General features: G+C 35.0%; 8 protein-coding genes and 1 pseudogene across 15 annotated transcripts; 5 read left to right on the top strand and 4 right to left on the bottom strand.

Annotated features, from left to right (window-relative positions):
- The first annotated feature begins 46,808 nt into the window (after positions 1 to 46,808).
- On the top strand, positions 46,809 to 54,438 carry LOC25500359 (probable LRR receptor-like serine/threonine-protein kinase At1g05700). Its single transcript, XM_013588757.3, has 14 exons — positions 46,809 to 46,973; positions 47,058 to 47,210; positions 47,574 to 48,144; positions 48,486 to 49,009; positions 50,103 to 50,238; positions 50,482 to 50,553; positions 50,921 to 50,992; positions 51,149 to 51,226; positions 51,980 to 52,119; positions 52,315 to 52,532; positions 52,664 to 52,790; positions 53,286 to 53,348; positions 53,422 to 53,611; positions 53,968 to 54,438. Exons 1-14 carry the CDS (start codon positions 46,955 to 46,957, stop codon positions 54,371 to 54,373), a joined length of 2,769 nt encoding a protein of 922 aa, XP_013444211.2. The 5' UTR covers positions 46,809 to 46,954; the 3' UTR covers positions 54,374 to 54,438.
- A 10,410-nt stretch (positions 54,439 to 64,848) lies between these two features.
- LOC25500358 (probable LRR receptor-like serine/threonine-protein kinase At1g05700) lies at positions 64,849 to 76,692 on the top strand. 3 transcript variants are annotated; one of them, XM_024772128.2, is made up of 13 exons: positions 64,849 to 65,070; positions 70,085 to 70,289; positions 71,535 to 72,058; positions 72,746 to 72,881; positions 72,983 to 73,054; positions 73,160 to 73,231; positions 73,411 to 73,491; positions 74,025 to 74,197; positions 74,646 to 74,887; positions 75,012 to 75,138; positions 75,358 to 75,420; positions 75,497 to 75,686; positions 76,027 to 76,692. In XM_024772128.2, exons 1-13 carry the CDS (start codon positions 64,908 to 64,910, stop codon positions 76,430 to 76,432), a joined length of 2,454 nt encoding a protein of 817 aa, XP_024627896.1. In that variant the 5' UTR covers positions 64,849 to 64,907; the 3' UTR covers positions 76,433 to 76,692. The 3 variants fall into 3 exon arrangements, with proteins under 3 accessions (XP_024627896.1, XP_024627893.1, XP_024627892.1); XM_024772125.2 differs by having other exon boundaries at positions 69,728 to 70,256; XM_024772124.2 differs by having other exon boundaries at positions 69,728 to 70,289.
- Positions 76,693 to 78,792: 2,100 nt separating this feature from the next.
- LOC25500355 (probable LRR receptor-like serine/threonine-protein kinase At1g05700) lies at positions 78,793 to 86,982 on the top strand. The gene is made up of 13 exons (XM_013588754.3): positions 78,793 to 79,099; positions 80,432 to 80,999; positions 81,635 to 82,149; positions 82,332 to 82,467; positions 83,277 to 83,348; positions 83,533 to 83,604; positions 83,765 to 83,842; positions 84,039 to 84,178; positions 84,554 to 84,771; positions 84,867 to 84,993; positions 85,497 to 85,559; positions 85,824 to 86,013; positions 86,396 to 86,982. Exons 1-13 carry the CDS (start codon positions 78,925 to 78,927, stop codon positions 86,799 to 86,801), a joined length of 2,760 nt encoding a protein of 919 aa, XP_013444208.2. The 5' UTR covers positions 78,793 to 78,924; the 3' UTR covers positions 86,802 to 86,982.
- A 1,179-nt stretch (positions 86,983 to 88,161) lies between these two features.
- Positions 88,162 to 89,932, bottom strand: LOC25500353 (elongation factor 1-alpha-like; annotated as a pseudogene).
- Positions 89,933 to 99,171: 9,239 nt separating this feature from the next.
- Positions 99,172 to 104,856, top strand: LOC11421236 (probable LRR receptor-like serine/threonine-protein kinase At1g05700). Of its 3 annotated transcripts, none has more exons than XM_039828406.1 (13): positions 99,172 to 99,328; positions 99,412 to 99,940; positions 100,048 to 100,526; positions 100,857 to 100,998; positions 101,085 to 101,156; positions 101,677 to 101,748; positions 101,836 to 101,916; positions 102,297 to 102,442; positions 102,905 to 103,011; positions 103,140 to 103,266; positions 103,542 to 103,604; positions 103,685 to 103,874; positions 104,233 to 104,856. In XM_039828406.1, exons 1-13 carry the CDS (start codon positions 99,232 to 99,234, stop codon positions 104,636 to 104,638), a joined length of 2,511 nt encoding a protein of 836 aa, XP_039684340.1. In that variant the 5' UTR covers positions 99,172 to 99,231; the 3' UTR covers positions 104,639 to 104,856. The 3 variants fall into 3 exon arrangements, with proteins under 3 accessions (XP_039684340.1, XP_003627084.3, XP_024628993.1); XM_003627036.3 differs by having other exon boundaries at positions 102,788 to 103,011; XM_024773225.1 differs by lacking the exon at positions 101,085 to 101,156 and having other exon boundaries at positions 102,788 to 103,011.
- Positions 104,857 to 108,336: 3,480 nt separating this feature from the next.
- LOC11421235 (GDSL esterase/lipase APG) lies at positions 108,337 to 111,244 on the top strand. The gene is made up of 5 exons (XM_003627034.4): positions 108,337 to 108,618; positions 109,103 to 109,233; positions 109,856 to 110,089; positions 110,234 to 110,489; positions 110,754 to 111,244. Exons 1-5 carry the CDS (start codon positions 108,369 to 108,371, stop codon positions 110,948 to 110,950), a joined length of 1,068 nt encoding a protein of 355 aa, XP_003627082.1. The 5' UTR covers positions 108,337 to 108,368; the 3' UTR covers positions 110,951 to 111,244.
- A 642-nt stretch (positions 111,245 to 111,886) lies between these two features.
- Positions 111,887 to 115,484, bottom strand: LOC11418904 (protein CHUP1, chloroplastic). 3 transcript variants are annotated; one of them, XM_024772283.2, is made up of 5 exons: positions 115,363 to 115,484; positions 114,603 to 114,859; positions 114,213 to 114,298; positions 113,224 to 113,919; positions 111,887 to 112,890 (listed from the first exon to the last, which is right to left on the bottom strand). In XM_024772283.2, the coding sequence occupies exons 2-5, from the start codon at positions 114,775 to 114,777 to the stop codon at positions 112,063 to 112,065; spliced, it is 1,785 nt and encodes a 594-aa protein (XP_024628051.1). In that variant the 5' UTR covers positions 114,778 to 114,859; positions 115,363 to 115,484; the 3' UTR covers positions 111,887 to 112,062. The 3 variants fall into 3 exon arrangements, with proteins under 3 accessions (XP_024628051.1, XP_003627081.1, XP_024628049.1); XM_003627033.4 differs by having other exon boundaries at positions 115,330 to 115,426; XM_024772281.2 differs by lacking the exon at positions 115,363 to 115,484 and adding an exon at positions 115,217 to 115,357.
- An 8,028-nt stretch (positions 115,485 to 123,512) lies between these two features.
- LOC11425517 (putative leucine-rich repeat receptor-like serine/threonine-protein kinase At2g19230) lies at positions 123,513 to 125,437 on the bottom strand. 2 transcript variants are annotated; one of them, XM_024773195.2, is made up of 5 exons: positions 125,175 to 125,437; positions 124,642 to 124,865; positions 124,399 to 124,522; positions 123,921 to 123,983; positions 123,513 to 123,848 (listed from the first exon to the last, which is right to left on the bottom strand). In XM_024773195.2, the coding sequence occupies exons 1-5, from the start codon at positions 125,350 to 125,352 to the stop codon at positions 123,631 to 123,633; spliced, it is 807 nt and encodes a 268-aa protein (XP_024628963.1). In that variant the 5' UTR covers positions 125,353 to 125,437; the 3' UTR covers positions 123,513 to 123,630. The 2 variants fall into 2 exon arrangements, with proteins under 2 accessions (XP_024628963.1, XP_013444202.2); XM_013588748.3 differs by having other exon boundaries at positions 123,921 to 123,980.
- Positions 125,438 to 135,169: 9,732 nt separating this feature from the next.
- LOC112417465 (probable LRR receptor-like serine/threonine-protein kinase At1g05700) lies at positions 135,170 to 141,413 on the bottom strand. The gene is made up of 13 exons (XM_024773194.2): positions 141,277 to 141,413; positions 140,640 to 141,183; positions 140,083 to 140,552; positions 139,567 to 139,705; positions 139,408 to 139,479; positions 138,991 to 139,062; positions 138,817 to 138,897; positions 138,548 to 138,687; positions 137,790 to 138,013; positions 137,535 to 137,658; positions 137,031 to 137,093; positions 136,769 to 136,958; positions 135,170 to 135,722 (listed from the first exon to the last, which is right to left on the bottom strand). Exons 1-13 carry the CDS (start codon positions 141,350 to 141,352, stop codon positions 135,317 to 135,319), a joined length of 2,601 nt encoding a protein of 866 aa, XP_024628962.1. The 5' UTR covers positions 141,353 to 141,413; the 3' UTR covers positions 135,170 to 135,316.
- Positions 141,414 to 141,798: the final 385 nt, after the last annotated feature.

Here is a 141,798-nt window from a genome sequence, read left to right as displayed (position 1 = left end):
TACAAAGCTTGGAAAATGGTAATTTTATTGGTTGGTGGTACGTTGAACACAGTAATCATGCCAGCTCTTAGAAACTTTGAATTCACAAGTACAGAAGCTTTTGATGAAGATAGGCATTAACAGCTGCAGATGCCCCAAGGGGGACGGTGGTTGGCCAGATATAGTTACTTGCCTTTTGTTTCAATCTCATTTTTGCATGAACCGCCCTTCCGGGTTTTCGGCTCATCGAGACGCTCATTCTTGCCTGAGTTGTTTACAATCTCAGCGAGCTTTTCATATTTGTTTTTTTTTTGTCCCTTATTTTTGCCTGGACCCCCCTTTCGGGTTTTCGATCCACCGGGAAGCGCATTTTTGCCTAGGCCGCCCTTTCGGGTTTTCGACCTACCACGCTGTTTTTTCACATTTCTAGGCGAAGTATTTCTTGACTATATCGGCATTCACTGGATTTGGAAGTTCCACACCATCCATGTGTGTAAGGATTAAAGCACCACCGGAGAAGGCCTTCTTGACAACATAAGGACCTTCATAGTTAGGCGTCCACTTGCCCCTTGGGTCGGGTTGCTGGCTTATCCTCCTTTTCAATACAAGTTCCCCTACCTTGAATTCTCGAGGATGGACTTTCTTGTCAAAAGCAGTCTTCATTCTTGCTTGATATGACTGTCCGCGAGCCATGGCATCCATACGTTTTTCCTCAATCAAATTCAACTGATCATACCGGCTTTGGCACCATTCAGCCTCAGATAACTTTGCTTCCATGATCACACGGAGAGACGGGATCTCCACTTCCAAAGGAAAAACTGCTTCCATACCATATACAAGAGAGAAAGGGGTTGCCCCTGTTGAACTGCGCACAGTAGTACGGTAGCCATGCAGAGCATAGGGTAACATCTCGTGCCAGTCCTTGTAAGTGGTTACCATCTTCTGGACAATTCTTTTGATATTCTTGTTGGCGGCCTCAACTGCACCATTCATCTGAGGTCTATAAGGAGAAGAGTTATGATGCTCAATTTTGAATTCTTCACAAAGAGCTTGCACCACATTGTTGTTCAGGTTGGTACCATTGTCGGTAATAATCTTGCTGGGAACACCATATCGACAGATGATATTGTTCTTGATGAACTTAGCTACCACTTGCTTGGTCACATTGGTATAAGATGCTGCTTCAACCCACTTGGTGAAGTAGTCAATTGCCACTAAGATGAAACGATGACCATTTGAAGCTTTCGGTTCAATTCTTCCAATCATGTCGATGCCCCACATTGAGAACGGCCATGGGGATGACATAACATTGAGAGCGTGCGGAGGCACATGAATCTTATCAGCATAGATTTGACATTTGTGGCATTTTCTGGCGTACTGGTAGCAATCATGCTCCATGGCCATCCAGTAGTAACCTGCTCGTAACAACTTCCTTGACATAGTATGCCCTGTAGCATGGGTCCCGAAGGTACCGTCATGTACATCATGCATTAACTGCTCTGCTTCGTGTTCATCAACACACCTTAACAATACCATGTCATAGTTCCTCTTGTACAAAATATCTCCATCTAACAGGAATCTACCGGCCAATCTTCTCAGGGTCTTCTTATCTTGTTTGGAAGCACCCGGCGGATACTCACGGCTCAGCAAGAACTGTTTGATGTCGTAGTACCAGGGTCTATAGTCAACCACATTTTCACCAGCCTGATCGATCACATCCCCAATAGCAAACACATGCGAAGGTCTTTCAAGGCGTTGCACTTTAATTATTGGCACATCATTCCAATGGTTTACTCGAAACATGGAGGATAGAGTAGCAAGAGCATCAGCCATTTGGTTCTCATCACGAGGAATATGGTGCAGCTCAACCTTTGTAAAATATGTCAGCAAACGTCTCGCATAATCACGATAAGGAATCAAATTAGCATGGTGTGTCTCCCATTCACCTTTTATCTGATTGATGACGAGCGCAGAATCTCCATAGATGTCGAGGTGTTTGATTCTCATGTCAATTGCTTCCTCGATCCCAAAGATACATGCTTCATACTCAGCCATATTGTTGGTACATTCGAACAAGATTCTGGCGGTAAAAGGAATGTGATGCCCCTGCGGGGATACAATGACTGCCCCAATTCCCTTACCATAAGCATTGACAGCACCATCAAAGACTAAACCCCACTTGCTATTGGGATCTGGACCTTCATTAATCAACGGTTCGTCGCAGTCTTTGGATTTCAAATACATGATCTCTTCATCAGGGAAATCGAATTCAATTGGTTGGTAATCATCAAGAGGTTGATAAGCAAGGTGATCGGCAAGAATGCTACCTTTGATTGCCTTTTGAGTTTTGAACACAATATCGTATTCAGACAACAGCATCTGCCAGCGTGCAATCTTTCCAGTAACGGCCGCTTTCTCAAAGATATACTTTATCGGATCCATTATGGATATCAACCAAGTTGTATGATTCACCAAATAATGACGCAGGCGTTTAGCGGCCCAGGCCAAAGCACAACAAGTCTTCTCAAGCATTGTGTACCGAGTTTCACAATCGGTGAACTTCTTGCTTAGATAGTAAATAGCATGCTCTTTCTTTCCAGTTTCATCTTGTTGACCAAGTACACATCCCATGGATTCATCAAATACTGCCAAATACATGATCAAAGGCCTTCCTTCCACGGGTGGGACAAGGATAGGTGGTTCCAACAAGTAATTCTTGATGCTATCAAAAGCTTCTTGGCATTCATCATTCCATACAACAGGCTGGTTCTTTCTAAGTAGCTTGAAGATCGGCCCGCAGGTTGCAGTCATATGAGATATGAATCGGGAGATGTAATTCAAACGTCCCAAGAAACCTCTGACTTGCTTCTCTGTCCGTGGAGCTGGCATTTCTCGGATGGCCCGGACTTTATCAGGATCGACTTCAATGCCCTTTTGGCTGACAATGAAGCCTAATAACTTTCCGGACCTGACACCGAATGTACATTTGTTGGGATTCAATCGCAGCTTGTATTTTCTCAACCTTTCAAACATCTTTGTTAAATATTCAACATGCTGCTCTTCATCTGCTGACTTCACAATCATGTCATCCACATATACCTCAACTTCTTTGTGAATCATGTCATGAAACAAAGTAGTCATTCCCCTTTGGTAGGTAGCACCAGCATTAATTAGACCGAATGGCATCACTTTGTAGCAGAAAGTACCCCATGGAGTGATAAAAGATGTCTTTTCTCTATCTTCAGGAGACATCTTGATCTGATTATAACCGGAAAAACCGTCCATGAAGGAGAACACCTTAGATTGAGCAGTATTATCAACAAGCACATCAATATGAGGTAACGGAAAGTTGTCTTTTGGGCTGGCTTTGTTCAGGTCTCTGAAGTCAACACACATCCGAACTTTACCATCCTTCTTTGGCACAGGCACAATATTGGCAACCCATTCGGGATACTCAACTGTCATGAGGAAACCCGCATCAATCTGCTTCTGAACCTCGCTCTTAATCTTGAGAGCCATATCAGGATGAGTCCTTCTCAATTTCTGCCTGACGGGAGGGCATTCAGGCTTGGTGGGGATCCGATGCTCCACGATCATAGGGTCTAGACCTGGCATATCTTCATAGGACCATGCAAAAATATCCGGATATTCCCGGAGGAGTTGGATGATCCTCTGTTTAACCCCTTCCTCTAGAGTAGCACCAATCTTGATTTCTCGCTTGTTTTCCTCGGTACCTATGTTAATAAGCTCAATCTCTTCCTGATGAGGTTGAATGGCTTTCTTTTCTTGCTCAAGTAACCGAGTAATCTCATATGGTATGTCATCACCTTCCTCATCTTCGGCTTCATACACAGGGAATTCAAAATTCGGAGGAACCGCAGGATTACTGTGTTCAACGGGTTTATTATGGTTCAACCTGCATATAATGATTGGATGATTTTAGAAAGAGTTTTTTTTTTTTCATGCAGATTTTTGAAATTAATAAGAAAATACAGACGTTTTGGTTTTTTTTGGCATTACCATTGTTTCCAAGGGAAAAAAGCACTAAAAAAAAGTAGTCGTGGAAGAAACGACAAAATTTTATTAATCAGCGGCAATGCCGAAACAAACATGCCCTTACAGAAAATATCACTCTCGCTTTGGGCAGAGCGAGAGGATTGTTATTTTGAAAACAAGGCATTAAAGCAACAAGACACATTACTCAGAAACATGCATGATTGATGGAATGTCAATGGCATCCCAATTTGTCGTAATGCCTCCTGGTGTAACAAATGCAGGTCTGAGACCAGATCCAGTGGCTTCTTCAGAGATAGCATTAACAAACCCAGCACTGTGGAAGACCCCTGAGGAAACCCTTGATGACGGGGAGAACCCGAGACCTTCTTTACGCTTGTTCTCACAGAGCTGTATCACCTTGCCCCAGCCGGCAGTCTGACCTTCTTGAATGGCTCTCTGAGCATCCTTCAATGAAGCCATAGCAGCCCCAGCTTCCTTAGACTCTGCACCTTCAATGGTCAAACCCTGGAAAGCAGTCCCTTCAGCAGACCCTGCTTCAATACAAGAAAAAGAAGACAATTGGCTGACTAAGTATGCTTCTTCACCATGGATTGTAACGAGTTTTCCATTCTTCACAAATTTCAACTTCTGATGTAAGGTGGAAGTAACTGCACCTGCATCGTGTATCCACGGTCTTCCCAGCAGGCAACTGTAGGATGCATTAATGTCCATCACTTGGAAAGTAACCAAGAAATTCTCAGGGCCAATGGTTATCGGCAAGTCTATCTCTCCCAGCACATTCTTTCGAGATCCGTCAAAAGCTTTGACCAAGAAAGTACTTCTTCTCAAAGGGGTCCCACGGTAGCTCAACTGATCTAGAGTTGTCTTGGGCATTACATTGAGAGAGGAACCGGTATCCACCAACACATTTGATATCATGTCTGATTTACAATTCACCGAGATGTGTAAAGCCAGATTGTGACTCTTTCCCACTTCCGGCAACTCTTCTTCACTAAACCAGAGGTTGTTGTAAGCAGTAATATTTCCCACTATGCCACCGAAACGATCTACCGTAACTTCGTGGTCAACATAAGCCTGCTCCAGCACTTTCAACAAGGTATTCCTGTGAGCCTCGGAGCTCAAGAGCAATGACAATACAGATATCTTTGACGGAGTCTGCAGCAATTGATCAACGATCTTGTAGTCGCTCCTCTTTATTATTCTCAGAATCTCATCTAAGTTTGAATCCTCTATGGATTTGCCGGACTGGTTCACATCTGTAGCGATGGGTGAAACCACGGTTGGAGTTGCTTCTTCAACTGGTGGAATGGTCGGCGTAGTTACCTTCTTCTGAAATAACGGCGGACGGACTTTCCCGCTTCTTAGCGCTGCAGAAGTCCCTTCGGCAATATTGCTTACTGTGGCAAAGGAGGCTAGAGGCACCTCTACTCCATTTTCTATCATAGTAGCATTGTATTTGTATGGAACAGCCTTATCCGAAACATAAGGAATTGGTCCTGGTAACCTTATCACCAAAGGCTCAGCATTCTTCTTCAAAGGTGTACTCTTGACAGGCGGATCGTGAAAAACCGGCACAATCACGCAAACATCACTGACAGTCAGAAGATTATCATTCATCAGGCTTTGGATGTCTTCTTGAACAGTATAACAACCCAAAGGATCACGGAGACATCCCAGACACTTGGCATGATCATGATTGAACAGAGAAGCTTTGCACAGCTTGATGTGTAGAGGTACCAGAGGAGTTGCGACGTTGCGGACATCAAGTCTCGGAGCTTCTTCACACACTTCGATCATATTCACAGCGGCATGATTTGGAAGAGGATTGTCGAGGACGTGTGGGACATTATTCTCAAAAGTCAGCTTCCCTTGATCAATGAGCTTCTTCACGATATACTTCAAAGCATAACACCCCTCGACATCATGACCTAAGGCACCTTGATGAAAGTCACATTTGAGATCAGACCTGAACCTTGGAGGCAACGGATCAGGTGGGGGCTTACCCTGTCTAGTTGTACAATGTCCTCTCTGGAGTAAAGTTGGAAGCAACTCAGCATACAACATTGGTATAGGAGGAAAAGTTGGTCTAGCTTGCTGATTTTGTTGTTGTTGTTGAACCGGCATCTGTTGTTTCATCTGTTGGGCAATCGCATTGACGGGCACTTGAGGCTGGCCCGGCGGCAAAGGGTACTGATGATAAAACGGTGGGAAGAACGGATGCTGAGAATACGGAATATACGGGTATGACGGAGGCATTTGAGCTGCATTGATAGGAGCAACAGTAGCCATTGATTGACCGGCTCCAGCTGACACCATCCCCACTTCCGTTTCTTTCTTCTTGTGGTGTCCATTACCATATCTCTTCGACGCATTCGTAGAAGATTCAGCTTTCTCAAACACAATGATTCCATCCCTGACGGCTTCCTCAAGACGGGTTCCCATGGTGACCATCTCCGAAAAGTTGTTCGGGGCAGCGATGATCATCCTCTCAACATAATCTTTCTTCAACGTCTTTAAGAACGTCTGGGTCATTTCTTCCTCATCTAAAGCAGGAGTGATACGGGCAGCCGCCCCTCTCCACCTTTGCGCATATTCACGGAAACTTTCCTCCTTCTTCTGAGATAGGGACCTGAGAAACTCCCTATTTGGCCTCAGTCGAGTGTTAAACCCATAATGGCTCTTGAAAGCGGTGGCTAACTCATCAAAGGTGTGGATGTCATTCTTACTCAAACTAGTATACCACTCTGCGGCATCCTCCATCAGACTATCCTGAAAACAGTGGATCATAAGGGAATCATTGTCTTTGTAATTGCCCATCTTCCGGACGTATTTGATGATGTGATTTTGAGGACAAGTTAGCCCGTTGTACCGGTCGAAGTCCGGAATCTTGAACTTTTTAGGAACATCCACTTTTGACACTAAGCAAAGGTCTTGAGTTTTGACAGAGTCTGCATTCCCTCGATTGGCCTGGATCTCGTGACGGAGTTCTTTAGCAAGTTCCTCCATCATCTCTTCCATAGTCTTGGTTACGGGGATGCTTCTGTGCTGTGTGTTGATGTTAATACCTTGAGGCAGAGTGTGTACCAGAGGCTCAGTGACAGCTACTGTTGTTTGTGGCAAAGTAGCAACGATGGAAGCGGCATTTGTTGCAGGGATCAGAACATTGTTAGCAGTGCCCGAGGTGCTTGCTGTAGCAACGGGAGTGAAGAACGGCGGAAGCCCATACGGAAACCCCACTGGCATAGTAAAGCGGTTGTCTGCAGAAGTGGTAGGGAGCACGCTTGTAGTTACTGGTGCAGCTGTGGTTGTAGGGATAGCTGTAGCTGATTGCTCTTGAGCAGCTAGTAGAGCAGTCATGACGTCATTAGCTTTAGCCAATTCCTCCTTTAGAGAGGCTAACTCGGTGCGAAGCTGAGCGTTCTCTTCTTCCATAGCCCTTTTCTTTCTTCTGTATTCTCTGGTTCGATCAATTCTATCTGGTTCGTAAACTCTCTGAGCACGAGCCACTTTTCACACTGCGGCAGAGGAACCAGGAGATAGTGAGCACTTGGAAGCCTTTGTGACCAATGCATGATGCATATGATGCATGATATGCAAATGCAAATGCAAAAGACTTATTTTTTCATCGAAGGATTTTAAAACAAATTAGAAATCTTGCAAATAAACAAAATTACACAACATTTTCAACAAGGTAAACAAATAGAGCTCTCAAGCATAGGAAGTAGTCGGAAGATCATCGGACTCGGAATCTGAATCACAGTATCTGTCAAAGAAATCTCGTCGTCCTCGAGCTTTCTTGGAATCCCTCATAAGCAGCTCGTCTTTCTCTTCCAACTCCCTCCGGGCTTTAGCTAGCTCTTTCTTCAACATCAGATTCTCATGAGTCTTCTGCTCATCTCTACCATCCAAAGTCATGATTAGATTCTCGGCTTGATTGTACCGAGCTTTCCACACTTGCTTCTCACGACTCTCCATAGCTAGATGCTCCTGATACATATCCTGAGTCGCGGGGAGTAGAGGTAGAGGCATAGATGGAGTAGACGAAGACACGTATCTCATAGCTGGATAAGGCATACCAATCTCCTCAGCTCGATCTATCACCCACTGAGTATAGGCCTCATGAGCGACACCGGATCTCACACCTAGATGCTTCACACTCTTCCTTCGAACCTTGGACCAAGCGTCTATGAAAGCTTTCCTTTGTCCGGTGGGAGCATTCATGTAGAAGAAGAACTCTGGAGATGTGGCAAGATTGATGGGCTTCGACTTCATAGGGAAACCGAACTGTCTCATAGCAAGCTCGGGGTTGTAGTTAATTCCTCCACGGGTTCCAAGAAGAGGTACATTGAGAAAGTCTCCACAACCCATGATAATTTCCTTGGCTTGAGAGGCGGGAGTGAGCCAGACGACCTCATTAGGAGTGAGGGCCATAATCCGCTGAGAGTAGGACCAGTTCTCCGAGTTGTCATGGAAGGAACTCGGAAGGTGCGAAATAAACCACCTATACAGAAGAGATGTGCAGCAAAGAATATATCCACGGCCCTTGAGAGTCCTGTCATGAATGGCATGGTAGGTATCCGCTAGCAAAGTGGGAACCGGGTTCTTGGAATGAAAGATCTCGATAGCATTCATGTCCACAAAGTTGTCGAGGTTCGGAAAGAGAATGAGCCCGTAGATAAGCAAAGCAAGAATAGCCTCGAGTGTATCCTGACGAGTAGTACTGAGATTAGCCTGATCAAGAAGATACTTTGAAGTGAACCCCCGGATGTGAGACTTGGTAATAAGATGGTTGGAGACGTCGGAAGTCTTGAGGTAGAGATCCTTAGCGATAACCAGAGGAGTAAGAGAAGTCCCGGGACCGGTGAAAGGCGTCTTCTCGGCTATAGGTAAACCCACTAGATTGGAGTAAGCCTCGAGAGTAGGAACCAACTGGAAGTCCGGGAAAGTGAAGCAGCGGAAGCTCGGATCATAAAATTGCACCAGAGTGTGCACTAGCTTCTCGTCCACATCGGTTCGGAGCAAAGTAAGCAATCCCCCATACCGGAGTCGGAACCCTGTTTGACTCTTGACCTTGAGTGCCAACTCTCTCAAACTGACCAAATCCACTTCCTTGAACTTGTAGCACTTAGTCTTCTTCATACCTGTGATTATTTACAAAAATTCTCATTTGTTTAAACCCTTCGATGAATGCATGAAAAATGTTTATGCATGAATGCATGTATGCATGATTGTGTTGTTTAGTTACAATGTGGGTTGAGATTCAAAGTAACAAGGCCACGGATGGACACGGCGTCCGGTGAACTAAGGCTTTGGATAGTAGTAACCAAGGTTCTAACACAGTTCCCAAACTGCAACCTCTCTCACATATATCATGGTAGTACAGGACGACACCCGTTCCATGATTATTTGTGAGAAGGTCTAGTTTGAGTGTAGTATCGCGTGACGACTAAAGTTTGAGACAACACTCAATTTAGCCACCGCACTACGTCCTAAAAAGGCTAGGATGGGTTTGGTAACTACGGTTCATAGCTTCGTCGAACAATTGAAAGTGAAGTGCCTAAGCATGACAACACACGCCGACAATATCACCTTCAAAATGCCTCAGCTATGTGAGATTGATCGCATAATCCAATACACGAGGCAACCCCCGGATCGAATTGTCGATTATATCTCTACCTAAACATAAGTTCACTCAGCCCGGGTTAGGACTTTTGATATTCTCACCCCACACGTTGAATGAAAGTAAACAAATATTCACATATGTAAGCAATAAAATAAAGCGTAAGTATAAACTAAGGAAAACTAGGCGCGACCCGCTAAAAAGAATCCCCAGTGAAGTCGCCATTTCTGTTATCATGGTTTTTGGGTGCCAAGCCATTAATTGGACTTGAACCTTTTGACCGTTGATATCTCTCTTTTTTCTTGGGAAGGGAAAAATTGAGAAAAAACCCTTAGATTCTAAGTTCGGGGGTCGGTTTTACTACGGGAAGGTGTTAGGCACCCGGAGTAACTATAGTCCTCTATAGGAGCCGTTTTCCTAAGTCTATTATTCACGCTTATATTTACTTACTTTTGAAAATGGGAGGTTTATTTAGTTAAGAATGGGGGGAGAGAAGAAGTAGGATTTTGATTTTTTATTTCGGCTTGGATGAGTTTTGACTCATTGCCTACGTACCCTTTTAAGGGATCAAAACCGTTCGTAGTTCTTGCTAAAAAAACTTGTTTTTTGTTTTAATTGTTTGATTTTAAGTTTTGAAAAAAGGTTTTGAAGATGGAGATTGGGAGGCTTCATGAGCGTTAGATTTAGCAAAAAAGTGAGGTTTGATTAGTGATTAGAAAGAAAGTCTAAATGGTTAAGATGAATTGAATTTTTTCTTAAGAAAAAAAGAAAGGAAAAAAATGAAGTGTTGACTTCATATTTATTATGAAAATTTTTGAAGTGAAGTTCAATTGTTTTTTTGGAAAAAGATGGATTTTCTCTAAGGGTTTAAAACCTAAACGTTTATCTAACCATACAATCCTATGCATACATCTAAGGTGAGTGTGTGCGTGTCGGTGCGTCATAGTGTCCATAGTCCATATTACAAAAATTGCCTAAATACATTCTATGGCCCCTTTGCCAAGCTACAAAATAATGATGACAAATTACATCTCTAAAGGAATTAAAACTTGCAAAAATAAATGCTAGGCTAAAGAAGGTGGAGGGAATGCTAAATGAGATGCATGAAACATGGAAATAAACTTGTTAGTGAAAAGAAAAAAAGCATAACAAGTACTAAGAAATAAAAGCATGCAAGATGGCACAAAAAGTTAACAAAATGACATTAAACCCTAAAAAATTAGGTATGAAACCTAAAACATTCTTGGCCTCTAATTCTCATGCTTTAACAAATTTTGAAAGAGTTTTCTTTATCTCAAGTTATAGCATGGAATTGTTGGGAACATGCAAGCATGGTTTCATGCCATATTTTCTAGAATAACCTTGGTATTTTATATCTTTCAAAATATGCATATATTGTTCATAAAATCAAGAACTTAAGAACCAAATCAAAACAGCAAATCAACATGAAATTAAAGGCACAAATCTCTCATATTAACACAGCAAGTAGTTTTTATCACATATTCTCACATCAAGGACAAATGTGTGAAGAAGAATCCATAACAAATAATTCAAAGAGAATTAAAATGCTATGAATTAATTATACAGAAATTTCATAGATCCTTAATGTGCAAAAAATGTCATAAAAACACTAAGAAAATATCAAGAAACATATATGAATTTTCTAGGAATTTTATCACAATTTTAATCAAGACATTGGTTCAAATAGCAAAGAAAAACAGTGCAAATAGTAAAAAAAGCAAAAAAACGTGAAAGAAAACTGAGGCCCAAACCAAAACCCAAAACAGACTGGACCTGGATCATCCAAAGGCCTCAGAGGCGTTGGATTGATCCGGATCCAGATCTAACGGTTCAAAACACGCAGCGCATGGTAACATAAATCAAGCATACAGTAACAACGCATCACAGCCATTCAACAAAAGAAACCCTAGATCCTATGGTTCAAAATGGAAGCAAAATAAACCGGACCGGTTCAAACGTCTATATAAGGACGTAGACGCCGGTCCAGTCCATTTCTTCCATCTATTTCTCTCTCTAAGCTTCACTCCTCTCTCGCCTCTCTCTAACCCTCATCGCCGGTGAGGATGAAGCCACGGCGGAGACCTTGAAGGTCCGCCGGAAGCTTCATCTTCTCCGGCGAGTTCATGAGCTCCGGTGACCTAAAATTTCCAGAATGCCAAAATTTCTTCACCAATCCAATCGTTTTTAAACCCTAATCAAGAATCTGGCAATTATCTTTTCAAAAGCAACTCGAAACGACGCAGATCTAGAAAATTTCATACGGTCTTGAAATGTTTTCTTTGATTTTTGAACAAAAGCATTTAGATCTTTAGAGATCTACATCGTTTCGTCGTTTGATGGCTTTTCTGATACTTGTTCTTGCTTTCAAAACCTAGATCCTTATGGATCTAGATTTTGTGTTTACGGTTACGGCTTCACTTTTGAATTCTGGAAATCTTAGATCTGTGTTGCTTGCATGTTTTTACAGGTTCAACTGTGATATTATATTTTCTTTAAAAAGATTCTGAGTTTTACCTGAAATTTTTGATTGGAGATTTTGTGAGATTCTTCAGAAAACTTGATTCTGTTCTTGCTGATTTTTGATGCTTCTGCTTGTTCTTTGGACCGAAAATAAATCGGTGATTCACCGGTTCTGTTTCTTCATCTTCTTCGCCGGTTTAGAACCTTGTTTCTTTCCCTCTTCTTCTCGCTGAACCTTCTTCGTGATCGGTACTGGAATTTGCTGCTTCTGCAGTGAATCCGTGCCTTGAATTGCGAAGAGGATGATTCAATGATGATGATTCCTAAGGAATCTCTGAGAATCAATGGAAAATCCAACGAATTTTGATGATTCTTGCTTTCTGGAAAACGGTTAGGGTTTTGTGTTCTTGGTGTTCTTGAGAAATTCTGAGAATTTTCTGTTTTTGATCTAATTGCTGAGAAAGAGAAAATTTGTTTTGTGTTTATGAGTTGGCGAGTTGTTAATGGCTTTGAGTGGCACTGTGCACTATTTATAATCTGACATGTGTACATTGGAACCAATGGGAAACTGACATGTGGCATTGGACTGAAAAAAACGCTGCCTGTAAATTTAACTTGAAGGACCTGTTTGCAATTTTTAAAAAAAAGAAGGACTGGACTAAAAAAAATAAAAGCAAGGACTGAAATGAGATAAAAAAACTTTTGGACACAATATGCAATTTTGGAACCTCAATTGAGGGACCAAAATGCAATTAAAATAAAATTGAATAAAAAACGCAATTTGACCAAACGTAAAGCGAAACAAAAGTAAAATTGACAAAACGGACTAAAACGAACCAATGGCCTAAATGAGGTACTTCAAAGTAACCTCCCCATGCCAAAATTTTATGTGAAATGACCAAAATGCCCCTAGGGCTAAAAATGACCTAAACTGACTCAAACAGACTCTGACACTGACTCAGATGCAAACTTGAGATGAAATTAACAAAGCTTACTGACGAAATAAAAAACAATTTGAAAAGACTCAGAGACAGTCACAAGGATGAAAATGGGTCCCACTGCAGGAAATGACCAAAATACCCTTCTGTATAACTTTTTGCAAATTTTGAAATAAACTGTGAAAAAAAAGCAACGTAATGATTCAGAGACACTTTTGCATGACTTACAAGACCAGTAAAGACATTTCAAAAGGTTTTATGCAAGAAAAACATAGGTAAAATTGTGATTGAAAATACTGCGAGGCAGAGACAATTTGAACTGTGCAGTTGAAATTTGATAATTGACAAAGTTTGAAATGAAATTGGGCCCAGTATTTTTAGGTCCAAAAACAGGGTATAACAGCGGTTCATGCAAAAATGAGATTGAAACAAAAGGCAAGTAACTATATCTGGCTAACCACCGTCCCCCTTGGGGCATCTGCAGCTGTTAATGACCATCTTCATCTGAAGCTTCTGTACTTGTGAATTCAAAGTTTTTTGGGAAATGTAATGATTACTGTGTTCAATGTACCACCAACCAATAAAATTACCATTTTCCAAGCTTTGTGAATCCGTGGAGTCACGCCTTCGGCTGACCACCACTCTTATACATCAAATTGAGCCTGTGCTTTTGTTTAAAAATCTATTTTCTTCTATTTTCAAAGCCATATACAAATCATTTTCCTTCTATTTTGATAATGACAATGCTTGAAACAAACATTTTGAAAATTGAAAACCTTTTGTCTATTTTGAAAAGCAAACCTGAGCAACAGGGTACATTCAAATGAAACATGCACGAGCGAGAGTATGTTGATGTCTATTTCAATATATGTTACAAGCAGGTTCTCCTCCAGGATAGTCTGTGGTCAATGGCAAGAATGAAAAAACAGAATGAAAATGCATGAAAATAAATGAGCTCGCTAAGTTGAAAACCCGAAAGGGCGGCTTAGGCAAAAATGAGCACCCCGCTGGATTGACAACCCGAAAGGGCAGTTCAGGCAAAAATGGGGCATTGAAAAGAATTTATTTCCCCGGTGGATCGAAAACCCGAAAGGGCGATCCAGGCAAAAATGGGATGCAAAAAAATGAATGAATGAAATTGAGAAAATAACATGCAAAAAGCATTGACCACAGATGCAATGTCTACAACGTACCCAGCGCTGAAATGCCCAGCACAACGGCGTTTTCCCCAGTAAAGTCTTCCAAGATTCTATCTCCAGCAAGTTGCATACCTGCCTGCCCTCAGCCTTGGCTCCGATACGTCTCCCAACGACGTCATCTCCAAAGAGGATTTCCAAGAATGTGTAATATAGCACGAGCCACTACGTGCCCAATGATCTGATGCCTTGTCTTCCCCGTGAAGTCGTGCCTACAAAATGCCAACAGTCATGCATTACAAGCATTCATACATGCATAATCATGCATATTACGTACCCATGCATATTAATGAATCTGTTATATCATCCATGCATATTGCATTTCCAATGTCAACATCAGTCTCAATTCAATACTCATGTCAGGTTCTCTGTCAAAACCTTGTGAGCCAATAATATCGGTCAATTTCTACCTTTCAAATCAAATCGACGTCAAGTCAATCTCAATCTATATTTTGTCAACAAACCAATCCCCAGTGAATATGTTTCTGTTTGGTCAAGTGGCTAGTTCAAGTCCAAGAACAGCTTGTACCTATCAATTTGCTTATGTTATCGGTCGAGTGCCTAGCTCAATCCAAGAGCAGCTTGTACCCGTCTATCTGTTTCTGTTCGCTCAAGTGGCTAGCTCGATCCAAGAGCAGCTTGCGCCTGTCTATTTTGTATTTGTCTCCGGTGGAGTAACCAGTTCGCATCCAAGAACAAGCTCGCACCTGTCTATTTGCCTTGCTTTCAGTCGAGTAACTAGTTCGAATCCTTAAGAACAACTCGTACCTGCCAATTTTACATGTTTTCAGTCGAGTCACCAGTTCGAATCCGTAAGAACAACTCGTACTTGCCAATTTTCTCTTTTTTCCAGTCGGGTCACCAGTTCGAATCCATAAGAACAACTCGCACTTTCCAATATCCCCAAGTGAGTTACCAGTTCGAATCCATAAGAACAACTCATGTTTGTCCAGTAACCTCTATCCCCTGTGAAGTGACCAGTTCGAATCCATAAGAACAACTCGCAGTTGTCTGTTTGTTTCATCCCCGGTCAAGTGGCTAGTTTGAATCCAAGAACAGCTTGTACCTGTCCAACTTGTTTCTAGTTTCCCGTTACTCTGCTATTCACTATCTTTGTCAATGTCTACCAATCCCGCAATGGATACGACATATTTTGTTAATTCCAATCCCCATGAGGTCTTGCATTCATAATCCAAATGATGCATGGCATGCATATTATTTGAAAGTGGGTAGGCGTATTTTTTCGTCCAAACACAGTGCAAATGCTAATATTTAAGTATCTTCGTCCTGTCAAGCCAAAGACTCCGTCTCTTGACTCTCCAGACAAAGAAACTTAAATAGGGGCAGCTGTTATACCCTGTTTTTGGACCTAAAAATACTGGGCCCAATTTCATTTCAAACTTTGTCAATTATCAAATTTCAACTGCACAGTTCAAATTGTCTCTGCCTCGCAGTATTTTCAATCACAATTTCACCTATGTTTTTCTTGCATAAAACCTTTTGAAATATCTTTACTTGTCTTGTAAGTCATTCAAAAGTGTCTCTGAATCATTACATTGCTTTTTCTACAGTTTATTTCAAAATTTGCAAAAAGTCATACAGAAGGGTATTTTGGTCATTTCCTGCAGTGGGACCCATTTTCATCCTTGTGACTGTCTCTGAGTCTTTTCAGATTGTTTTTTTTACATTTCATCAGTAAACCTTGTTAAATTCATTTCAAACTTGCATCTGAGTCAGTGTCAAGTCTGTTTGAGTCAGTTTAGGTCATTTTTAGCCCTAGGGGCACTTTGGTCATTTCACACAAAATTTTGGCATAGAGAGGTTACTTTGAAGTACCTCATTTAGGTCATTGGTTCGTTTTAGTCCGTTTTGTCAATTTTATTTTTGTTTCGCTTTACGTTTGATCAAATTGCGTTTTATTCAATTTTATTTTTTATTGCATTTTGGTCTAGTTTCTTTCCCAATTTGCATTTTAGTCCTTTTTATTATTTTCATATTAGTCCCTTAATTTTTCAATTTTGCAGAAAGGTCCCAAATTAATTCTAAGTCCAAGGCCGCACCATTCTTTTTTTCAAGTCCAGGTGTCACTTTTTCATTTGATCAGATGCACACATGTCAGCTATAAAAGCAGTGAGTCAGAGTCAAAGCCATTAATCACACGCCAACTCATAAACACAATTCCAACTTTCTCTCTCTCAGCAATTGAATCAAAACAGAAAATTCTCAGAATTTCTCAAGAACACCAAGAACAAAAACCCTAACCGTTTTCCAGAAACCCTAAATTTTCATCAGAATTAACATTTTCTGCATCAATCCTCAGAGATTCGTGTGAATCTTCATCACTGGATTGAAGATTCTCCTGCAATTCCAAGTGCGAGCTCACATTGAAGCAAGCTCAAGCACTGATCGCAGGGTTCCTCGCGTAAATCTAAGAAACATTGAAGCAAGCTCAAGCACGTAATCACAGAGAAGCAGAGAAAGAATCAGAGAAGATGAAGATGAACCGGTAAACCGATTTATTTTCGGTCCAAAAGCAAGCAGAAGAATCAAGAATCATCAAGAACAGAATCAAAGTTTTCCAAAGATTTCCTCCATTAAAGGTTTCAACCAAAACCTTAGGTAAAACTCATAATCTCTTTTCAAAAAGTGTTAATCATAGTTTAAGCCTGTAAACAATCACGTAAGCAAGCATATCAAAAATTTCCAGAATTCAAAGAAAACCGTAACCGTAAACACGAAACCTAGATCCATAAGGATCTAAGTTTTGAAAACAAGAACGAGTACTAGAATCGTAATCAAACAACGAAACGATGTAGATCTTTAAACGATCTAAACATTTCTTTTCAAAAAAATCAAAAATCAGTTTCAAAACCGCATGGAACTTTTTAGATCTACATCGTTTCAAACCGTATTTGAAAAAACAGCTGCTGGATTCGTGTTTAGGGTTGAAGGACGAATCGTTTGATGTAAAAATCTTTAAGTTCTGGAAATTTTTCACCGGAAAGTGCATAGGACTCGCCGGAGAAGATGAAGCTTCCGGCGGACCTTCAAGGTCTCCGCCGTGGCTTCATCCTCACCGGCGGTGAGGGTTAGAGAGAAGCGAGAGAAGAGGGAAGCGTAGAGAGAGAAAGAGATGGAAGAAATGGACTGGACCGGCGTCTACGTCCTTATATAGACGTTTGAACCGGTCCGGTTTATTTTGCTTCCATTTTGAACCGTAGGATCTAGGGTTTCTTTTGTTGAATGGCTGTGATGCGTTGTTGCTGTATGCTTGATTTACGTTACCATGCGCTGCGTGTTTTGAACCGTTAGATCTGGATCCGGATCAATCCAACGCCTCTGAGGCCTTTGGATGATCCAGGTCCAGTCTGTTTTGGGTTTTGGTTTGGGCCTCAGTTTTCTTTCACGTTTTTCTGCTTTTTTTACTATTTGCACTGTTTTTCTTTGCTATTTGAACCAATGTCTTGATTAAAAATCTTGATAAATTTCCTAGAAAATCCATGCTTACTTCTTGACATTTTCTTGATGTTTTACGGTATTTTTGCACGCTGGAATTGGCAAAATTTTTGTATGATTAATCCATGGCATTTTATTTTTTTTTCTTGGATTATTTCTTATGATTATTTTGTCAATTCTATCATTGATTTGTGAATACGTGATAAATGCCATTTGACATGTTAATGAGAGGTGCTCATGCCTACAATCTTATGTTTACTTTGCTGTTTTAGATTGATTCATGAAACCTTGATTGTATGAGCAATGTATGCATATTCTAAAAGAGGGTAATAAGATGATAATTCTATCTCAAAATTGGTATGAAGCTAAGCTTGTTTGTTTCTAATGATCCTATGTTTATAGCTTGAGATAAAAGAAACTATTTTCAAACTTGCTATAGCATGAGAATTAGAAGCTACAAATGCCTTAAGTTTCATATCAAAATTTTGGGTTTTTATTACCATTTTATTACTATCTTTATGGCATTTTATGCGTTTTTGCCTCTTGCTACTCTTTATGCTTTATTTCACTAACAAGTTTATTTCCATGTTTCATGCATCTCATTTAGCATTCCCTCCACTTTCTTTAGCCTAGCATTTATTTTTTGCAAGTTTTAATTCATTTGGTAATGTAATTTGTTATCATTGGTTTGTAGCTTGGCAAAGGGGCCATAGAATGTATTTAGGCAATTTCTGTAATATGGACTATGGACACTATGACGCACCGACACGCACACACTCACCTTAGATGTATGCATAGGATTGTATGGTTAGATAAGCGCTTAGGTTTTAAACACTTAGAGAAAATCCATCTTTTTTTCAAAAAACAATTGAACTTCACTTCAAAAAAATGTATAATAAGTATGAAGTCAACACTTCATTTGTTTTCCTTTCTTTTTTCTTAAGAAAAATTCAATTCATCTTAATCATTTAGACTTTCTTTCTAATCACTAATCAAACCTCACTTTTTTGCTAAATCTAATGCTCATGAAGCCTCCCAATCTCCTTCTTCAAAACCCTTTTTTTTTTTCTTTTCAAAACTTAAAATCAAACAATTAAAACAAAAAACAAGTCTTTTTAGCAAGAACTACGAACGGTTTTGATCCCTTAAAAGGGTACGTAGGCAATGAGTCAAAACTCATCCAAGCCGAAATAAAATCAAATTCTACTTCTTCTCACCCCCATTCTTAACTAATCACACTTTCTTTTTTACAAATAATCAATAAAATTAAAGCGTAGAAATAAACTTAGGAAAGCGGTTCTTATGGAAAGCGGTCCAATTAATGGCTTGGCACCCGGAGCGATTATGGTATTCCATAAGAACCGCTTTCCTAAGTTTATTTCTACGCTTTAATTTTATTGATTATTTGTAAAAAAGAAAGTGTGATTAGTTAAGAATGGGGGTGAGAAGAAGTAGAATTTGATTTTATTTCGGCTTGGATGAGTTTTGACTCATTGCCTACGTACCCTTTTAAGGGATCAAAACCGTTCGTAGTTCTTGCTAAAAAGACTTGTTTTTTGTTTTAATTGTTTGATTTTAAGTTTTGAAAAAAAAAAAAAAAGGGTTTTGAAGAAGGAGATTGGGAGGCTTCATGAGCATTAGATTTAGCAAAAAAGTGAGGTTTGATTAGTGATTAGAAAGAAAGTCTAAATGATTAAGATGAATTGAATTTTTCTTAAGAAAAAAGAAAGGAAAACAAATGAAGTGTTGACTTCATACTTATTATAAATTTTTTTGAAGTGAAGTTCAATTGTTTTTTGAAAAAAAGATGGATTTTCTCTAAGTGTTTAAAACCTAAGCGCTTATCTAACCATACAATCCTATGCATACATCTAAGGTGAGTGTGTGCGTGTCGGTGCGTCATAGTGTCCATAGTCCATATTACAGAAATTGCCTAAATACATTCTATGGCCCCTTTGCCAAGCTACAAACCAATGATAACAAATTACATTACCAAATGAATTAAAACTTGCAAAAAATAAATGCTAGGCTAAAGAAAGTGGAGGGAATGCTAAATGAGATGCATGAAACATGGAAATAAACTTGTTAGTGAAATAAAGCATAAAGAGTAGCAAGAGGCAAAAACGCATAAAATGCCATAAAGATAGTAATAAAATGGTAATAAAAACCCAAAATTTTGATATGAAACTTAAGGCATTTGTAGCTTCTAATTCTCATGCTATAGCAAGTTTGAAAATAGTTTCTTTTATCTCAAGCTATAAACATAGGATCATTAGAAACAAACAAGCTTAGCTTCATACCAATTTTGAGATAGAATTATCATCTTATTACCCTCTTTTAGAATATGCATACATTGCTCATACAATCAAGGTTTCATGAATCAATCTAAAACAGCAAAGTAAACATAAGATTGTAGGCATGAGCACCTCTCATTAACATGTCAAATGGCATTTATCACGTATTCACAAATCAATGATAGAATTGACAAAATAATCATAAGAAATAATCCAAGAAAAAAAAATAAAATGCCATGGATTAATCATACAAAAATTTTGCCAATTCCAGCGTGCAAAAATACCGTAAAACATCAAGAAAATGTCAAGAAGTAAGCATGGATTTTCTAGGAAATTTATCAAGATTTTTAATCAAGACATTGGTTCAAATAGCAAAGAAAAACAGTGCAAATAGTAAAAAAAGCAGAAAAACGTGAAAGAAAACTGAGGCCCAAACCAAAACCCAAAACAGACTGGACCTGGATCATCCAAAGGCCTCAGAGGCGTTGGATTGATCCGGATCCAGATCTAACGGTTCAAAACACGCAGCGCATGGTAACGTAAATCAAGCATACAGCAACAACGCATCACAGCCATTCAACAAAAGAAACCCTAGATCCTACGGTTCAAAATGGAAGCAAAATAAACCGGACCGGTTCAAACGTCTATATAAGGACGTAGACGCCGGTCCAGTCCATTTCTTCCATCTCTTTCTCTCTCTACGCTTCCCTCTTCTCTCGCTTCTCTCTAACCCTCACCGCCGGTGAGGATGAAGCCACGGCGGAGACCTTGAAGGTCCGCCGGAAGCTTCATCTTCTCCGGCGAGTCCTATGCACTTTCCGGTGAAAAATTTCCAGAACTTAAAGATTTTTACATCAAACGATTCGTCCTTCAACCCTAAACACGAATCCAGCAGCTGTTTTTTCAAATACGGTTTGAAACGATGTAGATCTAAAAAGTTCCATGCGGTTTTGAAACTGATTTTTGATTTTTTTGAAAAGAAATGTTTAGATCGTTTAAAGATCTACATCGTTTCGTTGTTTGATTACGATTCTAGTACTCGTTCTTGTTTTCAAAACTTAGATCCTTATGGATCTAGGTTTCGTGTTTACGGTTACGGTTTTCTTTGAATTCTGGAAATTTTTGATATGCTTGCTTACGTGATTGTTTACAGGCTTAAACTATGATTAACACTTTTTGAAAAGAGATTATGAGTTTTACCTAAGGTTTTGGTTGAAACCTTTAATGGAGGAAATCTTTGGAAAACTTTGATTCTGTTCTTGATGATTCTTGATTCTTCTGCTTGCTTTTGGACCGAAAATAAATCGGTTTACCGGTTCATCTTCATCTTCTCTGATTCTTTCTCTGCTTCTCTGTGATTACGTGCTTGAGCTTGCTTCAATGTTTCTTAGATTTACGCGAGGAACCCTGCGATCAGTGCTTGAGCTTGCTTCAATGTGAGCTCGCACTTGGAATTGCAGGAGAATCTTCAATCCAGTGATGAAGATTCACACGAATCTCTGAGGATTGATGCAGAAAATGTTAATTCTGATGAAAATTTAGGGTTTCTGGAAAACGGTTAGGGTTTTTGTTCTTGGTGTTCTTGAGAAATTCTGAGAATTTTCTGTTTTGATTCAATTGCTGAGAGAGAGAAAGTTGGAATTGTGTTTATGAGTTGGCGTGTGATTAATGGCTTTGACTCTGACTCACTGCTTTTATAGCTGACATGTGTGCATCTGATCAAATGAAAAAGTGACACCTGGACTTGAAAAAAAAGAATGGTGCGGCCTTGGACTTAGAATTAATTTGGGACCTTTCTGCAAAATTGAAAAATTAAGGGACTAATATGAAAATAATAAAAAGGACTAAAATGCAAATTGGGAAAGAAACTAGACCAAAATGCAATAAAAAATAAAATTGAATAAAACGCAATTTGATCAAACGTAAAGCGAAACAAAAATAAAATTGACAAAACGGACTAAAACGAACCAATGACCTAAATGAGGTACTTCAAAGTAACCTCTCTATGCCAAAATTTTGTGTGAAATGACCAAAGTGCCCCTAGGGCTAAAAATGACCTAAACTGACTCAAACAGACTTGACACTGACTCAGATGCAAGTTTGAAATGAATTTAACAAGGTTTACTGATGAAATGTAAAAAAAACAATCTGAAAAGACTCAGAGACAGTCACAAGGATGAAAATGGGTCCCACTGCAGGAAATGACCAAAATACCCTTCTGTATGACTTTTTGCAAATTTTGAAATAAACTGTAGAAAAAGCAATGTAATGATTCAGAGACACTTTTGAATGACTTACAAGACAAGTAAAGATATTTCAAAAGGTTTTATGCAAGAAAAACATAGGTGAAATTGTGATTGAAAATACTGCGAGGCAGAGACAATTTGAACTGTGCAGTTGAAATTTGATAATTGACAAAGTTTGAAATGAAATTGGGCCCAGTATTTTTAGGTCCAAAAACAGGGTATAACAGCTGCCCCTATTTAAGTTTCTTTGTCTGGAGAGTCAAGAGACGGAGTCTTTGGCTTGACAGGACGAAGATACTTAAATATTAGCATTTGCACTGTGTTTGGACGTAAAAATACGCCTACCCATTTTCAAATAATATGCATGCCATGCATCATTTGGATTATGAATGCAAGACCTCATGGGGATTGGAATTAACAAAATATGTCGTATCCATTGCGGGATTGGTAGACATTGACAAAGATAGTGAATAGCAGAGTAACGGGAAACTAGAAACAAGTTGGACAGGTACAAGCTGTTCTTGGATTCAAACTAGCCACTTGACCGGGGATGAAACAAACAGACAACTGCGAGTTGTTCTTATGGATTCGAACTGGTCACTTCACAGGGGATAGAGGTTACTGGACAAACATGAGTTGTTCTTATGGATTCGAACTGGTAACTCACTTGGGGATATTGGAAAGTGCGAGTTGTTCTTATGGATTCGAACTGGTGACCCGACTGGAAAAAAGAGAAAATTGACAAGTACGAGTTGTTCTTATGGATTCGAACTGGTGACTCGACTGAAAACATGTAAAATTGGCAGGTACGAGTTGTTCTTAGGGATTCGAACTAGTTACTCGACTGAAAGCAAGGCAAATAGACAGGTGCGCGCTTGTTCTTGGATGCGAACTGGTTACTCCACCGGAGACAAATACAAAATAGACAGGCGCAAGCTGCTCTTGGATCGAGCTAGCCACTTGAGCGAACAGAAACAGATAGACGGGTACAAGCTGCTCTTGGATTGAGCTAGGCACTCGACCGATAACATAAGCAAATTGATAGGTACAAGCTGTTCTTGGACTTGAACTAGCCACTTGACCAAACAGAAACATATTCACTGGGGATTGGTTTGTTGACAAAATATAGATTGAGATTGACTTGACGTCGATTTGATTTGAAAGGTAGAAATTGACCGATATTATTGGCTCACAAGGTTTTGACAGAGAACCTGACATGAGTATTGAATTGAGACTGATGTTGACATTGGAAATGCAATATGCATGGATGATATAACAGATTCATTAATATGCATGGGTACGTAATATGCATGATTATGCATGTATGAATGCTTGTAATGCATGACTGTTGGCATTTTGTAGGCACGACTTCACGGGGAAGACAAGGCATCAGATCATTGGGCACGTAGTGGCTCGTGCTATATTACACATTCTTGGAAATCCTCTTTGGAGATGACGTCGTTGGGAGACGTATCGGAGCCAAGGCTGAGGGCAGGCAGGTATGCAACTTGCTGGAGATAGAATCTTGGAAGACTTTACTGGGGAAAACGCCGTTGTGCTGGGCATTTCAGCGCTGGGTACGTTGTAGACATTGCATCTGTGGTCAATGCTTTTTGCATGTTATTTTCTCAATTTCATTCATTCATTTTTTTGCATCCCATTTTTGCCTGGATCGCCCTTTCGGGTTTTCGATCCACCGGGGAAATAAATTCTTTTCAATGCCCCATTTTTGCCTGAACTGCCCTTTCGGGTTGTCAATCCAGCGGGGTGCTCATTTTTGCCTAAGCCGCCCTTTCGGGTTTTCAACTTAGCGAGCTCATTTATTTTCATGCATTTTCATTCTGTTTTTTCATTCTTGCCATTGACCACAGACTATCCTGGAGGAGAACCTGCTTGTAACATATATTGAAATAGACATCAACATACTCTCGCTCGTGCATGTTTCATTTGAATGTACCCTGTTGCTCAGGTTTGCTTTTCAAAATAGACAAAAGGTTTTCAATTTTCAAAATGTTTGTTTCAAGCATTGTCATTATCAAAATAGAAGGAAAATGATTTGTATATGGCTTTGAAAATAGAAGAAAATAGATTTTTAAACAAAAGCACAGGCTCAATTTGATGTATAAGAGTGGTGGTCAGCCGAAGGCGTGACTCCACGGATTCACAAAGCTTGGAAAATGGTAATTTTATTGGTTGGTGGTACATTGAACACAGTAATCATTACATTTCCCAAAAAACTTTGAATTCACAAGTACAGAAGCTTTTGATGAAGATGGTCATTAACAGCTGCAGATGCCCCAAGGGGGACGGTGGTTAGCCAGATATAGTTACTTGCCTTTTGTTTCAATCTCATTTTTGCATGAACCGCCCTTCCGGGTTTTCGGCTCATCGAGACGCTCATTCTTGCCTGAGTTGTTTACAATCTCAGCGAGCTTTTCATATTTGTTTTTTTTTGTCCCTTATTTTTGCCTGGACCGCCCTTTCGGGTTTTCGATCCACCGGGAAGCGCATTTTTGCCTAGGCCGCCCTTTCGGGTTTTCGACCTACCACGCTGTTCTTTTCATATTTCTAGGCAAAGTATTTCTTGACTATATCAGCATTCACTGGATTTGGAAGTTCTACACCATCCATGTGTGTAAGAATTAAAGCACCACCGGAGAAGGCCTTCTTGACAACATAAGGACCTTCATAGTTAGGCGTCCACTTGCCCCTTGGGTCGGGTTGCTGGCTTATCCTCCTTTTCAATACAAGTTCCCCTACCTTGAATTCTCGAGGATGAACTTTCTTATCAAAGGCAGTCTTCATTCTTGCTTGATATGAATGTCCACGAGCCATGGCATCCATACGTTTTTCCTCAATCAAATTCAACTGGTCATACCGGCTCTGGCACCATTCAGCCTCAGATAACTTTGCTTCCATGATCACACGGAGAGATGGGATCTCCACTTCCAAAGGAAGAACTGCTTCCATACCATATACAAGAGAGAAAGGGGTTGCCCCGGTTGAACTGCGCACAGTAGTACGGTAGCCATGCAGAGCATAGGGTAACATCTCATGCCAGTCCTTGTAAGTGGTTACCATCTTCTGGATGATTCTCTTGATATTCTTATTGGCGGCCTCAACTGCACCATTCATCTGAGGTCTATAAGGAGAAGAGTTATGATGCTCAATTTTGAATTCTTCACAAAGAGCTTGCACCACATTGTTGTTCAGGTTGGTACCATTGTCGGTAATAATCTTACTAGGAACACCATATCGGCAGATGATGTTGTTCTTGATAAACTTAGCTACCACTTGCTTGGTCACATTGGTATAAGATGCTGCTTCAACCCATTTGGTGAAGTAGTCAATTGCCACTAAGATGAAACGATGACCATTTGAAGCCTTCGGTTCAATTCTTCCAATCATGTCGATGCCCCACATTGAGAACGGCCATGGGGATGAAATAACATTGAGAGCGTGCGGAGGCACATGAATCTTATCAGCATAGATTTGACATTTGTGGCATTTTCTGGCGTATTGGTAGCAATCATGCTCCATGGCCATCCAGTAGTAACCTGCCCGTAACAACTTCCTCGACATAGTATGCCCTGTAGCATGGGTCCCGAAGGTACCGTCATGTACATCATGCATTAACTGCTCCGCTTCATGTTCATCAACACATCTTAACAGTACCATGTCATAGTTCCTCTTGTACAGAATATCCCCATCTAACAGGAATCTACCAGCCAATCTTCTCAAGGTCTTCTTGTCTTGTTTGGAAGCACCCGGCGGATACTCACGGCTCAGCAAGAACTGTTTGATGTCGTAGTACCAGGGTTTATAGTCAACCACATTTTCGCCAGCCTGATCGATCACATCCCCAATAGCAAACACATGTGAAGGTCTTTCAAGGCGTTGCACTTTAATTACTGGCACATCATTCCAATGGTTTACTCGAAACATGGAGGATAGAGTAGCAAGAGCATCAGCCATTTGGTTCTCATCACGAGGAATATGATGCAGCTCAACCTTTGTAAAATATGTCAGAAGACGTCTCGCATAATCACGATAAGGAATCAACTTAGCATGGTGGGTCTCCCATTCACCCTTTATCTGATTGATGACGAGCGCAGAATCTCCATAGATGTCGAGGTGTTTGATTCTCATGTCAATTGCTTCCTCGATCCCAAAGATACATGCTTCATACTCAGCCATGTTGTTTGTACATTCGAACAGAATCCGGGCGGTAAAAGGAATGTGATGCCCCTGCGGGGATACAATGACTGCCCCAATTCCTTTACCATAAGCATTGACAGCACCATCAAAGACTAAACCCCACTTGCTATTGGGATCTGGACCTTCATCAATCAATGGTTCTTCGCAGTCTTTGGATTTCAAATACATGATCTCTTCATCGGGGAAATCGAACTCAATTGGTTGATAATCATCAAGAGGTTGGTAAGCAAGATGATCGGCAAGAATGCTACCTTTGATTGCCTTTTGAGTTTTGAACACAATATCGTATTCAGACAACAGCATCTGCCAGCGTGCAATCTTTCCAGTAACGGCCGCTTTCTCAAAGATATACTTTATCGGATCCATTCTGGATATCAGCCAAGTTGTATGATTCACCAAGTAATGACGCAGGCGTTTAGCAGCCCAAGCTAGAGCACAACAAGTCTTCTCAAGCATTGTATACCGAGTTTCACAGTCGGTGAACTTCTTGCTTAGATAGTAGATAGCATGTTCTTTCTTTCCAGTCTCATCTTGTTGACCAAGTACGCATCCCATGGATTCATCAAATACTGCCAAATACATAATCAAAGGCCTTCCTTCCACGGGTGGGACAAGGATAGGTGGTTCCAGCAGGTAATTCTTGATGCTATCAAAAGCTTCTTGGCATTCATCATTCCATACAACAGGCTGGTTCTTTCTGAGTAGCTTGAAGATCGGCCCGCAGGTTGCGGTCATGTGAGATATGAACCGAGAGATGTAATTCAAACGCCCGAGGAAACCTCTGACTTGCTTCTCTGTCTGTGGAGCTGGCATTTCTCGGATGGCCCGGACTTTATCAGGATCGACTTCAATGCCCTTTTGGCTGACAATGAAGCCTAATAACTTTCCGGACCTGACACCGAATGTACATTTGTTGGGATTCAATCGCAGCTTGTATTTTCTTAACCTTTCAAACATCTTTGTTAAATATTCAACATGCTGCTCCTCATCTGCTGACTTCACAATCATGTCATCCACATATACCTCAACTTCTTTGTGAATCATGTCATGAAACAGAGTGGTCATTCCCCTTTGATAGGTAGCACCAGCATTGATTAGGCCGAATGGCATCACTTTGTAGCAGAAAGTCCCCCATGGAGTGATAAAAGATGTCTTTTCTCTATCTTCAGGAGACATTTTGATCTGATTATAACCAGAAAAACCGTCCATGAAGGAGAACACCTTAGATTGAGCAGTATTATCAACAAGCACATCAATATGAGGTAATGGAAAGTTGTCTTTTGGACTGGCTTTGTTCAGGTCTCTGAAGTCAACACACATCCGGACTTTACCATCCTTCTTTGGCACAGGCACAATATTGGCAACCCATTCAGGATACTCAACTGTCATGAGGAAACCCGCATCAATTTGCTTTTGAACCTCGCTCTTAATCTTGAGAGCCATATCAGGATGAGTCCTTCTCAATTTCTGCCTGACGGGAGGACATTCAGGCTTGGTGGGAATCCGATGCTCCACGATCATAGGGTCTAGACCTGGCATATCTTCATACGACCATGCAAAAATATCCGGATATTCCCGGAGGAGTTGGATAATCTTCTGTTTAACCCCTTCCTCTAGAGTAGCACCAATCTTGATTTCTTGCTTGTTTTCCTCGGTACCTATGTTGATAAGCTCAATCTCTTCCTGGTGAGGCTGAATGGCTTTCTTTTCTTGCTCAAGTAACCGAGTAATCTCATATGGTATATCATCACCTTCCTTATCTTCGGCTTCATACACAGGGAAATCAAAACTTGGAGGAACCGTAGGATTACTGTGTTCAACGGGTTTATTATGGTTCAGCCTGCATATAATGATTGGATGATTTTAGAAATAGTTTCTTTTTCATGCAGATTTTTGAAATTAATAAGAAAAATACAGACGTTTTGGTTTTTTCTGGCATTACCATTGTTTCCAAGGGAAAAACACTTAAAATAAAAAAAAAAAGGTAGTCGTGGAAGAAACGAAAAAATTTTATTAATCAACGGCAATGCCGAAACAAACATGCCCTTACAGAAAATATCACTCTCGCTTTGGGCAGAGCGAGAGGATTGTTATTTTGAAAACAAAGCATTAAAGCAACAAGACACATTACTCAGAAACATGCATGATTGAAGGAATGTCAATGGCATCCCAATCTCTCGCAATGCCTCCTGGTGTAACAAATACAGGCCTGAGACCAGATCCAGTGGCTTCTTCAGAGATAGCATTAACAAACCCTGCACTGTGGAAGACTCCCGAGGAAACCCTTGATGACGGGGAGAACCCGAGACCTTCTTTACGCTTGTTCTCACAGAGCTGTATCACCTTGCCCCAGCCGGCAGTCTGACCTTCTTGGATGGCTCTCTGAGCATCCTTCAATGAAGCCATAGCAGCCCCAGCTTCCTTAGACTCTGCACCTTCAATGGTCAAACCTTGGAAAGCAGTCCCTTCAGCAGACCCTGCATCGTGTATCCACGGTCTTCCCAGCAGGCAACTGTAGGATGCATTAATGTCCATCACTTGGAAAGTAACCAAGAAATTCTCAGGGCCAATGGTTATCGGCAAGTCTATCTCTCCCAGCACATTCTTTCGAGATCCATCAAAAGCTTTGACCAAGAAAGTACTTCTCCTCAACGGGGTCCCATGGTAGCTCAACTGGTCTAGAGTCGTCTTGGGCATTACATTGAGAGAGGAACCGGTATCCACCAACACATTTGATATCATGTCTGATTTACAATTTACCGAGATGTGCAAAGCCAGATTGTGACTCTTTCCCACTTCCGGCAACTCTTCTTCACTAAACCAGAGGTTGTTACAAGCAGTAATATTTCCCACTATGCCACCGAAACGATCTACCGTAACCTCGTGGTCAACATAAGCCTGCTCCAGCACTTTCAACAAGGTATTCCTGTGAGCCTCGGAGCTCAAGAGCAATGACAATACAGATATCTTCGAAGGAGTCTGCAGCAATTGATCAACGATCTTGTAGTCGCTCCTCTTTATTATTCTCAGAATCTCATCTAAATTCGAATCCTCTATAGACTTGCCTGGCTGATTCATATCTGTAGCAATGGGTGAAACAACGGTTGGAGTTGCTTCTTCAACTTGTGGAGTGATTGGCGTAGCTACCTTCTTCTGAAATAATGGCGGACGAACCTTCCCGCTTCTTAGTGCTGCAGAAGTCCCTTCGGCAATATTACTTACTGTGGCAAAGGAGGCTAGAGGCACCTCTACTCCATTTTCTATCATAGTAGCATTGTACTTGTATGGCACTGCCTTGTCCGAAACATAAGGAATTGGTCCTGGCAACCTTATCACCAAAGGCTCAGCACACTTCTTCAAAGGTACACTCTTGACAGGCGGATCGTGAAAAACTGGCACAATCACGCAAACATCACTGACAGTCAGAAGATTATCATTCATCAAGCTTTGGATGTCGTCTTGAACAGCATGGCAACCCAAAGGATCACGGAGGCATCCTAGACACTTGGCATGATCATGGCTGAACAGAGAAGCTTTGCACAGCTTGATGTGCAGAGGCACCAGAGGAGTTGCGACGTTGCGGACATCAAGTCTAGGAACTTCCTCACACACTTCGATCATATTCACAGCGGCATGATTTGGAAGAGGATTGTCAAGGACATGTGGAACATTATTCTCAAAAGTCAGCTTTCCCTGATCAATGAGCTTCTTCACGATATACTTCAAAGCATAACACCCCTCGACATCATGACCTAAGGCACCTTGATGAAAATCACATTTGAGATCAGACCTGAACCTTGGAGGCAACGGGTCCGGTGGAGGCTTGCCCTGCCTAGTCGTGCAGTGTCCTCTCTGGAGTAAAGTTGGAAGCAACTCAGCATACAACATTGGTATAGGAGGAAAAGTTGGTCTGGTATATTGCTGCTGCTGTTGTTGTTGTTGTTGTTGTTGAACCGGCAACTGTTGTTTCATCTGTTGGGCAATTGCATTGACGGGCACTTGAGGTTGACCCGGTGGCAGAGGGTACTGATGATAAAACGGTGGGAAGAAAGGATGCTGAGAATACGGCATATATGGGTATGACGGAGGCATTTGAGCTGCATTGATAGGTGCAACAGTAGCCATGGATTGACCGGCTCCAGCTGACACCATCCCCACTTCCGTTTCTTTCTTCTTGTGGTGTCCATTACCATATCTCTTCGACGCATTTACAGAGGATTCAGCTTTCTCAAACACGATGATTCCATCCCTGACGGCTTCCTCAAGACGGGTTCCCATAGTGACCATCTCTGAAAAGTTGTTCGGGGCAGCGATGATCATCCTCTCAACATAATCTTTCTTCAAGGTTTTTAAGAATGTCTGGGTCATTTCTTCTTCATCTAAAGCAGGAGTGATACGGGCAGCTGCCCCTCTCCACCTTTGCGCATATTCACGGAAACTTTCCTCCTTTTTCTGAGATAGGGACCTGAGGAACTCCCTATTCGGCTTCAAACGAGTGTTAAACCCGTAGTGGCTCTTGAAAGCAGCGGCTAATTCATCAAAGGTATGGATGTCATTCTTGCTCAAACTAGTATACCACTCAGCGGCATCCTCCATCAAACTATCCTGAAAACAGTGGATCATAAGGGAATCATTGTCTTTGTAATTGCCCATCTTTCGGACGTATTTGATGATGTGGTTTTGAGGGCAAGTTAGCCCGTTGTACCGGTCGAAATCCGGAATTTTGAACTTTTTAGGAACATCCACTTTTGACACTAAGCAAAGATCTTGAGTTTTGAAAAAGTCCGCATTCCCTCGATTGGCCTTGATCTCATGACGGAGTTCTTTAGCAAGTTCCTCCATCATCTCTTCCATGGTCTTGGTTACGGGGATACTTCCGTGCTGTGTGTTGATGTTAACACCTTGGGGCAGGGTATGCACAAGAGGCTCAGTGACAGCCGCTGTTGTTTGTGGCAAAGTAGCATTGATGGAGGCAGCATTTGTTGCAGAGATCAGAACATTGTTAGCAGTGCTCGAAGTGCCCGCTGCAGTACTGGGAGTGAAGAACGGTGGAAGCCCATACGGAAACCCCACTGGCATAGCAAAGCGAGTGTCCGCAGAAGTGGTTGGGAGCACGCTTGTAGTCACCGGTGCAGCTGTGGTTGTAGGGATAGCTGTAGCTGATTGCTCTTGAGCAGCTAGCAGAGCAGTCATGACGTCATTAGCTTTAGCCAATTCTTCCCTTAGAGTGGCTAATTCGGTGCGAAGCTGAGCGTTCTCTTCTTCCATAGCCCTTTTCTTTCTTCTGTATTCTCTGGTTCGATCAATTCTATCAGGTTCGTAAATCTTCTGAGCACGAGCCACTTTTCACACTGAGGCAGAGAAACCAGGAGATAGTGAGCACTTGGAAGCCTTTGTGACCAATGCATGATGCATATGATGCATGATATGCAAATGCAAATGCAAAAGACTTATTTTTTCATCGAAGGAATTTTAAACAAATTAGAAATCTTGCAAATAATCAAAACTACATAGCATTCTCAAAAGAAAGACTTTGAAATTTCAACAAGATAAACGAATGAGGCCCTCAAGCATAGGAAGTAGTCGGAGCATCGTCGGACTCGGAATCTGAATCACAGTATCTGGCAAAGAAGTCTCGTCGTCCTCGGGCTCTCTTGGAATCCCTCATAAGCAGCTCGTCTTTCTCTTCCAATTCCCTCCGGGCCTTAGCTAGTTCTTTCTTTAACATTAGATTCTCATGAGTCTTCTGCTCATCTCTACCATCCAAAGTCATGATTAGATTCTCGGCTTGATTGTACCGAGCTTTCCACACTTGCTTCTCACGACTCTCCATAGCTAGATGCTCCTGATACATATCCTGAGTCGTGGGAAGTAGAGGTAGAGGCATATATGGAGTGGACGAAGATACGTATCTCATAGCTGGATAAGGCATACCAATCTCCTCAGCTCGATCTATCACCCACTGAGTATAGGCTTCAAGAGCGACACCGGATCTCACACCTAGATGCCTCACACTTTTCCTTCGAACCTTGGACCAAGCATCCACGAAAGCTTTCCTTTGTCCGGTAGGAGCATTCGTGTAGAAGAAGAACTCTGGAGATGTAGCAAGATTGATGGGCTTTGACTTCATAGGGAAACCAAACTGTCTCATAGCAAGCTCGGGGTTGTAGTTGATTCCTCCACGGGTACCAAGAAGAGGTACATTGAGAAAGTCTCCACAACCCATAATGATTTCCTTCACCTGAGCGGCCGGAGTGAGCCAGACGACCTCATTAGGAGTGAGGGCCATAATCCGCTGCGAGTAGGACCAGTTTTCCGAGTTGTCATGGAAGGAACTCGGAAGGTGCGAAATAAACCACCTATACAAGAGAGATATGCAGCAAAGAATATACCCACGGCCCTTGAGAGTCCTGTCATGGATGGCGTGGTAGGTATCCGCTAGCAAAGTAGGAACCGGGTTCTTGGAATGAAAGATCTCGATAGCATTCATGTCCACGAAGTCGTCGAGGTTCGGGAAGAGAATGAGCCCGTAGATAAGCAAAGCAAGAATAGCCTCGAGTGTATCCTGACGAGTAGTACCGAGATTAGCCTGATCAAGAAGATACTTCGAAGTGAACCCCCGGATGTGAGATTTGGTAATAAGATGGTTGGAGACGTCGGAAGTCTTGAGGTAGAGATCCTTAGCAATAACCAGAGGAGTAAGAGAAGTCCCGGGACCGGTGAAAGGCGTCTTCTCGGCTATAGGCAGACCCACTAGATTGGAGTAAGCCTCGAGAGTAGGAACCAACTGGAAGTCCGGGAAAGTGAAGCAACGGAAGCTCGGATCATAAAACTGCACTAGAGTGTGCACTAGCTTCTCTTCCACATCGGTTCGGAGCAAAGTAAGCAATCCCCCATATCGGAGTCGGAACCCTGTTTGACTCTTGACCTTGAGTGCCAACTCTCTCAAACTAACCAAATCCACTTCCTTGAACTTGTAGCACTTAGTCTTCTTCATACCTGTGATTATTTACAAAAATTCTCATTTGTTTAAACCCTTCGATGAATGCATGAAAAATGTTTATGCATGAATGCATGTATGCATGATTGTGTTGTTTAGTTACAAAGTGGGTTGAGTTTCAAAGTAACGGGGCCACGGATGGACACGGCGTCCGGTGAACTAAGGCTTTGGATAGTAGTAACCAAGGTTCTAACACAGTTCCCAAACTGCAACCTCTCTCACATATATCATGGTAGTACAGGACGACACCCGTTCCATGATTATTTGTGAGAAGGTCTAGTTTGAGTGTAGTATCGCGTGACGACTAAAGTTTGAGACAACACTCAATTTAGCCACCGCACTACGTCCTAAAAAGGCTAGGATGGGTTTGGTAACTACGGTTCATAGCTTCGTCGAACAATTGAAAGTGAAGTGCCTAAGCATGACAACACACGCCGACAATATCACCTTCAAAATGCCTCAGCTATGTGAGATTGATCGCATAATCCAATACACGAGGCAACCCCCGGATCGAATTGTTTATTATATCTCTACCTAAACATAAGTTCACTCAGCCCGGGTATAGGACTTTTGATATTCTCACCCCACACGTCAAATGAAAATAAACAAGTATTCACATATGTAAGCAATAAAACAAAGCGTAAATAAACTAAGGAAAACTAGGCGTGACCCGCTAAAAAGAATCCCCAGTGAAGTCGCCATTTCTGTTATCATGGTTTTTGGGTGCCAAGCCATTAATTGGACTTGTACCTTTCGACCGTTGATATCCCTCTTTTTTCTTGGGAAGGGTAAAAGGAGAAAAACCCTTGAGTTTCCGAATTCGGGGGTCGTTTTCGCTACGGGAAGGTGTTAGGCACCCGGAGCGATTATGGTATTCCATAAGAACCGCTTTCCTAAGTTTATTTCTACGCTTTAATTTTATTGATTATTTGTAAAAAAGAAAGTGTGATTAGTTAAGAATGGGGGTGAGAAGAAGTAGAATTTGATTTTATTTCGGCTTGGATGAGTTTTGACTCATTGCCTACGTACCCTTTTAAGGGATCAAAACCGTTCGTAGTTCTTGCTAAAAAGACTTGTTTTTTGTTTTAATTGTTTGATTTTAAGTTTTGAAAAAAAAAAGGGTTTTGAAGAAGGAGATTGGGAGGCTTCATGAGCATTAGATTTAAAAAAGTGAGGTTTGATTAGTGATTAGAAAGAAAGTCTAAATGATTAAGATGAATTGAATTTTTCTTAAGAAAAAAGAAAGGAAAACAAATGAAGTGTTGACTTCATACTTATTATAAATTTTTTTGAAGTGAAGTTCAATTGTTTTTTGAAAAAAAGATGGATTTTCTCTAAGTGTTTAAAACCTAAGCGCTTATCTAACCATACAATCCTATGCATACATCTAAGGTGAGTGTGTGCGTGTCGGTGCGTCATAGTGTCCATAGTCCATATTACAGAAATTGCCTAAATACATTCTATGGCCCCTTTGCCAAGCTACAAACCAATGATAACAAATTACATTACCAAATGAATTAAAACTTGCAAAAAATAAATGCTAGGCTAAAGAAAGTGGAGGGAATGCTAAATGAGATGCATGAAACATGGAAATAAACTTGTTAGTGAAATAAAGCATAAAGAGTAGCAAGAGGCAAAAACGCATAAAATGCCATAAAGATAGTAGTAAAATGGTAATAAAAACCCAAAATTTTGATATGAAACTTAAGGCATTTGTAGCTTCTAATTCTCATGCTATAGCAAGTTTGAAAATAGTTTCTTTTATCTCAAGCTATAAACATAGGATCATTAGAAACAAACAAGCTTAGCTTCATACCAATTTTGAGATAGAATTATCATCTTATTACCCTCTTTTAGAATATGCATACATTGCTCATACAATCAAGGTTTCATGAATCAATCTAAAACAGCAAAGTAAACATAAGATTGTAGGCATGAGCACCTCTCATTAACATGTCAAATGGCATTTATCACGTATTCACAAATCAATGATAGAATTGACAAAATAATCATAAGAAATAATCCAAGAAAAAAAAATAAAATGCCATGGATTAATCATACAAAAATTTTGCCAATTCCAGCGTGCAAAAATACCGTAAAACATCAAGAAAATGTCAAGAAGTAAGCATGGATTTTCTAGGAAATTTATCAAGATTTTTAATCAAGACATTGGTTCAAATAGCAAAGAAAAACAGTGCAAATAGTAAAAAAAGCAGAAAAACGTGAAAGAAAACTGAGGCCCAAACCAAAACCCAAAACAGACTGGACCTGGATCATCCAAAGGCCTCAGAGGCGTTGGATTGATCCGGATCCAGATCTAACGGTTCAAAACACGCAGCGCATGGTAACGTAAATCAAGCATACAGCAACAACGCATCACAGCCATTCAACAAAAGAAACCCTAGATCCTACGGTTCAAAATGGAAGCAAAATAAACCGGACCGGTTCAAACGTCTATATAAGGACGTAGACGCCGGTCCAGTCCATTTCTTCCATCTCTTTCTCTCTCTACGCTTCTCTCTAACCCTCACCGCCGGTGAGGATGAAGCCACGGCGGAGACCTTGAAGGTCCGCCGGAAGCTTCATCTTCTCCGGCGAGTCCTATGCACTTTCCGGTGAAAATTTCCAGAACTTAAAGATTTTTACATCAAACGATTCGTCCTTCAACCCTAAACACGAATCCAGCAGCTGTTTTTTCAAATACGGTTTGAAACGATGTAGATCTAAAAAGTTCCGTGCGGTTTTGAAACTGATTTTTGATTTTTTTGAAAAGAAATGTTTAGATCGTTTAAAGATCTACATCGTTTCGTTGTTTGATTACGATTCTAGTACTCGTTCTTGTTTTCAAAACTTAGATCCTTATGGATCTAGGTTTCGTGTTTACGGTTACGGTTTTCTTTGAATTCTGGAAATTTTTGATATGCTTGCTTACGTGATTGTTTACAGGCTTAAACTATGATTAACACTTTTTGAAAAGAGATTATGAGTTTTACCTAAGGTTTTGGTTGAAACCTTTAATGGAGGAAATCTTTGGAAAACTTTGATTCTGTTCTTGATGATTCTTGATTCTTCTGCTTGCTTTTGGACCGAAAATAAATCGGTTTACCGGTTCATCTTCATCTTCTCTGATTCTTTCTCTGCTTCTCTGTGATTACGTGCTTGAGCTTGCTTCAATGTTTCTTAGATTTACGCGAGGAACCCTGCGATCAGTGCTTGAGCTTGCTTCAATGTGAGCTCGCACTTGGAATTGCAGGAGAATCTTCAATCCAGTGATGAAGATTCACACGAATCTCTGAGGATTGATGCAGAAAATGTTAATTCTGATGAAAATTTAGGGTTTCTGGAAAACGGTTAGGGTTTTTGTTCTTGGTGTTCTTGAGAAATTCTGAGAATTTTCTGTTTTGATTCAATTGCTGAGAGAGAGAAAGTTGGAATTGTGTTTATGAGTTGGCGTGTGATTTATGGCTTTGACTCTGACTCACTGCTTTTATAGCTGACATGTGTGCATCTGATCAAATGAAAAAGTGACACCTGGACTTGAAAAAAAAGAATGGTGCGGCCTTGGACTTAGAATTAATTTGGGACCTTTCTGCAAAATTGAAAAATTAAGGGACTAATATGAAAATAATAAAAAGGACTAAAATGCAAATTGGGAAAGAAACTAGACCAAAATGTAATAAAAAATAAAATTGAATAAAACGCAATTTGATCAAACGTAAAGCGAAACAAAAATAAAATTGACAAAACGGACTAAAACGAACCAATGACCTAAATGAGGTACTTCAAAGTAACCTCTCTATGCCAAAATTTTGTGTGAAATGACCAAAGTGCCCCTAGGGCTAAAAATGACCTAAACTGACTCAAACAGACTTGACACTGACTCAGATGCAAGTTTGAAATGAATTTAACAAGGTTTACTGATGAAATGTAAAAAAACAATTTGAAAAGACTCAGAGACAGTCACAAGGATGAAAATGGGTCCCACTGCAGGAAATGACCAAAATACCCTTCTGTATGACTTTTTGCAAATTTTGAAATAAACTGTAGAAAAAGCAATGTAATGATTCAGAGACACTTTTGAATGACTTACAAGACAAGTAAAGATATTTCAAAAGGTTTTATGCGAGAAAAACATAGGTGAAATTGTGATTGAAAATACTGCGAGGCAGAGACAATTTGAACTGTGCAGTTGAAATTTGATAATTGACAAAGTTTGAAATGAAATTGGGCCCAGTATTTTTAGGTCCAAAAACAGGGTATAACAAGGCTCACAATTCAATATAATCTCAGGGAACCTAGGATCGCCATCTGTACTCGACTTAACCCATTTCAGATTTATACAGTCTTTATCATACATAACTGCGCGATCGAGGATAACTAGGATCGCTACCTAGAATACTATCATGATTTTATCATAATGTCATTTTCTTATTGATACACATGCTCATAAACGTAATCATAGTCATAATTCTTGACTTAAAGTTCATGTCATTAATTATATATTTCACTATGTGCGTATAGATCACATTATCTATTCGTTGTGGCGAACGGTGACTATTTCATTTTGTTACTATGAGCCGTACCTTGTAGGCTATGTTATCTCTTCATTGTAGCAAACGGTGTGTTCCCATTTGTTATTATGAGCGTACCTCATAGGCTACATTATCTATTCGTTGTAACAAACGGATTATTCACATTTGTTACTATACCTCATATGCTCCATTATCTCTTCATTGTAGCAATATAGTGTGATATTAGTTCTCAAGTCTATTGGCCTTAATAGTTTGAGATAGAAAATTCCAACCTTTCTTTTGCTAGTGCAAAGAATTGTAAGAAGCCTGATGAGGTTGATAATATACAAGGGTTACAGACTGATCTGGTGTGATCAAGACCTTATAGTCTTGGTTAGAAATTTCTACCAACTGAATACTATAGTGGATAATCTCACACGAAGTGTGGGGACTGGAAGTAGCCGGATTTAGTGAACCAGGATAACTCTCCTTTGTTATTCTCTCTTCCTTACTCTTGTCATCTATTTTACATTATAATCCAGAGTGCTCTAGTCCTAACAACTAATCTTTAATATCACCTTGCAAATTAATTTAATTACTCTCTAGAATAATCTGGGTCAAATTAATCACAACCATATTAATCCAGAGTTCTTTGGTCCTCATTGAATTATCACTTTATCAATTATATAACTGCTTCCAGAATATTCTAGTTCAAGATTAAACAATTGCTTAATTAGTTAACTAAAGTTAAAAACTAGATTAAAACTTAATTTTTCTCATTCTGCTTATATAATCATTCTTCAGATTATATTGATATCAAATATTATTTGTTTGAACTAATATCTTAACCAAGAACATTCTTGAGTATATAAACTTGATTTAAAGTTTCAGGAATAATTTTAAAAAGGCTCACAATTCAAACCCCCCCCCCCCCCTCTTGCGACGATTATTGCTACTTCAGAGGTAACTCTGCATACTTCTTCATAATATATTGATGCCTATGCCTAAGGGGGGCATTGAGTGATCAAGAGTGCAGAAAGCATATTCAACGACAAGTTAGTAGTTTTAATTACGAGTATGTTTAAGAAAAAATAATAAATCAAAGGGCCATAAGTCACGATATCTATACAAGACCTTCTAGATTTGGAGATTTGCATAGGATTGTAAATAGGAAAGTTATGATAGAGCAATATTTTGTTGATATGCTAGAGGTGATGGGGGAGTCGGGGAGTGTCAGGAGAGGCAATTGGCTAAACGTCTTATAAGTCATGTCTTCACCCAAAACTTTAAGGTATCAGGTATATAAGTCCCCTCTCTTATATATCCAATGTTTCCTCCATTCATATTCGATGTGGGACATAATTAATCACTTGATTTACCAACAAGAGGGTTAGAAACATAGCTTTAGAAGAGATGAATACTTGTACACCCATTTCTATTATAGTTTGCAAAGATTGTCGCAGAAACAGAGTTGACCATCCACTATCAAGTGAGGATTATAATACTATTAAGGATTTGCAGACCGAGCGACCCAGTAGCTTGTTTTGTTTTATATTTATTTTATCTATTTTGATCTTTCCATATGACTTTGTTGTATTATGGTATTTTTTTTTTGTTACAGAAATTTTAGGGTGAGGGGATGGTGCCCTAGTCCAAGGCAGGGAAGACCTTTGGACTCAAAGAGCACTTACAATGGTAATGACATTTACCTCCCTCCAAAGGCACTAGCGGGGCTCGAACCCGGGTTCTCTCGGATTCAAAACCTATCTTTTTACCACTAGACCAAGCCTTTGGAGTTAATACAGCAACATTGTACATGTTTTGTTTAATTAAGATTTCTCTTATTATTGTAGTTTATGTGAATGTTGTTGTTTAATTTTAATATTTTGAATGGTCGATGCATAATACAAATTTTATTCTTGGTGTGAATATAATAACATAAAATAGGGCCCAAATTTGCAATATGAAATTATGTCCATCGTGCGCATCAGATCTTAACAACCAATCCAATTAGTGCTCAATCGGGAGTTAGGACCTAATGCTATATGTCATACCCCAAATTTTGACCGCTTTTCTCTATTCTTACCTATTTTATTCGTATTTTTAAAGTCGGGAATTTTCGTCGTTTCAGACGAAATTTCGACAAAGAAGTTACTTTGAAGTACCTCATTTTTGATTCCGTGTCGAGTCATCTTCTCTTTTTATTTCAGTATTTAACTTCCATCTTTTATTAGTTTTAATTTTAGTTTTGATTTTAAAATTAGTTACTCTTTTTATATATTTAATAGTTTATTTTTGTTTTGTGCTATAATGTCAATGAGTCAGAAAATCCCAGCAGGGTCCAAAAAATATTTTTTACACGCCTCATATTCAGGCAGATTGTCAAACTTTTGTTTCCAAATCCAGTATGTTGTTTCCTTTTTCCCTTCAACCCTAGTGGTATAAATTAAAACCTGCAAAAAAAGAGAAGGAGGATGAGCAAACCCTAGCCGTACAAACTGTTCACACACTGACACACCAATCATTGGCAGCCGCACCAATCAACTCAAAACCCTAATTTTCCTTTCCTCTACGGATCAAACAGAAAAGATGAAGAACACCACATAGTTTTTTTCCAGATTTCTCAAAGAACAATCAATCAAAAAAATCAACAACTCCATAACAAATTCATACAAAATACAATAACACAGATCGAATTCATCACTACTGTTCACCACTAATCATACACAGAATCAACATCACAAGTTCCAAATCCATTTTCATAACAATCAAATTCGCATAAACCTCAAACCGTCACCATCTTTCAAGCTCAAGAACAGAACCGGAACAAGTAGAAGAGAATGGTTCGGATTCGTCAAGTAAAAGAAGAAAAGGAATCTTCCGAAGAACAAAACCTCCAGATCGAATCGATCCAAAGAGGTACGGATCTTCTTTCATTTATTTCGTGTTCTTCTTTGCTTAGAAGTTTAGATCCAGACTTTTTTGTAGGTTTTGTTTCAAAAGATTTTTTAAAAAATTTGAATTTAGATCTAGAAGTTTTGGTTGTTTGTTTGTAAAAACTAAGTAGATATTTGAATTGAGGAGAAAAAAGGATGTTTAAAAAGGTAATTTGTTTTTGAATCGGCGGAGTTTTGAACTCCGGCGCGGTGGTGCCACCACCGGCCACCGCGCCGGAAAACACTATCTCGCCGGAGAAGATGATATAAGGGGGCGGTTTGTTTTTGAGTAGAGAGAGAAGTGAGGGTTTTGATTTTAGAGAGTAGAGAGAGAAGAGAGTAACCGTTTTGATAGAGAGAGAAGGTCATGAGCAAAATGACTTAAAAATGGAAATATACTCTTTTATATGCTCTCAGTTGGATTAGTTCGGTTGAACCAAACCGGTTTCCGAACCGATCCAACTCTTCCTCCCTAAACCGGTTTACTGATCCGTATCCAACCCCAATCTATCCTATTTTGGCCCGTATGTCTATTTGCTGAACTGATTTTCTTACTAGCTGTTATATCCCTGTTCATGCTACTGCACCCCTCCCTGTATATATTTTAGTAACTCTTTTAAAACTCATGCATCTTATTGTTAACTATATTTCATGCATTTTTAATGCTTTAATTGTCGTATTATTCTTTTTTTAAGTTTTGTTGAGTGATTTAGAATTTTTATTTTGTGCATTTTCTTATTCGGTAGTTTATTTTTAGTATGTGGTATTATCTTATGTTTTTTTGCATCATTACTAATGTTATCTCATGCATCCTTTACTTCTTGTCAATTATTTTATTATCATTAAATTGCTTAGTGTGTATAATAGAGATTGAATGTAACACATGCATTTCATTTTCCGCATTTTGTTATAGTACGTCATTGCGTTTAATTTATTTTTAGATGACGCTTAACTTAGAAAAATCTTATCAAAAAAATCAAATATGCAAAACTTCAAAAAATATTTTTAATAAACCTTGGTTTGTAACCCAAGTTGCTTTTTTTTCTTTTATTTTCTTAATCAAATGCTTAATTGAATTAATATTCATAATAGACTTGATTTCTTTGTAATTAAAATTTGACCAACCTCACCTTATTTTATCTCATGCCTTGAGGCCTCTTTCTCTTCTAAAAACCCATTTTCAAAAAATCTTAAAATCAACCTAACCCACCAAAAAGAAACTTTTTAGGTGAACTACATTGGTTTTGATCCCTTTTCTGTAAGGGTATGTAGGCATAGGATTTTTATCCTTCCAAATCAAATAAAAATAACCAAAAACATACTTCTTCTCCCCCCATTCTTTCACTTAGATTTTTTAGGTGATAATTTTCAAATAAGCAATGAAATTAGCACAAGATAAATTAGGTAAGAGGTTCCTATGGAATACCATAGACGCTTAGGGTGCTAGCACCTTCCCTTCGCGTAACCAACCCCCGAATCCAAAGTCTCGATAAGGGTTTTTACTCATTTTTTCCCTTCCCACGAATAAAAATCGAGAGTTCAAAGATTGACGATTCAAATCAATTAATGGTTTGATATCCGAAAATCACGAGCACACTATAAAATAGGGACGTTTAGACAATTTGAAGGACTTGTGCGTATTTTGAGGGGGTCTATAAAGAAAAATTTAAAATATTCTCTTCTACAACCTCATTTTTCTTTTTAGGCCATTAAACAAAATAAGACTCATTAATATTATCAACAAATAAATACAATAAGTATAACTCATACATGCTTGCAGGGCCGTCCCTATCAAATTGAAGACCCGACTCTCAAAATAAAATAGGCCCCTTATAAAATAAAAACACAACTATTTAAATTGAAAAAAAAAAAACATTTGTAAATATAAAAATAATCATCATTGTAACAAATACAAAAATAAATCCATATCCACTACTTAAAATGAGTTATCAAATTAAAAGTTCAGCTAAAGTATATAATTAAAATTATCTTAGTTATTTAATATTATATAGTTTGGAATTTTGACCCTTGAAGCACATAAGTGTCTATGGACTATTGTTAGTTTATGTTGTATGCCAATGTTTGATTCTTGGGTTCGAGTCCCATTGAGTTTTTTTTTAAGAAAATTATTAATATTAAACAATTATGATGAAAAATAGTAAAAACATTGGTCCACCTGATGACCTAAGGGGCCAAAGTTATGGTGCATAAAGAAATGCTTATGCACCGTGCATAAACACTTCACAACCATCAGATCTAGTGTACACGTGTAATAATCCTAAGCTTTTCAAACTACACCAAATCAAACTTCATTTGCTTCAAACATTTATCTCACTAAAACATAAAGCTCTCCCTCTCTCTCTACAATTCAGATGAGTCTTCATCTCTTCCGGCCACACATGATGATTCCGGCGTGGTGGCCGGTGGTGGCACCACCGCGCCGGAGTTCAAAACTCCGTCCAAATCAAAAAGTTTTCACGGTTTTAGACATCCTTTTTTGCGTTGATTCCAAATATTGCCTTAAATTTCTAAAACAAAAAAACTCACACGAGCGTAGATCTACGAGTAAAAAAATGGAACAAAAAGAGAAAATGAAACTACCTCTTGTTCTTCACGGATTCGTTTCGTGTTTTGGTCTTCTTCTCCGATCTGGTTCGGATTTGTTGTTGTGTTGAAGTGTTGTTCCGATCCGGTTCGAATCTTGTTGTGGTAGGCTGTACGAACTCTCCGCGTACCTCTTCTAAACCGATTCTGGATTTATTGACGAATTCGAGAGTGGTAGATGATGTTTATGTGATTTTATGTGGTTTAGTGTTCATGAGGATCACAGTTTCAAATCTGAAGTTGTTACTGGATTCGAAATCTTTGTGATATTAGAGGGATTTATGGCTGGGAAACTGCTGGAAACCATTAAGTACATCTAATGGTTTTCCACAACAAAATGGTTTTGGCATTCCGGTACGGTGATGATGATGAACGACGGTGTTGATGATGAGATTGAAGATTATGGAAACCATTTCCACAGCAAAATGAGTTTGGAGTACAACTCATAGAAACCATTTCCACAGAAAAATGGTTTTGGCATTCCGGTACGGTGATGGTGACGGTGATGATGATGAACGACGGTGTTGATGATGAGATTGAAGATTCTGGAAACCATTTCCACAACAAAATGGGTTTGGAGTACAACTCACATGCATAAACCATTTCCACAGAAAAATGGTTTTGGCATTCTGATACGGTGATGATGATGAACGACGGTGTTGATGATGAGATTGAAGATTCCAGTGGTGATGATGATGAACGACGGTGATGATTCAGTTTGTTCCGCATTTGGTTCGTTTTGTTTTGTTTTGTTTGGTTTTCTTTGGGGGTGTAGGAAGCAATTATGTTGGGATTTATGCACGGTGCATAAGGATTTCCTTATGCACCATAACCGCTCCCGACCTAAGGCATGCAACAACTCGGCACAACCGCTGGACTGCTAAAACTAATATGACTAATGTTGGACATCACAAATATATATTTCATATTTGGATCTCATGCAACAAAAAAAAAAAAAAAATTTGAGGCCCCATAAATTGTAGGCAGCTCCATAGAGCTGTTTGCACTCTCTCATGGCCGGCCCTGCATGCTTGCTAGCCTGTATAAACCCCAAAAAGAAACTGTATATTTCTATCATATGATCACTCATAATATTGAGCTACACCTTGTACAAAATTAATTGAAGAATTAATACTCTACATTCAAATTATCTCATCCAACGACTTAGATACTTGGATTTATCGGTGGGTCTTGTGAATCAAACAAGCAAATATTTTTGTTAGTGTTGGGGGTTATGAGGGGGTAGCACTTGGGTGCCATTGGCTTTTGGTGCCATTGGTGCCATTGATACTTTTGTGTCTATCTTTCTCTTAACAACTCATTCTCTTTCACCTAAATAATTTATTTTAATCATTCATTCATCATTCTCTCTCATCTAAAATGAACCTATGTCACCAATATCACCAAAAAACTATGGCACCCAAGTATTTCCCATTATGAGGACAGCCAAGGATCATCTATATTAGGTTATGAGCATCAATGTAAATGAGGTTTTTTTTTAAGGAATCTATACAATTGAGTTATACACCGCATTTTAACCTAAAAAGGAAAAACTTTAAGATATTAAATTCATGGATTATCTCGATTATATGTTAATCAACATTTTACTTTTTCAAGTAATGTGGGACACCTCACTCATATTTTCTACTTAAGTCGTTTATAATGTTGCTCTCAGCTTCACTGGCTAGCTTCTGTTAATTGACTGACTTAGCATCACCCCCCCTTTCCTCAACATGACTTAGCTTTGCCCTCCCTTACACGCTAAAATTTCCACCACACACTATTTTCCATGGAAAATTCTCCTAACCAAGCCAAATATATCTGTATCTGATGTACTTGACTAGCATATATCTAATAAATTCTTTTAGACGCATTTTTTTAATATAATATTTTCTTTTGTATGTGTTCTTTCAGACTTGGAAAATTTGGCAAATATTTCACATCTCATTTCATCCAACGACATTATATATTTGGAATTATCTACACGTCTTTTGTATCAAACAAACAATGAAACAAAGATATTTATGTGATCATTATGTCGCTAGCTTCTCTAAATTGACTAGGTTGACGACGGAGTCAATTTCGCCCCTTTCATTCCATTATGCTTTGCCCTTGCTGCACGTTCGAGTATGCACCAGTCCCCACACACTAGTTTGAGGTGGAACATTTCTACAAAATAATAAGCCATCAAAATATTTTGTTAATTATCACACTCATTTTTATTTAATCTTCAAATTATATACACATAATAATAACTAGTCCTTAAAATGTAGTAAAAAAAAAGAAGAAGAAAAACTAGTCCTAATTAAAATATATAAAATTCATCAATTTAGTTTGTGCAGTTAAAGATGTTAGAGAATAAGTCCTAATGAGCTTATTTATACTGGTAAGACAATGTTTAATATATGCAGAGTAGGTTCGAGCCACGGATACTCCGTTTATCAACGTGAATTTCTAGCAACTATATTACTTGATTAAAAAAATTGTTAAAAAATAAACTCATTTGGATTGGTCTATTGGTGTTGAATTGAAACTTGTAGTATGCTCCTCTCAAAGTCTCAGATTCGATTATCTTCGGTGCCAATTTCATTGAGTTAGTTTAACTTGACTTCTTCAAAAATATGTTAGAAAATAAATTGACGAATATTTTATATACTTTTTATACTATATTGATGAATTTTATATAGTTTACATAATATTTATTATATCTATATAATTGATGTACTAAAGAGAGATTGATAGCTTGGGAGCTAAATATAAGGAGAGAGTTTCTTAAAAAAAAAAAAAAAAATATAAGGAGAGAGGGATAGTCTAGTTTAGATACTAAATTGTTATTTTATTCATTTCTACAAATTTGATGCAACAAACAAACACTATATATGTATGTATCTCTTTCTCCTTCAAAAAAAAAATGTATATGTATCTCTTTTTTTCAGCCTCGGGGCACCATCTTCTCACCCTAAAGGTGAACTTCACTATGTTTGATAAAATATTATATTTATTAGCTATTTTTATTAATATAAAATTCATTTTTTATTGTAAATGATAAATTTTGTTCACCTTTAGACTATTTGAAAGGTCTCTAGCTGACACACTATAATTTTATAACTAAGAATGAAAAGTACCAAAAATTTAGGACTATTGTTTATAAAGAAATAAAAAGTTTCATTATACAAATTGTTTCAAGTGGTATAAGATTTGAGCCTCTTAAACATGTGGTTAGAGGTTCAATTTTTGCCTCAAATTGAAAGGGGAGAACTCATCTTGTATATCCCATAGTTCTCTGACAGAGATTATTTATTTCTAATCGGCGGTTAAAATTACGTATCAAATATATCAAAACTTATAAGTATAATTTCCAATAAGAGCGGTCCATTTGTCCATGTGTCTGTATCTGTCTCAACGTATATCTTTTAAAGCTGCTCATCTTTGTTTATAACAACAGAACTTGGATATATATGATGTATCAAGTTTTTGGTGAGTTCCTATTTGTTCTGCTTTTTCTTCTTTCTTGCTCTTCTTGTTAGTAACATAGTGATGCAATGCATAAATTCATAACAGATTACATGGAAAGACACCCACCACGGATGGTCAACTTATTGTTGAAGGCATACTTATTGCTTGCCTTGGTGCCACATATTTGCATTAGTCAAGCCAATTCAGCTCATCTAGACAAATATGTTTCAAGAGAAATTTCAAACAATGAGAAACCAGGTATGTACAACTATTTCATCGATTACAATCTAATGTAAATAAGATGCAGATTAAAAACATATTTAACCATTAAAAAATCAGTTTACTATTAAATTTTTCAATAATATACATTCAGATATTCTCTTTTTAAAATTATCCTTGTTAGCGGTATATTTTTTAAAAGATTATTGATGTATCTTGAAACTTTAATTTGAAAGGACCTCCTAAAAAATTACAATATTTTTACTAAGAGGTCTTAATTTTTTTTTTTTGAAACAGTAAACGTTAGTATCTTATTAACTGGTAATTTACGTAATACATACATATTTTTCTAATTTAACATGGCAACTATTTAACATTAATCTTTATAATTTTAACTTATAGGTTTTATAAGCATTGATTGTGGAATCAAAATCGGTTACTTACATGAGGAAACTGGAATTTGGTATGACTCGGACAAAGGATTTGTGGATACAGGAGAGAATCATGAGACTTCATCCAGTTTGAACTTAAATTATCCCTCCTTTGGTAAACCGTTAATGACATTGAGATGTTTTCCAGAAGGAGATAGAAACTGCTACACCTTGAAACCAAAACAAGGAAAAAATAAAAATTATCTACTTAGGGCTTTCTTTTCATATGGAAACTATGATGGCAACAATCAAACACAATCTTTTGATTTGTATCTTGGACTAGATCTTTGGAGACCAATCAATATATCTCCTTTGGATCCTTACAAATATACAGAGATTATTCACACCCCTTCAACCGACACTATACAAGTGTGCCTTATAAAGACTGGTCCAACAATACCTTGCATTGCTTCATTGGAGTTGAGACTTTTGAATAATTCCACTTATCAGACTCATCAGATAACCTCCACGGATGTTCCACGACCGCGGTTGAAACTTCAGGCTAGGCCTGACGTTGGCTCCTTATCCTGTTTAAAATTAATGTATTAATCATCAACACCTTAATCACCATGCTTTCTTTATTTACCTTCTTAACTCTGAATCATAGTTATGGTATTTATTTATGTGAGTGATTAAATATTAATTAGGCATATTGATCAATACACTTTTTAATTTAAGCTAGGCTTGGTGAGTGTTAAAATTTGATCATGTCTTTCAAGGATCACACTCACAAATCAATATGCCTAGTAGTAGTAATACTTATGTGTGTGCTAAAATTCAAAACATTTGTGCTTGTAGGTTGTTACCATAAAAAGTATCTCACCCACACAAACCTCTTAATTTATGTTTTTACTGAATCATTTTATTTCTTCATGCACAATAGGACCACTAGGTACGGAGATGATGTCTATGACAGGATATGGTACTGCGATCCAGACTTGTTGCACCCATATAACGATTGGTATCCGTTGAATTTAGATGAATCCATAAATATGGAATTGGAAACCAATAATAATGCTTATAAATTACCAGATGAAGTGTTGAGGAGTGCAGTCCAACCAGGAAATGTGTCACACACTTTGGGATTTACCTATGCAGATTTGGGTCCACGGTCTCCACTCATAGACCGTAATTCTGAGTATTATGTCTACTTTCACTTTACTGAAATTGTGAAACTTTCTGATGGGAAAAAAAGAAAAATCAATATCACCCTAAACTCCCAATCTGTGCTCTCTGAGCCTTTAGTTCTTGATTACTTGAAGCCTATAACACTCAACTTCAAAACTAAAGGTGATGTTTGGTTTAACATTAGTGCAACCTCCGATTCGGATGCTCCTCCTATACTCAATGCCTTTGAGATACATAAGCTCATAACACCGGTTGTTTCACCAACAGACGATCGAGATGGTATGTACAACACTTATACTATATATACTATATAGGATATCAAATTAAATATTGGCATTATAATTTTGTAATACTATATTGTTCAATACAATTACATATTTTTTAAAAATTTGGGTAATTTATCTAACCATCAATGAAAAACATTAGTAAATTTGTATCTGAAATTAGTTTGTGGGTACTACTTGGAAATTCTACATATTATAAAAGTTCAATCAAACATTTGATTTGATTTTTTTGAAGAAGCTAAATTAATCCATCCAAATTGACACCGTATAAATTTGAACCTGAGACCTCGAGGAGGAACACACTCTCAGATCCCAAACAAATACCACCAGGCCAACCCAAGTGGGTTTCAAACATTTAATTTTTAAAAATATGTATATTAATTAAATGTTAGGCTTAATTAGTTGTAGTTTTGGCCCTCTAAGTATCACAATCTTGCGATTTTGGCCCCCTAGGAAAATAGAAAGTCACACGTGCCACCTCACTTTAAATGATGTGGGTGCAACATATGCATTGACTTGGTCAAAATTGTGTTGGGGGACAAAAGTGCAAAAGAGGTAAACTTAAGGTGTTGATTTGTAATTGTTTTTTATAGGGGGTCAAAAACCCAAGATTGTTATATTTAGGGAGCTAAAACTGCAATTAAGCCTAAATGTTATTGAACAATATAACACTACTCTAATTGTTACACCAATGTAATTTATTTTTTCATCATATATATTTCATTTGAATAATCTCTTGATTTTTTATTTTTTTTTTGTGGTCGGGATTCGAACCCCGAACCTTGCATATATTATGCATTGTCCATACCAACTGAAAATTTATAATTGGATACCATATTTTTCAAAATTTATAAAATATTAAAAACATTATAAATTAAATTTCAAATTAGTAAAAAGACTTTGGGAGTGGTCCACTTGAGCTATTCGAACTCTGAACACCTTCTTAAAGACATGTTCTACCCACTAGACTCCTTGCAGAAAAACGAAGACTTTGAAAGTGCTTAATTCTTTCTTTGTGCCCCCTTGATTATTCTCTGTACTAAGCCTATACTCACAACAATCTATATATTTAATAACTTACTCTACAGTTGGTACAATAATGGATATAAAAAGCTCCTACCAGATCAATAAATTGAGTTGGCAAGGAGACCCTTGTCTTCCTAAGATATTTACATGGGAAGGTCTTGTTTGCAAAGGTGACACCATTCCAAGGATCACATCTTTGTGAGTACACTTGTCTTACTAGGCATATTTATTTTTTCATATGCTTTTTTTATGGTATTTATATTATTTTTTAGCTATCCATTTGTTTCCGGTTAACTAAGGTTTCTTTCAAAAATTGAAATTTATCTTAATTTCAATCATTTTCACCAATGTTTTTTTAAATTACGCGATGAGTTATGTTGCTCTATATAATAAGATCAACATACTGAATTATGCATTATGTTAATGGTAAATGATGAACAGGAACCTGAGCTCAAGCAAACTAGCTGGGGAGATAAATATTTCATTTTCATATCTTACAGAACTGGAATCTCTGTGAGTAATTATTATTTCCTATTCATTTATTTTTATGCAAACTTTTATAAATATTTAGAAGAGTGTTATGAACATATTTTCAACAATATACACTTTTTTATTGGAGGAAATCAATATGAATTCCACATAAAATGGTGTAGCTCACATGATTTTCACTCGATAAGAGAGTGAATGTTAGAGTGAATCTTGAAAAGAGAGTGTTTCTTCCTAGCACTCCTCAGATATTTAACCATTGTTTCATTGATAAATTAATAAGAAACATCACATGCACTACTAAACTATTCTAACTTCATAAATAAGTTTAAATGGATTGCTCCTAATTTCTATTAATATCAATATCAATATTTTGACTATATGTATGTTCAAGGGATTTGTCTCACAACGAGTTGGAAGGACATTTGCCAGAATTTCTAGCACATCTGCCAAAGTTAAAAGTTCTGTAAGTTTGAAATTTATCATTTGATTTTTAACTTCAAAATTTCCCCTGCTAGCTAAGTGTTTACATTAGTGTATTACAATCAACTACAATAGATCAAATTATTTATTGTCTCTTTGATCACTAATTGAAGCTATATATAATTCATTGTCATTGTAGCAATCTAACGGGAAACAGGCTTTCTGGTCCAATTCCTAAGGATCTCAAGCGAATGGCACATACAACTTTGCAATTGAGGTATACATTAGACTATTTCACAATAGTTATTAATTTGATCAATCCCCTTATGGCTGTATGTAGTAAAACAAATTGTTCAGTCCGCTCACTCGTCCCTGCCCTTGCGTTGGCTTGACATTCGTTTGGCCCAATTGTTTGTTGTAATATGGACTATAGTATTTATATGAGTAATCCTATTCACTATCAATAAGACGGAACTATAACTGCTTTGTAGTCGGATAAGTATGCATATTAGGCCAAAAACTGTAGAAATTGTGGTTGGGCCTAACACAACCCCACAAAACCGGCTTGTGAGGTGAGGATTGCCCCCACTTATAAACAAATTGTCATGCCAACTCCTAACCGATGTGGGACTCTTTAACACACTCCCTCACGCTCATCTGAAGCATGAACATAAATGACGGATGGCCCGATAACGGAAACCTGATAACAGGTGGCCCAAAGAATCGTGAAGAGGCTCTGATACCATATTAGAGATCGTGGTTGGGCCTAACACAACCCCACAAAACCGGCTTGTGAGGTGAGGATTGTCCCCACTTATAAACAAATTGTCATGTCAACTCCTAACCGATGTGGGACTCTTTAACAGTTTCATTGTTTGCGTTTTATCATTTCTTTTATCTTCTCTTACGATCTGTAGTTTTAACACAAATATTAAGCATGTAAAGACAAAACAATAAGTTTTTTTTTTTTATTATTTAGACAGGACAGCAAGATAACTAATTATATCATGAATGCTTTTACTTCTTTCAGTGTGGATGACAATCCCGATCTTTGTATAAAGGGCTCATGCAAAAATAAGAACATTGTTGTACCAATTATTGGATCACTTTCAGGATTAGTTGTAATCCTCTTGATCTCTCTTGCATTTTGGAGATTCAGAAGACAAAAAGGTAATATACATTGCCAGTATTCCAAGTAACTGAATTGACATTGCTGTGAAGCCAAAGTCAAATTACATTGAATGTTTATATGATAGTGTTGCATAAAGATGTTGGTCAAACATATATTTTGTCATCTATGCTTCATCAATTGGTTTGGTACAAGTTGGATATATTTTTCATCAAACATATATTTTTCACACGTAGTTGGACATTCTAACTCCAAGAAGAGAGGTTCACTGGAATCCACACATGAAGCATTCAGTTACACTGAAATTCTCAATATCACTAATAACTTCAAAACTACTATTGGAGAAGGAGGATTTGGAAAAGTTTACCTTGGAATTTTACAAAACAAAACTCAAGTTGCTGTTAAGATGCTTTCACCATCCTCAATGCAAGGTTATAAAGAATTTCAATCAGAGGTTAGAAATTGCATTCAATTAGTTCGAAAACAACATATTCAATTTTAAGTTTAGTTAAGTAATATTTAATTACATGAATCCCACATTATTTTTCGCAACTAACTTTGGTAGAGATAAAAATTAAAATGCAGGCGCAACTTCTAGCAATTGTTCATCATCGAAATTTGGTCTCACTCATTGGGTATTGTGATGAAGGGGAAATCAAAGCATTGATTTATGAATATATGGCAAATGGAAATCTCCAACAGCATTTATTTGGTAATATATATTTGAGTTAACAATCTATTTAGTTCTTAAACTATATCTCTCTTTCCAATATAATCTTTTACATTTGTAAATATAATAAACAGTCTTTAAAGTATATAAAATATGTTAACTTAGTCCCCTCCCGGCCCCCCTCCCCATTAAGATTTTGGAGGCTAAATTGACGAACTTTCGTATACTCTAATAACAAAATTAGTGGTATTTGTATACTTTAAGAGCTACATATTATATTTATGTAGTTTAAAGATCAAATTGAAGATCTATTTTTCATATCTCCAGTCATATGCCGATAGTGTCAACATGAAAAATAGATTTAGTACTTCAAGCTTATCTACATGTTAATGGTTATGATAACATTTACAGAGGTGGAATGTGAACCTATGAATAAGGAAATAAGCATATAAGCAAGGGAAATACATTTTTATCATACTTTCGTATTAAAAATTGCTTGTTCAGAATTCCAATATTAATGTGTCTATTTGCATGCAGTGGAAAACTCAAATATCTTAAACTGGAACGAGAGACTTAACATTGCAGTTGATGCAGCACAAGGTAATGTATTGTTTATGATAGCATCTTTTCTTGCATTGTGTACCCTTACATTGCAATTAGTGTGAATTTTCAGGATTGGATTATATGCATAATGGATGTAAACCACCTATTTTACATAGAGATTTGAAACCATCCAACATATTACTAGATGATAACATGCATGCCAAGATATCTGATTTTGGTCTAAGCAGAGCTTTTGGTAACGATGTTGATTCTCATATATCCACTGGCCCTGCCGGTACACTTGGTTACGCTGATCCTGAGTAAGTGTTAAAATGAAAAATCAAATTATATTAACCATATTTCAATATGTTTATTCTATTTACTTTGCAAAAATATTCATTTCAAGCAGTTGTATTGTACAAAGATTTCAATGATCAAATTACATGAAAATTATGTGAAAAAAGTTACATTACTAATTTATTTTATTTTGTTGTAGCTTTTGACATATACTAGTTTATTATATAGATTAGATGTAATATTGCTGCAAAATAGTTTAGATAAATAAACCCTTGTGCTTCTTATTCTTTCTAACAAAAGATTTGTTTAGTTTGATCAATAATTTGCATAAAAATGAAATGGAGCACTTATGCATCTTATTTATTTATTTTCTTAATAGATATCAGAGAACAGGAAACACAAATAAGAAAAATGATATCTACAGCTTTGGGATAATTCTATTTGAGTTGATCACTGGCCAAAAAGCACTAACAAAAGCATCTGGTGAAAACCTTCACATACTTGAATGGGTTATTCCCATAGTTGAAGGGGGAGATATTCAAAATGTTGTTGATTCGAGGTTGCAGGGTGAATTTAGCATCAATTCAGCTTGGAAAGTTGTAGAGATTGCCATGTCATGCACATCACCAGATGTAGTTGAAAGACCAGACATGAGCGAAATATTGGTAGAGCTAAAGGAATGTCTATCTTTAGACATGGTTCAGAGAAACTGTGGAGGCACAAGAGCTATGGATGAATTGGTTTCTGTAGCTACTATATCAGAAAGCACTATTTCAGCTAGATAACTACCATTTATGATCATATTTTTGTCCTATATATATTCACTATCATTAAATGTCCTAAAACATTAGTCCTTGTTATATGTTATATACTAATTTGTATTCTAAAAGTTTTGCAGGAATAAAAAAATTGGGTTCCAATCACTATAGTATTAGTGATTCTTAATTAAACACACCCATCTCGTCCTAAACTATCAGAAAGAATAATGTGCATGAAAAAATAAATAAATTGTTAATTGCTCACTCTAAAAACACACTACAAGAAAAATGTGTGTTAAAACTTGGGAACACTTGCAACAAGCTTTTCTAGCTAAATATTGTCCTCCATCTAAAACTTATTCTCGATTGAGAAATGAAATTACATCTTTTTTCTTAAAAAGTTGGAGAGTCATTACGTGAGAATTGGAATTTGGAAGTGTTTCAAGAAAATGCTTAGGTTATTTCCTCACCATGGGATTGAAAAATGGGTTCCGTTAGGAAACTAATATGACGATGAACGCAGTCACGTGAGGTCTCTTGATGGACAAAAAAAATAGAAAATGCTTTCTACATCAGTGAAGATATGACACAAAACCACTACAGTTAGAGGAAAGCTATCCACTCAAGAGAAGAAACATGCATGATGACAATGCTTTAACTTGGATCATATTTATGCTAAAGTAAATATTTTGTTTCAAAATGTTGATAAATTCGGTGTGAATATTTTGCTTCAATTGTGATGGTTAAGGTTTAGAGGATCCAAATAAGGGAGAAGAGAAGGAGAATGTCCATCAGAGAAATGCCAAACCAATAAGAGAAGAAGTAGAGAAAGGGACATGTGAGGAGATAAATAAAACTAATATGTCCCATCACCATCATTCAAGGCACCCATGCTTCCCACACAAAGAATAACCAAGCGTAAAATTAAGTTTCATCCAACGACTCAATAGCTTAGAATTTTCTACGCATCTTCTGTATCAAACAAACAAACATGCTAATTTTTGTGTAATAATGTATGCTTCTTGACTTGGTTGACTTGACTGAGTATAAAAACAAAGAAAGTTTCTTCTTTTCGTGTGATAACGTCAGCTTATGTTAGTTACACAGCAATCATCGATTCAACGTAACTCGACTTTGCACCACACACTAGTTTCCAAAAGGAAAATGCTATTTCTCTAGAAAAATAGCATTAAGAATTTTTCAAGATAAACATGTTTCCTTTTACCCAATTTACGGTCTTGCGACATTCATTCTTCACTTCTCATCCATTCTCAATTTTTTTTTTTTTTTTTTTTTAGTTTTGAGTGGTTTATGATATCGTGGTCACTGCTCTCCATTAATATCATCCCTGCAATTGCTTTGCAGTTTATGTGGAGATTGTACGATGGTCAATATAGACCTTTGATGTCAATTGTTACATAGTTTTAGTGGGTTTCAACTTGTTCCGGATTGTATAATCTAGAATGCCCTTGATAGAAGTTTAGATTATATTTGCGGAGCAAAGAGTATTTTAAAAAAATAAAATATGACGCGTGAAAAATATAGATGGAGGAGACTTTTCTCTTAATTTTCTTTAAAATTTCTTTTTTTCTAATGATGTTTTAAGTGTGTTTTTGAAGAAACACCGGAGCTTAAGCAGATTGAACCATAGATTTTCTCATTATTTGATATGTTAAAAAAATACATTAAAATTAGCTTATTTGTGTGTTAACCTACGGTTACTAGGGAAAAGAGTCCTTAGCAATCCTGAGTTCGGTTGTTATTACATAATGATAGTTCAAATGATAAGCAGAATCGTATGTTAGTTAAGCAAAGTCTAACATAGAATTATTCTCATCGAGAATCGAAGTCGGTTTTCCGAACGATTCTTCTCGGCTATTGATTACTTGGTATTAATTTTCTCCACACATCAAGTTTTATTGGTGTGGTTTTCTCAACGAATTCACAACAATTGGCGTCCACCGTGGGGCAAAGGTCAAATCAATAGCCAGGTATCATGGGTTCGAAGTGGGATATTGAAAAGTTCACCGGTAGTAACGACTTCGGGTTGTGGAAGGTGAAGATGAGGGCAATCTTAATTCAACAAAAGTGTGTTGAAGCTTTAAAGGGAGAAGCACAGATGTCTGCACATCTGACACCTGCTGAGAAGACGGAGATGAATGATAAGGCGGTCAGCGCTATCATTCTGTGTCTTGGGGATAAGGTGTTGAGAGAAGTATCAAGGGAGGCTACTGCTGTGTCTATGTGGAATAAGCTTGATTCATTATACATGACTGTTATACCCTGATTTTGGACCTAAAAATACTCGTCCAAATTTCTTTTCTAACACTGATATTTGTCAATTCTCTGTTATTTTACTCTGAATCTTTACTCTCTTTTAAACGTATTTTACTGCCTCTGTCTGTCTTTTCTTGCATTACAAGTCATTTAAGAACTTTCTGAAACGTCGCATTACTTTTCTTGCATTTTATTTCAAAAACCATGCAAAAAGGGTATTTTGGTCATTTCCTGCAGTGGAACCCATTTTAGTCCCTGTGTTTGCCTCTGAGTCTTTTCAATTTGTCTGTACAAATCATTGTTAAGTCTTTGTTTAAAAATCATTTCAAAAAAATTGCATCTGAGTCAGTTTAGTCCCTAGGGGCATTTTGGTCTTTTCCTGTCAAAATTTTGACAGGGAGGTATTTTGAAATACCTCATGTCAGTTTTTGGTTCGTTTTAGTCCTTTTGTTGATTTTATTTTAGGTTTCACTTTACGTTTTGTCAGGTTACCAATTTTATTTCAATTTTATTTTTATTTTGCATTTTGGTCCTCAAAGAGGTCCAAAATTGCTTTTCAGTCCAGAACTTTTTTTTTTATTTGCATTTTAGTCCAAAATATTTGAAAATTCCATTTCAGTCCTTCTTTTTTTATTATTATTGCAGTTTAGTCCTTTTAGTTTCCTTTTTGCAGGAAGGTCCTTGAATCAAGTACTGCGCAGGTCCAGATGTCACAATTCTATTGGCTCAAGTGTACACATGTCAGCTATAAATACATTGAGTCAGATTTCAGAGCCATTAATCACACGCCAACTCATAAACACAAACCCAATTCTTTCTCTCTCAGCAATTGAATCAAAACAGAAATTTCCCCAGAATTCCTCAAGAACACCAAGAACACAAAACCCTAACCGTTTCCAGAAATCAAAAAGTTCATCAGAAATCAACGAATTTCACATCAATCCTCAGAGATTCGTGTGAATCTTCATCACTGGATTGAAGATTCTCCTACAATTCAAAGTGCGAGCTCACATTGAAGCAAGCTCAAGCACTGATCATAGGGATTTTCTCACGCAGATCTAAGAAGCAAGAAGCAAGCTCAAGCACGTAATCACAGAGAGAGAAGTAGAGAAAGAATCGGAGAAGATGAAGAAACAGAACCGGTAAACCGATTTATTTTCGGTCCAGAGAAGATCAAAGATTCATCAAAGAACATTCAAGTTTTTCCGAAGATTTTCTCTATCAAAAGTTTCAACCAAAACTTCAGGTAAAACTCAGAATTCCTCTTCAAAAATTATAATCACGGTTAAACCTGTAAAATCACGTGAATAAACAGAAAAATTTTCCAGAATCACAAAGAAAACCATAACCGTAAACACAAAACCTAGATCCATAAGGATCCAAGTTTTGAAAGCAAGAACGAGCGCCAGAAAAGAGATAAACGACGAAACGATGTAGATCCTTAAAGATCTAAACGTTTTCTTTCAAAAATCAAAAAAATCAGTTTCAAAACCGTATGAAGTTTTTTCAGATCTACGTCGTTTCAAGCTGTGTTTGAAAAAACCTTTGCTGGATTCGTGTTTAGGGTTAAAGGACGAATCATCTGATGTAAGAATCTTTGAGTTCTGGAAAAATTAGGTCACCGGAGGTGCAAGGTCTCGCCGGAGAAGATGAAGTTTCCGGCGGACCTTCAAGGTCTCCGCCGTAGCTTCATCCTCACCGGCGGTGAGTTTTTAGAGAGAGGCGAGAGAAGAGAGAAGCTTAGAGAGAGAAAGAGATGAAAGAAATGAACTGGACCGGTGTCCATGTCCTTATATAGACGCCTGAACCGGTCCGGTTCATTTTGTCTTCATCTTGGACCGTAGGATCTAGGGTTTTTCATTTGAATGGCTGTGATGCTTTATTTCCGTGTGCTTGATCCGTGTTACCATGCGCTGCTTGTTTTGAACCGTCAGATCTAGGTCTGGATCAATCCAACGCCTCTGAGGCCTTTGGATGATCCAGGCCCAGTCTGTATTGGGTTTTGGTTTGGGTTTAAGGTTTCTTTTACGTTTTTGTTTATTTTCCTGCTATCTGCACCATATGTCTTTGCTGTTTGAACCTCTGCATGCTTAAATTTTCTCTAAAAAATCTCCAAAAATTATCACATGTTTCTTGATGTATTTTCATGTCCTTTTTATATTTCTCAATGGTTTTAAAATGATAAAAAAAAGCATGTGATATTTCTTGGTTAATTAGTGTATTTAGACATAAATTTGTGCATTTTTTTTTAGTAGTGTATTCCTCATGAATTGTTGACATGTGATTTGAATTTTTGGAATGCAATTTTGTGATAAGTTTGTTGCTGATTACATGTTTAATTTGCTGCTTGTATATCTCAATTTCATCTCCCTTCTTGGCTTGCAATTAGTATGCATTTTACTAGTAAATAAAGTGCCACAATATTTTGAAAGTGTGCCATAAACTTTAGCATCAAATATGTCCCATTTTTTTTCCACATTATGGCACAAAACAAGACTTCTAAAAATGCCATAATGAAGGGATTATGGGTCATGCATATGCTAGAGCCTTATGACCATTCTCATGCACATTTTGTCACTTTATTAGTTTCTTTTATGGCTTTCCTCTTAATATTTTTTTGTGCACTTCTTTTATTCTATGCTTTATTTTACTAATCATCTCACTTCTTTTGTTCCATTCATTTCATGAGTATTTCTCCATTCCACCACTATCTCCTCCACTCTCTTTAGCTTAGCATTTATTTTTTTTGCAAGTTTTAATTCATTTGGTGATGTAATTTGTTATCATTGGTTTGTAGCTTGGCAAAGAGGCCATAGAATGTATTTAGGCAATTTTTGTAATATGGACTATGGACACTATGGCGCACCGGCACGCACACACTCACCCTAGATGTATGCCTAGGATTGCATGTGTAGATGTATGGCTAGGATTGCATGGTTAGATGAATGCTTAGGTTTAAACACTTAGAGAAAATCCAATTTTTTTTCCAAAATATGCAAACAAATTCACTTCAAATATTTTTTTATAAAAAATGGAGTCAAAACTCCAACAATTTTTTCCTTTTATTTTCTTAAACAAATTCTCAAATAAACCTAATCATTAAGACTTTTTTGCAACATCACTAAACAAACCCTCACTTTTTCATACTCTAATGCTCATGAAGCCTCTCAATCCCTTTCTTCAAAATCATTTTCAAAATTTAAAATCAAACAATTAAAAACAAAAAAAACAACAAGTCTTTTTAGCAAGAACTACGCCGGTTTTGATCCCGTAAAACGGTACGTAGGCAAGGGACTTTAACCCCTCCAAGCCGAAATAAAATCAAATTCTACTTCTTCTCAACCCCATTCTTCACTCAAATATAACTTCTTTCAATAAGTAGGCAATAAAAATAAAGCGTAGAAATAAGCTTAGGAGAACGGTTCTTATGGAATACCATAATCGTTCCGGGTGCCTAACACCTTCCCGTAGCGAAAACGACCCCCGAACCTAAAACTTTTTAAGGGTTTCTCTCCATTTACCCTTCCCCAAAAAAATAGAGAATATCAAAGATTGAAAGGTTCAAGCCAAATTAATGACTTGACACCCGAAAATCGCGATAACAATGACCAAGTCTTTGGCACATAGGCAATGTCTGAAACAACAACTCTACTTTTATCGTATGGTGGAGTCAAAACCTATAATGGAGCAATTGACGGAGTTCAATAAGATTATTGATGATTTGGCGAACATAGATGTTAATCTGGAAGACGAGGATAAAGCCTTACACCTACTGTGTGCTTTACCTAGGTCCTTTGAGAATTTCAAGGATACTATGCTTTATGGCAAAGAGGGCACTATCACTTTGGAGGAAGTTCAAGCGGCTTTAAGAACCAAAGAGTTAACCAAGTTCAAAGAGTTAACCAAGTTCAAAGAGTTGAAGGTTGATGATAGTGGAGAAGGCTTGAATGTCTCAAGGGGCAGAAGTCAGAACAGAGGAAAAGGGAAAGGCAAGAATTCCAGGTCAAAGTCTAGGTCGAAGGGTGATGGCAATAAAACACAGTACAAATGTTTTATTTGTCATAATCCAAGTCACTTCAAGAAGGATTGTCCGGAGAGGAAGGACAATGGAGGTGGAAATTCATCCGTTCAGATTGCAAGCAAAGATGAAGGTTATGAGAGTGCTGGAGCACTAACTGTGACAAGTTGGGAACCTGAAAAGAGCTGGGTCTTGGACTCTGGGTGCTCTTATCACATTTGTCCAAGAAAGGAGTACTTTGAAACGTTAGAGCTGAAAGAAGGTGGAGTAGTTCGCCTTGGTAATAATAAGGCTTGTAAAATTCAAGGTATGGGTACTATCCGACTCAAAATGTTTGATGATCGTGATTTCTTTTTGAAGAATGTGAGGTATATTTCTGAACTTAGGAGAAATTTAATATCCATAAGCATGTTTGATGGTCTAGGCTATTGCACTAGAATTGAACGTGGTGTGATGAGAATTTCTCATGGTGCATTGGTTATGGCTAAAGGGTCTGAAATACAAGGTTTATATATTTTAGAAGGTTCTACCGTAATAGCAAATGCATCGGTTGCTAGTGTTGACACTCGGGACATAACTAAACTTTGGCATTTGAGGTTAGGTCATGTCAGTGAGAGGGGTTTGGTGGAGCTAGCTAAACAAGGTTTGCTAGGGAATGAAAAATTGAACAAACTAGATTTCTGTGATAACTGCACATTAGGCAAACAACACAAGGTGAAGTTTGGAGTGGGGGTGCATAAATCTAGTAGGCCTTTTGAGTATGTTCATTCGGATCTTTGGGGTCCAGCATCGACGAAGACTCATGGGGGAGGTTCATATTTCATGTCTATCATTGATGATTATTCTAGAAGAGTATGGGTTTACATTCTGAAGAAGAAAAGTGATGCTTTTGAAAAATTCAAGGAATGGGATACACTTATAGAAAATCAGATTGGTACCAAACTGAAAGTGTTGAAAACTGACAATGGCTTGGAGTTTGTTTCAGAACAGTTTAATGAGTTTTGCAGGAAGAAAGATATAAAGAGGCATAGAACCGTGGCATACACACCTCAACAGAATGGTCTTGCTGAAAGAATGAATAGGACTTTGTTGGAGCGTGTGAGGTGTATGCTGTTGGAAGCTGGATTGTCCAAGAGTTTCTGGGGAGAGACTGTTAGTACTGCAACATATTTGATTAACAGATGTCCATCAACAGGGATAGATCTCAAGACACCTATGGAGGTTTGGAGTGGGAGACCGGCAGACTACTCTAACTTGAAAGTCTTCAGAGCTTTAACGTTTGCCCATGTCAGGCAAGACAAACTTGATGCTAGAGCTGTGAAGTGTATTTTCATGGGTTATCCTGAAGGTGTGAAAGGTTATAGACTGTGGAAGATGGAACCTGGAGGATCAAAATTTATCATAAGCAGGGATGTTACTTTTGATGAGACCCGCATGGGGATGAAGTGCAAAGACCTGGATGCAAGCTCGGAAACGGGGACAGAGAAAATTCAGTTTGAGGTGGACCCTATCACTGATGAAAGGGAAGTGGAGGATCAGACTCCAGTACCTGATGAGGGTGAAGGCCAAGAGATAGTGAATCCTGACTATCAGCTAGCAAGAGATAGGGAGAGGAGACACATTAATCCACCTAAGAGATACGACTATGCTGACCTTATTTATTATGCTTTGAATGCGGCTGAAGAATTGCAAGACTCGGAACCAAAGAACTTCAGGGAAGCATTAGAAAGCAATGAAAACAAGGACTGACTGAAGGCAATGAATGAGGAAATGCTTTCATTGGAGAAGAACCAGACTTGGAAACTTGTTTCATTACCTGAGAATCAAAGGGTAGTGGGAAGCAAGTGGGTGTTCAAGAAGAAAGAACGTATACCAGGGGTCGAAGCACCAAGGTATAAGGCAAGACTTGTAGCAAAGGGTTTTACTTAGGTGGAAGGGATTGATTACAATGAAATCTTTTCACCGGTGGTAAAACATTGTTCTATAAGGGTACTTATGGCGATTGTTAACATCTATGATCTTGAGTTAGAACAAATGGATGTGAAGACCGCATTTCTACATGGCGAGTTGGAAGAAACTATCTATATGCAACAACCAGAAGGTTTTGTAGAAGACAATACAAAAGTGTGTTTGTTGAAGAAATCTTTGTATGGGTTGAAGCAAAGTCCAAGGCAATGGTATCGTCGGTTTGATGAGTTCCTAGTAAAGGCTGGTTTTGTGAGAAGCAACTATGATAGTTGTGTTTACATGATGAGAAGGAATGAGAAAGTCATTCTCTACCTTCTTCTTTATGTAGATGATATTCTTATGGCAAGTTCTGACATGCAAGAGATTTAGAAGCTCAAGGAAAGATTGAATGATGAATTTGAGATGAAGGATCTTGGTAATGCAAAGAAGATTCTTGGTATGGATATCATAAGGGACCAGAACAAAGGTGAGTTGTTCTTATCTCAGCAGGGGTACTTGAGGAAAGTGGTGGAGCGGTTCAGAATGAAAGATTCTAAAGTCGTTAGCACTCCTCTTGGTCACCACACTAAGCTATCTGTAAAGCAGTGTCCTCAATCCGATGAAGAGAAAAGCAAGATGGAGGGTACTCCCTATGCAAGTGGGGTTGGAAGCATCATGTATGGTATGGTTTGTAGTAGACTGGACTTATCCTACGCAATTAGTGTGATAAGTCGGTTTATGGCAAATCCGGGTCAAGTGCACTGGCAAGCTTTGAAGTGGGTTCTGAGATATTTGAATGGATCTTTGAAAGGTGGTCTAAGGTATACAAGGTCACAACCAGGTAGGGATGCTTTGGAGGGATATGTGGATGCGGACTATGCAGGTAATGTAGACATTAGAAAATCTTTGTCAGGTTTTGTGTTTACATTGTTCGGTACAACGATAACTTGGAAGGCAAATCAACAATCAGTTGTAGTACTTTCAACAACTCAAGCAGAATACATAGCCCTTGTTGAAGGGGTCAAGGAAGCCATATGTTTGAAAGGTATGATTGGAGAAATGGGGATTAGTCAAGGATGTGTGAAGATACATTGTGATAGCCAAAGTGCCATTCATTTGGCAAATCATCAGGTGTATCATGAAAGGACAAAGCACATTGACATTCGTTTGCACTTCGTCAGAGACATGATTGAGACTAAGGAGATCATGGTAGTGAAAGTGGCATCAGAAGACAATCCAGCAGACATGTTCACCAAATCATTACCAAGATCAAGATTCAAGCATTGCTTGGACTTGATAAACTTCATTGAAGCATAGATGAAGGATTGGAGAGAGCAGCAAGGTGATTGATGGTTAAACTGACATCATCACTGATTTGAAGTCAAGGTGGGGAATTGTGAGAGTTAACTTAAAATCAGAAATCTGGAGTATCGTGCCACGATGGAGAAGCATCGCGCCACGATGGTTGAAGCAAGATTCCTGGGAAGACACTGGAAATTTCGTGCCACGATGAAGCCTCATCGCGCCACGATGGTCGCGCTGAAGATAAAAACAAAACGTATTTTTTCAGTTAGATTTGTTTCAGTTTTTTAAGGGTTTACTTTCCACTATAAATACAGCCTTGTATCAGATGATAAAAGTGTGTAGAAAAACAAGGTTTAGACCAACAAACAAACTAGGGTTCATAGAGAATCTCTCTTGGCAACAACTCTAGGGTTGGGATTGTTTTGATTCACCTTGAACAAAACACTATTAGGATTGAGTCTTTTGGTCACGGGAAGAGGCTGGGACTTGGGTAGAATTAGGTTTGAAGACTGATTCTTGAAACTCATTATCTCTTTGTAAAGAAATTCATTCATTATAGTGGATCGGAGAGCTGCTCTCTCCCCCAGACTAGGTCATCATTAGACCGAACTGGGTAAACAAATATCTTGTGTTCTCTCTCTCCCTCTCTCCCTCTCTTTTATCTCTTGCTGTTTTTGTTTGGATTATTTGCTACCCGCTTGATTTGATTACTTGGTATTAATTTGCTCCACACATCAAGTTTTATTGGTGTGGTTTTCTCAACGAATTCACAGCAGACCTGTCCCTATATATACAATTTCCAATAAGGGTGGTCCCCTTTTTTTTTTTTTGACGTCGAAAAGGTTGCTCCACTTGTCCTTGCGTAGACATACCAATGTATATCTCTAAAAGCTGTTTGTATCCACAGAACTTGTATATATATATATGATATATCAAGTTTTTGGTGAGTTCGTATTTTTGTGATGGTGTTTTTTTTTTCCTTCTTATTCTTCTTGTTCACTAACATATGATTTCATGCAGACAGATTACATGGAAAGAGAACCACCAGAGATAGTTATATTAATGTTAAAAGCGTGCGTATTTCTCGCCTTGGTGCCATTTATTTGCATTAGTCAAGCCAATTCAGAACAACTAGACAAATCTGTTTCAAGAGAAATTGCTAACAACGAAAATCCAGGTACAAATTATTTATTGATTCCAATCTAATATAGTAGTACTAATTATGGTAACTTTCTGAAGGTTAGATTTAATTTTTGTGCACAAAATCTTAGTTTGGGAAATAGGATAAAAAATGAGGAGAAAACTTTGAGGAGGAGCCTAATTTTATTTTGTTATCATCAAGTATTATTATGTGTTATTTATCTTAAGGTCATGCTAACCGGTGCTCCGGACACGAGTTAAGTATACAAAAAATGAATTTATTACCATAAAAAGAAACTTTGTTGATTTATTTATGAATTAATTATACAATTTTCAATGCAATAATTACTATATAATTTTCTTTTTTAGTATTCTTAACCGGTGCCCTTGAGGCACCGATTAGCATTTCCCTTTATCTTATAATAAACACATCTCTCATTTTCTTTCTAACATTTAATATCTATTTTGGTTGCCTATTTTTTATCACTTTAAAATATCTCTAATCCTTCAAAACACTTTCAAAATCAATGATATACAAGAAAAAGTGAGCTTTTGTCAAAAAAAAAAAAAAAAAAGTGAGATAAAAGACTAATTTGAGTGAATACTGTATAGTTCGTTGCGGTCAATGCGAATGTTACACCCACTGTAAAGATGTCTACGATGTGATCACTAACACATGTATGTATAGAAATATTGTGGCTCTTTTCCACACAAAAGAACAAATGGACTTGAAAATATCTATCTTTTTTCGATTAGTCTAGTCTAGTGGTTAAAATTTCATATTTAAAGTAAATAAATAAGAAATTTAAGATTCAAACCCGATCCTGCATATATATAATACAATGTCTTATCAACTAACTTGTGCTTATGTGGACCTTTGAGATTTTTAATAAGTTTAATAAAATATAGGTAGTGTTAACTTGTGTCTTTAGGACACACGTTAAAAGAACTAAAAAAAGATATATTCTCTAAAATTGTGTACAATCAATTAATTAAAAATTTTAAGATTAAATATATTTCACATATTTCAATAAACTATTCCTATATTTTTATTTTTTTTTTGCAAGAACTATTCATATATTTAATTCATTAACTTATGTCTTAAGAGCAAAAGTTAGTATTTCCCATAAAATATTACTACACATATCTTCTTTAGATAATGGAGGTTTGGGAAGATGAAACGTGAATAGGGGGGAAGAAGATGATGAAATAGGAAAAAAAATTAAGTGTTGTTGACTCAAGGAAGATACAATAGATATGTATGATCTAACGATCCTCTTTTAATAAAAAAGATCAAACAGTTTAAATTAAAAATATTAATAGGATCTATGGTGGACCACTCTTAATTCCACCATAGACATCATTTGGGGTTAAAGTTAACCGTCGGGATTTATTTGGCAAACGGAGAAAAATTTGAAGGACCAAAACATACGTTTTATTAATTATGGGACCAAAATAAAAATTTGAAAGTATTTGAGGGACCATTAGATCAAATAAGCCATGTTTTTAATTTGTTTTGCTGCTTTGAATAAATTTTTGCTGCTTTGCATAACGAAAATCAAAGTAAGATCCGGTCATAATCATAAGCGAATTTTGGTTCTATTTTAAGTTAAATTATTTGATTTTTAAGATATGCAATTAGGTCCATATATTAACATCTTACTATCAACTTTGTTCCTATCTTCAACGATTTTTACAGTTTTTTCTTCTTATAATTATATAAGCTTAGTACATCATTTCGTCCCTTAACTTATTTTTGGTTTTTAATTTGGTCCTTAATTATAAAATGTCTCAATTTAATTCCATAAATCTTATGTCATTTACTATTTTGGTCATCTCCGTCACAACATATGATAATTCATATTGTCTTTCTATTACTTTTAAATTTCCCATTCCCAAAATCATTCACTCCATCGTAACCATCCCAAAATTAAAAATCCCAAAATTAAAAGAAGAGTTCAGATCCATTCGATTTTATCATAAGAAGCAATTCCATTCTTTTCAAAAGAAGAGTTCATAACCGGCAAGGATTCCCAATTCTAATTTCTGGATCTCTAGCTCATAAGCCAACCATAAACATCCATCCTTTTTACCTTCTGAAAAACCTCTCGAGGAAAGGATAAAAGGGTATTTGGAAACCAATAAAAAATCATCAATCACGACATAATCCAGATGCTTTACTTATTTCAATCAGTTAGTTTCAAAAATCCCAAAATTAAATTATATGAAGCATAAATCTAACTATTAACAGAGTTAGTTTCAATTTCAAAATCTATTAAATCCCAAAAGGGTAGAGTGATATTACAAAATTAAATTAAATAAATCTGATAAAAACTAAGGGAAGTGCAGTCCTTCTTTCAAGAAAACTTTGACATGGTTGTTAAATTAAATCAAATTAGTTTAAGCCATAGTCACATAATTCGTAGTTCGCTTCGATCAGTACGTGGTACTGGTTCGGATACGCGGTACGCGACATGAGAAGAATTCGGTACATTTGGGGGTATAGAGCTTCGGTTGTGGTACATAATAATATATTAATCGGTATGCTATGAATAAATATAATCATTTAGTTAAAATATAACAAAATAAATGATGAAATTTTTATATAATCAATTTAAATTAACCTTGAAATCATATAATTAATTTGCTAACAAACAGAAAAAGAACACTCAATTCTTTTTTTTTTTTTTTGACAAAAATAAAATGATATTCATTCATTCAAATCGAGAGATTACATCATTCAACACCGCTAAAAACGTAAAGGATGAATCTGCGAACAAACTCACAACATCTAAGTTAATAGCATATAACGGCATAATGCCTACAAAAATATATGATGAAATTAAAGTGACCGGAATATCCATTGCCTCCGGATCTGCAACGTTGACGCCCAAATCCTTGATTGAACAATCGATCTTTCAATATGAATCAAATGAACACCGCACGAAGACGGAAAATCAAACAACGCCGCACAAGACGACGAACAACAAATCACCACACTTAGATGATGAAATTACAAAGAAAAAAAGCTAGATCTATGTGAAAATCACTTATTTACATTGAAATAAAGAAAAAAAGATGAAGAGGGGTAATTTCAGGTCAAGAATTGACCCAAAACCACCCCTCAATGAAGAAATTGTAAGAGAAAACTCGGAGAGAGAAACCTAGAGAAAGAATCCCCTTTTCTCTTTTCTCTTTTAATAATCTTATAACACTCAATTCTTATTTATTTAAAACTACATTCCAACAAGTAGAAAAAAATGCAGCTGCATGATTTTTCTTACAGAAACATAGTTGAAGAGCTAATAGTCCCACATCGGAAGTTTTGCTTGCATAGACCAGTATCTTAGCTTATAAATAAGCCTAAAACATGGTCCCAAGATAAAGCCAACCACTCTGTTTTATACATTGAAACTGTGAGGGCCAGTGTTATGGCACTATTTTCATTGTGAATGTGAATGACACTTTTCGTGGTTCCCTAGGGTGCCAAGTGAATTATGTATCTATGGTTTAAGCCTTTACTATTGCTAATTGTTACATTGTAAATATATGGCTCTGGAATAGAACTTGCAAACCCTGAAACAATTCATAAATTTGAATAATTAAATCAGTTACAGAAGACAAAGAACAAGTAATGAATCGAGAAAGAATGTTCAATTACGAAAATTATAAGTAAATCAATTATACAATTTTCAAAAAATAAGTACATTTATACAAATAAAAGCTTTTGTGCAGATCTAGAATGAATATGATTCTAAGAGGAGGAAAGAAAAACAAGAGGTTAGATATTTTCTGAACACAGATCTATAACTGAACACGAGTTTCTCTTATCTATCTCCACGAGGAGGAGAGATTTTCATGAATTTGATAAATGAGTTTGATTTTGATTGTGAGTAGATGATGGTGGTGGTGTTTATTCCATATTTTTAAGGATTTGATTATATGGTTTTTGATGAAGTTAAAATGAATTTTTTTAAAGGAAAAAAATTGGATTTTTTTTTATGAAGGTTGATGAAGGCTATATGAAGATGAAGAGGGAAGAAGATGACAATATAAGTTAGGCTAAACTTCACTTTTCGCCTTTTAAGTTTCAAAATGTTGCGATTTATGCCCCCTATTAAAAAAAATAGCAAAAGTGACCCCTCTATGTTTAAGGAAATATGTTCTTTTGACCTCCTAACATAAGGGAAATATGCTTTTTGACCCCTTATCTTTACAAAAAGTTGCGATTATGGCCCCTTTTTTGGAACACGTGGCGTCTTCTCAGTAATTTTTGGATGAAATGTGCCAAAATTGCTATTTTTTTTAATAGGGGGCCAAAATTGCAACATTTTGAAACATAGGAGGCGAAAAGTGCAGTTTAGCCTATAAGTTATCATATATTGTGAGTCCACGGTATGACATGTGTGCCTTTTAAATCCAACCGTTGATCACCAATCTCAAATGACATGTGGAAATGAGTTAATAGATTTTGCAAAATAGTAACGGAGAGAACCAAAATAATAAACGGCGTAAGATTTATGGGACCAAATTGAAAAACGTTATAGTTAGGGGACCAAATTAAAAATCAAAAATAAGTTAAAGGACCGAATGATGTATTAAACCTAATTATATATGAGAAAGCAATATTACATACTCTCTGAAGAACTTGCCATCTGAATTTAATGCATAATTAATTAACTTGTGTCTTATAGGTTTTATAAGCATTGATTGTGGATCAAACGTTGATTACTATCATGATGAAACCGGAATTTGGTATAAGACAGACGAAGGGTTTGTGGAAACAGGAGAGAATCGTATGACTTCATCTAGTGTCAAACTAAACTATCTTTACTTTGGGAAACAATTAATAACATTGAGATGCTTTCCAGAAGGAGATAGAAACTGCTACACATTGAAACCAAAAGAGGGAAAAAATAAAAAGTATTTGATTCGTGCTTTATTTTCATATGGAAATTATGATGGAAAAAATCTGCAACAGTCTTTTCAACTGTATCTTGGAGTGGACCTTTGGCAAGATATTGATTTCATTGAATATTACTATCATACAGAGATTATTCACACTCCTTCAACTGACACAATACATGTGTGCCTTATAAAGTCTAGTCCAACAATTCCTTGCATTTCTTCATTGGAATTGAGGCTTTTGAATAATTCCATTTATCAGAATGAGGAGATAAACTCTACCGGTGCTCCACAACCTCTACTGAAATTGGAAGAAAGGTTTGATGTTGGCCCCTCGACCTGTTACTACAAGTAATCATCAACTCCTTTTTTATTTGCCTTTTAACTTTGAAACATAGTTATTCATATGAACATTTGATGAGTAGCTGTGACGATAAGTTTGGTTGAGGTAGACTTTATAAGATTCAAATATGATTTTGTAGCAAAAAATATCAAGGTATGATGGGTCTAGCTTGTTTCATGAGAATGGTAAAATAGTGACACTAAAATTCCAATTAAGTCTGATTTTTTTGAAAAAATATAATATAAAAAATGTTGACAAAAAGGAACCGAAGGTGGGGGCATAAGTACAAATCAGATTTCTAAAAGTGTGCAATGATATTTGATATTTTTTTCTAAACCAAGGCATGCAAAGACATCACATGATAGATCAAGAGATTCTCAACTAGGGTTGGATAGCTGACCCACAATTCCTCACTTTTCAACAATTTTTGTGAGTAAATTTAATGGTAGTGGAGGTTGGATAGCTCAACCAGAGAGACATATGTACTATAGAGTAAATTGGGGGCAATTGTCCGCACTATTTTTTTTATATTATTTGTTAAATCTTTAATATTTTAGCTCTTGTTCCTCTTAAAATAATAGATTGTTCTCAATAAATGGAAATGTATACTGTTAAAGAGTATTTTTTCATGAATGTTATAAAATCAAATGTGTAAATGCATTTGAGATGAAATTTTAATTTATTTTTACCATACTTTTTAAATATAAAGACACGTAAATAACAATTTTAATTTATAGATGTTAATGAGTCTTTAATTTTTCCATTATATAATAGTATAGTGTTTATATAATGTCAAGTATTTTGCTCAATGATAATAATGTTATTATTTTATCACTTTTGCATTGCTAAAATTTTTGTATAAATATTTATCATATGAAATCTTGATCCTAGTGAGCTTAGTTCAGTTGGTCGGAACAATGCATAATATACGCAAGGTTAACGGATCCATCACTACTAACAATAACTACTAACATTTATCATTTAAAAAGAACAAATTAATTTCATGAAATGGTAAACATATAAGTTAGATTAGTATTTTCTCTCAAAAAAAAAAAGTTAGATTAGTATTGACACGAAATAGTAAACATCATGTGCACTTATTTACACAACATTAAGGACTCAGTGGTCCAACCAAACAACATACATGCATCAATATTGTCTGTTAAAATCATGTTTTCAAAAACATGAAAAATTATGTAATAATAACTTGTTCATTAATATTGAATCATTTCCTTTTTTGTCATGCACAAAAGAGACCCCAGGAATTTTGTTGGTCGAAGAGACGCTAGGTATAAAGACGACGTGTATGATCGGATGTGGAGTTGTGACCAATTATTGTACATAACTTTCGATTGGTATCCAATGGGTTTGGATGAATCTATAAATATGGATAATGCAACCAATGATACTTATAAATTACCTGCCAACGTTTTGAAGAGTGCAGCTCAACCAAGGAATGTGACACGTACCTTGGGATTTGTCTATACTGCATATAGTAGTACTGCACAGTATTATGTTTACCTTCACTTTAATGAAATTGAGAAACTTTCGGATGGGAAAAAAAGAAAAATAAATATCACCTTCAAGAACCAACCTGTCCCCTCTAAGCCTATAGTTCTTGATTACTTGAAGCCTGTTACTCTCAACATCAAAATTCAAGGTGATGTTTTGTTTAACATTAGTGCAACCTCAGATTCGAATGCTCCTCCTATACTCAATGCTTACGAGATCTATAAGCTCATTACCCCACTTGATTCGCCTACATACGCTCAAGATGGTACGTACAACACTTATACTATACTTCCTCTACAATGAAATATAAGTAAAAATGGTAGCTCAAGAGTTCATTTATGTCAATATGTAGTTAAAAATTTAGTCCGCATATATTAACTTTTCAACTACCTTTTTTTTTGCTTATATTTCATTCTGAATGAATTATATATATAGGATATCAAATTATAATGGAATGGTCTTTTTGTAATACTAAACTCTTCCGTACAATTACATATTTTGTAAAACCCACATGGTCATTGTTTGATTGAATGTTTGCGAAATCCAACAATAAGTTTCATAAAATATGTATCTCATACAATATTTATTTGTAAAATATATAGGGTTTTTAGTTATATTTGAAGAATTGAAGATGATTTATTAGGATTTAATCAAATTTAGACTCAAACAAATTTAAAAGTAAATTGAAAGTTAGTTTAGGCGTACCACTTGCATATCTACTCATTTAGTTAAAGCTCTCAAAATGATTTGAATAATTGTATATAGGTTATTGAACTAAAAAATGTTAATTGGAAAACAAATTTTTCAAAATTTGATCATATCATTTCCCATCAGCTAAAGGACGTTCTGGGAGTGCTTAATTTTTTTTTGTGCACCCTTCACTATTCCCTGTACTAAGTATATATACTCAAAACCATGTATTTGATAACTTTGCACTACATTATTAATTAAGTTGGTGCAATCACGGATATAAAAAGCTCCTATCTGGTCAATAAATTGAGTTGGCAAGGAGACCCTTGTCTTCCTACGGAATATGCATGGGAAGGTCTTGTTTGCACAGGTGACACCATTCCAAGGATCACATCTTTGTGAGTACACTTGTCTTACTAGGCATATTTATATATCTATTTATTTTCACACCATTTCAAAAATGCAATTCTGTGTTATGCTAAAAGTAAATGATGAACAGGAACCTGAGCTCAAGCAAACTAACGGGGGAGATAAACATTTCATTCTCATATCTTACAGAACTAGAATTTCTGTGAGTAGTAGATTATTACTATTGTTTATTCATTTATTTTTCTGTTCGAACAAGATTAATGGGTTGCATCTCATTTCCATTCCTTTGAATATATGTATGATCAAGGGATTTGTCGTACAACGAGTTGGAAGGGTCTTTGCCAGAATTTCTAGCACATTTGCCAAAGTTAAAAGTTCTGTAAGTTTGAACTTTCTCAGTTAGGAGCTCATATTATTTTTGTTTTTGTTTAGTTTGTTCTATTTCTTTTCCTTTTAGAATTTTTGTTTTTGTTTAGTTTGTTCCATTTTTTTTCCTTTTAGAATTGTTTTGCATTCTCTTTAATCGATCACTTAAGCTATAATTCATTGTGATTGTAGCAATCTAACGGGAAACAAGCTTTCTGGTCCAATTCCTAAGGATCTCAAGGAAAAGGCAGACAATACAACGTTGGAATTAAGGTATACTATATGTTATTTCATATCTTGTAGTTATGTTGCTTCACACTTTTTTATTTGATTAATACTCTCTGTCGTGAATTGTAAACATGGATCAATAAATATGAAATAGATATAAGCAAAGACATAAAAACAAATTAAAAAAGTCAAATTCCTAATTCAGTATTATTAATGAATAAACATGCTATTCTAGAAATTAAAATTGGGATAATATCTTGATGTTGAAATTCTCAATATTACTGATAACTTCGAAAAACCAGTACTGCATATCAAAATAAATTGCGAACCGTGTGACTATATCCAATCCCCTATGTTCCTCCACCTTATCACTCCAATAATTCATGTGATTCCTTCTTTTGCAACAATCAATTCAATAAGGATCATTGTATTTTTTCCCCGAATATTGCAATCAATGCCTTTTCCATATAAGAAGTTTAAGCAAACTATGACATATAGGTCTACTATCATCATAACCAAATTTACGTATTATATGATTGTATGTATAGTTGTTCTTAAGAACTTTGTCTTTGTTTCAGTGTGGCTGGCAATCATGATCTTTGTATGACGGGTTCGTGCAAAAAGAAGAACATTGTTGTACCACTTGTTGCATCATTTTCAGCATTATTTCTAATCATCTTGATCTCTCTTGGATTTCGCATATTCAAAAGACAAAAAGGTCTTGGATTTGACATATCCAAAAGACAAAAAGGTATATGTTGGATACAACATGTAGTTTGTCCTCTTTTTAGCTTCATTCATTCCTTTGGTATATGCTGGATATTAAATTATGGACGTTTTTTTTCCATGTCACATATACCAAACATTGATATTATTTAAGTATCAGAACATATACTACAACCAACTCTCCTTAAAACTTTAGATTTATCATATTTTAGGATTGTGCTACCATGTGAAACTTTTACTTTTTTTTTCTTCCACCAAACAATAAATTCCTATAAAGTGATCAATGTAGGAAATAACATATGTAAAATTTCATACAAACTACAATTGATGTGTATATGCACTATAGATTAGTTAAAACTTTTTTTTCTAAAGAATAGATTAGTTAAAACTTCTTGACCGCTACGTAAGACAATATGATTTTGCTTGAATCTTTACTTCTATGTTTAAATATTTCTTCACGTGCTTTTGGTCAGCTTTATCATTTCATGTAATTCCACCGGCACGTTCTAATTCAAAGAAGTGGGGTTCACTAAAATCAAAACATCATGCATTCAGTTACAATGAAATTCTCAATATTACTGATAACTTCAAAACTATAATTGGAGAAGGAGGATTCGGAAAAGTTTACATCGGCATTTTACAAGATCGCACTCAATTAGCTGTAAAAATGCTTTCAACTTCATCGAAGCAAGGGTATAAGGAATTTCAATCAGAGGTTAGTCAATGGATTCAAGTTAATAAGAACAAAATCATGATTTTAGTCAAGTAATAGTATTTACATTAAGAATCCTACGGTATTTTTCTTAGTAAACATTCGTAAACATTAACTCAAAATGCAGGTGCAACTATTAATGATTGTTCATCATAGGAATCTGGTCTCTCTCATTGGATATTGTGATGAAGGTGAAATCAAAGCACTGATTTATGAGTACATGGCGAATGGAAATCTCCAACAATATTTATTAGGTAATTGATATTTTGTCCATAAGTCATTGGTCAACAATGATCATGCATAATAGATTTAATAATTCAAGGTAATATGCATTTTAAATCTTAAACTCCAAGAATGAAGATCATTTTTTTCATCAAATAAACTATTATAACATTAACAGAGGTACAATGATCATATGCTTTTTTTTAAAGACAAATTGTTTAGAATTTCAACTGATGTCTATTTTCATGCAGTGGAAAATTCAAATATCTTAAACTGGACTAAGAGACTTAAAATTGCAGTTGATGCAGCACATGGTAATGTACTATTTATTGCAAAATCTTTCTTGCATAAAGTACCCTTACATAGCACTTAATTAGTGTGGATTTTCAGGATTGGATTATCTGCATAATGGGTGTAAACCACCTATTATGCATAGAGATTTGAAGTCTTCCAACATATTACTAGATGAGAACTTACATGCCAAGATTGCTGATTTTGGTCTAAGTAGAGCTTTTGGTAAAGATGATGATTCTCATATATCTACGCGCCCTGCTGGTACATTTGGTTACGTTGATCCACAGTAAGTCTAATATAAAAAATCAAATTAGATTAACCAGACTTTGGATACATGACTTTAACACAAATCCTTTTAATTAATAAGTCTAGCAGTAGTTTAGTACCATTTTATTTTTATTAAAGTTGCAAAGGAAAAGGTTGTACACATATTTCGGTGATAAAGTTATTACACGAGAGCTAGTGTGCAGAAATTTAAATTGCTATATTTCATTTTATTTTGGTGTATTTTGTTTTACATATACTACTATTTCATTTGATTTATATAATTTGTATAATAGTAATAAAAAGAAATCAGGAACACAGAAACATCACTTATGTTGTTTAGTTGTCTGTTTTCATAACAGATTTCAAAGAACAGGAAACACAAACAAGAAAAATGATATTTACAGCTTTGGAATTATTCTATTTGAGCTGATCACTGGCAAGAAAGCACTAATAAAAGCACCTGATGAAACCATTCACATACTTCAATGGGTTCTTCCCTTAATAAAAGGTGGAGATATTCAAAACATTGTTGATACGAGGTTGCAAGGTGAATTCAACATCAATTCTGCATGGAAAGTTGTTGAGGTAGCCATGTCTTGCATTTCACAAACTGCAGCTGAAAGGCCAGACATAAGCCAAATACTGGTAGAGCTAAAGGAATGTCTATCTTTGGAAATAGTTCAAAGCAATACCGGAAGCGCAAGAGATATAATTGAATTGACTTCTTTATCTACTGGATCAGAAATCACTCCATCAGCTAGGTAACCACTGCATGATGATGATCTCTTCATCCTATATCCAGTGTCACCTCGAACGTCCAAGTATATTAGTCTTATGATATGTACTTTTGAAAGTTTTCCAGGAACAAAAAGAGTTCTGTTACAACTACTATGGTATGAGTGATGCTTATTAAATCACTACTTTCCTCCTAAACTCTTAGGAAGGATAAGGTACATGAGATATAAATAAATTGTTAGTTGTTACAATAAAAACAAAAATTATGTATGCATTTATTTTACTAATTATGTGTTGAAGCCATTCCTTAAAGATGATTTTGTTTCTATGAATCCAAATGCACCAAACAGTAGTGGAGAAATATCTTATCTTCCTAAACTTTTTCCTCTAAAACATGATCCATGTTTCAAAAAATTGTGTATAGGAAAGCTCCCTGAATTTCCAACCAAGCTGCTACTTCATCCCATATAGTATAAGAAAAAGAGCACTCAAAGAATAGATGATGACATGTTTCAACGACATTAAAAGAGAAAGCACAATAACTCTCTCCACCCGTATCAGCCACTCCACGAACGGCTGGAGAAGATCTATTGCGCAACATGTCGCTAAAAAGTTTCCACGCAAAAACACGGACCTTTGACAGAACCTCACAACTTCAATCACCACTAAAAACCTTGCTCAAATCTGGATTCATGACTGCTGAATATCTTGCATGAAGCACAACTTGAAAGCTGGACCTGGCAGTATATCCGGCAAGAACATCAAGTTTCCATGCCCACTTGTGTGAAGCTAGTATGCCTTGGCTTATACCAATCAACAACAAAAGTAGATCAACAACTAAATCATCCTCCCAAGCGAATATATTTCGAGGCAAATGCAGCCTCCAACACCAATTATAGCCCTCCCATACCCCTGCCTTTGCCACAGCCATATCCTTATTATTAGTTAGCGAAAAAAGACCAGGGAAGTTGTCTTTTAAAGGATCATGACAGATCCAAACATCACTCCAAAAGCTGACTAAAGAGATGCTGTTCCCTAAACTGCATTTTATTAACTCCGCGAACCAGTTCAGGTGAGTGCCATTAGACCTTTCAACTTACAACAAATTGAGCCACCATCAAGATTGCTTCGACCTATTGTTATGGCTGAGTTCATTTAACATAGCATCCAATTATGACTGAGTTCACTTCACTCAACGTAGCTTCTGATACTCAGTTACAAGAGTACAAAATATTATCACACTGCTAAAATAAGAGATGAGAAAAGAGAAATTGAACACACATGTAATTTAATATATCATACCAAATAGCATTCGGTTCTAGAAGATACCCATTTCCATTTTAAGAGAAGAGATGCATTAAACAACTCGAGAGGTTCTTAACGCCAAGGCCGTCTAAAGTCTTTGGAAGACAACTCTGGTCCCAATTAACCCAACAAACTGTATTCAAATTGCCATAATTTGAGTTCCCTTTTGCATAAGTTATATGGCTATGATGTAACTCTGCATACTTCTTCATAGTATATATATTGATGCCTAAGGAGGGAGTTGAGTGGTCAAAAGTGTAGAAAGCATATTCAACGAGCAAACTTGACATGCTTCTAAGTAATTAGATACATGAATGAACTAAATTGATCATATTGGAATAAGACGAATACTGAGTAATAATAATTACTTAGCCAAAAAATAAATTTTATCTCCGATCTATTAGCTTCTCGAATTAATGCTCTGTTTAATTATTTATCTTTGATCTATTACGGATACGTCGTGTTTTGGAAAAAGATTGTTAAATAAAATATTTGATTTGCCGTTCAAAAACAATATATATCTGTGAAGCTCTATAGTAAGTTAACGTCTAATAGAAATTTGTTGTTGATGAATGATCCATTCCATCTCGGTTCAATCAGAAAGAAAGTTCAACGAACATTCATCAATTAGTTAGTGTTTAATAATAATTGTCCCGTGAGTATAGCTCAGTTGGTAGGATAATGCATTATTATATGCAGGGGCCGGGGTTCGAACCCCGGACACCCCACTTATTCACCTTGTAAGGTGAATTCTAGCCACTAGACTACCTGACCAAAAAAAACAATAATGATTAATAAATAATTCACTAAGTCAATCTATAATCAATTAATTAAATAATTAATCTATCTCATTTTGTATTAATCTATCTTCTTTGGTTCGTTCAAAACATTTTGTATTAATATGCTACTAAAACATTACTCTTAAAATATTGATCATCAAGACATTAAGAAGAAAAAAAATATTGGGTAAGACAACTCTTTAGAACGTGCACACCTTGCTTAGACGACTAGGCAAACCCACTGAGTTAATTATTAATTAGTCCAAGGTAAACGCTAATTATGGATGGTCCTCTCGTTGTGTCTGTGTCTGTCTATATTAACACATATAGCTGAAATACCTGCTCATCTTTTGTATCCATATAACTAAGATTTTGGTTTTGCTATGCTATTTTCTTTCTTTCACTCTTTCTTTTTGTTGACTAATTATATATGATTCCATGCAACATATTCATGACAGATTAATTACAAAGAAAGAACCACCCCAGATGGTAACCTTAATGTTAAACTCCATCGTATTGCTTGCCTTGGTGCCATTTATTTGCATTACTCAAGCCAATTCTGAACAACTACACACACCTGTTTCAACAGAAATTGCTAACAATGAAAATCCTGGTATGTACAACTATTCATTGTTTCCATATAATATTAAGGAACCTTTCTTAAGTTTGCTTTGATTTTGAGTAAAAACAGAGTTTGCTTTGATTTTGCACATTAATTAGGTATAGCTTTGTTGAAAGTTATAATGAAAGAATTTTGAGGGAAAAGAGATGAAATACAACTATTTCAATGCTCTCCTAAATTTTTATCTTCAAAATATATAACTCTGATACTTGAAAATACTCTCTAAGTGTAACAATACATCACAAATCTTAATTTACTTTGACAACTTTTTATTGTGTACGAAGTTTGATGATCAACAGACAACACAAATAAAATAACATAAATTTAACTGTAATATCTTATATATAGTTGTAAATATTAATATAGGGGAGAAAGGATATATATAGAGTGAAACCATCTCCGATGGGAGGTTCCTCAACATTTAAGACCCGATATCTATTAGGTATTTCTATTGTGAAGAAACTTTTTCGTGGTCTTATAAGACTTGGGGTTTCACTTAAGATCCCTAAATTTAAGTGGGACCCAAACTCTTAATATTAAAAAATTAAAATGTGATGATATTAAAGTTATTGATAGTTGATTAATGAGTCACATTTAAGAAATTTGTGTGAGATGCTGAGTTGGAGGGATTAGATATTTATTAAATGCTACTATTAAAAAATTATAAATTAGTGATACGTACACGTGAGATCCATTTAAGTATCCAAAAATAGGTGTTTCCATTATAGATTATGGATGCTCTTAGGAGGATGAAATGTGATAGAAGAGAAGACATGAGAGAGAGAGAAATGAAAGAGAGAAATAAGAGAGAGAAGATATTAAAGTGGGAGAGAAATAAGACACCTATGAAAGAGAAAGGGGATACATTGAGAACAACTATAGGAAAGAGAATACATGCATGAGTGAAACATATGAGAGAGAGAGAGAGATGAGAGGGTAGAGAGATATAATATTGTTTTAGTAGAAAATGAAAAGAGTTATTTAATATTTTAGATGACATGTACACTAGTACTAAACAAAAATATATATCACATATTCCCTTGTTTTGTCCAACCTCATAACCAATTTATAAACCAAACAAGATATAAATGTTGTCTTGTCCAGATCATTGTTTTTAACCAATCAAATGCACCCTAATTATATGATATTAAGAAAAAGGAAGAACAAATAAATAATTTATGTGAGCATTGTATTTATTCAAAAAAAAATTATGTGAGCATTGTATAGTACCTTGCAATATAATGTGGCCCGATGTCGTAAGATAAAAATGTTACGATATTGAATAATTTATTAATTTTATATAATTTTTTCTTCTTATGATAGGTTTTATAAGCATTGATTGTGGATCAGTAATCGATTACTTGCAAGAGGATACCGGAATTTGGTATAAGACAGACAAAGGGTTTGTGGAAACAGGAGAGAATCATGTGACTTCATCCACTATCAACTTAAACTATCTTTACTTTGGGAAACAATTAACCACGTTGAGATGTTTCCCAGAAGGAGATAGAAATTGTTACACATTGAAACCTAAAGAGGGTAAAAATAAAAAGTATATGATTCGTGCTTTCTTTTCATATGGAAATTATGATGGCAAAAATCAAACACAATCTTTTGATTTATATCTTGGAGTTGATCTTTGGAAAAAAATCAATTTCATTAATACTGTTGATTACTCTTACACGGAGATCATACACACTCCTTCATCTAACACTATAAATGTGTGCCTTGTAAAGACTGGTCCAACAATCCCTTGCATTTCATCATTGGAATTGAGACTTTTAAACAATTCCATTTATCAGAATCAACAGATAATCTCTACCACTGATCCACAACCTCTGTTGAAAATTGAAGCTAGGTTTGATGTTGGCCCCTCACCTTGTTCAAACAAGTAATCATCAACACCTTAACTACAGTTTTTATATTTTTATTATATTTTCCTTCTTAACTTTCAAACATAATTATACATGTAAATTTTATATGATCGGAGTGGTAATGGGCTAGTTGAACTAGACTTTGTAACACAAAATTTGACCTAATAAAAATATTCAAGAAAACGGCTCTTCATCTTTTCAAAATTGCTCATTCCCTAGATCCCTGTATCCAGCGTGAGTTAACTCACGCTCGGTACTTTTCAGCGTAAGGTAACTTTTGTTGGCACTTTTAAGATTGGTTGAACTAGTTTAAAAATTAATTGAACCGATATAAAAAGTGTCACCGAGAGATAACTCATTCTGAAAAGTACCAAGCATGAGTTAACTCACACCGGATCCAGGAAATGAGCAGTTTTAAAAGGGAGCAGCAGTTTTCAAAATTCAAAGCTTAGATCTGACTTACTCTACTTGTTAAAGACTTATTTATAGGCCCAAACCAAACCCTTTTCGAAAGTTTCGCATAACTTGTTATCTTGCTTAAAGAAATTTCATATGAATATTTTTAATTTACTAATATGACTTAGGACTACTTTCAATCACTCCTTTTTTATTAAAATTATATTGAATCATTTCTTTTCTTGGTGCACAAAAGACACGCTAGGTACAAAGATGATGTGTATGATCGGATATGGCTATGTGACCAATTCTTGTACGAAAATAATGATTGGTATCCATTGGGTTTGGATGAATCCATAAATATGGATCCAGAAATCAATAATGATGCTTATAAATTACCATCCAAAGTATTAAGGAGTACAGCCCAACCAAATAATGTGTCACACCCCTTGGGATTTATTTATGAATATACATATTCTCCACCCCTAGACAAAACATATGAATATTATGTCTATTTTCACTTCAATGAAATTGAGAAACTTTCAGGTGGTAAAAAAAGAAAAATAAACATCACAGTAAACTATAAACCTGTGCTCTCTCAGCCCTTAGTTCTTGATTACTTGAAACCTATTACACTCAACTACAAAACTCAAGGGGATGTTTGGTTCAACATTAGTGCAACCTCAGATTCTGATCTTCCTCCTGTGCTCAATGCTTTTGAGATTTATCAGTTCATAACCCAACTTGATTCACCAACAGACGCTCAAGATGGTACGTACATCGCTTAAAAATGCCACATTTATATCTAACGCTTTTAGAATTATGTCAAACTTTAGTGATAATCCATATGATACAAATTTTCAATCAAATAATCAATTTTGCAAAATTTGCATTCAATAAAACTTATCAAGCAGTGTAACATAATATATTTGATAACTTTGCACTACATTAAGTTGGAGCAATCATGGATATCAAAAGCTCCTATGAGGTGAATAAATTGAGTTGGCAAGGAGACCCATGTCTTCCTAAGCAATATGCATGGGAAGGTCTAGTTTGCAAAGGTGATACCATTCCAAGGATCACATCTTTGTGAGTACTTGTCTTATTAAGCATATTTATTTACATGCTTGTTTTTATGGTATTGTATTTTACTTTAGCTATATTTTTTTTTTTTTGTGTTAACTACTTAACTTAATCTTTAATGCTTGCCAGTGTTTACACTGTCAAAATTAATATGAATTTCAATCTTTTTCACCAATGATTTTTAAAAATTTATTGCGACGAGTTATTTTACACTAAGGAAAATGCTATTTCTAGCAAGACAAAGGCATAACGAAATTTTCCCGACACAGCTGGCAAATGTTTATTGCATTGTTTATTGTTCACTTCCTATTTTTTGGCCAAACCTCCATATATTGTGGCAAATAGTGCATTGTGATTGGCTGCTATTTATTCTTGAAGAGATTGTGATGCTTCCTTTCTAGAGATATAGCACTGCTCTTACACTATATAGTAAGATTTAGAAACTAAAGTTTTATGTTATTTCAGTAACTTGATTAACATAACTTTGTATTTAAAATGTCTCTCACTTTTATGCTCTCTAATTGAACCGTTATTCTAAATATTGACCATAGGGATCTTTTCTTATGATCATTGCAATCAAAATATATCAATAATTACACGTTTTCTTCATAAAATTTGGATAAATTGATTCAAATTTGGCATAATTTTGAAGATATGCCAACAGAATAAACATTTACAAATATAAGAGATTAACTTGACTCATAAAAGTGATGAATGACAAAAAAATCCAAAATAAATTAAGATAAAGAATCAAATATTTATTTTAGAGAACAAAAATGCAATTTTGCCTAATGTAAATAGCAAATGATGAACAGGAACCTGAGCTCAAGCAAATTGACAGGGGAGATAAATATTTGGTTCTCGTATCTTACAGAACTAAAATTTCTGTGAGTAGTAATTATTGTTGTGATTCATTTCTTTTTATGTTCAAATATTATAAATACTTAATCATTGTTTCATGGACAAATTATGAAGAGAAATATCACCTACTATGCCAAGTTTCTAAACAAGTCTAAATGGTTGCTCCTCATTTCTATTAATATCAATATTTTGACTATATGTGTGTTCAAGGGATTTGTCAAACAACGAGTTGGAAGGGCCTTTGCCAGAATTTCTAGCACACTTGCCAAATTTAAAAGTTCTGTAAGTTTGAAATTTCTCCTGTTAGTTTTTAAACTGTTGCTCCTTATAGTATAACCCTTTGTGTAAGAAAATTAAATTGTATTCAATCAATCATTATTAGTTATTTCAGAATTGTTTTGCATCGATAACTCAAGTCATATATCATTTGTTGTCATGGTAGCAATCTAACGGGAAATAAGCTCTCTGGTTCGATTCCAAATGCTCTAAAGAAAAAGGCAGATTCAACTTTGCAATTAAGGTATACCTTAGACTATTCAATCGTGGTTATGTTTCTTCACACTTTTTTTTTTTATTTGATTAATCCCCTCTTCGTCATCAATTATGAACTATGGTTCAATATAAATGGAAGAGTTGTGCAGTGATGTAACTAATAGTATATAACTACAAGATTTACAATTTATAACTAATATCGTGAAAATTTTGGCATATTTCAGTGTGGATGACTATCTTGATACTTGTAACATGCGTTCGTGCAAAAAGAAGAACATTGTTGTACCAATTGTTGCATCACTTTCAGCATTAATTATAATCATATTGATCTCTCTCGGATTTTGGATATTCAAAAGACAAATAGGTACTTAGAATAACATTCTGATTATGATAGATAAATTACAATGAACATTTTCCTGAAAGAACCTTAAAATGATCAATGGGAATTTAGTATAAACAAAATCATTCTTTTTTAATAGTTACGAATTAGAATATGGGAGCAAAAAACTAATGTAAAATTTCATACAATACTAGAATTAATGTACATATGCACTATAAATTAGATAAAGTTCCTCTTATCACCCATAATCAGAAAAGAAAACATGAAAAATGTGTATACAAGTTCTTTTTACCTATATAGAAGAAATTAAAGATGATTTTGCACGAGTATCTATATCTATGTTTGAACATTTTTTCACTTGTTTTATAAGTTTTAAATCAACTTGATTTATTTATGTAGTGGTGCCTTCTAATTCTAAGAACAAGGGTTCGCTGAAATCAAAACATCAAAGATTCAGTTATACTGAAATTCTCAATATTACTGATAACTTCAAAACTATTATTGGAGAAGGAGGATTTGGAAAAGTTTATCTTGGCACTCTTCAAGATCAAACTCAAGTTGCTATTAAGATGCTTTCACCATCATCAATGCAAGGTTATAAAGAATTTCAATCAGAGGTTAGATATTCTAAAAATCAACATATACAATTTTGATTTCAGTTGAAGACATTTTTTCACACTTAACTTTGGTAGAGATAAAATTTAAAATGCAGGCACAACTTCTAACGATTGTTCATCATAGAAATTTGGTCTCTCTCATTGGGTATTGTGATGAAGGTGAAATTAAAGCATTGATTTATGAGTACATGGCCAATGGAAATCTACAACAACATTTATCAGGTAATTTTAATTAGTTCTTGAGTCATCTGTCATATCGGTGGTGTCAGAATGCATAATAGATTCAGTATTTCAAGATTATCAATATTTTAAAGGTTAACCTCAATAAAAGTACTTTTGAAAACAACTAAACTAACAAAACATTAAAAGAGGTGGAAGTGGATTGGAAACCTTGGTAAAAGTTTTAGTACCTTAAATAAAATTTTGATCTTATAAATATTTCGAATTTTATATTTAGTCCTATACTCACTTTTAAGTACCTACAAATTACAAAATAGTGTACTTTTAGCCCCTCTTTAGGAAATAAAAACATGTAATTTTGTATTTTGCAAGGACTAAAAAGTGGATACATGCATGGACTAAAAATGAAATTCATGATATTTATAAAGACTAAAAACATATTTAACCCACACAATAATTTATATTGTAACCTAGGAATTTTTCATATATGCTTTTGTTTTAAGGACGGCTTGTTAGAATTTTAACTATTGCTCATTTGCATGCAGTGGAAAATTCAAATGTCTTGAACTGGACTGAGAGACTCAACATTGCAGTTGATACAGCATATGGTAATGTACTATTTATGAGGAATGTTATTTGTTACGAAGGATTTTTTACAAGAAATAGAAGAATGCATAAAATAGATCAATTAGGTTTTGGCTGGCCATAAATGGAGAAGTGGGTAGTTATTATTTGGAAGAGTTACATCATGACACAGGATTCTGGTGTTTCTTGTCAATCTTCTCTTGTAACTATAATAATTTTCCACTTTTTATTGGAACATTGTTCTTTCATCGTATACCTTTATATTTGCACTTGGTGTGGATTTTCAGGATTGGATTATTTACATAATGGATGTAAACCACCTATTATGCATAGAGATTTGAAGCCTTCCAACATACTACTAGACGAAAACTTGCATGCAAAGATTGCTGATTTTGGTCTAAGTAGAGCTTTTGGTAATGATGATGCTTCTCATATATCCACACGACCTGCTGGTACATTTGGTTACGCTGATCCTGAGTAAGTGTAATATAAAAAAACAAATTAACAAGATTAACCAAATTTTAATATTCTTGTAGCATTTACTTTTCCTAAATATTCATTTCAAGCATTGGATTTCATGACTTGCACAAATCCTTTTAATTAATAAGTTGAATGGTAGATCAATAGAATTTTAGTTTTAGTTTCCTTAAGTTGCAAAAGAAATGGTTGTACAAAGATTTCAGCGGTAAAGTTACAAGATAGCTGGTTTAGAAAAAGTTTCATTCCTACATTCATTTTAGTGTAGTTTTTTTTTTAACTTATACTACTATTTTATTTGATTTATAATATGTATAATAAAAAGAAAAGAAGCAATACAAAAAATTCACTTATGCCATTCATTTGTGTGTTTTCATAATAGATTTCAACGATCAGGAAACACAAATAAGAAAAATGATATCTTTAGCTTTGGGATAATTCTATTTGAGTTGATCACCGGAAAGAAAGCACTTGAAAGATCATATGAAGAAAATATTCATATACTGCAATGGGTTGTTCCCATAATTAAAGCAGGAAATATTCAAAACATTATGGATTCGAGGTTGCAGGGTGAGTTCAGCATCAATTCAGCATGGAAAGTCGTTGAGATAGCCATGTCATGTGTTTCACAAAATGCTGTCGAGAGGCCGGACATTAACCAAATTTTGGTAGAGCTAAATGAATGTCTCTCTTTGGAGATGGTTCAGAGAAATAATGGAAGAGAAAGAGCTATAGTTGAAATTACTTCTGTAAATCTTGGATCACAAACTGCTCCTTTAGCTAGGTAACTGCTATATGAGCTATTCGTCCTATTTTCCGTGTCACTCTGAATGTCTAAGTATAGTAGTCCTCATTTGTATGATATGTAATATAATAATATGTATTTTGAAAGTTTACCAGAAAGAAAGAGTTGTGTGCCAACTACTATATATGAGTGATGCTTAATTAAAAGAGTTACTTTCCTCTAAATTAGGAAGAATAATGCACATGAAACATAAATAAATTTTTATTACTACAATAACATGTTCAAGTCATTATATATTACCAACAAAATAAGCATGTCCAAAATAAGTCATTCTAGTTGGGGATGTAAATTTTTTGAGACGCGTATAGTTAGGCATGGTGATCTTGGGTTCTTTGTATTGCAATTGTAGGAAAGAATCCAAAATAAGATTGTCTGGCACACATTGATGATGCACTTTTGAAGCATTATGACTTATCATTGTATTCATCCAAGCATCACCACTTGTATTCGTGTGCTAATTATTGGTTTTGTCAGGACTATTGCAGAAGCTTACTCTAGCATCGTATTATTAAACTTTTGAATACATTTATGATGAGATACCAAGTTACCTTGTTGCAAAATGTTGGAGTTACTGATTTGAAGTCGTGACCTTGATCTCAAGTCGAACTATATTCAATGAAAAACTTAATACTTTCGTATGTTGGGATCCTGAGACACTTGGGTACTTAAATGTTTTTACAATTTAAAAATAAAACATGGTTGGTGTTAGTATTTTGTTTTAGTTTGTTCATAATACACATTTGCATTCCTGTTTTTCTTTTTTCGTTCATAAAGTGTATATCAATGTCATGTCTAGTTTTGTTAGCACCAACTTTTTTATATGCGATTACGTGTCTTGTCAAGAGGCCATTGAAGTATAGATTGTTGCTTGTGAGACTCTACAAGAAGTATAGATTTCGGTGGGCTAGCTAGTGACTTAGGTTGCACATACATTATTTTGAGTTAAATGACCAAGTAGTTGTAGACTCGTGCAAAGGAAAACATGTGAAAGTTGGAGTTGATTAGTAGTTGTTTATTTTTCCTTCGTACGAAGATGGAATAAGAAGACCCTGGATTGAACTCTTGCTTAAACTTGAGTGAATGAATATAATGTTATTCCCTGAAACAATGTAATGTGGTAAACGTTTACTGAACTGAGTTCTATAACCGCATATGCTAAACTTTTGTGAAACTAAATTATAAGTCAAGCTTTATTGTAGTCCTCATAAAAATTGTGAAACTAAATTTAGTCCTGGAAAAATAAAATGAAAAAACAACATATGAAATGGTTTAAACAAGTTTTATTTTTTGCTCTTTTAAACATATATCACAATATTAATAACATGATACCATCAGACCTTTATAACTTGAAATGGTACCTCCCCCTTGTTCAATGTCCTGTCCAGTCTGTATTATTCGAACCACATATGCTAATATATTCAACATCGGCATTTTGCAGAAATTACTGCTGTTAATTTGAGGGTTCCTACGTAGCAGATGTAAATTTTAGACAAGAATAACAAATAATCAGAACATTATGCAAGTGACACTAAAAAGCTGTTATGAGAACAAAAGCTGCAAGATGATGTTGCAGATTTCACGCTTAACCTGCCAAACAAGTATACTAGACGAGAAATAGACATACTACGGATGAAAGACCATTTATTGTAATAGCGACAATAGACTTCCCTAGATATATCATCCCTGCGCAATTCAATTCTTCTTCAATGCTGACTCGCTAATCTCTTCGTCGTCGCAGAGATGACAACACCAACAGCCACAGTTTGATGCAAGTATCGGACAACAAAATGGCCAAGTGGAGGATATAGATAGAAAGGCTCTACCACCATAGGCTTGGTGGGAACCATCTCAATAAGACCATCATCACCATTCTTCAAGAATGCAGGCCTCTCCTCAATTACCTAACCAGAATGATTGTCAACCTTGCAAATAAGCTCATCAAATTCGACAGCAATTTGGGAGGTGTGGCAGTGAAGAATAGGCGTATAGCCTTTTTCAATCTGTCCAGGGTGATTTGTGATGATAACATGAGATGTAAAGTAATCGGCCTCCTTGGCCACATCATCCATGGTGTTTTAGACAACATAGCCTTGCTTGAGATCCATAGCAGAAACGTCGACATTAAATCCCACAATGTCACCAGGATAGGCCACATGGAGATTTCACGGTGCATCTGCGAAGAGTTCACTTCAGCTTGCAGCTTAGTCGCCAATATTCCAGGGTACATCTTCACAGATTGGACTTCAATTTGCAGCCCAGTTGGGGCAAAAGTCACAGACATTCCAGGGCACAAGCAACCAGTCTCGACACGTCCCACAGACACAACTCCGATTCCTCCAATCTTGTAGAAATCCATAATTGGTAGTCGGAGAGGCAAATTTGATGGCCTCTTAGGCTCTTTCATTCTGTCAATAGCTTCAAGAAGGGTCGGACCCATTTACCAGTCAAAATTAGTGGAGCGGTCAATCAAGTTATCTCCATCAAAACTAGAGATGGGAACAAATGGAATTTCATTTGGGTTATAGCCAACCTTGATCAAAAATGGTAAAACTTGCTTCGATATTTCTAAATACCTAACCGTGGAGTATTTGGGTGTAGATGATAATTAGTACTTATATAAATGAATTATAAAATAATCAAATATAAATACCTTGTTGCAGCAGCAGATCATTTGCTTCACACCAACAGTGAAGGCAAGAAGAGCATGTTCAAGGGTCTGACCATTCATACCGGCTTCAAAACCACCAGTAGTTGATCATGTTCCTAATGTATTCCCTGTGTCCGGGAGCATCAATGACAGTGCAGTTGTACTTGTTTGTCTCAAACTTGGACATAGAAATGTCAATTGTGGCACCTCTTTCACGCTCACCCTTGAGTTTGTCAAGCACCCAAGCATACTTGAATGAAGGCCAGTTAGCCTCATAAGCTTCTTTCTCAAGTCTCTCAATGACATCCTTTCCAATGCCTCCAAGCTTGTAGAGCAAATGAGCAGTGGTGGTTGACTTCCCGGAGTTGGCTTGACCAATAACCACAATGTTAATACGAACCTTTTCTTTATTATCCATTAGTCCTTAAACTTGAAATCACAAAAAGATCTGCCAATTGAACACAGAAAATAACAAGACATAAGCAAAATACAAGCAACAACAAAGCATTCTTGCATAATGAATGACAACAATAGAGCATAAATCAGGCATGAAATTGAGTGTTTCAGCAGATCCAGCAGGCACAACATATCCATTTATCATTATCACATGTGTGTATATATGATATGATATGGTATTTATATATGGATGTTATATTTATAATAATAATAAAAAAAAAAAAAAAAAAACACGAACATGTACAATGATTCAACAACATTCTGCTTTTTTAGTACTCCATCCGTTTCAAAATATAAGCAAAATTCACTTTTTAGGTTCATTCATTTAATGAATGAACCTAAAAAGTGAATTTTGCTTATATTTTGAAACGGAGGGAGTATGTGCAAAAACATAAACGATTAACGATGGCTCAAAAGAAAAAAGGTTGATTACAAATAAGAAGTAGTGATTGAAAAACATACACGACTATCACACTATCCGGATTCAGAATAAAAATCAATCAGACACATAAAACCAAGTATTATTATCATAATAATCGAAAACCAAAAAGCAGAAAACAAACAAAAACAATATCCAACGATCATACTTGCACTACACTAAATTGTGCGAAACCTACGAATCGGTGATGAGAATGAAGCACGGATACAGACACTGACACCGAACACGACACTGACACGCCGACACCATTAATAATTTAAGAAAATCACATAATTCAGTGTAATTATATGTGTCGGTGTCGGATACGACATGTGTTCGATAACGAGACATGGCTTATTCAAAGAGTGTCCGTGCTTCATAGTGAGAATACATGAATTATAAACGAAATAGGAGACATTTACCTTAGAGGAAGAAGCTGTTCTGAAACCCAAGCCGCAGGGAAGAGAAAGAACGTAAAAAAGACGATGACGAGTTTGATTTGATTACGTGACTTGCATGACTTTCATGCTGAGTTTAAACAAAATATTTTAACAACAAACAGAAAACATTTATATTTCCTCCTTCAAAAAAAAAAAAAGAAAACATTTATTTTATTAAAAAGAACATGAAATAAGGAGAAAAATTGGGAACCAGGGTTGAATTTTTTTTGGGGAGGAGAAGTTGGTAACATGAAAGAAGACTAAAAGTACGGAAAAATCATTTATTACACTAAAAGAGAAAAAATAAAAACAATTTAAATGAGTCTTTTTGAATTAAAATTGACTTTAAACTACGGGTGTCCAAAACCGAACCAATCCAATAGAAAAACCGCAAACCGAACCAATCCAAATCAAAACCGCAAAAAATTGCATTTGGTTCAGATGTATTTGGATCAATTTTTTACTCAACCGCATGGTTTGGTTCGGTTTGCAGTTTTGATTTTACAAACCAAATCAAACCGTAATGTAAGAAAAACACTAATTAAATATATATCACCTGGATCAATACCCATAGAAACTTTAATAAAATGAGATATTTTTTCTCTTGTAAAGTTTCTTCTTATCTTTTTCTTTCAAAAATGTATTTATGTTCTACTTGAACTCTTAGATAATGATAAAAAATTTAGTCTTTTGTATTTCTTACAAAGTTGGATTACTTTTTGTCCACGTTTTAATTTAGTCTACGTAGTTGGGAATATTGTTGATGAAAAATAAAATTGTAATGTTGAATGAAATTTAAAGTATTGCTAAAAATATATTGTGTTTTAACTTTTTAATTTGATTTTAATGTTGGAAAAAAAAAATTATTGCCTAAAAAACCGCACTAACCAATCCAATTCAAACCGCATTGGTTTGGTTTGGTTTGGTTCATATTATATTTTAAAAGTCAACCGAACCAAATCAAACCGCATACTTTTTTATTCTGCGGTTCGTATGACTTTTAATCTCAAAACCGAACCAAATTGTACCGCGAACACCCCTACTTTAAACTATCCATCTTGCTAGGGTGGCTTTAGCTTGGACCAGTTGAAGAATTGGTCCATGATGGACCAATTTTTTTAATGTGTAGATTAGACAATCCACCAAATCTTATCATACTCTACCCACACTCTATCTAAGCCATCACCAACTCTATCTCCTTCATTGCTCTTTCTCTCTCTTGGTACTTTTTTCATTTGCTTCTTATTATTCCATTTTTATATCAATATTTTTTTTAAGAGGCTAAAATGGAATATATTACCAAATCAAAGTGACCTTCCTAGTATAAGGTGTACTAAGGAAGAACCAACAAAGTCAGAACAATATTTACAAAGATCCTGAACCAATATAAGAGATACAAAAGAAATAGCAATTAGCCTATACCGAGGATGGTAAATGGACTAAGCCACCGACTATGATAATTGAGAGGAGTGAGAAACATATTTCCCCTTCAACCACATAAATGTGAGGGGCTTAATCTTATCTGTCACCTGTAAAGCCGAGCAATTATTATTTGTGAAGAGCCTGCTATTCCTTTCTTTCCAAATTTCCCAAATAGTTGCATCTCAAATAACCTGTAATATAGAACACCGGACCTTAGAGTTACCACCGCTGTGACTAAATTGATTAAAGTGATCTGTCACATAATAAGGGGCAGCCGCAGAAATACCCAGCCATCTATAGATACAATTCCAGATGGACCTAAAAAAATTACAATGCAATAACAAGTGATTAGAAGATTCATTTGAACCGCAACCGGCCACACACTCTTTGGAATTTTCGTCAATCACACCACGACGAAGGAGGTTGTCCTTCGTCGGCAACCTGTCAGGAAACAATCGCCAAGCGAGCAACACCACCTTCAAAGGGACATCCTTGTGCCAAAGTGAGGAAACAACTCCCCTGCAGTTCCATTGAAATGGTGATGGTTTCAAACAAGTACTAGTCATACCAATATATAGCTAAATCACATAATTATTATGGTCATTGATTGAAACTGATCTTAAGCACATACACGAGAACTTTTTTATGGATTATTCCTCTCAGAGGACAATAATGTAACGTTTCTACATGATTTCTTTGCCATCTCTGGCACATAGGGAGAAGGAAATTACCAAAGTTTTGAAAGGAACTAGTGCACAACCGTGAAATGGGTTTTTTTTTCAAACTTTGAAAGCCGAGTTCAAGAAGTTTCTTTGATGATTACTCTCCTTTTTTAAAAAAATAAGTTAGATTGAAAGGAGTACATTTGAATTGAAACTCAAATAGCAGGTAAATCTAAAATAAAAAAACTAAAAGTTCCATGTTGTTTTCACTACTGATTTTTCTGGTTTTGATAGGACATGATAAGTTTTGGTGGAGTGCTATAATCTAACCATGAAAAAAATAGGTCTATTATGAACCAACTTTTTTACAGATCCAATTTATACTGAACCTCTTGCTAGATTTAAAAGAAATAGCAGACGGTGAAGCTTAGAGTTTCTCTTTAAAAAAAGGATATCCAATACTTTAAAAAAAAAATTAGAACCAATCATGCTTCTTAAAAAAATACTAACTTTTAAGAACATTGTGATGTGATGTGATTAGCAAAGTGAATGCCAACGCATGAACAAAAATAAAAAAAGTGAATGCCAACGAAGTCAACACTGTCTTATTCTCATCATTCCTTAACAGTGAGTACCACAGAGCGGTACTTCATTTAATGGCGGAGTCAGATAAAAAAGTTTGGGGTAGCCGTCATAAACAAATCTAAAATATATAAATAACTAGACTTTTGACCCGCACTGGTCTTATCAAATGAAATATAATCGAATAAGTTATAGCATAATGAATGTACAATAACCAATAAAAATAGCATGATAAAGTTTAAGTTAGCCCTAATTTAAAATAATGATAACAAATCGATAAGGTCATAGTCTAGTTATTGTTAATGTTTTACATTCATCATACGTTATGAAATAATTCATGGTAAACGACATTTAATAGAGAGAACACTCTTCTTTCTTCTATATCCATATCAGATGCACCACTTAGAAGTCTAACATTTTGATCTTAATGCTAATAATTCTGATTGTCTCCCATTAATTGTGACGTTGTCAATTCCATCACGTTTATTAATTACATTAATACTCATTCTGCATCTCATAAGTAAACATATGAGTCACCTTAGGCAATAAGAATTTGGTCAATAAGAATTAATGTCATAATAAACTGTCAATTTAAATCTACTTTGCACTCTTTCATTAGTGTGGCAGCATTTGCTACTCGCATAGTGGTACGGAACCCATTAGAAATTATCATGCAAATGGTTTTTTATCCATTGATAAGTGTCGGAAGAATTTTGTTCTAATTATGTATCTTATATGCTTCTCATATTAGTTGGTGATTAATAGATCAATCGAATATCTAATTGTTTATATATGCTTGTTTCCACACTATGCATCTGTAACTTTATAAAGCTCTAATCCTTAAAAGTATTGTATCAAGTTCCAACCCTTATAATTATACGATACAGATGAAAAGTGAGATTGGTTGGCTTTATATCACATTAAGTCAATATTCATTATTGTATTTGATGAAATCTAAAGGAATGTCTTTCTTTTTAACATCATCTCTTACCAAACTAACTTATAATACGCTATTTGCTATTAAGTTGCAGCTTATAACAATGAAAACTGGATTTGTAGCAACAATTTGTAAATCGATTATAACACAAACGAAATTATGAGGATTGATAAAATACTTAGTTTGGATTACAAAACCATCAACATAAAGGCATTATATGATAAGTAAAAGTACTTGCAACCAAAATAAAAACAATCCAACAACATTGAATGAAGTTGCAATTTGAACAGATGCAAAATGCCAACAGGACCAAAATTGCACAAATGCAAATTACACGCAACCAATCTCAATTTTGTTTGACGGACTCAACCTTCACATGGACAATTTTGATCGTAATTGGATCCAATGGAGCCGTAAAAACATGAAGAAAAATATTGTTATTTTAGGGCAAAATGCTAGCTTGACCCGTAAGGGGTTGTTATGGGATCTACGGAAAAATGCTAGGGATTAGGGCAAAGTAGGGTGAATTAGGGTAAACATGGTAGCCAACCAAATCTAACTTTTATAATAAAGGATATTGGAGTGTGTGACAGGTTCAGTACTTTAATTTTTTTTTTAAGGAAAGTTGAGTACTTTAATATTAATCAACCACTTTTTATATATAATAACAGTTACATCTGTTAGTAAAAAAAAAAAGAAACAGTTACATCTGAAATCAACTAAAAAATAAATAATTAAAATTACATCATTGACTTGACCAAAATAAAAAATAAAAATAGTTACATCATTGAATTAGTAAACTATGCGTGATTTAAGGTTTGGATATGTTTAAGTATGATATATTATTGTAAAAATTACTTGATAATTGCTGATTATATTTCCTTCTGAAAAAAGAAAGAAAAAAAAAAAGGTTGCTGACTATATATTAATCATTCAATAGCTGGTTGAATTTCACATTGGTTTAGTCAAACAAACAAAATGTCAACCGAGATGTTCTCCCATCCCGTACAAATGGGATAAATTAAAAATGGTGAAACACTAGTTTAGTTTAGAGATGTTCTCCCATCCCATACTCTTTTTGAAATGATTATGTTTAACCTCATGATCAAATCTTTAATTTTATTTCATATTTTCACATTATTTTATTTTACGATAAATTAAAAGTTTGTATAACTTTTATTTATGTTATATTTAGTAAAAAATAGCGGATAACCGATAAATTAGTATATAGTGGATGAATTTAAAGCGGATAGATGATAAACTAATTTATAATTGATAACAAATCAGCTATTTAATTGAATTTTTTGTATTTAGTAAAATTAGTGGTTGAACTATCATATAAATATGAAATGACATAAAATATAAATTTAATTTATGAATGGAACTATAACCATACATGCATAATATTAGGAGGGGGCAGTTTGTTAGATGATCGGTGGTTGTTGGATAATATTTCTAGACAGGTGGCCGGGGGATCTCTAGTTGAATGGTGTTTCTTTAGATGTTAGATATGCTAGTTTATTTGATGTTGCTTTTAACAAATGTGTCACTGCTGCGGAGATGTTCTCTTTAGTTTGAGAGGTTAATGGTGAGGCGTGGAAGTGGATAATGAGACTCTTTGTGTGGGTGGATCAGGGGCAATTGGTGAGGGAGTGTGCAAAGCAACTTTCACTTGTGGTTTTGTAGGTTGATGTGTCTGACAGGTGGATTTGGAAGCTTCATTCTTCCCATAAGTACACGGTCAAAAGTGCTTATAATCACTTGACTAGTTCGGATGTGGCAATTGATGATCGTTGCAATCATGTTTTATTTGGTGTTTGTTCCTGAATAGATCAACAACTAAGATGAATCTGTTTAAGAGAAATGTCTTGGATTATAATGATTCTTTTTGTTCGACCGCTTGCGGATTGGTTGAGGATCAAGATCATTTGTTCTTTTCTTGTGCTTTTTATGGTCAACTTTGGCTTTTAATAACGGGATGGTTAGGCATCTCAACAACTCTTTAAGGTTCTTTATTTGAACATTTTCTTCTGTTTGCAGGTCTTGGGGGTTTTTCCAACAAGTCTCGTTTGACTTTTAATATTATTTGGATTTCAACTCTTTTTACTATTTGGAATGACCGCAATATGAGACATTTTCACAATAAATCGAAACAACTTCTATCTTTATTGAAAAAGGTTAAACACCAAGTATTTTAGTGGTTTAAATCTTATTATGATGTTTTTGATTTTGAGTATTTGATTTGGAGGTTAAATCCTTTATTGTGTTTTCAAGTTGTAACATAATTTAAATTTTTTGGCTACTTTGCAGTACCTTGTGGATTGTTTCGTTGTAACTTTCGGATACTTTAACTTTTGGATCTTCGTTTGTTTGAATGGTGTTTCTTTAACAGCTGTCCAAACATGTCTTTTCTAATAAAATGTACTTATAAGATAAGCTATAAGCTTAAAATAGTGTCATTATGCCAAACAAACCTTTAGAGGAAAGCAATACCCAAACAAAGTTTATGGTACTAAGAATTAATTTACATTAAAAAATACTTAAATATACTAAAATAATTGCAAATAGCAGTCACGCTTTGATTTTAATTTTTGTAAAAAAATTCTTTTAATTTACAAGTGAAATTTCACATCACTTTTAATTGCTTCTTCATTAAACTTTTTTGCTGATTTAGACATAATTTAATGACGTGACTTGCATAACTAAGCTAATTTCATGCTGAGTTTTCATTCCCATGTTAGTCAGAAATTAAAAACTTTAAACCAAATATTTAAACAACAAACAAAAAACATCTGTTTTATTAAAAAGGAACATGAAATAAGGAGAGATTGGGAACCATGATTTAATTTTTTTTGGGGAGGAAAAATTGTTAATGTGAAAAACAATAACCTGCTTCCAAACACAGCCAGTCAGCTTTCTACCGATAAGGTGAAATATCGTTCAACATTCTCAGCATTGTCTGAGTGGTTGTGGTTTTGAAGAAACTATTGAACATTTGTTTTTGGGTTGCAATTACTTCGGAAGTATTTGTTAGCTTATTCGACATTGGATTAGAATCTACTTGGTTGATTTGCTTTGGTTATCAGATCACTTCCTTCAGTTTAGTTAGATTGGCCGATATTCTAAAGCTATTCGGTCATTTTTATATTTAATTTGGTTTTTGTGCGTTAGAGCGGTTTGAAAAGAAAGAAGTAATTAAATTTTTAAGCATAAGGACGAAGTAATTATTGGATAAAATTAAGCTCCTATATTTTTAATGGTTGAAGCAAAAAATGCTACTTCTGTTTTTTATTATCATATTTTGTGGCTTAATTGGTTTTGCCTGATTCGGTAGTGTAATTGATTGTTAAACTTTTTGTGTTCTGTCCTAACACTCCTTATGTTGGATAAAATGCTTTGTTCATAATAATTTATTTTATTCTAGCTTGTTTAAAAAAAAATGTTTAGTTTAAGTAGTACAAAATTGGACCCCTTACCTTAATCAAGTAGTCAGAAATTCAATTTCTAACTCTTGCGCATGGAAACAACTCAATCGGGAGAGGAACACCCTCTTATGTGCACAACAAGTTCCAAGTCTAAATTGATCCATATGTCTCTAATCAATTTATATTTGCCCGTTTTCTATTGGTTTGAAAGCTTGTCTCATATCATGTTTGAACAGTTTCATTTTTCATCAATATTCTAATCTTGTGTCCTCCTGTGTTTGTTGATGGGGCTGAGAAAATCTAGTACTACCTCCGTCCCTAATTATATGATTATTTTAAAAAAATAACGGAAATTAAGATAGTGGATATTTGTATTAAATATGTTTGTAATTACTATTGTTTTTACAGTTTTATCCATTAAGAGAGAGGGTTGGTTTATTTTTCAACATGTTATTTATTGCTAATTGAAGAAAAAGATGTATAATAATAGGGGCATATATGTAAAGAATTAATTAATGTAGTTGGAAATAGCAAATGAGTCTTATAGAAAGGAACAAAAAAAATTCTCAAAAGGATCTTATAATTAGAGACGGAGATAGTACCTGTGAAGAACATTAATGTTTGAGATGGATGAAAACTAGTATGTAGTGCAGTGTAGAATCCATGTCTGAAATTGAGGATAACATCATCGATATCATCATCAACACCAGCGCCGGCAATAGCAGCATTGGTATTGGGTGTCACCAGCAAAGAAATTAATTAATTTTATATATATTTATGCAATCCTATTAAATGCTACGTGGAATAGTACTGCACAGTCAATGACACATAAATAAAATGGTGCCAAATCATTAAGTAAACGAGTTTTGGAACTATTTTAAAAATAAATTAAAAATTGCAAGAGCATATTTCATTTTTTTTTCTCAGGGATCGAAACCTAAATTGTCATGTTTGCAAGGATCAAAAACATATTTTTAATCTTTTTTATTTACTTAAAAATTAATATGTCGATTTTAAAAGTAAAGAAATTATTCATAAACATTATATTGAAAAACACCTGAAACAAATTTATTGCCGATGTATATATATTGCTAATGTATATATATGATTGAGACATAACCACAAAAGTTATGTACAAGATGGAGAGGATGTCAACTCTACCCTCATAGTTGACTATAATTCGTTTGACTTTATTTTTACATTTTTTTTTTAAAATTCGAATGGATATAGTACATGCACAATCATTTTTAATTTAATTGAAATCGTTTATTAAAATCAAATGCTAATTTGTATGAAATATTTTTACATGAATATTCAATCATATATGATAATAATATACATATTTGTATGTCCCTAAAACAAAAAATATACATATTTGTATTGTATAAATGCTTCCTTGTATAGCGTATTAGCACTCATTATTCATGAAGCAAACAATAATGAGAATGTTACTGCATTTTCTTTTAGCATTGCTTGGTGGTCTTACTATTTTAGTTTTGATACAAGCTCAGGATCAATCAGGTTTGTATATCACATAGTTATTACTTGTAATTATTATAGTTGAATAATTTATCTTAATTTGTTCCTCAATTTATATGTATCAGGATTCATTAGCATAGATTGTGGTCTACCTGAACATTTGAGCTATTCTGATACGGACACAGACCTAAATTACATTTCAGATGCCAAATTCATAGATAGCGGTGTGAGTAAGAAGATATTGTCTACAAACAATGTTCGACGGTATCTAGAATATGTGAGAAGCTTTCCAAGTGGAGTGAGAAATTGTTACAGAATAAATGTAACATCTGGTACTAAATATTTAATCAGAGCTTCTTTCTATTATGGTAACTATGATGATTTAAATGACCCTCCACAATTTGATCTTCATTTTGGAGCTAATGTTTGGGATACTGTGAAGTTCCCCAATGCATCACGTATGAGATTCAATGAGATCATTTACAGTCCATCACAAGATTACATACAACCATGTCTTGTTAACACAGGCCAAGGGACTCCATTCATTTCGGCTATAGAATTGAGGCCTTTGAACAATGAAACTTACGTCACATCTTCAGTATTATCACTCTTCAATCGATGCAATTTAGGTTCCATCACAGACATAGAATACAGGCAAGATGGGAGTGATCAGCTGACAGTTAACTAAATTTAATATTTATATAAATAAATTACATCAAATACAATTACTGATAATTTCTTTGGTCATGTACAAACAACAGGTACAAAGATGATGTTTATGACCGCATGTGGTTTTCTTATGAGTTAATTGATTGGAGACGATTAAGCACCTCACTTAACAACGATCATCTAGTTCAGAATATTTATAAACCACCAACAATTGTGATGAGCACTGCAGCTACACCAGTAAATGCTAGCGCCCCTTTACAATTTCATTGGAGTTCAAATAATGAAAATGATCAATACTACCTCTACATTCACTTTAATGAGGTTGAAGAGCTGGCCGCAAATGAAACTAGAGAGTTCAATATCACAGTGAATGACAAGTTATGGTTTGGACCTGTGACGCCTATATACCGGACACCAGATCTCATATTTAGTACAGAACCTTTGCGTAGAGCCGAAACATATCAAATTTCTCTTTCCAAGACAAAGAATTCAACCCTTCCACCCATCCTAAATGCCTTTGAGATTTATATGGCAAAAGACTTCTCACAATTAGAAACTCAACAGGATGATGGTAAGCTAGGACTTTAGTTTATTTGAAAAACATACTACCTCGGTCTCTAATTGCATTAATTATTTCTTTATCAACATACCTCCAATTATCTCCTCTAAAAAAAAATCTCTAATTACCTTACATCTTTTTCTACAATCTCTAATAAACACTAATAGTCAACAAATTTCATACTCAATTTTTCTTAATTCCCTGGTTTTTGTCAACAGGATCCTGTATTTAGGACGAGTGTTGTATTTGATTTTTTAGTGTTATTTGTGGTGTAAAGTAAACTATGTGCAATTGGCTTGAAATCCTTTTGATCAGTTTTTTTCTTTTAATACAAAATACTAGTTGATAATATCACAAACATCAAGAATGCTTATGGAGTGACTAGAAATTGGCAAGGAGATCCATGTGCCCCTGTGAATTATATGTGGGAAGGCCTAAACTGTAGCACTGATGATGACAATAATCCCCCAAGAATCACATCTTTGTAAGTTTACAATCCCTTAAATTAACCATATGCATAAATTTCAAAAACTTTAATTATCCTCTGAAATTATTTGGAAACACAACCAGGAATTTGTCTTCAAGTGGATTGACAGGAGAGATATCATCTTCCATATCAAAGCTAACTATGTTACAATACTTGTGAGTTCCTAATCTTATTTCATTAAAGAAACTAAGAGGAGATTACAGTCTGTTTGGAATTGAGGGAAAACCTTATTTTTATTTTCTAAATTAAGAAAATTATAAAACGTTTTAAAAAAATAAACCAAGTGTGATTGAAATGTTTTATGATCATTTATCATGTTATTACTTCTTTTTTTTCCTTTTTTTTTTTTGTGTTACCCTTCGGATTTTCAGGGAAAAGGTCCCTAGTAATCCGAAGTTGGTCTGGAGATAAGTAAAGTTTGACCTAGGAATCAAACTTGTTCTCTTGAATCCTTGAGGAGCTCATTAACCACTTGATCCCATCAGCTTGATTTATTACTTCAACTCTTCAAAATATCAAATATATACCAAAATATAGATTGGACGTTAGGCTTGCCAACGAATAGTCTGTTTCATTTGGTTAAATGATGAAACCAAATCCATTCGAATTGGAAATTATTCTCTCTTTATTGGGGATTCAAATTTGTAACTCTACATTTAAATTGTTTTCTTTCAGGGATTTGTCAAACAATAGCTTAAACGGTCCTTTACCTGATTTTCTGATACAACTTCGGTCACTACAAGTCTTGTAAGTCACATGTTGATGCATCAAATGTAATTTCAAATTTTTATGAGATTCAAAAAGGTGTCATATTTGTTTGTCTTGTGTTACCAGAAACGTGGGGAAGAACAATCTTACTGGATTAGTTCCAAGTGAACTCCTTGAGAGATCAAAAACAGGTTCACTATCACTAAGGTATGCCTCATACTCAAAGCTATATCAATTCATATTATATTCTTGAAAAAGACAGATTTGCAATTAAGCTTTTTTTTCCTGTAATCTTTATAGGAATATATTCAGCAATGTTAATTGAGTTTTCTTCCTCGTAAAATCAACAAGTCTCTATTTTTGGATATAACTATGTTCTATGCGCAAAATATCATTCAAACTCTTTCTTTTAGGGCTGGACTAATCATCTTTAGTCTAGTTTCTTAACCTCAATTTTTTTTCAATCAAAAGGCTTGAGTTCAATACCTTACTTAGAATATGTGAATCTTAGTTTCACTCAAAGTAAGATAATGTAAATATAACAATGATATGATAACTAATACCTAAGCACCTTTGACTTCTTTCAGTGTAGATGATAATCCCGGCCTTTGTAAAAAGGAATCATGCAGAAAGAAGAAGAATTTGTTTGTACCACTTATAGCATCGTTTTCAGCAATGATTGTAATCGTCTTGATTTCTCTTGGATTTTGGATATTCAAAAGAAAGAGACCAGGTACTTCTAGGAGGACATAATATCGGGTTCATATTCTCAAATAAGGATACAAATAGAGACGAGCACTTTGATTTGATTTTATATACTAATTCTTCGTGCTTCGTGCTTTGTAAATGGGTTTGGAGTCCCTAATTGTGCTTCATTTATATGAAATAATTTATAGTTTGCTACTTATTTATGAAATAATTTTTTGCTCATAACATATATTAGTCACTCTCCAAAAAAACTTGGCTATATAGATGGTGTTTTATACTGGTGTCATCTCGTGTAAAACTTATATCGCTTTTCTGCCACAATTTGTTTCCACATCCTCTGCATATTTTCATTCATACTTATTTATGACAGTTATAATTACGTCTTCAAACTCTAAGAATAGGGCTTCAACAAAATCAAAACATCAAAGATTCAGTTATACTGAAATTGTCAATATTACTGATAACTTCAAAACTATTATTGGAGAAGGAGGATTTGGAAAAGTTTACTTTGGCACTCTACAAGATCAAACTGAAGTCGCTGTTAAGATGCTTTCACCATCATCAATGCAAGGTTATAAGGAATTTGAAGCAGAGGTTAGACATTGTATTCAAGTTAAAAACGACAACATATTCCATTTTTATTTTAGTTGAGTAATATATGAAAGGAGAATCTTGCATTAATTTCATAGTTAACTTTGATAGATATAAAATTTAAAATGCAGGCACAACTTCTAACAGTTGTTCATCATAGAAATTTGGTCTCCCTTGTTGGATATTGTGATGAAGGTGAAATCAAAGCATTAATTTATGAATACATGGCCAATGGAAATCTCCAACAACATTTATTAGGTAGTTTATGTTTCGTTCTTGAGTCATCTCTCAGCATGCATCTTAGATTTAGTAATTCAAGCTTTTCTATATTTTAATGACCAACCTAATTAAAAAACATCTTCTAACAAAGGTGGAATGCAAACATAGGTAAGCTTTTTGTACACAACAATTTATATCATAAGAATGAATGTGAATAAGGAAAGAAGCATGCAAAGAGAATGAAATTTTTCCTATGTCTTTGTTTTACAGACTACATTTTCAGAATTTCGAGACTAATGCCTATTTGCATGCAGTGGAAAATTCAAATATGTTAAATTGGAATGAGAGACTTAACATTGCAGTTGATGCAGCACACGGTAATTAATTAATGTATTATTTATAGAATCGTCTTTCTTGCATTGTGCATCCTTACATTGCATTTAGTGTTGTTTTGCAGGATTGGATTATCTGCATAATGGATGCAAACCACCTACTATGCATAGAGATTTGAAACCTTCAAACATATTACTAGATGAAAACATGCATGCCAAGATTGCTGATTTTGGTCTGAGTAGAGCTTTTGATAACGATATTGATTCTCATATATCCACACGCCCTGCTGGTACATTTGGTTATGTTGATCCAAAGTAAGTACTTGCTAATATCAAAATTCAACTTAGATGAACCGAATTTCAATATTATTTTGGCATTTACTTTGCATAATTAATGTTTCAGAACACGTGAGATAAATTTATCAATGTGCTTCTTAATCTTTCTAAATAAAACTTCAGGGATACTCTTGACAACTCATTGATACTAGACAAAAGATCTGTTTATTTTAGTCAATAATTTCTAAAATGAAAAAAAAAAAAGCAATACGAATAAGCTTAAGGGTCACGTATTCACGTATGCAGTTAAAAAAACTAACATAACCACCAACATTGCTAACATTTGCCTATAAAAAAACAATCATTTATGTCTTTTATTTGTCCATTTTTATAATAGATTCCAGAGAACAGGAAACACAAATAAGAAAAATGATATCTACAGCTTTGGGATAGTTCTACTTGAATTGATCACTGGAAAGAAAGCATTAGTAAGAGCATCAGGAGAAAGCATTCACATACTTCAATGGGTTACTCCAATAGTTGAAAGAGGAGATATTCGAAGCATTATTGATGCAAGGTTGCAAGGTAAATTCGACATCAATTCGGCATGGAAAGTTGTTGAGATAGCCATGTCAAGCACTTCACCAATTGAAGTTGAAAGGCCAGACATGAGTCAAATATTGGCAGAGCTAAAGGAATGTCTATCTTTGGACATGGTTCACAGAAATAATGGAAGAGAAAGAGCTATAGTTGAATTGACTTCATTAAATATTGCATCAGATACCATTCCTTTAGCTAGGTAACCATGTACAAGATGATCTCTTCACCCTAGTCATGGTAAATTTGTATGATATGTAATATAGTAATTTGTATTTTGAAAGTTTTCTGTGAACAAGAAAAGAGTTGTGTGCCAACTACTTTAGTATGAGTGATGCTTAATTAAAAACACTATTTTCCTCCTAAACTATTAGGAAGAACAATGTGCATGTAATTTAAATAAATTGTTGGTTGTTACAAATAATGTGTCGACTCACAATGTCACCAGGATAGGCCACATGAAGAGTTTGACGGATTAGTCGTCCACCTTTGGTGGGTCGGAAACCGGTGCGTAAGCAAAAAAAAAAAGGTTGGTCAAAATAAATTTAATGCGATTCCTAAAAAAACGCTCACATTAACCAGAAATCAAATTAAAGTTTGGTCACATGAACCGAAATCAAATCGATCCATCTTTAAAAACAAGAAATTGCTCATTTATAAGCAAATGTTGTTTCCTTTCTTACAACATCATACGTATTGTTTCTCAATAGTCTTAATAATAATCCCCAACAAGTAAAAGAAATGTTTTGCAACTTAATATAAATTGAGTTCCCTCTATGCAAGTAAATGTTAGTTAGGTTAGCTATGTTGCTTGTTGTGCAAGTAACTAGCTAACTAAGTTCATTATGATGTGTTGGGCCTTAATAATGCTTTGTAAGCCCAATTAATAAAGTATATAAATAACCGTGAAATTCTTTTTCCACCCTCAAGCCTCTTGCACCCCTCATGAAAACTCGAAAATAGCCCTTTTATTTTCGTAATTTAGAATTTGAACCCCCTTTATAATGTGCATGCCCCCATTTGTGGTGACCGGTAAAGAAAGGGAAGGTGTTCCAAGTGTAAACAAAGCAAAGATGCGAGATAGTAACGGTACTCAAAGAGTTCCACCAATCATTAGAAGATCACCAAGGCCAAACGCAAAAAGTACGAGCAATGGTCCGGTTTAGTGTTTGCAAAAGAGTGAATGGGATCCAAGAATAAATAAGAAGAAAAGTTATATTATTATCAGTTAAGAATCTGATTCAAGATCCAATTTTAAGCAAGTAATTTTTACGGGTTACTAGTAATGGAAAACATAGTGATAACTCCAATGTTTATGGTGGAGATAACAGAGGTTTAGCTTACACTAATGAACATTTCATTGACGGAGAATTTAGCGAAAATTTGTCTTCTGATGTCCTTAAAGAATTCCTAAAGGGACATTAGAAGACAAATTAAGGGGACGTGTTGGAGACTAATTCAGATTTAGTGTTAATACAGATTTAGTGTTAATTGTATTATTAGTTTAGTTAGTTAAGAGGTTGTTAGAGGTAGTTAGTCATACTAGTTAGTTAATTAGATTCGTGCCTAATTCGAATTATTTCGATATGAGGGGATGTGTTTTTTTTTAAAGAAAATACATGTGCGTTGTTATATTTTCTATAACCATTCACAACAACAATCATCACAATCGGTTCAATAATACAAAAAAAAAATTATTTTTTTCCCTGCCTTTCCTTATAAGGGTGATTATCTAAATGAGTTTGTTTTTTTAACAGCCCAAAATAAGAGTTTTATTAAAATTAAGGAATATGACATCAGTACAAATGGTATTGAACTTACAAATGAGATCAAGTACAAGTAGTATTCATCTCTCCAGAAAGAAAAAAAACACAAATCCGGAGGCGCATACACATTAGCCAAGACTACCTTAATTGTAATAGTTAATGAACTTCATCAAAGAATAAATCGATCGAAAGAACCCAAGTTCGATTGTTGGATGGAACAAATATTGACCAAAATCTATGAAGCACAAACTCTGACATCGTACAAACACTGTTATCGTAGAAACATTGGACACCGACACCGTTACAAATTTATTAATTTAACTATTATAACTAAGTAAAATATCAATATTATTTATAAAATATCTTTGGATCAAAATATATAATAACATGTAACCAAAAAAAATATATATAATAACAATTTATTTCATTAAAAAATTTAAAACAAAATAGAAAAGTTCATTAACCTTGTTAATCAACATTATTTCGACAGATCTTTAGTAATTGTAAGTGTGTGTGTGTCTGAGATGTATTCAATGAGTGTCAAAGCAAAGAAAAATATAAGTTTTTTGCCAAACTTATTAAAGTCCTCTGACGCATGGTGTACGAGTGAAACACAAGTGTCGGACATCATTCTAAAGAGTGTTTTTTTTCTTTTGTAAGAACCCGTTCCAAAGAATTTTAATGAAAAGAAAATAACAAAAAAAAGTTTGAATAGTACTTGTCTAATTTGTTCGACACATATCGCACAAGATTGTTATTTTTTTTTTTTCATTTTTTTTTAATATTTTGTAACAGAATAAATGATTAATTTGTTATGGATGGGGTTTTTAAGGCCCCTTTTTTATGAAAACATTTTCTATTTTATTTTATAAATTATGTCATCATTTTCACTTACTAATAAGAAGATGTGATGATAACTTTGACATGGAAATAATGAAATGCTAGTTTGATATGATGTATTTTTGAAAATAGTCTCGTGACATTTTTATTGGTTCCAAAAAATGTTTCATTTCAAGAGTCTAGTGTCTTGTTGTTAACAAATAAAATTAATACAACATTTAAAAAAGAAAAAAAATTGTAACTAAAAGTAAACAAAATAAGGAATAGCAAAGCATTTGCTATATTCCTAATTGCATACAGTCTACATAAATGAGAGGTACAAAATAAGAGATGTAAAGGTGGATGGATGACACAACTCAGATTTTAATTGACTTGGAAATTAATAATTGGATTAGTTGGCAATCAAAGTATTGATGTTGCAGAAAACTGATTTGGAGGCTGTATTAATAAGTAGATAGATAGATTTGTTACCCTTAATAATATTTCAATCTTTAATCTAAAATATATTCGTGACGTGCCCAAATCTAGTTATTAATAATATATTAACAACCCTTCCATCTTGACTTTATCCCAAAAAGAACAAATAAATACACTGTACACGCCAACATGAGCCAGTATTACAAGGACTTTTCTATGCAACAACCGCAATAACTCATGCACATGCTCCTCCATGATCACTACTCTCATATATAGCATGCTAATTACTATCTTGCTACCTTCTTCAGACAATTTCAACTACCTAGCTCCACCATAGTAAATGAATCAAAAAGTCATAATGTACATTGTCATTATGAGGATTATGTGTGTTGAAATTTTCAATAGAGATACCAAAAATCATAAGATACATTATATGATATATTTTAGTCTAGTAAAAACTACAAAAATATGTGACACATTTAGAATAATATCCAAGTGAATGGTAAATTCAGCATTATACTGATTTATTAAAACAAAAAAGTTACAAAGCTTACTTGAATTGGTTTAGGGCAAGAGTACGTAGGTTGAATTATCATGTACATTTTTTTTCTTCATATTGATGCGTTTGTTCATTCATGAGTGTTAGCTCAGTCAAAAAAATCCAACATAGTAACCTTAAGGTACATAGTTCAAATTTCCTCGAAAACAAAATGCATGTAAGTGTAATTTGAAGAAAGGAAGAGACAACTACCCAAAGTATCAATGGTATGTAACCACTTAACACGTTCTCATTTAATGGCTATGCCTAACATGAGTAACTTCCACCTTCCTCCTTGAATACGTGTCATTTTCGGGATTGCCATATATACTGAGCAATACACTGAAGAAATACTTAACTCACCAAAAGCAGAAAATGATGAACATGAATAGCAAAGAAACACTTGTTCTACTCATAGTATCTTGCTTCCTAACTTGTGGTAGCTTTGCACAAGATACACTTGTACCTGCTATCATGACATTTGGTGACTCTGCAGTTGATGTAGGAAATAATGACTACCTTCCTACTCTTTTTAAGGCTAATTACCCTCCTTATGGTAGAGATTTTACTAATAAACAACCAACTGGGAGGTTTTGCAATGGCAAGTTAGCTACTGATTTTACAGGTAAATATTGCATCAAACTAATTAGATTCTGTGTTTATAGTTGTATCCTTTATTATATGGTCTTCCATGCCTCTTCATTGAAATCTCGATGTTGGTTTAACCTAACGGCTGATATTTCAATTCTCTCAGCTATTAGATTAATCCAACGACTGAGATTTATTTGAAGGGGATGGAAAGGATCCAAGTCCAATCTTGTGGAAATGTATCGTAGATTTGATTGAATTACACTATCAAATCTACGATACATTTCCATTAGATTTGGTTGAATGAACTTGGATCCTCTATACCTGCAGCGATGTTACAGTTATAGGAACCGTTACATTTAGAGAGATAAGCTTTTCTTTCTCTAAATCTAGTGGTCCCTATTGGTGTAGCACCATATTGCAGATGAAGAGGATCCAAGTCCTACCTTAGGTTGGAGTAGATGATGCACATATACTCATGCATTTAAGTTTCATTGATGTTGGAATGTTTTCTTTTGCAGCTGAAACACTTGGTTTTACGAGTTTTGCACCTGCATATCTTAGTCCACAGGCATCAGGGAAGAACCTCCTTCTTGGAGCAAACTTCGCTTCAGCTGCATCTGGTTATGATGAAAAGGCTGCTACGTTGAATGTAAGTTGTAATTACAATATGTTCATTTGATGTTATTTAAGCCCTTCTTAGTAAAAAATAGTGAATAGCTGATAAGTTAGATTATAGTGGATGAGCTTATAGCAGATAGCTAATAGCGGATAAGCTAATTGGTTAAATTTGTAGAATTTTGTAAATTTGGCGGTTGAATTCTGTTATAAGTATGAAATAACATAAATAAGATATATTTATTTAAAATTCAGTGTTTTTCAATTAAGGCTACAAGGGTAAAATTGAGATAAAAACAATGATAAGGTATAAGCTATTTGAATTAAGCTCGTGAGAAAATGACAGTTATCAAATGAGTCTTTTTTACTCAAATGAACTTATAAGGCATATGTTATGAGTTCAAATACTTGGTTTGCCAAACTGACCCTTATAGAAAATATCAAGGTGTTTTAATTTTTTTGAAAATTTGTGTAGTTAATCCATTCAATAAGAACTTTTCATTTGACAGTTAGATTGTTAAATTTAATGTTTACCATTAGTTATCAGATGGAGTAACTCAAGATAGCTTATTTGAATGTTTCTCATTTGAACTTGTATCTGTTTTGAATGAAAATGTTTTGTTATGAACTTGTTTTTGGTTTCTTCCTATTGGCAGCATGCAATTCCATTGTCCCAACAGTTAGAATATTTCAAGGAATATCAAGGAAAGTTGGCTCAGGTTGCTGGCAGTAAAAAGGCTGCATCAATTATCAAGGATTCTTTGTATGTATTGAGTGCTGGAAGCAGTGACTTTGTACAAAATTATTATACCAATCCTTGGATCAACCAAGCAATCACTGTTGATCAGTATTCATCTTACCTGTTAGACTCATTCACAAACTTTATTAAGGTATTCTGTTATTGCTCTTCGTACAAAACTCATACGCTCTTTTCATAATCTCTCCCAAGTAGTCTATCAAAGTTTTATACCATTAGATAAACTCAAATAAGTCAACACAAACTGCCCTAATATTGGTTCGTTGTTGAAACACAGGGCGTGTATGGATTAGGAGCTCGGAAAATTGGAGTGACTTCACTTCCACCATTGGGTTGCCTACCTGCTGCAAGGACTTTATTTGGTTACCATGAGAATGGTTGTGTCGCAAGAATCAACACTGATGCTCAAGGATTTAACAAGAAAGTCAGCTCAGCTGCATCAAATCTTCAAAAGCAACTTCCCGGTCTAAAGATTGTGATTTTTGATATTTACAAGCCTCTCTATGACCTTGTTCAAAACCCTTCAAATTTCGGTACGCAACACTTTTTCACTAAAATACATTCAACATAAAGAATTTGGATTTAGTGCAGTAGCCGCGTCACTCAGTTTTTTATATCAAAATTAACGACCAAAGTCGTTTAAACTGATTTTGTTATTGCATAATATGAACTGTCTGATCTCAGATTAGTGGCGGAGATCGAAATCTGCGTGCTGCAGGGAATTCGGATCTCAACATAAGGACAATATAATGATGTTTCTTTCAACTTTTTTTAACCTTTCTGATGATGTTCTGTAGGTTTTGCTGAGGCAGGAAAAGGGTGCTGTGGTACAGGACTTGTAGAAACAACATCATTGTTGTGCAATCCAAAATCACTAGGAACTTGTTCTAATGCAACTCAGTATGTGTTTTGGGATAGTGTTCATCCTTCAGAAGCTGCTAATCAAGTTCTAGCTGATAATTTAATTATAGCAGGCATAGCTCTTATCACATAAGGACTCGTCGTTATTTCTCTCTGCTATATATTGCTGTGTACAAGTACAACTACACATTATAATTGAAGTCATTCCAAAGTTTCCTATTTTTACCGATGATTCTAGAAGAATCTTTACTCTATGTACTTTATATCGTCCGAAACTTCATATAAACTCTGTTTGTAAAACATTTTATGATAGGTAAGTTTCTGCTTAATATTGATAAATGTACTGTACTATTTTTGGTGGTTTGTTTTGGACTACCACATATGAAATGCAATCATGGAGAATTTAAATCCATGCGTATTGTTCTCCTTTTGCTTTTGGATGAGGAAATGTTAGTATATTAGCTGTTATGTTCGTATTTTCTTCTTCACTGGACTTTGAATCGCGATCCTTTAAATCCTCCAACTCCTTTAATTGATGAGATAATTACCATTTGTGGAAACAAAACATTGAAATAGAGGATCTTTAATAATATCCATAAGGATAGGATTATTCCCTTACATATATATACCATAAGAGTAAGATGAAATAAACCAGAAGCATAAATGGTGTCATATGTACCTCAATAACAACCCTGACAACTCAAAGGTTGTCATGTGTTAGATGTATATTCCCTACCTAAAATGTTTTTTCTCTTCATTAAGAATATTTTTTCTGACATTCCATAACTCACTTTTTGCTATACCATATTATGGATTCACACTGTTTGTAAAACATTATTTATGTGGTTAGATTTATAAATGAGGTACTTAATAGTTGATACACAACATCGATGTATGTCTAATGCGAAACTGTGATTTACAGTTAAACGTCATTGCTAACCAATAACTGAACAACAAATTATAATTTGTAACGAACGTTGACTCTTTCAATGAATTTTTCCTCATGCCTTGCACGAGTTCACGGTACTAGTATTGTAGAATATAATTATTTTTAAAAAATTACCGAAAGTAAAGAAGAAAGTGTTGGAAAACTCTGAGTTGATGAGTACTTTTATACAACTGATTACAAATGCATCCTTATTTATTACACATAATAAATAACCTGCTGTGGTATATCAGAATTGGCTACTGCATAACCTGCAATATTTACAGTGGGAAAAGGTGGTAATTTTTTTCTAAATTAAGTTAAAATGAACTATATGATGATGATCTTCTATTTAATAAAGGTTTAGGAGGAGTTTCACTAGAAGTGGAGTCTTTTAAAGCTTCAGCATATTTGATCAAATTAGATTTCTCTGAGGCATAAGAATCTGAGAAAGACTGAGTGATAAATTTCAAATCTCCCGCGACACTTTTCCTTCGACCGAAATTCTTTAAGCTTCCAACATCAGAATTTCTCCTAGTCTCTTCCTTCAAACTTAATGTACTGTTTAAATCAATAGAATTTTGAGACATGTCGGTGAGAGTTTCATACTCACTTTTAAGACCATCGTTAATGCTATCTTCTCTAGATCTAGATTTTTCTACAGATGTAACACTACCACTGAGATGATTGCTACTATCTTTTCCTCTTATCAGTTTCATAAGTTTTCCGAAGATCTTGGACTTGTTTTTGGCATTGTTGACTCGTGCATCGGACGGATTTTCAAGAGGAGAATAATCATCACTGTCACCAGGATCTGTTACATAAGAAGAAGCTCGTGAGGAGGACCATTGATCAGAATCAAAATCAGAAATGCTTGTTCTTCCTTCAGCATTTGCATATTCAAGTATAAGCTGCTTAGCTTTCTTCTCAGAAGTTGGACTTAAGTTTTTGCTTAAGTCCCTTGCAACTGTTTTGCCAGGTGCAGGTTGATAGTTTCTTAATTCATGTCTAAAACAAGCATTAAGCCACTTCAAATAAACTAGTTCTTCAACATCTGTGCATCTATCAGCTTTTAGTTGCTCAATTTCCTTCGTCAAGTCTTCGTTTGCTTGTCTGAGACGGTCACTTTCTTCCCTTAGAGCATCTGCCTGCATTCAAAATAAAAGGTGAAATTGAGTTTGACAGTTACTCACGAAAGAGCTAGGGACCTGTTTGGATTGACTTATTTGAACTTATCCACTAGCATAAGCACCTATGAGACTATTTAAGAGAGCTTTTGAAAACATCTAATGACATGTCCATAAGCTCTTCAGGATAGCTTAGAAAAACAGCTTATAGCTTATGTGAAAACGGTTTGAATTTATTTTATCTTTTGTTGTCGAAATAACTTATGCATAAACACTTATGTAATAACTGCTTATGCTAGAAGTTTTTTTTATCCAAACATGGCCTTAGATTGATAATTATAATCGTATTATTACTTCTGGATCTTCGAGAACAGAATTTGCAAGGATCTGTGTAGAATCCAGTCTTGTAGCTAAATCAGAATTATCCATCTGCAATCTCAAATTAGATTTCCTACACTGTTCCGCCTCAGCCTCAAGATCACTAAGCCTTTTAAGCTTCATTTGAATTTCTTGATCCTTAGCAACAGCTTTGCATTCAAGGTCTTGCAACTTGGAAACCTTTTGTTTAAGATTTATAATATGCTCCTTATTCTGTTCGGCTTCATACTTAATTTTCTTCTTCAAAAGTTTAACCTTTGTTTTCGAAGCCTCGAGTTCTGCCAAAACTTTTGCATGACCAGCAACCTGTGCCTCTAATCTCCTATTCTCAGATTGCAGTGTCTCAACCTTTAGGTTAAACATCTTTGCCTCTATGTTACTTATTTTCAACCTGTTTTGAAGCTCCATTACAACGGTTTCTTGTTCTCTTAGACCACAATATTCAAGAAGTTGAACCTCGAGACTTCTTTCCCTCTCTTGAAGCATTATGACCATGTTCTTCAGTTTTCTGATCTCTTGCTCATATGCATCTTTTTCAAGACTTGCATATGTTGATGGAGAGTCATTGTGCTCGGGGAGGAGAAAATCGTCTTTCTCGTCATTTTTCTTAGTTCTCGGTGACACAACAATTGGAGAACTTCTACATACCACCTTGCTGATGCATGTTTCTTCCTGTTATCAAAGAAATCCAACAATTTTATTTTAGTTGAACAAAAAATATTAACATTTTACATGATATTTTCATGCAGCACATGATATTTTGAGACTTGCTGGAATAACTTGTAGAAACAGCTTATGAAATGTCTGTAAATTGTTTTCAGCTTACATGAGTACAAAATAATGATTATTCTACTATTTGGAATTGTAGACAAAAATATAGACAGAAAATTACACTCAATCCTATCAGAAACAAAAAGACATTTAAAGAAACAATCAGAAAGATAATATTTTCTAAAGTAACTTACATATTCCAAATTATTTCCTTCTGAATGAATGTTGCAAAAACTTGATGATGCACTTATACCTCTTGAATTAACTTCACTAGCATGGCCTGAGAAAAACATCATACATACAAAACATCACACAAAATTCATCATTCAAAATTGATTTAATTGAGCTTATTATATACTAGCATATAGACTATTTGGAAGAGCTTATGGAAACATCTTACAACGTGTGTATAAATTGTTTTCAGCTTATTTACATAAGCTCTTCAAGATAGCTTATGAAAACAACTTGAAGCTTTTATAAAAAAAATGACTTTATTTCATCTTTTGTAATAGAAATAACTTATGCACTAATATAATAAGCGCTTATGCTATAAGTACTTAATGTTAATATGATGAAGAACAAACCTGAAGGGGGTCCTTTAGGGGAAGGCTTGATCCTTCTTGTTTTAAAATGAGAGAAGAGAAAACCAGCAAAGGTAAGAGCCAAAGCCAAACCACATTTGAGTAGAATAGGCTTCTTCATACCTTTATCTTCTCTCACTATCAAATTAAAAAACCTTGTAAATATTCCTTTCTCCATTAATATAATGAGATATCACTGATCAAATTATTTTCATCATCATTTCCATGAAGAAAACATAGAGCCAATTTCTGGTTCATACCTATAAACAAAACAAATCCCACAAATTCATCAGAAAAATTCCATCACTTCCAAAAATTAGAAACCATTAAAATTACATTTATGCAAAACCACTTTAGATCAAATAACACAAAACCTAACAGGAAAAAAGAAATAATCGGTTATCCTTTGCGCGCAAATACATCAGATTTATTATACATGTGAGAAAATGTATAAAACAAACAAACAGATAGAAAGCTCATGACGATCCACTACAAAGAAAACTATATATGAAATAAAGGAAATCAACCTTAAAATAAGCATAAAAGATCAAATTATGCAGAATTAAAAAAATAACAAGAAAGTTTGTTCAAAAAATATATAATAATGGTTAAAATACCTTAAAAGTTAAAATCAAACACGTAACATGTGCAGAAAAACATGAGTAAATTAAGAAACCTCTCTATTTCATGATGTTGAAGATAGAAAAATAATAATAAAATGAAACTTTACATTTATAGGGCCATGATCAAATGTTTCTTGTACCTCAATTTAATTTTAATAGGACTGAAAAGAACCATTGTGTTATGAATGATGTTGTCTTGTCTTGTGGTAACGATTTCAATTGCGTGTATGAATGTCCTTTTCATTGAACAATTGGGTATAAACGCAACCTTAATTATAATGTAATTATTAATTATTATGGTTTACCAATAAACCCTGCCTATTGATATTTTCTGTTACGTAAATGGTGAGATTAACATATTGTAACAAACATTAACAAAAATTGTTAACAAATCTATGCATGGTAAGATATAATAAGAAAAATGATTCTGGTTCCACTTAGTCATGACGAATGAAACACACCTAAACTTTTTTAGTAGTCCAAAAAAAGAAATCCAAACAGTAATTTGTAAAATAATATATTAACCGCAAATTATTATCTAACCATGTTAACAGAAAGTCGAAAAAAGGTTATGTGTACAGATCAAATATAGTAAATAGATTTCCAATTCTTTTCCGGTTTGGATGCATCAATTATATATGCATAACGACATGTCATATGAATGAATTTTTTCAGTTAAATTTAAAATTAAAATTGTCGTTATGGGATGATTATTATTTAATTTCATTATCAATAATAAAATGTAGACATTTTAATTTTTCATTCATTTGAGTCTAACTTGCTTGCTTGAGGAATTAATCTCAACATTTATACAAAGAGTATCCGTTTTTTTTTGTCAAGAAAGAAGATCCGTTTTACAGCACACAAAAAAATATCTCCTCTATTCTAAAACGAATCCATTTACAAAAAATTATGTCTTAGGCAACATTAAAGGTTAATATGTTTTTAATCCCTACAAAATTATAAACATTCAGGTTTAGTTCTTTAAAAAAAATTATTCAGTTTTACCATTATATACTACTCCCTCCGTTTTAAAATAAGTGTCGTTTTAGCCAAAAAAATTGTTTTAAAATGAATGTCACTTTCATTTTCCAATGCAACAATAATTTTTTCTTTTCAATTGTACCCTTCAATTAATACTATGTTACACTACTTTCAAAGTATTATTTTTCTTTAATGAAAAACAAACCAATAGTTGATTAGGATAATTTGGTAAAATTGCTATGACATTTGACTACTTTATTTCATTCCTTAATCTATGTGCAATTGGCTAAAGCGACACTCATTTTAAAACGGATGGAGTATTAACTATTTGTAATCTTGTTCTACCTTTTTTTTTCTCTCTACAACAAATAGTTAAGGAATAATAATTAAGGCTATTGCCAAAATGATAGATCATGTTTATTTATGTTGTGAATCCGGTTGAAACTCACATCAATGAAAAACAAAGATGTGTGGAGCTAGAGATAGTGGTAATCAATGAGCAAAATGGTTTCCAAGCAACAACAACAAAAACAGCCCTAGACTAGTGTAGAGCAAAACCACACAAAGAGATAACAAAGCATAAACAAGATAAGCAAGAAAGGAAGAACAAAACATCAAGAAGATTGTTGACCCAGTTCAGCCAATATGGCCTAATATGGGGGAGAGAGCAGCTCTCCAATCCAATATGATGAAAGTGTTACAAAGGGTTACAAGAAACAATAGCCTTCAAGCTTACACAAGAACAAGCCCTAGATTCTACCCATATGTGTTTCCCCACTCTCACAATATGAACCCTAAAAGAGAAGACACTAGAGGAAGCTTTAGATCCTTCCAACTAATGAACTCCTCACTACCCAAGGTGATTACAATGTTTTTTCCCAACCCAAGAGACTCTCTCTACAAAGACACTCAACCCTTTGGTTACCTCCTTTGCAATCCAAGATTCTCTCTCTAAGCTCTTCCAAGCTCTCCTTCAAACAAGCACAAGAACACAATATATACTAGTCTTCCTCTGAAGAAATCGTGTCACGATTTCCAGATCGTGTCACGATTTGCGTCCGTTCCAAGGTATGACCAGTCCTTATCAAGGATACTTAACGAGCAAGTTTCTAAATCGTGTCACGATTTCCCAAGATCGTGCCACGATTTGGCGTCCTGCAAACTAGCTCACGGCACCTCGAAATCGTGTCACGATGTCAAAATCGTGTCACGATTTCTCTGTTCTTCCAGACCACAAATTTGAAGCCAATATCAACAATTTACAATAAAATCAATTTTTTTTGAACAAAACAATAAAATAAGTTGTTGTCCTTAAACGCCATACAACTGAGTTTGGTGAGCCGGGTAAAAGGTATAAGTCGAAGTCATCTAGCCAAATCTTTTGAATTTTGCTCTTCACCTAGCACATTTTGCTCGCGCCCAACATGTTTTTCAAATATAACCCTGCGTAAGTTAAGTCACGCAACGTGACTTAACACACGCACCTCACAAGCTCTGCGTGACTTAAGTCATGCACCACTGAGCCTCTGCGCGAGTTAACTTGCGCAAGTTGGACGGTGGTAAAAACTGAAGCACAAACGTTTCTGGACGGTGTTCAATGCTTTTGATTGGTTTTTTACACGTTTTTTTTATAAAAAAATTCACACGTTTTTGGACCTCATTAAGTGCTATCTACCTTATACCAACCTATAAAAACCTCACATACTTCCTCTTTTCCTCACATTTTCTCCTCCCACTCTCTCCCCCTCTTTCTCTTCTTCTTCTTTGTTTCTATAGTCTCTAGGGTCTTTATACCCCTTTAGATAAATACCGATGGCTTTTGGGGGAAGTAGTGGTCTGTTAAGTTGGGGAAAAAGACATCATCCCTTGAGGTAAAATTATGTTTGTTTCCTTTTACTCCCAAAATCTTTTTACCGTGGGTAAAAAGAATCATCATGGGGGTATAAAAGGAACCAAATTTAAATTTAACTCAAGGGGTCTTGATGTCGTTTTCCCCAACATGACGGATCACTACTTTGCCCAAGACCTATTGGTATATATACCGAAGAGGGTAAAATATATGTATTATATATTTGATGTCAATGGAATTCGACTCATAACATCAGGGTTGGCTTAAAGGTCAAGTCACTCAAGCAAGGGCTTTAGGCCTTAAGATTTTGGCTTAAAAAAGGCCTTAAAATAAATCAATTTAGCTATAAGTATATAATGTGACATATTAATAATCAATGTTAGTTTAACTTAGTTGGTATATATATTTTAAGGCCTTAAATCCTTTTGGTTCTAAGGTTAAATCTTGGATTCAATAAAATTTAATTTAAATAATTAAGTAAGTGTAGATTGTTAACTTGCACCTTAATAAATTTAGATGGATGTAGTTTGCTAACTTGCATCTTAATATTTTGATGTAGGTGTAAGTTAACAGCCTTAACTTAAATGAATGTATTTCTATAAGAGAATTTATACCCTCAACGTGTACAAATTAAGCCCGTCTTGTTTTAGGTCTTAACTTAGGTTAAGTTAGGCCGGCGTGTCCATATATGAAGGAATATGTTAAGGACACGATAGCAGATGTAATGCCAATTTTTCCTTAAAAAAGTTAGATGAATGTATTAAATGTAGCATTTAATTATGCTTTATTTTTATTTTTAGAAGATGACGAAGCTTTCACTGCTCCACTCGTTTTATCTAAATATAACCTCACTTGAATCATACTTGAACCTTACTGAATACCGAATCAACAAAACAAAAATTTTCTCTCAAAAAAAATAACAAAACGAAAATTTAGAAAATATCAACATCTATAACAATTCCTTAAAAAAAAAAATTCAACATCTAACAATTAATCATTTATTTTTTGATGTAAATCGTGTATCTATCATCGCACAAACTAAATTTTCGAGTCTTGTGGAATCTAAATATGGGATAAACTTTTCTTAAGAGTTTTTTTTTTTTTTTTTTTGTGGTGGCCGAGGTTACAACTCAGACCTTACATATATTATGGATTGTCTCTGCCAACTTAGTTAAGTTCACGAGAACTTTCCTAAAAATTTTAACACTATTGCATGAATGCTGAATTTGAACTCATATCGTTTTTTATTTTTTAAACTTACTTAAACAATAAATAAATTTTGTTAGCACTTTCTTAGTTTACTATGTTATAGATGAGTTTTTCATAAAACTAAACGATATTCATTCATTCAAATTGATAGAGTACATTGATACAATACAAATCTAAATTCGCTAAAAACAAAAAGGATGAATATGTGAACAAACTCACAACATCCATGTTAATAACATAAAACGGCAAAGTATCTATGCCTACAAATATGACTAATATGACTATATTCAAGTCTCCGGATCTGCAACGTTGACGACGCCAAAGTCATTGTCATTGATCGGATCTGCACTTGCTCAAAGCTAATCTTTCAACCTGAATCAAATAAACATCGCACTAAGACGGGAAATCAAAAACACACCGCACAAAGACAGGAAAATAAAACAAACAGAGTCGTTCAGAGACGACGAAATCTTAAAAAGAAATGAAAGAAAACAGAAAATATGTGAAATCATTTATTTAATTATGATAGAAGGAAAAACAACTCAGATTGGTTAATTTCAAGAATCCAACTCTTGATCACCATTTATGTATTGTTATTTATATTTTTCATAATATTCTTAATTTTTTTTTTTTTACGATTATTTATTATCTTATTTCACATATTGATCTCTCATTATAGTAAATGTAATTAAATGTGTTCTCAGCTTAAATCAATTGGTAGGAACAATGCATAAAATATGCAATATCTTGGGTTCGAACCCCGACCACCACAAAAAAAAAAAAAAAGTGATTATTAACAAACCAATAATTAATGGTCTTTACAAATAAAAAAAAATATTAATGTTACATTGAACTTTGAAAACGACAAATAAGTAGGAACACAAGTTTTTGATCTATAACTTAGTTAAATTCCACTTTTGATCATTTAAATTTGATAAAAATGTCAGATTAAAGTTTTTAAAATTTCAAATATGTTCTTTTAGTTTACTTAAGTTTTAAATAGATCTTTTAAGTTCCCCTAAAAAAAATAGATCTTTTAAGTTGTTAATTTAATACATCTATTAAAAGTTTTTTAAGTTTCAAATAAATCCTTAAAAAATAATGATGTGTTAAATTAATAGCTTAAAACATATTTAAAACTTACAAAATTTAGGACTAACACTTTGTTTCAAATAGCCTACCATTTTATGCATTTACACGGTTGATGATTTGAAAAATAGAAATTTATATGATTGGAGGATATCTTAAATTAGGAGTTTGAAAATTGTCAATCTTGTATTATATTATGAAACAAGCGTTTTTTGATATCTCTAGACTTCTTTTAAATAAATTAGGAGCTTTGAATTATTTAAACTCTGTATTAGAATTATTCAAGATGCTTGATGTTGTTATTTAACTATATGATACTTCATGTGCAATTGCTGATGTGACTTGTGAGTCAAGTATAGAATTACATACAATTTAGAGAAGAATTGATTCTTCAACAATTGAATTCCTTTTCATTTGAGCAGTATAGTTCATGAAATGCTTTAAACAATCTTTATGGTACAATGCTTGTTTTCTGTTTGATAAAATGCTTCAATCAAATTTGATTTACTTCTCTAATCTGACTGTCTCAGTAATGAGATTGCCGTGCACCTATGCTCGTTAAAGATGTATGGATTCCGCAAAACGAATGACCTGTTTATTCAAAATTCGATTATGTGCAAATTCTATATTTGATCTTAACTGAATTGTTGGAAACTTAGGGTTGGATGTCAAGAAGCCAATCATGTCCCCGTTGTGCAGAACCAAACTGTTGTGCAGAACCATTATTGGCTCACAAGGTGTTATTTTCCATCTTTCATATACATTCTGTCACTTTTATGTCATATGTTCTTTAAGGTGAACATTTTTTAAGCAAATATGTATCTTGTTAACCACCCACATCTTATAAAACCTTGCTACAGATTGCAACAAGTGACAGTATCTTACTGTGACAGACAATAAATCTCAAACTGTCTCCTTAGTATATCTTTTACCACTCACCAGAGAAGTTGCCTACAAGGTCCAGCTGTCTGATGTCTTTAGAATTCGTTCATACTCGATATTTTAGCTGAAACGGGGCTTGATAAGAGTGCCATGGTAGCCACTCTACCTCTGTGCAGTACTGACTATTCCATTTGTCTTTTCTTGTATTGATTTTTTTCCTTCAAAAACTCTTAATACAAAATTAAATACTGATAGGAATTCTTCATCATGATTTTACTCGAGATAATACATTAGATATTAGTTGGGGCCTCTTTTCTAATTATCCAATAAATGTATTCAACAATTAGGATATCAGTCAGCCTTGTGACATAGTAGTAAGTTAGCACACAACTATAATAACAATTTTGGTTTTAAGAGTAACAACTAACAATTTATTTATCTTTCCATACACATTATTCCTGTTGATAGTTTAGGAGAAAAATTGTGTTTTTAATTAAGCATCACTCATACTGTAGTAGTTGACAATAATTTTTCTATTCCTAGAAATCTTCAAGAATACAAATTATTGTATATGAAACAACAAGGACTAATGTACTATGTCATTTGGAGTAACATTGAATATAGGAGAAAAATATCATTATAAATGTTGTTATCTAGCTAAAATGGTGGATTCTGATACAGTAGCTATAGAAACAAATTCATCTGTAGCTCTCATGCTTCCATTATTTCTCTGAACCATCTCCAACCATAGACATTCCTTTAGCTCTGCCAATATTTGACTTATGTCTGGCCTTTCAGCTAAATTTTGTGAAATGCATGACATGGCTATCTCAACAACTTTCCATGCTGAATTGATGCTGAATTCACCCTTCAACCTTGTATCAACAATGTTTTGAATATCTCCTCCTTTAACTATGGGAATAACCCATTGAAGTATGTGAATGTTTTCTCCGGATGCTCTCACTAATGCTTTCTTTCAAGTGATCAACTCAAATAGAATTATCCCAAAGCTATAGATATCATTTTTATTTTACGTAATTTGGTATTTGGTTGACTTTGACACTATTACTAAAATATGTATCATTTAATTACTATAACACGACACTACTCTGACTTATATTACATAAATCTTGCCTTTTTTTTGCTGTAGTTTCTTTCAATTGAATGCAGGTTGTATAGATTACAACTGGTAGATCCTTGTTTATTGAGATAATATTTTTAATGCTTGTTATAGCCTTATGGCTTCTTTGAACGTGTACGGACAGAAAATGGAACCTTTATTACCCTAATTTTGAGATTAGAAACTAACATATTTTTATCATAATTACAATGCACAAGAATGATTGGATGTTGCATCTTATTGAACTCCAAATCACTGCGAAAAATTTCTAGAGAAAAAAACTACTCATCGTACTTAAGACATTCATCAGCTACACCTCCTGAAGCACCTCACATCTTCATTTTAATTATCCAATCTGAATCAAGGGTTGTAATGGGAAATTTGAAGGTTTTCTATTTGAATTATTCAAAGTTTATTGTTAGCGGTATTTCTATTTGGATTGAATTGGACCATAATATGTGATTCCGATGCCGTTTATGACACTTCACTGTGTTAATTTGTTTTCTTATACTAACTGATTTGAATTCGACGAAATTAAATTAATCTGATAAATTCTACCGTGCAGGGAGTGATAGAAATTATCATGCAGTGAGCTCAGGACTGTTAAAGTGCGTCCCATTGAAAGTTCCTGAGATACAGGCAGATGAACTGAAAGAAGTTACAGATAACTTTGGTCAAGATTCTCTGATTGGAGAGGGATCCTATGGAAGAGTTTATTAGGAGTTCTTACAAGTGGGCAGGCTACAACAATAAAGAAGTTAGATGCCAGTAAACAGCTCGACGAGGAATTTTGCAGCAATCAATTGCCTCTGCTTCGTGTCTCGTTCAGAGCTCACCAGAAGCTCGACCACAACTCTCCGTCCTCACCAAGTTTGTTACGGACAACAACCTCATCCCTCTCATTTCCCTCTCTTTGAAACTGTAAGAATATGCTTAATCCCTCTATTTTGTTTATGTTATTGATGAATGATTTCAATTGTGTTTGGTTGCATTTATATCATAATAGTATGAGTTATGATATTGATTCATGAGTTAAGAATGCAAATTATCGGTTAATTTTAAGGATTTTTATTGTAACGGAGAATCATAGAAAATAGGATAATGATCATGATCATCCATCATAAGAATATGATACCACATCTCGAAAATCTTAAGTATTGAGTGTATAAGTCACCTCTTTTATAAATAAACCGTCAATTTGTTGTCATGAATTACATTACTTGAAATAGATATTTATGCAAAGTAAATGCTACAAAATATTAAAATACGGTCAATCTAATTTGATTTTTTATAATACACTTGCACTGGATCAGCGTAACCAAATGTACCAGCAGGGCGTGTAGATATATGAGAATCATCATCGTTACCAAAAGCTCTACTTAGACCAAAATCAGCAATCTTTGCATGCAAGTTCTCATCTAGTAGTATGTTTGAAGGCTTTAAATCTCTATGCATAATAGGTGGTTTACATCCATTATGCAGATAATCCAATCCTGAAAATTGACACTAAGGGCAATGTAAGGGTGCACAATGCAAGAAACATGCTGCCATAAACAATACTTTACCATGTGCTGTGTCAACTGCAATGTTAAGCCTCTCATTCCAACTTAAGATATTTGAATTTTCTACTGCATTAAAACATACATTAGTCTTGGAGTACTGAACAAGCATTTAAAGCAAAAGCATAGAAAAAATTCACTACAGTTGCCCTTCTCCCTGGCTTGTTCATAATCCTTGTCGTCAATAATAAGGTGTTAACTCAGTGGTAAGAACTTGACTTTGTAATCTCAAGAGACAGAGTTCAAATCCTATATGGAACAGTTGTAAAATGATCATTGGTGTACCCTTATTAATAATAATTTATCATTTCCCGATTCTTTTTTAAAAATAATCCTTGTTATTATAATAATATTAACTATTCTGCACTAAAAACTTTAACTGGGTTTGTATTCTCTGCTAATGTTTTGTCGACTTAGTTGATGAGAAAAGATTTTTTTCCGGCTAACCTTTAAAATATAGGTAAACTGGAAGAATATAAATTACCTAAAATGTGTTGGAGATTTCCATTGGCCATGTATTCATAAATCAATGCTTTGGTTTGACCTTCATCACAATATCCAAGGAGGGGGACCAAATTTCTATGATGAACAATCATTAGAAGTTGTGCCTGCATTTTAAATTTTATCTCTACCAAAGTTAACTGTGAAAATAATGCAGGATTCTGTTTATTACTTAACTAAAATAAAAATTAATATGTTGTTTTTTAACTTGAATGTAATGTCTAACCTCCGAATGAAATTCCTTATAACCTTGCATTGATGATGGTGAAAGCCTCTTAACAATGACTTCAGTTTGATCTTGTAGAATGCCAAAGTAAACTTTTCCAAATCCTCCTTCTCCAATAATAGTTTTGAAGTTATCAGTAATATTGAGAATTTCAGAATAATTGAAATTTTGGTGTTTTGATTTCATTGAACCCCTTTCCTTAGAATTTGAAGGCGTAACTACAGCTGTAATAAATAAAATCGAATGAAAATATTCAAAGATGTGGAAAAAGAAGTGGTAGAATAGCAATAAAATTTTACACAAAATGACACAAGTATAAAACACTATGTAGCTAAAGTTATATGAAGAGACAAATCTAATATATGTTATGAACAATGTGCAGCACGGTGACCGCAATGGCCACAACCACAATTTAAAATCATGTAGAAACTTATCAGTTATACATGCAAATCAATGGATTAATACAACATTCATAGTATAAACAAGGCCTTATTTGAGAATATGAACTCGTTCCTATGTCATCTGAGTAGTACCTTTTTGTCTTCTGAATATCCAAAATCCAAAAGAAATCAAAAGGATTACAACTAATGCTGAAAACGATGCAACCAGTTGTACAGTAAAGTTTTTCTTTTTACAGGATTCCGTCATACAAAGATCAGGATTATCATCCACACTGAAAGAAGATAAAGATGCTAAGATATTGATTATCATATCATTGGTGAACCCATATTCGTATTAGGGGGAAGAAAACTCAATTATTGAATTATTAAAGCTTTGTCTTTGAGTATGAGGTATACCTCAGTGATACGGTAGAAAAGTCAAATGATATTATTGGTCATTATTAGAATATATTATGCCATTATTAGTCATGATAAGACATTATTTGTCATTATGTTTATTGTAATTCCTTTTTATATATAAACAGTCTTGGACTGCAGAAATAAAATAAGAAAGAATCATTCCTCTAATCTCTTATATGATTTCTTATATGTTTTTCAATATGGTATCAAGAGCCTTATGGTTCGATTAGGGTTAGCAGCTTGCAAATAGTTAACTGCAAGTCTTAATCTTTTGCGATCCCTCAAAATCGCAATTTTTTTCGTCTCTCTAATGGCTCATCACAATCCATGGAAGACGACAACAACCATTCCTGACCTGACGTTGAAAACAGCTTTTATGACCACCACAAGTAGCGGCGGTCCAACTCAAGAATCAGAAACGGTAAACAATGGTAGCGGCCCCATACCGATTGTCACCAACAACAACGGCAGCACCACTACTGGCAGCGGTGGTTCTGGTGGAGGTGGCCCTGGTGGTGGTGGCGGCCCTGGCGGTGGAGGTGGCCCTGGCGGTGGCAGTTTTGGCGGCGGCGGTCCTTATGGCAACAATGATGGTTATTCTAATACCCTCAAGTTTGAAGTTCAGCGCCTTGATGGAAAAAATTACATGGAGTGGTCCCAAACCATAAGACTAATACTAGACGGTAAGGGAAAACTTGGCTTCATCATAGGGGAAATCCAAATGCCTTCAACAACGGATCCGAATTACAGATTTTGGAAGTCTGAGAATTCAACAATTATTGCTTGGCTGCTGAGCACTATGGAGTCAACAATTAAGAAGCTCTATATGTTCTTGCCAACCGCAAAGAATGTTTGGGATGCTGTCAAAGCCACATATTCTGATATTCAGAATTCTTCTCGAATTTTTGATCTCAAATCACGATTGTGGCAAGCCAAACAGAGTGACAGGGATGTGACCACTTATTATAATGAGTTAATGGCGTTATGGCAGGAATTAGATTTATGCTATGATGATAATTGGAGGTGCACTGAAGACAGTGTTTTGTTTCTCAAGAGACAAGAGAATGACCGAGTATTTGTGTTATTGGCTGGTCTTAATAATTGTCTTGATGAAGTCCGAGGCAGAATACTTGGAAAAATCCCATTACCAACACTTCAGGAAACTTTCTTAGAAGTTAGAAGAGAAGAAGCTCAACAAAGTGTTATGATGGGTAAGTCGGCTTCTATTACCGAAAGCTCAGCTTTGGTTACCAAGGGTAATGAAGAAGGAAAAAGAGATGGAAAGAAACCATTCTGCGAACATTGTAACCGTCAATGGCACACCCGTGATACATGATGGAAGCTTCATGGTAAACCTCCAAACTGGAAGAAAAAGGGAGGAAAGGAAGGTCGTGCTCTCCAGGCAACTACTTCTGATCAGGAGCATCAATCTTCTTCAAGTTCATTTCCTTTCACCAAGGAACAATTAGACCAACTGTACAAGATGTTTGGGTCTCAAACTCCTTCTTGCTCTATAGTTCAGAGAGGTAATTTCCCCAATACTGCTCTTGTTAGTGTCAAACCCAGTCCCACTTGGATTATTGATTCGGGTGCTACGGATCATATGACTGGGGAGTCGAGTTTGTTTGCGTCTTATAGTCCATGTGCAGGTAACCACAAAATTAAAATTGTAGATGGCTCTCTTTCAGCCATTGCAGGGAAAGGTTCTGTCATTCTGTCACCTTTGTTAACCTTGAAAAATGTCTTACATGTTCCTAAATTGTCATATAATCTATTATCAGTTACCAAGTTAACAGAGGACACAAACTGTCAAGCTAATTTTTTTCATTCTCATTGTATATTTAAGGATTTGAACACAGGGAAGATGATTGGCAGTGCTAAAAAGAGTGGAGGACTCTACTACCTTGACAATGGACCCGACTTCAAGGATCAACCTCAACAAATAAGTACCTGCTTTGAATCTAGCTTTGTTCTTTCTAATAATGATGACATTATGTTATGGCATTTAAGGCTAGGACATCCTAGTTTTTCGTATTTGAAACACTTGTTCCCTAAATTATTTTCTAAGAAGGATCCTACTTTATTTCACTGTGAAACTTGTGAATTTGCTAAACATCATCGTTCATCTTTTTCTACACAACCATATAAACATTCAAAGCCTTTTGCAGTTATTCACAGTGATGTTTGGGGTCCTAATAAAATAAGCACTTTGTCAAATAAAAAATGGTTTATAACTTTTATTGATGATCATACTAGAATTTGTTGGGTTTATTTGTTAAAAGAAAAATCAGAAGTTAGACAAACTGTTAAAAACTTCTATAAAATGGTGCAGACCCAATATCAAACAAATGTTCAAGTCTTCAGAAGTGACAATGGTACAAAATATTTTAATATGGTTTTGTCCGATTTTTTCCATGAAAATGGGGTTATTCATCAAAGTTCTTGTGTTAATACACCCCAACAAAATGGAACCGCAAAGAGAAAAAATAGGCACCTTCTAGAGGTTGCAAGAGCTTTACTCTTTGCTAACAAGGTTCCAAAATATTTGTGGGGTGATGCTGTTTTGACTGCTTCATATTTAATTAATCGTATGCCGTCTAAAGTTTTAGATTTCAAAACCCCTCTTGATATTTTCAAAAAATATTTTCCTCTGACACGCGTGTCTGCCGAATTACCACTAAAAGTTTTTGGTTGCACTGCTTTTGTTCATGAACATAAACATATCGGCAAACTCGAGCCACGAGCAATCAAATGTGTTTTTATTGGTTACTCTCCAACTCAAAAGGGTTATAAGTGTTTTGACCCAAAAACAAAAAAAGTTTTTGTAACCATGGATGTTACTTTTGTTGAGAATCAATCCTTTTTTGATAACATTCATCTTCAAGGGGGGGACTTGAAGGAAGATTCTTTTTTTGAAAATATTATTACTTTAAGTGATGTAGTGCTGTCACAAAATTCTGAGACTAACATTGGTGCACCAAAAGAAAATGCCCAAGAATCGATAATGGAACTCAATCCGCTTGTGAATGAGGTACCTACGAATTCTGGGGCAACATTTTCAAATCAAAACCATAATGAACAAATTCTTGATATCGATAGTAATGAGGAAGAGCCTGAAATGCCACAACAAAATGACTCAAATAAAGAAACAAAAAACAGGTTCAATAGCAGTGATCCTATTTGGAAGGGAAATGTCTATGAAAGAAGGGACCATAAAAGGGGAGATGAAGGACCCATTCTCCAGCCCTGCCAAGAATCTGAACCAAGAAATGATCCTAATCATCATCCAAATCCTGGTAAGTCTTCTATTCCTAAGTGTCGTGGTAAGTCTTCTTCTATTACTACAAGTGATGATCCTAATTTACATATACCTATAGCAATTAGGAAACCGGTTAGATCCTGTACCAAACATCCGATGGCTAAATTTGTGTCATACTCAAATTTGTCTTCTTCATTTGCTGCGTTTACCTCTCAGTTGTCTACTGTAGAAATTCCCAAAAATGTACAGGAGGCTCTAAAAATTCCAAAGTGGAAGGAAGCTGTTCTAGAGGAGATGAGAGCTCTTGAAAAGAATAAAACTTGGAAAATCATGACTTTACCTGCAGGGAAAAATACCGTCGGCTGTAAGTGGGTCTTTACGGTAAAGTATAACTCTGACAACACAGTTGAAAGATACAAGGCACGCTTGGTTGCTAAAGGATTTACTCAGGCATATGGCATAGACTACTCAGAGACTTTTGCTCCTGTTGCCAAATTAAACACTGTCAGAGTTCTCTTGTCCTTGGCAGTGAATTTAGATTGGCCTCTTAACCAACTTGATGTAAAAAATGCTTTTCTCAATGGTGATTTGCAGGAAGAAGTTTACATGGATAGTCCTCCGGGCTTTGAGGACAAGTTTGGGTTAAATGTGTGTAAATTGCAAAAGTCTTTATATGGTCTCAAGCAATCTCCAAGGGCTTGGTTCGAAAAATTCACTTGGTCTGTTAAAAAACAAGGATATATGTAGGCTCAAACAGATCATACCTTATTCATGCGATTTTCCAATGATGGTAAGATTGCCATTCTAATTGTTTATGTGGATGATATCATTCTCACAGGAGATGACATAGTTGAGATGGATAGATTGAAGAAAAATTTGGCAAAAGAGTTTGAGATAAAGGACTTAGGTGCACTTAAATACTTTCTCGGTATGGAGGTTGCGCGTTCAAGAAAGGGAATTGTAGTTTCTCAGAGAAAATACATCCTAGACCTCTTGGAGGGAACTGGGATGAGTGGGTGTAGACCAGCAGATACTCCTATGGAACTAAATGCAAAACTCTGGGAGAAAGGTAATGTTCCTGTTGACATTGGATGATACCAGAGATTAGTTGGTAAGCTTATTTATTTAGCTCACACGAGACCTGATATTGCTTTCTCCGTGAGTGTTGTCAGTCAATTCATGCATTCTCCCTATGAAGAACATCTGGAGGTAGTTTACCGAATCTTAAGGTACCTGAAATCCAACCCCGGAAAAGGCTTGTACTTCAAGAAAACCAATGACAGAGATGTCTCTATATTTATAGATGCAGATTGGGCAGGATCAGTTATTGACAGGAAATCCACTACTGGATATTGCGCCTATGTCTGGGGAAATCTAGTTACTTGGAGAAGTAAGAAACAAGGTGTTGTTGCTCGGAGTAGTGCGGAAGCCGAATTTAGAGCCATGGCTCAAGGAATCTGCGAGCTATTGTGGATTCAGAAACTGTTGGAAGAACTAAAGTTGAAAATTGACTTACCCTTAAAATTATTCTGTGACAGCAAAGCAGCAATAAGTATAGCTCACAACCCGGTGCAACATGACAGAACCAAGCACATTGAGATTGACCGCCACTTCATAAAAGAGAAAATTGTTTCTGGAACTATTTGCCTACCGTATGTGACTTCAAATGAGCAAACTGCTGATATCCTGACAAAGAGCTTGGCAAGGCCTAATTTTGAGCGACTTATAGTCAAGTTGGGCATGACAAATATTTATGCACCAACTTGAGGGGGGGTGTAGAAAAGTCAAATGATATTATTGGTCATTATTAGAATATATTATGCCATTATTAGTCATGATAAGACATTATTTGTCATTATGTTTATTGTAATTCCTTTTTATATATAAACAATCTTGGACTGCAGAAATAAAATAAGAAAGAATCATTCCTCTAATCTCTTATATGATTTCTTATATGTTTTTCAATAGATACTGAACCTGATTTTGACGACAAATTCCTGGTTGCATTTCCAAATATATATAACATTAGAGGTTATTGAAGTTTTTTGAATTTATGCATATGGTTGAAGGAATTATAAACTTACAAATATGTGATTCTTGGGGGGTTATTTCCACCATCAATACTGCAGTTTAGGCATTCCTACATATACTGCACAGGACCACATGGATCTCCTTGCCAATTTCTCGCAACCCCATAAGCATTCTTGATGTTTGTGATAGTATCAACTAGTATTTCGTATTAAAAAAAATGGTTAAAAGGATTTAAAGGCAATTTGCACATAGTTTACTTTACACCACAAATGACACTAATATACTACCTTCGTCCTTAAATATATTTAGAGTATGTTTTTCAAATAAACTAATGGGCTAGCTTATCATCATCTTGTTGAGTTTCTGATTTTGAGAAGTCTCTTAGCTAATAAACCTCATAGGCATTGAGGATTGGTGGAAGGGTTGAATTCTCTGTCTTATAGAGGGAAATTTGATACCTTTTGGCTCCAGTCAAAGGTCTTATACTAGATATAGTATTTACTGACCGGTATCCAGGTATCTCAGGTCCAAACCAAAACTTGTCATTCACTGTGATATTGAACTCTCTAGTTTCATTTGCTGCCAGCTCTTCAACCTCATTAAAGTGCATGTAGAGGTAGAATCGATCATTTACATTATATGTTTCCCATTCTAATTGTAAAGGGGCACTGGCATTTACTGGTATAGCAGCAGTGCTCATCACAATTGCTGGTAGTTTATAGCTACCCTGACCTAATAGATCCTCATTGGTGCTTAATCGTTTCATCTCATTCAATTGAAAAGGAAACCAGATGCGATCATTAACATCATCTTTGTACCTGGCCAAAAAAATTATCAGTTATTTATTTATATAAATATTTAAGTAAGCTAATTAATTAATTAATGTGCTGATAGAGGACTCCATCTTACCTGTATTGTAAGTTTGTGATGGAACCTATATCCGATCGAAAGGAAAGTGATAATACTGATGATTTATCTGAGTATTTGCCATAAGCTGTATTGTTCAAACTCCTCAATTCTATAGCTGAAATGAATGGAGTCCTGCTGCCTGTGTTAACAAGACATGGTTGTATGTAATCTAGTGATGGAGTGTAAATGATCTCCCTTGTTGTGGTGACTGATACATTGGGGAAATTCACCGTATCCCACACATTAGCACCAAAATGAAGATCAAATTGTGGTGGTTGATTTAGATTATCATAGTTTCCATAATAGAAAGAAGCTCTGATTAAATATATATTTCCACTTGTTACACTTATGTCAGTTTCTCACTCCACTTGGAAAGCTTCTCACATATTCTAGTAGCTGTTTAAGAATAATCTCTGTAGAAAGTATCCTCTTAGTTACGCCTGTATCTATGAATTTGGCATCTGAAATATAACTTATGCCTGTGTCCAATGCAGAGTAGTTTAAATGCGCAGGTAGGCCACAATCTATGCTAATGAATCCTGATACATATAAATTGAGGAAAAACATAAGATAACATCAACTACTACAAGTATGTGACAGAAAGAAGCTATAGACAAATTCATAAACAAACCTGATTGATCCTGAGCTTGTATCAAAACAAAAATAGTAGGAAGGACACCAAACAATACCAAAAGAAAATGCAGTAACATTCCCATCATTTTTTAGTAAGGAACTAATAGTTGTACTGTATATACTTTATTATTTGTTTGACCATTGTGTTTGGAATTTGTTTGGTAGTGTTTTGATTTTCAAAACAATTCATGCATATTTTATTACTCCATTCAATGACGTAATTTTCAGTTTTCAAAAGAAAATATGATGTAACTTTCAAGTAAGTCATACCTTAATTCATAAATAGTTTACTAATTCAATGCTTAATATTAAAATACTCAACTTGTCACACCCTCAACCCTTGATCAGCTCTGCTTCCTCCAATTGTCATTAACAATGTAAACAAGTATTTCAACAATCATTTACTCTTTTTAATAAGATTTTCAATCATAATTCTATAATGATGCTATATATCACGAAGAGATAAGCTTATGATATTCTTATATTGGAGACAAATTGGTCCTAACTCAATATAACATATGGACTAATTTGTCCTTAATATAAAATTAAGAAGGATCAAAATGTACCTTCGCTCTCTTTTTTTCCCCTCACATCAATCAAATTTCTAGAACCTTGTACCAAAAGCATTTTTTTAACCACCATTATCAAACACACAATTCCATTTTCTCCTATCTAAAAGCATGAAATAAACTAAACCCCGCACCCAATTCAAGGCTTCTCCTATCTAAACAAACTTTATGGTATAATGCTTGTTTTCTGTTTGATGAAATGCTTCAACCAGATTGTATTTACTTCTCTAATCTCAGTAATGTGATTGCCGTGCACCTATGTCCGTTAAAGGTCTTTGAATTCCGTAAAATGTATGATCTGTTTATTTGAAATACGATTATGTGCAAATTCTTTATTCGATCTTAACTAAATTGTTGGAAAAAAAGTATTGTTTATGCCTTCAAATTTGTGAAGTTGGGAAAACTTGGAATCGTGACACGATTAGTGAAGCATGTCACAATTTCGCAATGCCGTGAGCATGTTTTGAAGGGTGTCCAATCGTGACACGATTTTGAGGAAACGTGACACGATTTTCGACTTGCTTGGCACGTTTTTCAGGATAAGGTTGGTCGTACCGTGGGTCGTACGCATCAACCGTGTCACAATTTGGCAAAACGTCACACGTATTTGACAGATGAAGACTGCTATATAAGTGTTTCTTTGCAGATTTTGAAAGGTGGTTCAAGAGAGGAAAACTTGGGAAATCAAATTAGGGTTGAGGGTCTTTGATTAGGAATCTCTTGGGTTGGGAAACATTGTAAACACCTTGGGTGAGCGAAAATCATTGAGTGTCTTGTTCATTGGTGAGATTGGAAAAATGGGTAGAATTAGGTTTGTTCTTTGTGTGTTTGTTGAAGCTAAAATCTTGTAACCCATTTGTAAGAACTCATTGATAGTGGATTGGAGAGATCAATCTCTCCCCCAAAGTAGGTCAAGTTGGACCGAACTGGGTCAACAATCTTTGGTGTGTTTGTTTCTCTTCTCTCTTTATCTTTCGCTTGTGGTTTTGTGCTTTTCACTTTGATTCCTAGATTAGATCTAGGTGTTGTTATTGCTTGTGTTTACTTTGGTATTGGTTACCACTTTCCTTTGCTCCACACATTATAGTTTGTATTGGTGTGAGATTTGAGTCCGAATTCACAACACAAAGGGTTGGATAGTGAAGAAGCCAATCATGTTCCCGTCGTGCAGAACCAAACTGTTGCTGCTCCAGCTTCAACAGTGGTGGCATTTGGAGAGGAGAGGACGTCTGTGTACATTGGTCGGAGGCTGATTTTGTTCTGTTGGGCCACTGTCTTGAAGGCAATTATGTTGGGAACATCCGAAATACTATAAATTCAAGTATGATACTCCGAATATATCTTCCTGTTTAATCTCAGTAAGTTTAGTAGTTTTTGTTCACTCTATCTGAAAGTTTGTTTTCTTTGGCCAGTTGAAAAATTTGTGGTATCTTACCATTTGGCTTATCATGATATATATGCTATTCGGAACACATATACACTCTTTTATCCTAAGCATACATTTTTTGATTATTTCAGTTGGCAAGAATTATAACAATAAGCTTGCATCTTTGGTACTTATTACTCAAAACTGAACTATTTTGCACCCTGTTCTTACCGTCACGTATCTTGTTCAGTAGATGCTAACTATTGGTTACTGTCTTACAAGGAGTTATTTTCCATCTTTCACATGCATTCTGTCACTTTTATGTCTTTTGTTCTTTAAGGTGAACATTTGTTAAGCAAATTTATATAAGGTATGTATCCTGTTAACCACCCACATCTTCTAAAACCTTGCTACAGATTGCAACAAGTGACAGTATCTTACTATGACAGACAATAAATCTCAAACTGTCTGCTTAGTATATCTTTTACTTCTCCATATGTTCCTCTCATTAGAGAGGTTCCCTACAAGGTCCAATTGTCTAATGCCGTTAGAATTTATTCATACTTGATGTTTTAGCTGAAATGGGGCTTGATGGGGGTGTCATGGTAGCCACTCTACCTCTTTCCAATACTGACTATGCCATTTGTCTTTTCTTGTATTGATTTTGTTTTCTTCAAAAACTTTTAGTACACATTCATGAATACTGATAGGAATTCCACATCGTGATTTTACTCAAGATAACACATTAGTTGGGGCCTCTTTTGTAATTATCAAATAAATCTTTTCAACAATTAGGATATCAGTCAGCCTTGCGAAAAAGTAAGTTAGCAGACAACTATAATAACAACAGTTTCGGTTTTTAGAGTAACAACTAAAAAAATTATTAATCTTTCCATACACATTATTCCTATTGATAGTTTAGGAAAAAAATTGTTTTTTAAATTAAGCATCACTCATATTGTAGTAGTTGACACAATAATTTTACTATTCCTTGAAAACTTCAAGAATACAAATTATTGTATATGATGATACAACAAGGACTAATGTACTATGACATTTGGAGTGACACTGAGTATATGGAGGATAAATTTATCATTATAAATGGTGGTTATCTACCTGAAAGACTGGTTTCTGATACAGTAGCTACAGAAACCAATTCATCTCTAGCACTCTTGCTTCCATTATTTCTCTGAACCATCTCCAAACATAGACATTCCTTTAGATCTACCAATATTTCGCTCATGTCTGGCCTTTCAATTGCATTTGGTGAAGTGCATGACATGGCAATCTCTACTGCTTTCCATGCTGAATTGATGCTAAATTCACCCTGCAACCTTGAATCAACAACATTTTGAATATCTCCTCCTTCAACTATTGGAATAACCCATTGAAGTATGTGAATGGTTTCTTCAGATGCTTTTATTAGTGCCTTTTGGCCAGTGATCAACTCAAATAGAATTATTCCAAAGCTGTAGATATCATTTTTCTTATTTGTGTTTCCTGTTCTTTGATATCTATTTAGAAAATAAAATAAAAATGCATAAGTGATCTTTAAACTTATGTATTTGTTATCTTTTTTTCATTATTTACAAATTATAAACCAACTGAAATAGTACTATATGTAAAAAAAAAAAAAAAAAACTGCACTGTAATTTAATGAATATTGCATCTTACTTTTGCTGACTATATATCTATAGGCAACGACAGAATAGACAACGGCTGGAAAACCATTGTCAGAAGGGATAATAGGCACTTCACTGTGTTAATTTCTTATTAATTAACTTCACTTTTTTAATTTGTTTGCTTATATTACCCAATTTGAATTCGATGAAATTAATCTGATAAATTCCACCGTGCAGGGAATGATGGAAATTATCATGCAAGGAGATTAACTGAAAGAAGTTACAGATAACTTTGGACAAGATTCTCTGGTTAGAGATGGATCCTCTGGAAGATTATATTATGGAGTTCTTAAAAGTAGGTCGGGTACGTCAATCAAGAAGTTAGATGCCAGTAAACAGCTCAATGAGGAATTCTGCAGCAATCAATTGCCTCCGCTTCGTGTCTCATTCAGACCTCACTAGAAGCTCGACAACATCTCATCTCTTCGTCCTCACCAAGTCGCGTACGTACATCAACCTCATTCCTCACATTTCCATCTCTTTGAAACCGTAAGAATATGCCTATTCCTTCTACTTTGTTTATGTTATTGATGATTGATTGCAACTTTGTTTGCTTGCATTTTATATCATAAGTATGAGTAATGATATTGATTCTGGAGTTAAGAATGCGAATTATTGGTTAATTTTATGGATTTTAATTGTAATGGAGAATCATAGAAAATAGGATAATGATCGTGATTATATCCATCATGAGAACATGATACCACATTTCCGAAAATTTCAAGTATTGAGTATATAAGTCACCTCTTTTATATATAAACCGTCAATTTGGTGTCACGAACTACATTAATTGAAATAGATATTTATGCCAAGTAAATATAATGCTACAAAATATTAAAATATGGTCAATCTAATTTGATTTTTTATATTACACTTACACTGGATCAGCGTAACCAAATGTACCAGCAGGGCGTGTCGATATATGAGAATCATTATCGTTACCAAAAGCTCTACTTAGACCAAAATCAGCAATCTTTGCATGTAAGTTCTCATCTAGCAATATGTTTGAAGGCTTCAAATCTCTATGCATAATAGGAGGTTTACATCCATTATGCAGATAATCCAATCCTGAAAATTCACACTAAGGGGAATGTAAGGGTGCACAATGCAAGAAACATGCTTCCATAAACAATACATTACCATGTGCTGTGTCAACTGCAATGCTAAGCCTCTCATTCCAACTTAAGATATTTGAATTTTCCACTGCATGAGAACATACATTAGTCTTGAAATACTGAACAAGCATTTAAAACGAAAGCATAGGAAAATGCCATTCTCCCTGCCTTGTTCATAATCCTTGTTGTCCAAAAGGTGTTAACTCGGTTGTAAGATCTTATCTTTGTAATCTCAAGAAACAGGGTTCAAATCCCATATGAGAAAAATTGTAAAATGGTCTTTAGTGTAACCTTATTAATTATAATTTCTCCTTTCCCAATTTTTTAAAAAAATAATCATTGTTCTTATAATAATATAAACTATTGTGCACTAAAAAAGTTTAACTGGGTTTTTATTCTACCTCTGCTAATGTTTCTTCAATTTAGTTGATGAAAAAAGATTCTTCAACTGTTAACCTTTAAAATACAGATAAACTGGAAGTAGTAAATCTATTATTGATGTTATGGTTGCTGATAAAATATAAATTACCTAAAAAGTGTTGCAGATTTCCATTGGCCATGTATTCATAAATCAATGCTCTGATTTGACCTTCATCACAATATCCAAGGAGGGGAACCAAATTTCTATGATGAACAATCATTAGAAGTTGTGTCTGCATTAATATTTAAATTTTATCCCTATCAAAGTTAACTGTGAAAATAATGCAGAATTCTCGTTTTAAATATTAATTAACTAAAATAAAAATTGATTATGTTGTTTTTTATCTTGAATGTAATGTCTAACCTCTGATTGAAATTCCTTATAACCTTGCATTGATGAGGGTGAAAGGCTCTTAACAGCGACTTGAGTTTGATCTTGTAGAGTGCCAAAGTAAACTTTTCCAAATCCTCCTTCTCCAATAGTAGTTTTGAAGTTATCAGTAATGTTGAGAATTTCAGAATAACTGAATTTTTGGTGTTTTGATTTCATTGAACCCCTTTCCTTAGAATTTGAAGACGTAAGTACAGCTGTGATAAATAAAATTGAATGAAAATATGCAAACATGTATATTACACCATGAAGATTCAAAGGATAATAAACACAAGAGTGAAGATAACTTGCAGAAGCTTGAAGTACAAGTTACTTAGCTAGTGTAGTACATTTAGGTCTTTTATGTAGTACACTTCATCTTAGGTAGTACAGTTGAGAAATGTATATATACTCTCATGTAACTCTCATTGAATCTAATGAATCATTTCTCATTTTCACACTTTCTTAATAATGTAGAGAATAAAAATGTTGCAGAAAAGCAATAAAATTTTACACACAAGTATAAAAAGCTATACAGCTAGGGTTTTATGGATAGTCGAATCTAATATATGTTATGAACAATGCACAACACAGAAACCGCAATAGCCACATCCACAACCACAACAAGAAGTTAAAACCATGTAGCAACTTATAAGATATACATGCAATCCAATGGATTAATACGCTATTCATTGTATAAACAAGGCCTTATTTGAGAATATGAATTCATTCCTATGTAATCTGTGAAGTACCTTTTTGTCTTCTGAATATCCAAAATCCAAAAGAAATAAAAATGATTACAACTAATGCTGAAAACGATGCAACCAGTGGTACAATAATGTTCTTCTTTTTGCAGGATTCTGTCATACAAAGATCAGGATTATCATCCACACTGCAAAAAGATAAAGGTTCTAAGATATTAGTTATAATTTCATTGGTGAAACCATATTCGTATTACAAGGAAGAAAACTCAATTATCATTGTGAATTAATATAGCTTTGACTTTGAGTATGAGGTATACCTCAGAGATAGTGAACCTGTTTTTGATCTCTCAAGGAGTTCACTTGGAACTAACCCTGTAAGTTTGTTCTTCCCTACATTTCTGCTACCAAAGAATAAAATATATGACATCTTTTTTTATATTTTATAGTAATATTCAATGAAATTACATTTGCTGCATCAACATGGGACTTACAATATTTTTAGTGACCTCAGCTGCATCAGAAAATCAGGTAAAGGACCATTCAAGCTATTGTTTGATAAATCCCTGAAAGTAAACAATTTAAACACAGAGTTACAATTTTGAACCCCCAATAAAGACGTAATAATTTCCTAGTTGAATGGATTTGGTTTCATCATTTAACCAAACGAGATTTATTCTCCCGCCGTGCAGGCGTATTGCCCGGTCTATATTTGATATTTTAAATCGTTCAAGTAATAACATGATAGATGACTATATAAAATTTGAAACACATTTGATTTATTATTTAAAACGTTTTATAGTTTTCTTAATTTAGAAAAGAAAAATATGGTCTTCCCTCGATTCCATAATCCTTCATCCAAACATACCCTAATCTTCTTTTTATTTAATCAAATGGGATTAGGAACTCACAAGTATTGCAACATAGTGAGCTTTGATATGGAAGATGATATCTCCCCTGTCAATCCACTTGAAGACAAATTCCTGGTTCAGTTTCCAAATAAAACTTCAGAGGATAATTGAAGTTTTTGAATTTATGCATATGGTTTATTTAAGGAATTATAAACTTACAAAGATGTGATTCTTGGAATGTTATTGCCATCACTACTACAGTTTAGGCCTTCCCACATGTAATTCACAGGGGCACATGGATCTCCTTGCCAATTTCTTGCCACACCATAAGCATTCTTGATGTTTGTCATAGTATCAACTGGTATTTAGTATTAAAAAAAAAACAGTTGAACAGGATTTCAAGCCAATTTTCACATAGTTTACGTTACACCACAAATGGCACTAATATACTACCTTCGTCCTTAAATATGTTGACCAAATCACTGGAATTAAGCAAGTTGCTAGCAGTATGAAATTTGTTGAGTGTTAATATTGTTTTACAAGTTACCTTTCAAAAGAGATAATTAGTTTATGTTTTCATCATAGTTTTCTTTACAAATTACAGAAAAATATATAAGATAATTAGGTGTATGTTAGTAAAGAAATAATTCATGCAATTATAAATATACAAGAGGATACTATATTTAAGGACGGAGGAGGTAGTATGTTTTTCAATTAAACAAAGGGCTAGCTTACCATCATCTTGTTGAGTTTCTGATATTGAGAAGTCTCTTTGTTTATAAACCTCAAAAGCATTCAGGATGGGTGGAAGGGTTGAATTATCTTTCTTCGAAAGGGAAACATGATACCTTGGGGCTCCAGTCAAAGGTTTTGTACTAAATATGGTAGTATATGGTGTCACAGGTCCATACAGAAACTTGTCATTCACTGTGATATTGAACTCTCTAGTTTCATTTTCTGCCAGCTCTTCAACCTCATTAAAGTGCATGTAGAGGTAGAATCGATCATTTACATTATTTGCATCCCATTGAAATTGTATAGGGGCACTGGCATTTACTGGTGTAACAGCAGTGCTCATCACAATTTCTGGTGGTTTATAACTACTCTGATTTAAATCAGTTTTGTTAAGTGAGGTGCTTAGTCGTCTCAAATCACTGGGTAAATCCCAAGGAAACCAGATGCGGTCATAAACATCATCTTTGTACCTGGCCAAAAAAATTATCAGTTATTTATTTATGTAACTATTAAAGTAAGCTAATTAATTAATGTGCTGCTAGCTGACGCCATCTTACCTGTACTGTAAGTTTGTGATGGAACCTACATCAGATCGTTTCCAGAATGATAACACAGAATTAGCCGGGTATGTGACATAAGCTGTGTTGTTCAAAGTCCTCAATTCTATAACTGAAATGAATGGAGTTCCGTTTCCTGTGTTAACAAAACATGGTTGTATGTAATCTTGTGATGGAGTATAAATGATTTCCCTGTATGTGAAGTGTGATGTATGGTTGGAGAACCTCACTGTAGCCACCACATTAGGTCCAAAATGAAGATCAAATTGTGGTGGCTTGTCTAAACCATCATAGCTTCCATAAAGAAAAGTAGCTCTGATTAAATATTTAGTACCACTTGTTACATTTATTTTGTAACAATTTCTCACTCCACTTGGAAAGCTCCTCAAATATTCTAGTTCCTGTTTAATATTATTGTTTGTAGGCGTTATCCTCTTAGTTACACCAGTATCTATGAATTTGGCATCTGAAATATAATTTATGCCTGTGTCCAACGCAGAATAGTTTAAATGCGCAGGTAGACCACAATCTATGCTAATGAATCCTGATACATATAAATTGAGGAAAAACTTAAGATAACATCAACTACAAATATGTGACAGAAAGCAGCTATATATAGACAAATTCATAAACAAACCTGATTGATCCTGAGCTTGTATCAAAACCAAAATAGTAGTAAGAACACTAAACAATACCAAAAGAAAATGCTTCATTAGGATTACAATTAATGATGTGTGATAATCCTATTCAAACAAGAATTTATACTGCTAGAGATTCTCATAACATTCCCATCTCTACTCCATTTTTTATAAGGAACTAAAACTTGAATATACTATTTTGTTTTGTAGTGTTGTGATTATCAAAACAAGTCATGCATATTTTACTAATTCAATGATGTAATTTTCAGTTTTCAAAAGAAAATATGATGTAACTTTCAAGTAAATCATATCTTAATTCGTGAGTAGATTACTAATTCAATTTTGTAATTTCTAAGTATTTATTTATACTCTGGTTGATTTCAGATTTTATATATAAAAGACGTTGCTTTTTATTAAAGTACGCAACTTGTCACACCCTCTCTGCTTCCTCCAATTGTCACTAACTAGGTAAACAAGAATTTCAACCTTTCTTTTTTAAAAGATTTTCAATCATAATTCTA

This window comes from Medicago truncatula, chromosome 8 (assembly GCF_003473485.1).
Source record: "Medicago truncatula cultivar Jemalong A17 chromosome 8, MtrunA17r5.0-ANR, whole genome shotgun sequence".
Classification (NCBI taxonomy): domain Eukaryota; kingdom Viridiplantae; phylum Streptophyta; class Magnoliopsida; order Fabales; family Fabaceae; genus Medicago; species Medicago truncatula.
Note: the sequence above shows the minus strand (reverse complement) of the source record. Positions and strands in the feature narration are given on the sequence as shown.

What these genes read in the sequence shown, in the direction of transcription:
- LOC25500359 (XM_013588757.3), top strand. An exon ending in ACCAACAGACGATCGAGATG is followed by an intron (nt 49,010 to 50,102) that starts GTATGTACAACA and finishes CTTACTCTACAG; the next exon opens with TTGGTACAATAATGGATATA. An exon ending in CTGCCAAAGTTAAAAGTTCT is followed by an intron (nt 50,993 to 51,148) that starts GTAAGTTTGAAA and finishes TTGTCATTGTAG; the next exon opens with CAATCTAACGGGAAACAGGC.
- LOC25500358 (XM_024772124.2), top strand. Translation starts at nt 64,908, where the DNA reads ATGCAGACAGATTACATGGAAAGAGAACCACCAGAGATAGTTATATTA. An exon ending in TGCTAACAACGAAAATCCAG is followed by an intron (nt 65,071 to 69,727) that starts GTACAAATTATT and finishes TGTGTCTTATAG; the next exon opens with GTTTTATAAGCATTGATTGT. An exon ending in TTGCCAAAGTTAAAAGTTCT is followed by an intron (nt 73,232 to 73,410) that starts GTAAGTTTGAAC and finishes TTGTGATTGTAG; the next exon opens with CAATCTAACGGGAAACAAGC.
- LOC25500355 (XM_013588754.3), top strand. Translation starts at nt 78,925, where the DNA reads ATGCAACATATTCATGACAGATTAATTACAAAGAAAGAACCACCCCAG. An exon ending in CTTACAGAACTAAAATTTCT is followed by an intron (nt 83,349 to 83,532) that starts GTGAGTAGTAAT and finishes TGTGTGTTCAAG; the next exon opens with GGATTTGTCAAACAACGAGT. An exon ending in ATAAAGAATTTCAATCAGAG is followed by an intron (nt 84,772 to 84,866) that starts GTTAGATATTCT and finishes TTTAAAATGCAG; the next exon opens with GCACAACTTCTAACGATTGT.
- LOC11421236 (XM_003627036.3), top strand. Translation starts at nt 99,232, where the DNA reads ATGAAGCAAACAATAATGAGAATGTTACTGCATTTTCTTTTAGCATTG. An exon ending in CCCCCAAGAATCACATCTTT is followed by an intron (nt 100,999 to 101,084) that starts GTAAGTTTACAA and finishes AAACACAACCAG; the next exon opens with GAATTTGTCTTCAAGTGGAT. An exon ending in ACAGGTTCACTATCACTAAG is followed by an intron (nt 101,917 to 102,296) that starts GTATGCCTCATA and finishes GACTTCTTTCAG; the next exon opens with TGTAGATGATAATCCCGGCC.
- LOC11421235 (XM_003627034.4), top strand. Translation starts at nt 108,369, where the DNA reads ATGATGAACATGAATAGCAAAGAAACACTTGTTCTACTCATAGTATCT. An exon ending in AAAAGGCTGCTACGTTGAAT is followed by an intron (nt 109,234 to 109,855) that starts GTAAGTTGTAAT and finishes TCCTATTGGCAG; the next exon opens with CATGCAATTCCATTGTCCCA. An exon ending in CATTCACAAACTTTATTAAG is followed by an intron (nt 110,090 to 110,233) that starts GTATTCTGTTAT and finishes GTTGAAACACAG; the next exon opens with GGCGTGTATGGATTAGGAGC.
- LOC11418904 (XM_024772283.2), bottom strand. Translation starts at nt 114,777, where the DNA reads ATGGAGAAAGGAATATTTACAAGGTTTTTTAATTTGATAGTGAGAGAA. An exon ending in CCCTAAAGGACCCCCTTCAG is followed by an intron (nt 114,299 to 114,602) that starts GTTTGTTCTTCA and finishes TGTTTTTCTCAG; the next exon opens with GCCATGCTAGTGAAGTTAAT. An exon ending in AAGGAAATAATTTGGAATAT is followed by an intron (nt 113,920 to 114,212) that starts GTAAGTTACTTT and finishes CTTTGATAACAG; the next exon opens with GAAGAAACATGCATCAGCAA.
- LOC11425517 (XM_024773195.2), bottom strand. Translation starts at nt 125,352, where the DNA reads ATGATAATCAATATCTTAGCATCTTTATCTTCTTTCAGTGTGGATGAT. An exon ending in GATATTCAGAAGACAAAAAG is followed by an intron (nt 124,866 to 125,174) that starts GTACTACTCAGA and finishes TATTTATTACAG; the next exon opens with CTGTAGTTACGCCTTCAAAT. An exon ending in ATAAGGAATTTCATTCGGAG is followed by an intron (nt 124,523 to 124,641) that starts GTTAGACATTAC and finishes TTTAAAATGCAG; the next exon opens with GCACAACTTCTAATGATTGT.
- LOC112417465 (XM_024773194.2), bottom strand. Translation starts at nt 141,352, where the DNA reads ATGAAGCATTTTCTTTTGGTATTGTTTAGTGTTCTTACTACTATTTTG. An exon ending in ATCACAAACTTACAGTACAG is followed by an intron (nt 140,553 to 140,639) that starts GTAAGATGGCGT and finishes TTTTTTGGCCAG; the next exon opens with GTACAAAGATGATGTTTATG. An exon ending in CTGAGGTCACTAAAAATATT is followed by an intron (nt 138,898 to 138,990) that starts GTAAGTCCCATG and finishes CTTTGGTAGCAG; the next exon opens with AAATGTAGGGAAGAACAAAC.